Source organism: Amborella trichopoda, chromosome 1 (genome assembly GCF_054954075.1).
Source record: "Amborella trichopoda isolate Santa Cruz 75 chromosome 1, AtrichopodaSantaCruz75HAP2 v2.0, whole genome shotgun sequence".
Taxonomy (NCBI): domain Eukaryota; kingdom Viridiplantae; phylum Streptophyta; class Magnoliopsida; order Amborellales; family Amborellaceae; genus Amborella; species Amborella trichopoda.
Window position 1 is genome coordinate 42034313 of NC_142336.1, and position 117400 is coordinate 42151712.

Sequence of the window (117400 nt, forward strand, 5' to 3'; positions counted from 1 at the left end):
TATCCAAACAATTACTTGAAACATTTGACATAAATCTGATTTTTTTCGCAATTGCTCAAGCATAAGCAACACATTTTCTTCATGATCTTTCCAAGATTTGTTATAGATAAGAATATCATTAGAGAAAACTAAAATAAATTTACAGAAATACTCAATCATTAGGCTCTGGATTGTAGAGGGTGCATTAATGAGGATGAATGGCATTACCAAGAATTCATAGTGTACCTCATCGGTTCGAAAAGTTGTTTTTTGCACATCCTGCTCATGCACATGAATTTGACGATATCTTGAACGAAGGTCGAGCTTGGAAAAAAATTTAGCCCCATGAAGCTTATCGAGTACCTCATTTATTATCTTGTTTAAAGCCCTGTAATCCACACACACATGCTAGCTTCCATATTTTTTCTCGCCAACAAAACCAAAGACGAGTAGGAGTTCACACTTGGGGGAATAATTCCAGCCTCTAACATCTACTATACCAAGGACCAAAGGGATCCAATGATCTTGCGAGCAAGCCAGAGGTAACTCCACCTACTCCTCAAACACATCTGTAAATTACGCCAAGATGTGTTGTAGAGTTGGGGGCTAACCCTCTGCATTCAAGGTAAATAATTGTGTTTGCATCCACAAGTGATTTTTATGAAGTAGCGATTCCATGCTCTTAGCACTAATGAATTTTTATGACCCAACATTGGTTCTCTATATTGTATGGCATCTGTACATATATATACTAATAGGTAACTAATCACCGTGTGGAATGAATCATGGAGGTTTTATCTTTCTCTCTCTAGGGTTTTGGTAATTTTACATGGTATTAGAGCTCTACCAATCTCATATCTCTCTTCATAGAGGCATAACCTGTAAGTGCCCCATCTAAATATCACGCTTTCTCTCTCTTTGGTTGTTTATTACTAGTTGCTAGATTCTGGTTGTTATTCTTGTTCGTCGCTCTTGAAAGGGGTTGCTGATTTCTCTGGCTATTGGGTTTTTTGCTAGTTTCTCTTGCTATTGGCTTTTTTTTTTTGTCGATCCTTCCATTGTTTGAGCTGTCACACGCACCATCCATTCTAATTTTCGAAGATCCAAAGCTATTGGTACAGGCTAAAAGATCTCTCTTTAATCTTCATATGTCTCTTCTTTCTTCTTTCAAATAATTTCCTTTAAAGATTTCTTCTTCCAAATATTCTCTCTCTCCACAATCTTATTCAGCTTCTTTACTGCAATTTCGATATGATGCCCTGATTCAATGGCTCCCTTGTAAACACTCACAAATAACCCATGCCCAAGAAGCTCCTTGAACCCACATGTGGTTGCTTGCAGTTGAGCATATTTGAACGATATCATATTCGTTTCCACCGTCTCTACATGAGTAGAGATCCTACGAAACCCTCTTGGGAATTAGCAAGAAAAGAAATGCAGAGGCACTTATGAGAAACCCACCAAATGCTTGATGATCGGAAGACAATCTCTCTCTCCTCTTAAAAAGGTGATCATTGTCATCTTGTAATTACCTCTTGGAATCACTTTACCTCTTATTGACAAAGTTTGTTCTTTTACCTCTTGTCATCGAGTTTTACATCTTATCATCTTCTCTCTCAAAAGTGAAAGTTCGATAAAGTCTGTGCCGAACCAGTTTATGTAAATCAAATCAAAAGTTTGGTACTTAATTTACCTAAATAAGTTTTGTCTTCCTTAAAAGCTTCGGTAACAATGGTACCAAAAGGGGAACAATTATGAGAGCTATCAAACATGGGGTCAGAAGTGAATTACGAGAGGAAGGACCAGGTCCACGCACGCCTTCTCGAGGGCTACTATACCACCACAGCAGGCAAAGCTAGCATGAGTGAGACATCTAGCTATGATAAGCTGAGTTATTCAAGCTTCTCATTCTCAAAAGCCAAGCCATTTTAGGCCTTGATGCTAAAACAGCTGTGTTGTCGATCCCGATCTCGATCCGGTCATCGATGAAGTAGCTGAGCTAGTTGCATCGAATTTTTGTCAAGAAGGTGAATCAAACTCTTTTTATTTCTTATAATTGTTCCCCTTTTGGTGAGTACTTTATTTTCAAAACTTCAAGTGAAGTAGCTCTTTTCTCAACTGTAGCCTCCCTAAGGTTCTCATCTTTTATCTCTATTAAACTCAGTAGAGACAACTATTTCAAATGGAAGGCCCAAGTTTTCAATTATATTGAATGCCTGAATCTTGAAAGTCATCTTGATGTATCTAGTCGACCACAAAATGAACTTATTTCTGAGGAGCTAAAAGAAAATCAAGGCACCAATTCAGAACCATCAAAGGACACCAAATTTCAGGAATGGCTAATGAAGGATAAAATACTATTGAGTTAGTTACTTTCTACTCTCGCTGATGGCTTGCTCACTTAAGTGACGCACCTGAAGACAGCTCAAGAAGTATGGGAGACGCTTTACAAAACATATCAAAGGGAAACATTTGCCAATGTTCTCCAACTTAAAATGGAATTGATTAATTTACAAAAGGGCTCTCAATCAGTGACTGAATATCTAAACAAGTTCAAAACTATATGTAACCACCTTGCAGCATTTGGTAGTCCAGTAAGTGATCAATATATGATCCTCTATACCCTCAAAGGTCTTGAACTGGAGTTTATTTCGTTTGAGACCTCCCTGATGACCAAACCACCATTTCCATCCTTCTCTGAGCTTCGATCCTCTCGTCTCACATATAAAGCTCGGTTTGTTTCTTCATTAGTTGTTGAAAGTTATCCTCAAGCCTTGGTGAACAGATCATCAGGGCAAAGAGGTGGATATGTTCAAGGACGTGGTCGTTATGGAGGTAGAGGAGGTAGATGTCACAACCCAAATCAGCAAGGCATTCTTGAAGCCAACCCAACTTTTCATCAACCTCCTCATCCAATAATGGGCATGATACCTTACGTAGCTTGTCAGTATTGTGGGAGCTATGGACATATTGCTCAAAACTACAGGGACATCAAAATGTCTCATCATCCCACAATGCGCTACTGCACGATTTCAACAATCTGTCAACCACTACACCAACTGATCGTTCTTGGGTTATCGATTTCGGTGTAACTGCTCATATGACGGATGACAACTCTCAAATTAGAGGTATGAGTCCTTACCATGGTTCTTGTATGGTATTCACTGGAGATGGTACTGCAGTGAATATAACCCATATTGGAACTATGAGTATTTCCACTACCTTTGATTCCTTAAATATTCGTAATGTTTTACTAGTACCCAAACTAAAGAAACAGCTCACATCTATATCTCAATTTGCTAAATATTTTAAGTATTGTTTTGAGTTTACCCCTCATGGTTGTATTGTAAAGGATCTACAAAGTGGGAAAGTGATTGCTGGGGGGGTGCTGAGAGAAGGCTTGTACGTGGTTCAAAATGATCAACTCTATGGTCTTGCTATAATTATCTCCAAAGCTAGAGGATGAACTATTTTGTGGCATGAGCACCTAGGTCATCTTAGTTTCACTACTGTTAGTCATCTTGAAAGAGATTTAGCTCTACTAAATTTTGCTGATGATTTATCTCCTGGCTCACTGTGTTCTTCTTGTCAGTTAGGAAAACACTCTGGGTCTACACTTGACTCTTCTAATAGAAAGTCTAATGCTCATCTTGACTTCATTCACAGTGACGTTTAGGGTCGAGCCCCAGTTACTTCCTTATCAAGTTCTAAATTTTATGTACTTTTTGTAGATGATTATACTAGATTTACTTGGATATATTTTTCCAAGCAAAAATCTGATGTGTTTAATTGTTTTGTGAAATTTCACACTTATGTTGAGTGTCATTTTGCTTGCAAACTCAAAGCTTTTAGATCTGATGGCGGAGGTGAATTTACCTATCATGTTTTTAAAGAATATTTGAATCAGCAGGGAATTCATCATCAAGATTCATGTTCTTACACTCCAGTACAAAAATGGTATTGTTGAGCGCAAGCACCGTCACATTGTTGAGAGTAGTCTTTTCATGATGTATGTAAGTGGTCTACCTCAATTCCTTTAGCCAGAAGCCTTTTCACTGTTGTATATCTCATTAACAAATTGTCAAGCTCTACATTGTCCTTCATATCTCCCTTCCAAAAGCTCTTTTGTAGTAAACCATATTAGTTTTTTCTCCAGGTATTTGGTTGTGTATGGTTCCCACACATTTATTCCTCTCAAATAAATAAATTTTCTCATAAGGCTTATGAGTGTGGGTTTAGTGGATACAGCTCTAAACATAAAGATTACCGATGGTATGACAGTGTCTAGACGCTTTTTCATTGCAAGACATGTAACATTTGATGAAATTAGGTCCTACTTTAAGAATCAGTGTTCCCAAACTAACATAAATAGCATGTCAAATAATATGCATGTACCTATTTCAAGGCATTTTCAATTACAGGGAAAAATACACTCACAAGCTCCTATCTCCTCTGAAGTTACAGGTGAACCATCTCATCAACATCACTTTCATTGGTCATCGCCACACTCTAACATGTCTAATCAACAACCTATTTCCTTGGCAGATGTTTCACCACTTTCTTTTCCCTCTCATACTTCAAACTTATATGCATTCCTCATACTACTTCAAACTTATCTGAAGGACCCTTAGCAGTTTCACTTAGACTACCACGTCGTTCCTCTCGCTCCACACAACCTCCTAAACATCTGTCAGACTACCAGACTTACTCTGCAATCGTTTCTTCTCCTGACACCATCTCTAAGACCTTAAGAACAAAATACATCATTGAAAATTATACCTTGGGAGAGAGATTGTCTTCCGATTATCAAGCATTTGCAACACAAATTTCTCAAATTCGAGAACCAACCACTTGTCTCTGACACGGGGTGGTTGGCCTCAATGAAAGAAGATATTCATGCACTTAAAAGGAATCACACTTAGAAATTTATGTCATTGCCTCCAAGCAAATGTAGTGTGCTCAAAATAGGTATACAAAGTTAAGGTCAGGTCAAATGGCTTAGTTGAAAGCTTGAAGTCCAGACTAGTAGCTACGGCTTTAGTCAAGAATATGACATTGATTATGATGAAACTTTCAGTCCAATTATGAAGGCACCCATTATTCGATCCATCTTGGCTCTATCATCTATGCTTAATTGGAAACTCCATCAACTTAATGTGAAAAATGCATTCTTTCGTGATGATTTGAAAGAAGAGGTGTATATGCAACAACCCAAAGGATTTGAGATCCTTTACTACCACTTCATGTCTGCAAATTAAAAAGGATGATTTATGGACTTAAACAAGCTCCTCGAGCATAGTTTCATAAATTCAGTTGTCTACTCCATAGTATTGGTTTTCAAAGAAGCAAGGTTGACTAATCCTTATTTCTTAAAAGATCATCCTCAGGTATTATTGTCCTTCTAATTTATGTCGATGACATCGTTGTTACTGGAAATGATATTAAAGGCATTGAACATATGAAGAAAGAATTAAAACTGAACTTTGAGATGAAGGATATTGGAAAACTAAAATATTTTTTGGGGATTGAAATTCATCGAAACAAAAAAAGTATTGTTCTTACCCAACATAAGTATATTCTTGATTTACTCTCTAAAACAAGGATGTTGGGATGCAAACATATTTCTACCTCAGCCAAAGTAAATAGAAAGTTAAGGATTGAAGAAGGAGAATTGTTACCTAATCCTTCCTTGTATAAAAGTGTAGTTGGTGGTTTTCAATATCTCACATTTACATGTCCTAACATTGCTTATGCAGTGAATACAGTATGTCCGTTCATGAAGGCTCCTCGATAACTTCAGTGGGAAGCCACAAAAAGGATTTTGAGGTATTTAAAGGGTTCTATACATGATGGCTTATTATATACTCCATCCAATTCACCTGATCTCAAAGCATACTCTGATCCTGATTGGGTTGGGTGCCCTAATGATCGTAGGCTTATTACAAGATTCTATATCTTCTTAAGAAAGAGTTTGATTACCTGGAGTAGCAAAAATCAAGCCTCAGTATCTAAATCCAGTACAAAATCCGAATATAAAGCAATGAGTATTGTCGTGGCAGAAATTACTTGGTTACATATGCTCCTTAAGGAAATTGGTGTTTCCACAATTAAACTAACCATTTTAGCTTGTGATAAACAAAGTGCCATGCGTCTAACCACCAATCCTATCTTCCATGCTCGTACTAAATACATAGTAGTTGGTTATTACTTCATTAGAGAAAAGGTTGTATCAGGTGCTATTTTCATGACGTTTGTTCCGTCATCCCATCAACTGGCACACATGTTCACTAAAGCACTAACTAGATGAAGACACCATGAGTCCGCAGACAAGCTCTCGATGCACAAGATGTATGCTTGGCTTGAGGGGGGCTATTAAGGATGCGATTGTCTTTTTACTATTTGTCATAACATTGTATAGGGTATTTGTTCATTCTTTACCCTCAATGGTATTTTTGTCCACTGTACATATATATACTAATATGTAAAACTAATTGCCGTGTGAAATGCATCATGGAGGTGTTCTCACCCGCATGAAACAATTTTCCGATATATAATTGATGTGCACCTCGATTTGCTCTTTTAAAATTGGCCAAATAGAATGGATAAAAGGTTTAATATATCATCGGAATGGTTTAATAAATTTTCATATATTCATGAATTGATAATTAGGGTGTTCACACTATAGAGTAAATTATCATTATACTCAACATATTTTGGACACTTATATACTCTTATTTTGTATATGGCTTTTATTTTTTTTAGTATCATCTACATGGAGTGTGACATCACCTATATAAAACATTAAATATCATCATTGTACTCTATGTAGGTGATGTCACACTCTATGTTTATGATATCACACCCCTCCCAAGTCCAAAACTACTCTTATTAGAAAAATGATATATATACAAAACAAAGGTATATAAGTATCCAAAATTTGTTGAGTACAATGATAATTACTCCATAGCGTGAGCGCCTTAACATAACCCTTTTATATCTAGGGATTATATACAATAAGACCATCTACCATTGATATAAGGTGGTCACAATTACTTACAACCATCCAATGTGAAATTTGATAGTTTGGGTGTGTCACACAGTTCGAGAAATTTTATTGTGAAGTTTGAGCTTGGTCAATGGAATAAATGCAACCACCCAATTTCGCATCAAATGGTCAAGATTAATTGTGACTACCTTATACCAAAGGTAAATGATCTTATTCTATACTTTTCCATATATATATATGAGTAATGATCCTATGAGACCTTCCCACACCCATGTGTGTAAGACCCCAAATGATCACCATTAAATTTGGTAGAAAAGTTAAGTCCTACACCCATGTGATAACTTTTGTAGAGATCTGTGCCAAATTTAATGGTAATCCCTTGGGGTCCTACACACATGGGTGTAGGAGGGTCTCATAGGATCATTACTCTATATATATATAAAAAAGTCTTCCCAACACCTATAGGTGAAATTGAATAGTGATTTCGTCTACCCTCATTACTGTGCAAAGTTCATCGCACGGTCACAATTGTCTAGTAGTGTTTTATTTTTTATTTTTTTTTCTACAAATCGAAATGACCTGAAATTTGGAGCATGTGTACATCTTAGTGAGGCGCACTTAATGAAAATATATAAAAATAATAATTCATAAAAACAAATTGATCAAAATACCCCCGAAATGTTTTTGGGGGTACTTTGGTAAATTTGTTTCATGTAAAATATTTTTTTGATAAAAAAAATGAAAAAATGAAAAATGAAATCACTACCGGACAATCGTGACCATGTGATGACTTTGGACGGTGATGAAGGTAGGCGAAATTACTGTTCATTGGAGGGTTAACCAAAATACTCTTGAAAGTTTCTGAAGTGTTTTGGTCAATTTATTTTTTATGAATTATGTTTTTTATATTTTTATTAGATTCTATTATTTTTAAAGAATAGACGCTCTAAATTTTAAGTGATTCAGATTTGTAGAAAAAAAATTAAAATTAAAATACAAAATACAATTGTGACCACTAGATCGACCCAGTGTGTATTTTCAGTGCCGGAGTGCATTCTCAGATTGCCGGAGCGGACTGCCGAAGCATGCAGTATCACTACCGGAGCACAATTCTCAGTATGCCGGAGCGATGCGGGTAAGACAAAGCACTACCGGAGTTCGCATTAGGACTGCCGGAGCGCAGTCCTCCATTGTCGGAGCCGAAGGCCGTGTGAAAAGAAACAGGAGAGAGAAGGACGTGTGAAAAGAAACGAGGGTATTTTAATCTTATTTTATCTTACTTTTGGGTTGGAGGGTTTTTGCGAGGAAAGGTTCTTTGGGGAAAAAAAGTGTGGAAAAAAATTAGGGTGGGGCTAAGTTGCGTAGATAGTCCATTTTAGGGTGTATTTTGTAAGTTTCCCTTCATTTTAATTGGTAAGCGATTTTCTCTTTCTGTTTTTTCTCTTTCCTTTTTCTCTCCAGTGTAATTTTCATTACCTTAATGAAATGAAATATGTGCACTTATTCAAAAAAAATGGAGAACCGATCTGCTTCACTTTGATTTGGAGCCTGAAGCCAAAGATTTCAACCACTTCGAGGGAAGAGAAGATAATGTGATAACATTACTCTACTCAAAAGTTCGAGAAAACCTTTCTTGTACTTTGAATGCATTCAATGGCACAACCTCTTTCGATTGATTATAATTCTTGTCAATACATCTTAAGATCGAGTTCTCCAATACCAAAATACTTTTCTTCAATAAGATTTTTGAGCATTTTTTTAATAAGGGTATTTTTGGTGATTAGGAGTGTCACATCATCCACATAAGATGTGACATCCACATAAGGTGTAATCATCCACATAGGATATTTTTTCAATGTAAAATTTTGATAACCAATCACTAGGTGATTATTTTCAAAAGAATAAATTTGAATCCAAAAATTGAATATTAGCTATTCAATATTAAAGCATTAATCTTTCAAATGCATAAATAGTATTGAGAATGGGGTTGAGGTCATGGTGGTAGCACCACGTAGGACTTAGCTACATTCCCACTTCCCATTGACGCATTTGAAAACCACTAACGATTTCTCAAATGGGTAGGGTCCTATATTCTCCACTGATTTACAAAAAAAAAACATGAATAGTACAATCTAGAAAATTAATTATGATCTTCCCAAAACAAAACATCAACAGTACAATCTAGAAAATTAATACTCATCTACCCAAAAAGAAAATGCATAAATAGTACAATCTAAAAATTGTTGTTTTAATGAGATCTGTCTATTGGTTGAAGCGGTTGCATCCCATAATTTAGGGTTTAATAACGTACTCTTAGATTGAGTTATTCTCAAAGAAGAAAATACACTACATGCTCTCGCACGATCTCCCCTCACTTTGTGTGGGTGGTAATGGGGACTTGACCCAACTACGTCTAAGTTAGATCTGAACATGTACAAGACCTAGGTTTGAGTTCAAATCGATCAGACCTGGACCTAATTCGGGTCAATGAACAAAAAATACATAAAAAATTACTTTATATATTTTATGAGTAATGATCCTATGAAACCCTCCCACACCCATGTGTGTAAGACCCCAAAGGATCACCATTAAATTTGACACATATCTCTATAAAAATTATCACATGGGTGTGGGATTTGACTTTTCTAAAGATCTGTCCCAAATTTAATGGTGATCATTTGGGGTCCTATACACATGGGTGCGAGAGGATCTCATAGGATCATTACTCATATTTTATAATAGGAAAAGGTTTATATAAGGATGCAACCTTATAATGTAGAACTACGGATACACCTAAAAAATCCATCGGAAAAGGTAGTTGTAATGTTGAAAAACCCTTTGATTGATCATCTCGACATCGAGGTGTATGACCATGAACAATAAAAAGATTCTAAGTCTAAAAAATAGTGTATTTTACTAAATATTATGTACACCGTCCATTTTTATGATTTTCATATGTTTATAGATCTACTTGATTTTAACCATTTTTGAAATTTAAAATTTTATAATTAGATATAAAAATAGATTTTGATATAATCGTAAGACATTTTACATCAAAATTATATACCATGATAAAATTTGAAGGTGCACCTTAGCTCTACAGGTACGGATGCATCCGTACGCCAACTACACCCTTTATAATATATGGGTGTGGTTTCCATAAGGTTGCAACTTTAAACAATCCAATTAAGGCGTATCTTCAAATTTGATCATAACAAATAATTTGATGTAAAATATTCTTAGGAATATCTCAAAATCTATTTTTATATCTAATTAAGAAATTTTAAACTCCAAAAATGATTAAAATCAAGTAGATCTATAAACATATAAATTTTTTTAAAAGGGTGTGCTTTCCATAAGGTTGCAACCTTAAACAATCCATTTACGATGCACCTTCAAATTTTATCATAACTTATAATTTTGAGATAAAATATTCTTAAGATTATCTCAAAATCTATTTTCATATCTAATTATAAAATTTTAAACTCCAAATATGATTAAAATCACGTAGATCTATAAATATATGAAAATATTGCGAATGGACAGTCTAGATAATGTGTTATAAGATGCATCATTTTTGAGACTCAAAATCCTATTTTTTTTTCATAGTCATTCATTCTTCTCGATATCGAGATGATCAATTAGAGGGTTTTTCAATATTAAAATAACCTTCTCCGATGGATTTTTTAGGTACGTACATTTTAAAGTTGCAACCTTATAATAAACTTTTCCCTTTTAAAAATTGATGTTCTAGATAATGTGTTGTAAGACTTACTATTTTAGGGACTCAAAATTCTTTCATAATCATACATATTGATGTCAAGATGCTCAATTAAAGGGTTTTTCAACATTAAAATTATATTTTCCAATAAATTTTTGAGGTGCATCCGTCGTTATACATTTTAAAGTTGCAACCTTACGTAAACCTTTTCCATATAATTAGTATTATTTATATATAATTATAATATGTTTGAGTTGACGGGTTAGTTCTAACCAGACCCAATAGGATCCAAGTGGGACGTAGGCCCGTCAAGTGGACAAGGCCCAACTTGTCGCATCTATTATTTAGGTCCAGGACCCAGTTACTAACCCCCAAAAAAAATAAAAAAAAGACTACAACCCGGTCAGGTCCGATCCGGCACGTCCTACTTCGACCCGACCCAAGTCCCACCCCAATAGAGGTTGTCCCTGCATCTCCCGCTACTTTCCTTTGATCTCTCTCGCAAAACCCATAACCAGAGCCTTCTCTCTCATCAAGCCCTGTTAATCTCACTGACAAAACCCCTATATCCTCCTCTATCAAAGATTCCTGTGGAGTTCGAAGACTGTGGAAGAAAACCCAATTGATGACAGCCCTTCATATCATACAATCTTTCATTCACCGTTTTGTTAACAAAGGTCAACTCTCTCAGTTCCATCTTCTGCAATCTCTCTCTAACATTTTTTGATTTCTGGATATTAAGAGGAACTGATTCTCATTCTTTTTCCTTAGCCTTGTTATTGCCGTTGTTTTCTTTCAAATTTTCATGCTTTTATGGATCAATTCAGCAAAAGTTGGCAAGCTGTGTATCTGATCATTTTGTGATATTTAATAATAATTTCTCCATTTTCACATCCATTTCTATTGAATTTTAAACTACCCACAAGAAATTTTGGCAGTTGCTGTTCACTGAACTCTCGAGTCCCAAGGCAAATAATCAGGAATTGATCTTATGGATCTCATGCCAAATAATCAGGAAGTGATGTTATGGGTTTGTGCATTCTGGTTAGAGAGAGAGAAATCAGGTCAGAGAGAGCCACTGATTCTCGAAACCCCAAATAATGCAAAAGGAAAGTTAGATTGATAAAATTTTGATTTGAATTTTGAAATCCCATGAGCCATATCTCTGTTCCAGAGCCATAAAGCTAAAGCCCCTTTCCCTCTCTAAAGGTTATTGCCTCCTTTTGATCTCCATTCCTGTAATACTATTTCTCTCTCTAAACTATTTACATGCACTCCTGGTTGAAAATCATTTTTTATATATATTTGTGAGCGAAAGGTCAGACTGATTCTCCCAATGCTCCATTAGAGAACTATTTGCAGTCTGATAGAGAGAGAGAGAGAGAGAGAGAGAGAGAGAGAGAGAGAGAGAGTAGGTCCTCTTTGTTCGTTGTTTACAACTCTTTATCCATGAATAAAGCGGGAGGAAGGTTAGAGAGAGAAGCTGCCAAGTTATGCAACGCGCTGATTAGAGCAAGCCGAGAGAACACCAATTTATCATGTTCATGGCACCCTTCTCTCGAGCAAACCCTTCACACTCTTGGTTGCAGGGCCACTCTCTCTCCTTCTCTTGTTGCCCGAGTCATCTCTCCTGGACTCCTTCGTCACCACTCTCTTGCTCTAGGCTTCTTCAACTGGGCCTCTCAACAACCTGGGTTTTCTCATTCCTCTGAATCTTATCAATCTCTCTTCACCGCACTTTCTCTCTCTAAAAACTTTCGAACCATTGACTCCCTCTTCAAACACCTCAAGCTCCACAGAACCAACCTCAAGCCATCTGCTTATTCAGCCATTATCTCTGCACAATTGATTGCTGGGATGACCAGAGAAGCCTATTCTACATTTTCAGAAACTGAGCGTCTTGATTATCATATTGATCCCAAGGTGTGTAATTCTCTTCTTGCTGGGCTTTCCTCAGATGGGTTTCTCAATCTTGCTGAGAAGGTGTTTCAAAGGATGAGATATCATCGAATGGGTTTTACAAATTTGGGTTTTGGAGTTTTTGTAGGGAAATTTTCCGGGTTTTCTGATATGGAGAAGACGTTGGGTATATTAGACGAGGTTCATCCATTGTTGCAGAACTTGTATGGTTCTGTCGTGGCTTTTCTAATAGTTGATGGACTATGTCGAGCTCACAAAGCTCAAGATGCTTGGTGGATACTGGAAGAGTTGAGAATTAGAGGTCTCAAGCCTGATTTTATATCATATAGAGTCATTGCAGAAGCTTTTCGGAAAATGGGTTCCTTAGGAGAAGCTGAGAAGGTACTCAAGCAAAAGAGGAAGTTGGGTGTTGCTCCAAGAGCTCATGAATATGGAGAATTCATGCTCGAGTTGATCCAAGAGAGGAGAATTCAAGAAGCAAAGCAATTGGGAGAGGCCATTATCAATGGGAACTTTCCTATTGAAGATGATATTCTCAATTCATTGGTTTGTTCAGTTTCTTCGGTCGATCCAAGTGCATCCATGTTCTTCTGCAAATCCATGGTTTTGACTGGTCGCTTCCCCACACTTCCCACCTTGAGCACCATGAGTAAAAATCTTTGCAAGCATGGCAAAACAGAAGAAATGTGGAATGTTTTCCAAATGTTGGATTCAAGGGGCTATTTTTCTAACACAGAGAGCTACAGCGTTATGGTCTCCTTCTTATGTGAGGGGGGAAGAGTGAAGGAAGCTTATGAGGTTTTAAGACAGATGAAGAAAAATGGGCATGGCCCTGATGTGGTCCCATACAATTCTCTAATGGAGGCCTTGTGCAAAGAGGAGCTCGTGAGGCCTGCAAGGAGGCTATGGGATGAGATGTTTGGGGCCGGATGTCGCCCCGATTCGAGGACTTATAGTATACTTATTATCAAGTTTTTGGAGATGGGGCAAGTTGAAGAGGCTCAGCTCCTTTTCGATCACATGGTGGTGAGGGATGTTACACCAGACATTGATACATATAAGTCTTTGATTAAAGGATTATGCCATGAATCGAAAATTGATGAAGCTTATGAGGTGTTTTGTCGATCGCTGAAGCATGGTCTCGAGCTTGGTGCATCGACTTTGAACACATTGATACTTTCTCTCTGTGAGGCTGGTATGACTATTTGATGAACTTTGTTCCCCAATTCCTTTTTGATGGGTAGCGTTTTTTCTTCAAATTTCCTTCACTAAATATCAACTTTGTTTTTTATTAGCAGGGTTTTCAAACTCTTGTGTTTGCGTCATTTGAATCATTTAGATGTTGTTTGTTCTGAATTTTAGATATTATAGAGAGTGGTTTCATTGGATATGTTCTGATTCTTGGTCTTTTTATGTTGGAATTAGGGAATTGTAGAGTAGCTTCAAGAGTTATCATTAGCATTGCCCCCTCTGACATGGCAAGCTGTATTTCTCATGCTGTTTTGCTGAAAAGTTTAGTAGAAGGGGGAGAGCTGGAGATGGCCATTGATCACGTTAAATGGATAAGAGATCATTACTCATCGGCTGTGAAATCCATATTTGCTGAACTTATTGCATGCGTTTCTTCTTCTCCAAGACCAGGGCCTATTATAGGGTTTCTCCGTGAATTGCTAGGGAGGGGCCTAGTCCCTGATAGTGGCACATGGAGCAATCTATTACAGGATCCTTCTTTGGATGTCAGGTAGCCTACTTGGTTTCCATTTCATTCAAACTGGCCTTGGTTGAGCTGTTTCTTCTCACATGTCGATGCTGGGAGCAAATGTCCACATGTTTACAACCAGAAAAAACTTCGGAGCTCATCTAATCCTTCGATTTGGATAATCATGGTATCTTATTCTTTCCTTGTTGTTCCTGTTTGAGAATGTAGAACGGTTACCTAGTTGATGATCTGTAAATATTATCTTCTATTTTCCTGGCGTTCATGTTTGGGATCACCATCTGCGATCTGGTTGATTACTTGGGAAAGTTTCTTTCTATTTCAGGTACTTTTATGATCCAAGCAAACATTTATTTGGAACAGTTTTCCTGAATTTGCTACCTCAGCAAGTCAAATATCATTGACTAAGGAGACTCTTCCTTTGGAGGTTTAACAGATGATAGTTGGGTTGATTACGTGATGGGAGCAGTAGTCGGTGTGGGAGCTTAGTTTCCTTATAGAAAGATCACTATTTATGCAAGAGTTGGGCCCATCAAGGTATGTGTTGTGGAGTCGGGCCCATCAAGGTATGTGATGTGTGCATTTATGCATAGTATTCTTCAAAGTAATCTTGCGGCCCTTTAATGTACTTGCTGATGGACCAGCCAATATGACAAGTATGAGACAATATATGAGCTTGCAGATACCAATCATTGAGATCAGTGATCGTGTTTTCCAAATTGGTTGGGTTGAAGATGGCCCCTAACACACTATATGGGCAAGAGTTCTCATAAATATCTGATGGCCAGCAATATGCATCAAACCTGTATTCTTTGCATCTGGCTGGTTATTCCTTCTTATGTTAAATATGTGAATTATATCATATTTAATGAAACTCGTAGCTTTTCCTTCTTCCAGACATGGAAACTGTTATGAGTTCATATGTTATTAACAACAAAGTTCATTTATTTATCATGTTGTTGTGTGGTTATGGTCTTCAATGTACTGAAAGATAACTGAATGCAAGAGATAGTAGCGGGCAGTAAGGATAATTTTTCTTAGGTCCGAACTCTAGTGGAGATGATTTGCTACCTTTAGTGTGCTTTATCTTTCCACTTATTGTTTTTGTATGGAGATTGAGATATAGGATTTCTATGTGAAGCATATATATTGCACATGTAAATTGATACTGATTAAATTGTTACCAAATGACTGAATTAATTGATAATTTTTTTCTTTTTCTTTATTTTTTCCTGTAGGTATTATTTCTCTTATAAATTAGCTTTATCTTTCCACGTTTTGTCTTTGTATGGAGATCGACTTTCAGATATAGGATTTCTATATGAAGCATATATATTGCACATGTAAATTTACATGTAAATTGATACTGATTAAATTGTTACCAAATGTCTGAATTAATTGACAATTTTTTTTCTTTTTTCTTTATTTTTTCTTGTAGGTATTATTTCTCATAAAGAATTTATAAGAATGTTGACTCTGCAAAGACAAACATTTAGTTTGGCACATATTCCCGTAGCAGCATGGTATCCTTAGTTGAATGTTTATATGTGACTGAGTGACCATGTTTGCGTGCTTAGGAATGCATATGACAACCAAGATATATCACTCTGATAGGAAACCATGATTTCTAAAACTGTAACTGCTAGTTCTTTGGGAACTAGGAGAATCTGCTTTAAGCCACCAAAATAACTTGTAAAGATTCCCCTAGAGTGGTTGCCTGTTTTTCCAAATTTACACAACCATCATATTGGCTTCTGCTTTGGCACAACCATCAAACTTTCATTGTGCTTTTGAATCTTACCACCCTCGTTACTGGGGTTTAGGGAAATAATGTATTTTATTGTCTGACCACCCTCATTGCTTATGACACCCTATGATCTGCCGGCCATTTCCTTTGATAGTCTCATCAAAGTTTGACTTTGGAAGACCTATTGCTGTTGATGAAGGGGGGCGATCTTCTAAGGCTGGGGTCTTGAATGCCATGTTAGAATCTACAAGCCCTAGAATTATTCGGCTGTGACACCAACCTTCTATTTGTTTGCTCTGTTCTCTCCAAAGGGTGTATTCAATTCTATGTATACATCAGATGCAAGCATCTTCTTTAGAGGTTCTTGCACCCTAACAATAGATTCTGCTGAGAAATATGTCGTGGAAAATATTGTACGGATCCATTTCCCATCACTAAGAAAGAAAAATTAATATATGCTCATTGCAATCTATCTACCGTTAGTGAATCTTATAATTTTCTTGATACCTTGAATTGTAGCAGACAGGTATGTATATCAATTTTCCCTGAGCAACCATTTTTACTTTTCCAAACTCTCTATTCTTCTATCATAAAACTTATAGTGTGTGATGCCTAATGCGTATTGTCCAAAACAAATGTGGCCTTTCTTTATTCTCTCTCTCCTGATTTCTTATATGCTTGGATTGTGAGCAACCACTTGAAAATATATTTTCTTATATGTCACATTGTACTATTGCAACAAGCAGCTTACATGCTATTTGGAACTTTTACAGATGAAATATGTCAAACTTCTGTGGATTTCAGTTCCATAGGAACAAATAAATAAAAAATTGATGAATATCATCCTGTTCATATTGTTTCACCCATTGGATGCTAATACACAGCCCATCCTTTTCAAATAGTTTTTTGATGTTTTATAAGTTGTTCTACTTCTCTCACTTCCTCATCTAAGCACGGACAGATATCTTGTAACAAATTGGGACGTAACCTCATGATTAATACCTGTGATAGTGTGAACCATATTGTTAATCATATAAATCCATCAGTTTTTTTCAACGTAATAGACTTTACCAAAGTAGGAAATAGAAAAAGAAAAGTGTATGGAAAACTGTAAAAGTAAACCGGTTAGATCAAAGTATGTATCATAGGCATGCTGCATATCCATGCCCTCCACAAAAAACCTGCTTTCTCCACAACAATTTATTGAGATATGGGCATCTGCTTTCTTCACACAATCACACCTGTCTATTGTAAGAATTTTGACATTATGCATATAGAAATTGTTTCCAGTTTAGTTTTTCATGAGCAGACTGAGTCAGAAGAATCTCTTCAAATCACTTATTAATCTTCATCACGTTACCACATGGACTAGCATTTTACCACAGAATAGCAAAGAACTGATTTGTTTACTAAGACCATGATATGCAAGTAACATATTATTCTGGTTAACCTACTTGCCCTCGCTGACATTGGGTAGTGTTCAAGGGGCTGTTACCCTTTATTATTATTATGTTTTTCTTTTTTGGCTTTTAAAGCATATAAATCCAAAATATAATAAAGGAATTGCAAAAATTCTCTTCTTTTTTTTGTTGTGGGAGGGGTTTTGTGTGTTTCTACCTGTATACTAATACTCCGATAAAGAACACTGCTGCCTAACCACATAGAAATACAAATATTGGACAATTCATAACTGTTAGCGAAGTGGTTTTCAAAACAAGATTAGCTTGGAACCGTCTAATCCTCAAATTCTTAGTTTTGGAGGCCTGCTATATATTAAAGACCAATTGGTTAGCGATCATGTTTTACACTTCCCTTCTTTTTTTTCTTTTTTTTTTCCTTTTTTTTCTTTTGGCGGTGGGGGGGAGGAGAGATCAGTGGGGATTACAGGCTCCTGCCCATTTTGGAAAGAGTCAATTTTTTTAAAGTGCTAGTGAAAATGGAGGCCGTGACCTTTTACTGGGGTTCATGTGGTGCTACCAACACGATCCCAGCCCCATTCTCAAATATGGTTTACACTTCTTTGAGTATTTATTTGGGTTACCATGCTATGCCTTCAAATGTTTTTTTTAATGAAGTTAACCTTTATGCCTTCAAATGTTTTTTTTAATGAACTTAACCTTTATGCCTTAAAATGTTTCTTTTTGCTTTTTGGCTAAGCTATGCCTTCAAATGGTTGAAAGTTATTCGTGGCCAATTTGCCATCTCTATAGTATGTGCAACGTAGCACTAGAAACTTCTTTTCACCTGCTAAAAGAATACTGTCATGTCTTGCTCGAATTCCTTGAGCCTCATATCTCCCAATGAACACCAACCAAGAGGAAATATGGCCGGTTTCAATGCAGGGGCCTGATGATTCCTTTTCACCTATCTGTTCCTTTAATTGATCCTATATTCTAGATTTTTCTTTGGTGCATTGAGTGACTCAAGAAAGTTCTAGATTTTTCTTTGGTGCATCAAGTGACTGAAGAAATGTTAGCCTTTCTAACTATTGGGTAGATATGTGTGCATGTTTCAGGCTATTTTCCTCCCAATGATAATAGAGTTTTAGACATTAGATGATTTCTGCACTGCTTCACCAGCGAGTCTATGTTCATTATGATTATCCAATTGAATATTGATAATTAGTCTTGGCAAAACCTTTGCTGATGGAACTAATAACTAAGATGCAGGAAGGAGCCTCCTGAAGAGTCCATCTATTGGAGTGCCTAAACTGCTTTATTATTTCTGCCAAATTGTTGTGTATGAATCAATGCTTAGCTTTATTACTTTTGTCAAGCTGTCATATTTGTATTAATCATTTTTCTTTTATGATGGAGCCAGGATTTCCTTTATTTGATGTCCAGAGTTAAGCAGCCAAAAAATGGAAAAGAAAGTGATTTCAGGAGTTGAAAGCTCGGTTTTGAAAATTTTATGTGGGAAGTATATCTAACCTCTTCTCTTTTGGCCTCGCACTCTGTCACAATTTCTCTCTCTAGAACCTCTGATGGGCTGTCGTGGAAATTCACAGCAGTCTACGGTCCCGACTGAGATGCTGCTAGACACCTTTTATGGGACAAAATTGACCAAGCTGCTTCCTGTACACCGGCTTCTTGGTGTTTGGGGGGAGACTCCAACATCACCAGATGGTCCTTCGAAATAAGCTCCTCGTCCAGAATCATGCCGGCCATGACAGATCTGATTACATAGCACGCCACGATCTCCTTGATATTCCGCTTCAAGGGGCGAGATTCACATGGTCCAATCATTCCTCTTCCTCCCCTTTTCTCTCTAAAATAGATCGTTTCTTCTGCCGCCCTGAATGGGACTTATGCTTCCCTGGAACTCACTCTCAGGTCCTCCCTAAAACCACTTCAGGCCATGAACCTTCCTCCTTGAAACCGCACCCACCTTAGGGGGCCCCGGACCATTTCGCTTCGAGCTTGCTTGGCTCGAAGAGTCTACCTTATCTGCCCTACTCCCTACCTGGTAGTCATCTTTTTCTTCCATAGTACAAGGTTGGGTGGGCTATAGACTCCAACAAAAACGTAAGCTTCTAAAAGACGCCTTCAAGACGTGGACTAAACTATTACCTGGGAATTTCCAAGACCATAAACATTCTCGTCTCCTCGATCCAGGACTTAGACTCATTGAGGAATCTCGTTCCCTTTCTCCCAATGAACTCCTGCATTCCCAATACAAGAGCGACTATCAGTGCACCATCATGAAGGAAGAAATATTTTGGGCGCAGTGATCTTGAGTCAAGTGGCTCAAGAAAGGTGATTTCAACACAGCATTCTTCCATAGAATTGCCAACTGCAGAGGAAGGGGTAATCTCATCTCCCAAATCCAATCCTAGGGAGTCACCATTGACCACCCTCCTTGTGTAGAAGAAACAATTATTCGATATTTCAAGAACCTCTTTAGTCCAGCCAGTCCTAGGGCCCAAATTTCCGACCTCTCTTTCATCTCTCTAACACCAGCTCAAGCGGCGGGACTTGAACTCCCCATTGAAGAAGCTGATATCCGTGCAGCGATAAATGAGCTGGGTTAGGAATTTCCTAGTGGTTGTCTCCGATCGATTTTGAGAGTTGCTGCATCCCAATCTCTTGGCCTTCTTCACCAAGTTTCATCCACTAGGCGATGAATGCCACTTTTATTGCTCTTATCCTCAAAGTTGATGGGGCTGATCTCAAAGACTTTAGACCCATTAGTCTAGTAAATAGTTCTTATAAGATTCTATCGAAAGTCCTCTCTACCAGGCTCAAAGCAGTCTTGGGTTCGGTTATATCTCCTAATCAAAGTGCATTCATCCAAAATCGCCAAATCTTTGACGGAGCTTTGGTAGCGCACGAATGCATCCATTCTATGACTTCCTCCAAAACTCCAAGTATCAAATTAGATTGGGAGAAGGCTTATGACCATGTGGATTGGGAGCTTCTCGATGAGGCCATAAGGAGAATGGGTTTCGGTCAGCGTTAGAGAAAATTGGATTCAGGGTTGTATTTGCAATCCTTATTTTTCTATCATCATCAATGGATCCCCTTGGGGGTTTTTTCCTTCTTCTAGGGGTCTCCAACAAGGTGACCCCCTCTCCCCTTTCCTCTTCTCCGTAGCTGCTGAAATTTTCAGTAGCTCCATCTCTCAGTTATATAATTTTGGTGTCGTGCAAGTTTTCAAATTCGGCCCCTAAGGTCTAATACTCTCTCATCTCCAATATGCGGACGATACCTTGTTCTTTTGCAAGGATTCTATTACCCAAGTTGACAACTTGCTAATGTTTGTCAATTGTTTCCATTGTTCTAGGGGCTTTAAAGTTAGCCTCGAAAGTCCAAGATGATAGGTATAGGGGTTGATTCCCAAAGTACCCAGGCCTTTGCTCACAAATGGGTATGTGGAATAGACATGCTCCCTTCTTCCTACCTTTGTCTTCTTCTATGCCTCAATAAACCCAAAAAAGTAACTTTGGAGCCACATTATCGACAAGTTCGAACGTAAACTGGCCTCTTTAAAAGGGCGATACTTGTCCCCGGCGGGTTGAACAACCCTTATCAAGGCCACCCTCTCAAATGTCCCTATCTTCCAAATGTCTTTATTCGGTATGCCCACCTCAGTAGCCCACTACCTTGAACAATTGATGCTCAATTTTCTCTGGTTAGGAGAAGGGCTAATAAAAATTATGATCTTCTAGCTTGGCCCTCAGAATGCCAACCTAAAGAATTTGGGGCTTTGGGGATCCACAATTTGCAAAAGAACAACTTGTCCCTGCAAGGGAAAATGGTGATGGCGTCTTGCCAACCAGAGCGAGCAACTTTGGCATCAGATGTCAAGCCTTAAATATCGTCTCAATGACTCCTTCTGGTTCCTCCCTAATAGACTTAGATATTTTGCATTCGGCATTTGGAAATCCTTCTTTTGCTGCCTCCACCTTTTCAAGTCATATATCCGCTTTCATCCTAGGGTGGGGATTGAGGTTTCAAAAAACGCTAGGTGGCCCCTAAGCGCCCAGCGCCCAATGCCCAGGCGGGTGCCCAAAACCTCGAGCACCCTGTAATACAAACTTTTAAGATATTTTCATATATTTGTTGTCCAAACACATATATATGCATATGTTTGTGTCAATTTTTTAATTTATTCCATTTCAAAATATCACAACATACGTTTTTATATACAAACATATGACATATCACAGGTTGAGAATAAACTTGTTCAAAATTTCAAACCATACAAAACATTTGAAAGTCTAATAAGCTATGTAAGGTCTCCAACTCAGCAATTCTCTTATTCTCCATATTCCATATCCATAAAATAAACCATAATAACATCCAAGTCTCCAACTCCTCAAGTCTTCAACGAACTGACTTTCAAAAGTATAAAAAACCACACAACAAAATATTCCAAAAAGGCAAAAAAAGTATAGACCACACAACAAAATAGTCCAAACCAAGATGATGCAATAAAGTTACTACAAAGAAGGAGAGAAGACATCAATAAGAATCAAAATCATCACCCTGTTCAACATATTCCTCTTCTTCCATAGATTCTTCTAAATCTGCCTCCTCTTCCTCTATCTCCCTATGTGAGTGTGAAGTACCATGCTTGAGTGGCCCTCCTAGGATCAGAAGCTCGTTCTGAAGCCTCCTCAACCATTTCCCATGTCAAACCCTCCCCAGGGAAGACCTCCTATTCTCCATGTCTTTCAAAGCGATGGGATCCTTCTTTGGCTAGTTTTTCTTCTCCTTGAGCCTTTGATTTTCTCTAACAAAAACCAAGTCATTGAGCTTACTTTGCTCAAGCCTATTTCTTCTCTTTGTATACACTTATAAGGAAAAATGCATTGGTAACTACTATGATTTTCTTACCTTTTATGAATTTATATTAGAAAATGAAATTGTAAACAAGAAAAACATATAAACTTGTAAAATACCATCTCAAATGAACTCCAATTGCCCTCACAACCAGAAGAGGTAGTTGTCAAACTCAAGATTCGTTTAGCCTATCTTTTGGAGGTGTGGAGCACTACTCCCATGTTGTTTCCACCATTAGGCTGCAATATTTGGGCAACCTTTATAATTAATTTAGGTATTTAACATTATCATACATAATTTTAGGAACTTGAAACTTGAAAGAAAATTATAAAACAAAAGCACAAAATATATTACATGGTTCGTCTTTGTTTCTCTATCTTAATGCCATATCTTTCCTGAATGACATCAAAGCACACTTGTACGAAATGAGCTCTTCAGTTGGTATCTTATCTTGGATATGTCGATCGCGAGCTAATTTCTCAAGGCAATCATTAAAACCATCCATAATTGTCTCTTTTGCCTCAATATCAACATCTGCATTGAAGAATTTGGGATTCAAGTAGTACCCTGCTGCATGCAATGGTCTATGAAGCTACCTATCCTGCTTGTCATCTATAATTGCCCAAATTGGGCCATACTTGGCTTCATCATTGCTCAAATTCTCTGCTATCTCATTCTTAGCCCTTTCAATTGCATCATATATAAAGCCCATGAAGGGCTTATCAGCATCAACCAAGTGCAAGACCTTCACCAAGGGAAGAAATACTGATATCACATGTTTTACCTATTTAGAAAGAAAAATATCCTGTGTCTTCTTTTTTTTGACATCTCTAGACCACTTCACCTACTCCACTCCTCTGAAGCAAATATGGACCTTAATGGGATCCTCCTCCTATACATGCTCTGTAGACCAAGGTAGGCAGTGGCAAATTAGTGACCCCAGCCCTCACTAGCTCTCTCTTCTTTGTAAACTTGCACATCATGCTAAGGGTAAGTGTGTCACTGTATATGAAGACTATAACCTCCTTAGCCTTAGAAAGAACTCCTTTAAGTAGCCAACTCAGCAATGGCCTCAAGCATAAGATCTACACAATGTGCAACGCAAGGATTCTAAAATATGCAAAGCCTCTTCGGCCGAAGCAAGTGACCTGCAGCTAGATTGGAGCAGCATTATCTGTGACTACTTGAATTACAAGTTCCTCCCCAACTTTCTCAATGGCCTTATCAATGAAGAAAATATATAATGAGCATCATGAATATCATCGAAAACATCAATTGATCGCAAAAAAATGTACCCAAGGGACAATTTACCAACAAATTCATGTTACTCCTCCTCCTCCTATCACTCCACATATCAATCATTAAAGAAACCCCAAATTTATCCCACCCCTCCTTATGGGTATTGAGATATTCCGTAGTATACTCAACTTCTTTCTTAAGTAGTGGCTCCCCAATCTCATATGGAGTTGGACCTTTCAAACCTAGCCCAAATTGCCCAATTGCTTCCAACATTGTATGGAAGTTTTTCAAGCGAGCGGTGTTAAAAGAAATGTCTGTATGGTAAAATCACCAAGCAATATACTTAATCACCGTGCATCTTTTTTCCTTCTTAAATTTATTTTCAATTGTCACTGGTTTTTTCCCCTTTTCCTTCCCTCTCTCAGTTACTGTCTCAGGGCTAGGTGTAAAAATAACTATCAATAGGCCCCTCCCATACGAGGCTTCTTAGACCCAAAAGCCCTCTTACTCTTAGAGCGCTGAGTACCAACTGTGGCTACCTCCTCTTATCCAATTGCCCAATTGCTTCCAACATTGTATGGAAGCTTTTCAAGCGAGCGGTGTTAAAAGAAATGTTTGCATGGTAAAATCACCGAGCAATATACTTAATCACCTTGCATCTTTTTTCCTTCTTAAATTTATTTTCAATTGTCACTGGTTTTTCCCCTTTTCTTTCCCTCTCTCAGTTACTGTCTCAGGGCTAGGTGTAAAAAAAACTATCAATAGGCCCCTCCCATACGAGGCTTCTTAGACCCAAAAGCCCTCTTACTCTTAGAGCGCTTAGTACCAACTATGGCTACCTCCTCTTATCCCTCTTCATCCTCTTCTTCAGTGTCAATATTATCATCAAAAAATTGGATCCCTGACTTTAATTCTTCTATATCCTTTTGTTTTGAAATTTTTTTATTCTTTTCACCTTCAACGTATTCAGAAATTTCTTTCTTTACAAGCTCTGGGACTTTCTTACGTGGGGCAACATCACCTCTAATACCAGCAAGATGTTTCTTAAATCTCTTTATGCCGGCATTAGAAACATATCCACAGATTTTGCACACAATTTTATTCCTATCATTCTTATCCTGGTTAACACAATATTTGCATCCCGGATCTCCACCCCTAGTAGACCCCGCAGAAGACAACTCAAATTGAAAAAATAAAATTCAAACAAAGATTACAAACTGACCTTTTTTGCCCAATCTCTTATCTTCGATGTTGGTTACCTCAATCGAGCTACTAATCAACTCAAAAGTCTTCTAATATCGCCTATAGCACCCTAAAAATAATTTCAATGAGTAAAGAAAACCTTTCAATCCACAAAAAATACTTTTGATTATGAAAAATACATTTAGAGCGTGTTTGATAACAGGAAGTGTCTTCCAGGAACTTGGAACTTACCTAATATTGTTCATGTTTGGTTTTTGATAAAAAAACGGAAGTTAAGTAGGGAACTTCACTTTACTGTTCATCTTTCCCTCTTTGTGTGTTAAAAAAAGTTCCGACCAAAAGGTCGGAACTTGAAATTGGAAGTTTTTATAAAACTTCACCCCTGATATGTTATGCCCTAAAACAAGTTCTTACACTCATCACCCCAACGAAGCTAACTCCTCTCCTCAGGTTTCTTGCCCTCCGCCCGCTCAACCATAAGCAACTCATCCTCTCCTCCTCTCCCAGGTCTCTTGCCCTCATCGCCTCCATTGCTGCAAACTTGGAGCTCAGAGAGAGAGGAAACATGGTGCAGCGGCTCACCTATCGCACGCACCATAGCTATGCGACCAAATCGAACCAGACTAGGGTCGTCAAAACCCCAGGTACTCTGCAAAAAAACATTAGCTTCTCTCCCTTAAGCCCTAATTCTGAAGCCCTAGTTTTTCTCTATCAAATCCTGGTTCTTTCCAGTGCTCGTGGCATACACCGAGACATGTTACCATAACGTTTGCCATTTTAGGGTTTTGTCTAATCTAATTCTGTTCATTCTGCCATTTGTTTTGTTCTAAGAATTGCAGCTTTCATTGAAGTTCTGTTTATTGGGTTTTGGTGTGTTGCATTTTCTGCTTCGTCAGATTGCTTAAACTGGAGTTCTACAAATGGCATCTGTAGCTGAGCATTTTTTTTTGGAATTTTTAGTCTCCAACCAAACGAATGCATTTTTTGTTATTTGGCATCATCATCTTCAACAATTAATACATTGATCTCATGTTTGGCTCTGCCGACTTGAACCATTATGGCCAAGGCAATTTCTTAGTATATACAAAATCTTGATTCAATGAATATTACAATATTGTCACAATAAAAATTTATTTGTTTGACTTTCATAAAAACTTTGTAGGATGGCAGACAGTAAGCTGATAAAAATGTTGCTTATAACCGTCGGTAATTGTTGTGAAGTTGAATTGCTATCGACTCAAAATTGCCAGTGTAAAATTGTAACTGTTTGAAAAGTTTTGGTTTGTTGCCGGTGTAAAATTGTAAGAAGCAATGGTGTATATTACCCTATATATAAAATGGATTGTCAGTTACCTTTCATACATAAATGTCCAAGCACGGTAAGCCATAAGATATAAAATGGATGGTTGGGATGTCATTTTTTGTAGTCATCTGGAATATCTTCTTAGACTTCAGAGTGCAACCAATATTTACACCCTGTGCTGCTCGTATTCACATCTGATGGCTATGGAACGGACTGGAACAAGCCCAGTTCAGGCTAGGTTCAGGTTGAGCTTTGGGAGGCGTGGTGCATTTAGGGTCGGGCCTGCCCTGAAAATTTTCGTAAGCTTTTAAAAAAAAAATTTATACTACATTTATCAAAGACCCTATCCAGGCCTTATTTTTGGGGTTTGACCGATAGTTACTGGGAGCGCCCAGCTAGGGTGGCGCTCTCGCTCCGGCGCTCTATGGCGGGGATCTCGACTGAATCCCGTTCCAATTTTTTGGGAGCTCGTTCCTATTTATAGGATTCTTGATCCCATGCATAATAGAGCTTGATCCGACTATTCCACAGATCTCGATCCCACTTTCACACGAAACACGTTTCTTTAAATTGTAGATCTCGTTCCCGAACAAATTAGATCCCCGCTTCCAGAATTTTAGGAGCGTGATCCCTACGTTCCCCGAACTCGATCCTTACAAGGCAGTGGCCCCAATCCTATAATCTATGTAGCTGGCTCATGAGGAATGTGGATCCCGATCAAGAAAATATAAGCTCCTTGATTCATGAAATCTGGGATTGCAACCCCTATGCTCTTGGATGTCAACTCCATGTCTCTTTATTTGTTTATTGACGTCAGTGTTTCATATTACCTGCAATGGACATTTAATTGTGCATATAGTGATTCCACAAAAAAAAAAAAACTCAATTTTGTATCAGCTTTAGTTTCAATTGTTTTTAGACGGGTCGCCAATTTGCATCCATATTTAAGATAGATGCTTTATACTTAATTTTCCTTTATTGTTTTACTTATTGTCTATACTATTAGAAAATTAATCTTATACTATAAGACCATTTATCTTGAGTACGAGGAGCCTAAAATCAACTCTAACCATAATCTAACAATTGTGGGTGTTAATTGATGCATCAAATACTTTCCTAATGATAAATAGTCGTTTTGCAGACTTTTCTATCAAAAATATGTGGTATATATGTTAGTGTGCCCACCATACTTTCTTTTGTTGACATGTGGCATGTATATCACTATGGTTGAACGAACTTTGGTGTGAGGAGGTCTGCTAGGGTTTCATGATGGATGCGTCCTATGGTAATGGTTGATGCTACTATGGCTTCCTTACCCCCTGTTGGTGTTCCTCTCCCTATGGAAAGGAAACCTCCTGATCCTTGGGAGCTTCTTTCTTGTCTTTGCGATAGTAGTTTTGTTTATTGTTATGGCGGTGCTGGTCCCTTAGAGGCTATGACCAGATCTGCTCATACTAGCTTTGTTTCTTATGTTCGAAGATCCTCTTTTTATGATGGTGATCATCTAGCTAATGATGGGGATGGATTTGGTTATGATCCATTCATTTATGGTCACAACTTTATTGGCGGAGATGGATCTAGGTCTAACAGTTCTGCTCACGCTCTTTTACATGTGGATAATTTTGATAATCGAATATCATTTTTTAATGGTGGTGATCATCTTGATGGGGATGGATCTGGTAATGATCCATTGATTTCTGGTCACAACATTTATGGCGGAGATAAACCTGGAGCTAACAGATCTGATCATGCTCATCTTTATGGGGATGGATCTGGTTCCATTGATTTCTGGTCACAACATTTATGATGGATATCAACCTAGATCTAATAGATCTAATCATGCTCTTTTGCATGCAGATGATATTGGATCTCGTCTCACGAGATCTGGAGATTGCAGAAAGGACGAAGAGGCGATGATCCTTGACCCTGCACCTTGGGATGGAAATGATATCAAGGGCGTCTATGGTTCTGCTGATCTAGGTACAAAGGTAGATTCTGGTGCTGCCTATCATGTGATATCTAGATTTGGTTAAGCTGAGATCCCTGCAAAGGATAATATTATGAAGGAGGATAATGGTATTGCCTTTCGCATGGCATCTGCTTATGGCGGTTACTTCAAATCTAGTTATCCTCTGATATCTGCGAAGGACAATATCTCTGATAATGCTCATAAACATCATATCTCTTCTCGCATTGACTTACACAATCTGTGCGTTCTAGTTCATCCTTGGGTGTGTCACTTGCTGGTAATGTTTCACCAAAAAATGATGGTTTACTTGTTATCCATGGTAATGTGAACGCTAAAGTTATGGGTCACAATCCTATGGGTTGTGTTTCTAGTTCTACAGAAGATAGTTGTGAGACTGCCCAAACAGGGAAAGTTTTGGGTGTTCGATGTTCTGACCCTTGCAATGAAATTGATCATGTTATTGACTCTGGAGGGGTGGCCAATGATGTTGAGTATGGTCAAGGTCTCAGTTTTGTTATTTGTGATGGTTATCGGGTGCATCCACTTGGGGTTGTGGGAGAGCATGTTGATCGACAAGCTCTTTCTCCCTGTGGAGATATTCCTTGGTCCATAAATTCTGGTCTTGATGGTACTGCTCAAAGTATCATGAACCGAGAGACAGTGATTGTTCAAGGTTCTGGTCTTGAAAATCTTCGTATGGGCCCTGGCCTGAGATCTATTGGTGTTGATTTTGATGGGGTCATGATGACTTTTGTAAGGGAGGCCCGTCCACCCTTGGTGGTTGGTTTGAAGCATACTGTAGATGGTGGATGTTACTCCTTGGACAAATTTTTTTAGTAGTAAGAATGACCTAGGATCTACTTTTGGTTCCCATAGTGAAGGTGTCATAAGGGAGGAGTTTTCATCCTTGGTTACAAAGAACAAGTATAGAAGCTTGGCTAACAGTTGTTGGGACTTGGGTAGGTCCTCATGCATGTTATTTGGTGCCAAGGGTGTTTAAAATAGAGTGTATTACTTTGAGGAGGTGGATACTTTACCTACTGAAATTATTAATGGTAAAAAATTTGTCAAAATTGAAAAGAAGTTGACAGACTCATGTCGGAGTAGGTGGGAAAACTGCTTATTGGGGTACTTCTTGGGCTGCCGACCCGATTGGAATTATATGAAAGAGATGTTGAAGAAAATGTGGAGGCTTGAGCGTGATGTTGAGGTATTCTCCGCTGATGGGGGCTTCTTGATTTTCTATTCTATTCTAGGAAGGAGATGGAGGTTGCTCGTACGGTAGGGCCATGGTTTATCAACAAAAAATGTTTGATGCTTTAAGAATGGAATCCATTAGTCTGACCCTCTAGGCATACTCGCCAAATTGTACCAGTTTGGATCAAATTGCCAAGGTTGCCAATGATGTATTGGGAGCTAGAAATTTTATTTTGTTTTGCCTTTAGTGTTGGAAAGCCCATCTTCATGAACAAATTGACAATATTAAGATCAAGGGCTGAGCCAAGGGTATGTGTTACACTGGATCTAGATACGATATGCTCGACTGAAGTTTGGTTGGACATTTATGGGCAATATTATAGGCAAGAGATAGTTTATGAGTTCATGCCCTCGATCCGGAGGGTGGGCCATAAGCCTGAATTATGTCGAGCAAGCTTAAATGGAAAGGCTCCCATCAAGGTTAGTGCAACAGTTGTTTCTAATAATATTACTTCTGTTAAGTTACCCTCAGGGGAAGAGGGTTGGAAGGTAGTCAAAGGGAGACAACAGTTACTATATAAAAGGAGGGTGAAGGAAAGCACTAGTGGTTTTCCAACCCTCCCCAATGTGTCAGAGGAGAATAATGTGTTGATTACTGACCACATTGTTAGTTCTTACACTAATAACAAGTGGATCCGAAGGATATCATTTCTAATGCTTTTGAAATTCTAGCCAGTGTCCAAGAGGATAATGATGTCTCTTATTGAGCAGGCAGTTGGCTCTTATGAGCAAAATACAGTCGACACTTGTAATCCTATGGGTGATTTTGAAGCGCAGCAGGAGCATGCGGTTATAGTTATGACTAATGTCAAATATATTGGTGTGTCTGGTGATGTTGAAGATCTGCCGCCAGTGATTAGGAGTGTTACATCACCAGTTGAGGATGGCGATTCCTCGTTCTTGCCACATAATTCAATTATGAACCGTGAAGCTTCGATGTTGACTATGGACAATCAGGCTGATGTAAACGAGGTTGCCCATTCTATGACCACACATGTTGATATCATGATGACTGTGGTGACTAATGAAGTAGTTGTTGCACCTACAGTCATGCATTCATTAGTCCATGGCCATGATCACAAGGAATGTGAACACAGTCTCAAGCAGGTTAACGTCATTGCTGACATAGATGTTGTGGGCGGTTTGGATCCCTTGCTTATGGAGAATCTGAAAACCTATGGTAATGATAAGGTTGTGGCTGAGCCTCAGGGGGACACGCTAGAGGATGGCATGGGGAATATTGTTGGTGGTCACAATCCCAAGCAGAAAGTCAAGTTTCAAAAATCCATGGTCCCAGTAAGTCATGGAAAGTCTTTGGAAAAGGAAGTTGATAAGGTGGAAGGTTCTAGTAAGCGATTGTAGGATCATGCAAATAGTGAGAAGCTTCCTCAAGGTCGAACTAGATCGCAATTAAAAGCCTCTTTGGCAGCTACTGGTAATAAGAATGGGCTATCTTTATCAGCTTTGGTGATAAGAAAGGATTAAATCTATTAGCTACTGGTGACAAGAAGGTGTTACCTTATGAGGCTCAATGTGCTCCAATAACTTCTGAAAGTAGGTTTCCCTTATCAAACGACCAAACCTTTAATTTTATTTATGTCAATTGTAGCTTGGAATGTCAGGGGCCTTCAGGGCCGGGGCAGAATTTCGGACATTGGGGTTTTCAAAAGGACAACATAATCTTGGTCTTCTTTTCTTATTGGAAACTAAGCTTCTTGTGGAGTTGAGCCGTATTTGGTCTAAAAAGTTGGGATTCAATAATAACTTTATTGTTAATGAGATTGAGGGTAGATCCAAAATTTTAGGCCTATGGAATCCTTTAATTTACTCAATCAAAGTGATTGATGTAAATGATTAAATGATCACTGTGGAGGATACTCATATTTGTAATGGAAATATCTCAGTTGTTTCAGGGGTTTATGCATCTAATTATATGTCCCAAAGGGCCATGCTTTGGGACCATATGAGGGCTTTAGGAGCAACTATTAATCTTCACTGGCCAGTATTAGGGGATTTCAATACTTTATTGGATTCCTCGGAAAGAGTGGGGGTAGCAGTTCTTTACCACTAGATTAAAGCGATTTCGCTCAAGTATTGTCAGATTGTGCTCTTGTTGATCTTAGTGTAGTCAAAGGGTGGTTCTCTTAGTCTAATAGCCAGTTTTAGCAGAAGATGCATTAGAAGGAGGTTGGACCGTGCATTAACAACTACTGATTGGGTTTTGGCTTTTCCTGAAGCCAAAATCTAGTTACTTCTTAAAGGCACCTCAAACCACTGTCCCTTACTCGTCTCTATTTCTGATTTGGGTTCGATTGGGCACAAATCGTTTAAGTATTTCTCTATGTGGGAGCAGCATCACGGTTGTTTGGATGTTATCGCTAATTCCTGGCAAGGCCAAGTGGGCGAGGGGGGGGGGGGGGGGGGGGGGGGGGCGCACCCATGTATGATGTGTTTGGCTATGTTGGGAAATCCATTGCAGTAGTTCGACATAACTATCATCTTTGCAGGATAGCTTACACATGGATCCTTCCAATGAGACATTCATGTCTAAGGAAAAAGAGTGTTCTCAGAAATTGCATACTCTTCTGGGCCATGAAAAAAGATTCTGGTGGCAAAAATCATATCATAACTGGTTAAAAGATGGCCAATACCAAATATTTTCATCTATCAACTGTGGTGGCAAGGAGGAATGACAAAATTAACTCCTTGAAAGGTCAGAATGGGAATTTTTGTTCTTCTGAGGCTGACATTGAAAATCATATGATTGGCTATTTCAAAGATCTATTGGCTCAGGAGAGCAATATTGACCTATATATGGTTTGATCAGTTCTTGTCACCATTTCATCTCAATTATTCTCAAAAGGACAAATTAGTGGACGCAGTAAATATGGAGGACATCAAAGCATGCATTTGAGATATGAAAAATTAAAGTGCCCCGGGTCCGGATGGGTTCTCAGTGGAATTCTACAAGTTTGGATGAGAAGTCATTAAAAATGATCTTTTTCAGGCCCTTAAAGATTTCTTCACTAAAGGTAAGCTTCTCAAGCAAATAACTCCACTTTTATATGTTTGATTCCTAAAGTGGATGCACCTAGGGTGATGAAATATTTTCGACCTATGGGGTTGTGTAATGTCTTGTACAAAATCATCAGCAAAATAATTTCTAAACGGCTACGAGTTGTTCTTGCTGATATTTTCGACCCTAGGCAGACTGCATTTTTAAAAGGTCGGCTTATTACAGATGATATCCTTATGGCAAATGAACTTATGTCTCTTTGCCATAGGAATTCAGCTCGGCCTAAAATGTGTCTGCAAATCAATTTGAGCAGTGCCTATGATAGGGTTTCCTAGGATTTTATTGTGGGTAGAATGCATGCTTTGGGTTTTCTTGAGTTATTTCTTTCATGGGTTCGCTTGTGTATTTCCACTACTTTCTTCTTTGTATTGAGGAATGGCTCACCCAAGGGATATCCTGGATCCTTTGATTGTTTATTTTTATTACTGGCCTTTCCGGTTTTATTTTAGAATATATGGATTCTCTCTGAATCATTTTTCTTTTGGATTGAGTGCAGGTGGAAAGCTCGTGTATCAGCCTGCTAAGAAGAGGGCCAAAATGCCTAGTCACAAGCAAAATAATCCAAGGGTTATGGAATTGTTTATGTTTCTCAATCTAGATTATTAGTGTTGCATACGGATAATTATATGGGTTCATTGATTGAAAGATATTAAATTTGCTCATCTATTAAAAGCTGTTATATTTGTTCATCTATTGAAACCTATTATGAAATATTGTGATGCTTTTGATTCTTCTGCACAGAACTTTTCATGAATGAAATATTGATAGAATCATCTGATGCTTGTGGTGAACTTCTCTGTACCACTACCATGTCTTCGACATTGCTGTTATATATACACAATGGATAGTGAATTTGACTGTTGAATGGATTTTCTCGTAATACAAACAGTTATCTGTAAGGCTATTTTTGGATCAAAGGTACTTATGTTGACTTGTGTATGGAGACTGCTTTTTCTGGTTGTGCAGTAGCATGATTGAAACTGAGAATGTATGTCTGGTGAAGGTAAGGTTTGCCATATTTGTGGAACAGAATTTATGGTAACCATTTTGCTTATATGAGTAATTAATATGATGCTTCAGGTGCCCCCACACTCTTTTTGGTGGCTACATAAGACTTGATGGTCTCTTTTTTTTAGTTAATTATTATAATCTCGTCAAATTTTTAAGTGTCGAATGGTAACTATTAGTTATAATATGTTCCAACATATATTTGAAGCTTCTGATAATATTGAAGGACATAGTGAAAGATGCTACTTGTACATGTTCATATGGCTTACCGGATTTCAATATTGTATTAGGGTAGTGTGTTCAAAGCTATGGGCTTGGAACACTAATTGGGTTACCGTTTAGTTTATAGAGATGGGGATTAATTTCACCCAACTCTTTTTGTTGCCTCAAAAGTACTACTAACTGTCCTGAAGTCAATGGTGTCGCCATTGTAATCTATTGTTGCATAATGTGATGTACCATGTCAACTAATATATTTGCAGAAATTAGTTGCATAATGTGATGTAATCTTTTTGAAATTACCATATATTTGCAGAAATTAAATATTTGTATTAGGAATCATATTTGAATGCCGGTTGTTTACCACATTCACCCCGTATAAGGGATTTGTCGATAGTTCAAAACCGCACGAAATACAGAGGATATGGTTGGGATGGATTATGATGGGTGTATCCTAAATTGTAATTTGTGTTTTGGGTAAAAATGTGCCCTTTATAGGTAAGGATACATTTGATTAACTACACACTCTATCCAATTTGGATTTAGAACAAGAGAATTCATTTGGGTACTTAGAGAGAGTATTTAATATTTGTTTTGACTTTTTATCATTACTTATTGTCTTCCTTGATTGTATTCTCAATAAAAAATGGCCCCTTCCTTCTTAGTACTCTGATTAATCACCTTTATATCAGTCTTGAAAGTCTCTTTACTGGATTGGTGAAGTAGATGTTTTGCTATAATGTCTTTTCGTACCCTTTGTTTTGGTGAAGGTCGTTGTGGAATGATAGTTAATTTATTGGTGTTTTTGTTCGACAGATTCCTCATATGAGACCTACTGAATATAAGAGGACTAGGCTGTCAAGAAACCGGAGGACTGTGAGTCATGCTTATGGAGGGGTTTTGTCTGGTGGTGCTGTTCGAGAAAGGTATAGGACATCTCTCTTCACATGTATATTCAAGTCTTTTCATTATTATCGCTAAATTACACTGAAATCAACTGTCGATCATTTGTTGTCTATTTCTTTGTGGTTTTGCAAGTTTAGGTGCAATGTGCACGCAAATTCAATACATATGTGTTCTTCTTACAGCAGTTTATTTATGTGACAATGTACAGAGGCAAGTCTTTGCCTATATACTTCCACGAATTGGAGAAGACATTTAGCACGGATGCTTTGGATTGAAGCCATGTGAAAGGGGGAGGAAATAGGTGCTGATGTTTTCCTCATGGGATCTCGGCATCTCAAGACTGTACTAATAATCTAGTCTTTCCTTTCATTAAAGTTCTAATTGTTGTCTAAATCAATTTTTTATTTTTAATGTTGGGAACATTGTGGAACAAACAACAATGTTGTTTTATTGTTGAATGAGATATTTTTGAGGTTGGGATATAGATGCATCAGTGGCGAATGTATGTCTAAGTAGTGTTCAAGCTATTACAGGTTATTATTGAATGGGTTGGTTTCTTATTGCTTGCATATGGATGCATTAATTAGACATGCGTATTTGTATATTGTGTTGAAACTATTATAGCACAATCCAATAGAATACAGGAAACCAAATCCACAATTGTCATGGCTGCTAATAGATATGAGTGTGCATGTGTGTGTGTGCACATGTATGTGAGGAATAGCGAGAGAGAGTTTGTAATCGGTTTAAGAAGAAAGTCATCAACAACCTATTTATGAAATTTAAACACCTATTCCACTTCATATTTGTAAAAAGACTCACCAAATTGTATACCCACAATAGTTACGAAAATATATTGATTTCTATTTTGAGACAGTCGATTAGGAAACTAGTGATTTGGTATTATGGGAAATAGAAAATTGATTTTTTTGGGAAGCAAAAAAGTGATATCTTTATAAGAGAGTAAAGGAGGACCTAATACCTATCATTTGACGGTCACCCTTTTGAGGGTTATGGGAATGGACATCCAATATGGAGATGGATCTTCAAGAACGAGAGAGACATGACTTTCGAAAGAGAGGTGGTATTTTGATGAGTTTTAGATTGGTTAACTTTAACTTCTAGAAAGAGAAAATATCTATGTTGCTTTCAAGGTTATTTTTCCAATAGCGGTATTGCGGTAGGAAAGAAGATCTTGATCAATGGTATTGTTCGGTCAGGAGAGTGGGTTTAGAAGGAAAGATCGGTAATGGTTTTTTATTGATGTTTAGATATAGGCATTATCTCTATAACTGAAAGCTGTAATTTTCATTGTGATAGTGGATTTTTAGTTGCCGAGGTCGTGGATGTAGTTTTATGGGATGAACCACTTAAATCGTGTGATGTTATGTGCTTTTTATGTTTGCTTTGTTTCTTGCACTTGATTAATAATTGTATTCATCTACTTCGCTTTTGGCCAATTGAGTACATGATCTTGGGTGGAATCTCGGTATTTGAGATTTTCGATTCTGCAAGTTAGGGGTTCTCGAGAACCCCACAGTCTCTTGGACTCATACTTGGAGGGAGGCCAACCAAGTGGCTGATCAAGGAGCTACTAAGAATGGGTCCCTAATATTTTGTCATGAATCATGTTTATCTGTTGTTACTATGTAAAGTGACTAGTTCTGAACTAGTACATGATCTTCTCCCTCCTTTTCCTGCTTTGTTTAGTTTTTTTGGCCACTCTAGGGTGGTGTCTACCCCTTGTTTGGGAGAAATTTTGTATAATGTATACTCTTTTCCTTAATACAATGTTAAGGCTATCAAAAAAAAAAAAAAAGTATAACCATAGCCTTCATGGTCTTGTTTCACAAATTCAAGCAAGTTGCTCTAATGAGTGTGAATGTCGATGTCAACTTCGATAAGCAAGATATTCATATATTTACTCCAGAAGTTCCAACTGTAAAAGCCTAAGATATTGTCCATGAGGCCTTGGGCATTGAAAAAAAAAAAAAAAAAGGGATTTAGGATGAGAGCGATGAGAATTGTTTACATTATTGGGCGCAGAGTGGCTTTTCTTTTTTGGCATTGCTTGTTTCTGGTGCAGATATAAAGCACTTAAAAACTGGTGTTGAAGATTCCCACGAAAATGCACAAACTCCTAATGACAAAGGAACTCCTTTCGACGTCTGACAAATGTGACTCTGGTATAGGTAGCTTCCATGAATATAGTGAAGCGGGATGGGAAAATGAAAATTTTGAAAAGTGGGGCATGGTCACATTGCTCCACCCTGAAGCCCTGAAGCTGTAGAAAAAATTGTGGGGAATTTGAATAATCAACATTTTTTTTTTGGGAGTGACTTATTTAAGGGCTGCATTTGGAAGGGACCTGAAGAGGTGTCCTTTCCCCAGCTTTTATCCGAGAATGTCTGTACTTTCTGATTGGGAGAAAGCTTGTTAATTGTTTCCTCAGCAGGAAAAACAGTGATTCTGCTGTCGCTCGCTGACTTGACAGCAAGGTTATAAAACCAGATGTATGGGATCCCTGAAGAAATGCCACAACGAAGAACATACTTGATGTTTTCTTGTTAAGGGGTCAGGCATGAAGCTATATAGGTAATCCTTTTCCTGCTGCCTGTGCAAAAAAGCATTCAATAGTTAGTTACAAATGCTTTAGCAAGAGACAAGCTGTGTATGCATCTGCGTAGACCTCATCCTAGGGATTGTACTGCGAGTGCTTTGCTTATATTCGATTGAAACTTACATTTGAAAGAAGAAATCCTCATCCTAGGGATTGTACTGCGAGTGCTTTGCTTATATTCGATTGAAACTTACATTTGAAAGCAGAAATCGCTTTGGACCATGTCCGCAGTAGTGTCTTCAAAGGTTGTCTTCCATGGCAGAAGATACACTGCTAACCTATGTTTTACAGCTTGTTAGCTGCTTCTCTCCGTTTACAATGTTAGCAAGAAACAACTGGGTTCTCTTTTTGGAAAATTGATGCAGGGAGGGTATTGCCGATTCCCTTAGTTTACTAGTAGTACTCTTTGTCACCATCTTAATAAATGCATCATATTGATGTGATATTAATTACTGCTAAAGTAAAATGTGGTGCCTTAAGCTTTTTGCTTTATTCTGTAGTGTCTTCAAAGTTCTCAAGTCTTTTGTTTCTCTTGGAGTCTGGTATTGTTTTGAAGGGAGTCAGCTGCATTATGATCACTCATATGACCTTTATGAGCACTGTTTTATGTTCACCTGACTACTGTTATTCTCAACTTATCCTAGTCAGGTTGCCCCCAATGGATATGGCCAAAGTAGGGAGAAGAAGAAAGATTAGAGGCACAACACTTGGGTGTTTCTAAAGCCTTTAACATCGAGGTTGTGGGTAACGAGTGGCTTATTCTTTGTGCTAACTGGTGTGGGTCTTGGAACACAAGATACACGAAGGATTTAAAAGGCAGCAAGAGACATCAAATGGGTGTTGTCTTTTGGTTTGCCTTCTCCACAATGGTTTTTTCTCATAGAAAGTAATAATGGGACTACCTACTATAAGTTTCAAGAGAAATAAAGGTCGTTATCTAGGGGAAAAGTTCACATAAGATTGTGAAGGAAGGTGCACCTCAAAAACTCAATACAAAACAATACAAAACAGTGTTGGAAAACTTCCAATTGATCATCTCGATTTCGAGATGTATGGATTAAACGAAAAAATGAATTTCAAATCTTAAAAGTAGTACATTTTATAACAAGTTATCTGGACTGTCTATTTTCAAGATTTTCTAAATGTTTATAAATCTACTTGATCTATGTCAGTTTTGAAATTTAATTTTTATAATTAAACATGGGTTTTCAAGCTATCTTAAGGTTTCTGACATCGAAAGTATATCATCCGACAAAATTTAGAGGTGTGCCTAACTATATAGTATAAGGTAGGAACCTCCTACAGACCTCACCCTTTTCCTTTTCCATGGACATATTAGGAGCATTGTAATGAAAAATAGATAAAACTGGCAGGTCCAACCGGTCAAACTATTGACTAGAGCCTTTACCGCTCAAGTTCAACGAAGAAAGTAGGTTTAATCGTAAATTGGTGTAAACTTAAGGTATGATTGGATTTAGTCGGTTGGTCTAGTTGGTTTTGACCCGTTTGATGGGCAAGTTATGCAAAAAAATTTAAAAAGAAATGCAACCTTAAAATGTATAATTAAGATGCACTTCAAACATCCATCAGAAAATGTTGGTTCACAGTTGAAAAGCCCTCTAATTGATTATCTTGACATTGAGATGTATGAATATAAAAAAAAAGGGATTTTTGAGTCCCATTAATAGTGCATCTTACAACACATTCTTTAGACTATCCATTTTCAAAATTTTCATATGTTTAGAGATTTACTTGATTTTAATTATATTTTGAGTTTAAAGTTTTATAATTAGAGATAAAAATAGATTTTCAGATAATCCTACTAATTTTTATACCAAAATTACATTTTATGATAAAATTTGGAGGTGCGCCTTAATTGGATTGTTTAAGGTTGCAACCTTATAGAAACCACACCCTTTAAAAAATATATTTTATAATTTTAAGTTAGTTTTCTTAATTTTCTTTATATTTTTAACATGATTTTCTAATCAATTTAACCGACAGTCACATTAGTTTTGGAGTGGACCATATCACTAACTGGTTTAGCAGTCACTCTAGTTCTGGCAACACTAGTTCAGACTATTAAATAAGAGTGGGAGCTGCTATTCTCACCCAATGAATTGTAGCGATTCCCACTAAAAATATGTGAAAACTAACACAAACCAGTTTTTTATGGACGCGATTGGCATGCGGCCAAGCCCGCACTTGAACAAATGCGGACTTGGCAATAAATTTATTTTTAAATATAATTTGATCCTAAGTTTTAGAGAATATATAAGAGAAGTGATTTTTTGCAACTGTTGCGCTATAATATGATGTAACAATGTGTTCGCATAACTTAAGCTATTAGATCAACTACAATCCAATGGTTAAGATTAAAGTCAATTTTGTTGCTTTTTGAAATTTAAAAGTAATATTTTTAATTTTGAATTCAAAATTCTTATTTCTTCGTGTTTTTTCCTTCCCCACGTATTCTCTTTCTCTCACCCTCTTCTCTCTCTTCCTCTCTTCACCTTATCGTCTCTATAGGTTATCTTGCTATTCCCTCTCTCTCCTCCCTTCAGATTGCAGCAATGGGGTTTCAGTGAGTTTCAAAACGTGAGAGAGATTTGTTAGGTAAAGTTTTAGAAAGAGATGGGTAGATTTTTTTAGAGAGAGAGAATGTCAAGAAATGGAGAGGAAAGTAGAATGGGGTTTCAGTGAGTTCTACTTCCTGACATTTTCTCTCTCTAAAACTTTACCTAACAAATCTCTCTCACCAAAACCCTGCAATCTAAAGGGAGTAGAGAGAGAGGGAAAAGCAAGATAATCTAGAGACTTGATAAGATGGAGAGGAGAGGAAGAGAGAGAAGAAGGTGAGAGAAAGACAATCCGTGGGGAGGGAGAAACATTAAGAAATACAGATTTTGAATTCAAAATTAAAATTATTATTTTTAAATTTCAAAAAGCAGACAAAACAAAGTTAGACTTTAACCTCAGCCAATGGATTGTAGTTGATCTAACGGCTTATTATGCCAACACATGATTGCATCATATTATAGTACAACGGCTTAAATTAATATAGAAATCATGAATATAAAAAAATAAATTTTAAAAATTAGAGATAATAATTATATTAAGAAAATATGTGGACCGCTGGTTACAATTTTTTTTAGATGGATCACCTAGTTGCCTCCATCTTTAAGATGGATGCTTTATACCTCTGAAGTGCATATTATATAAATGCGATCCAACCTGCATGAAACAATTGTTCTTTTGTTATTTATATTTATATAGGATGATTTTTCTGTCTAGACCCAATATAATTCAAACTCAATAGAAAAAAGTATTTGGGTTTTGCAGAGGAGACGGTGGCTAGCAACTTGTGCTGATTTGTTGTTATCATGTGGCTTGTTATCATGTGGCTTTGATTCTCACCTCTAGCTATCTAGCTTAACATCTATGCTCACAGTTCAGCAACTTCAACCCACTGTTACAGACATTGATACATTTGTAAAAAATGGACTCTATGTTGGATGTCAGCCGAGATCCTTTGTTGCTGGGCTTCTACAACGCTCGAATGTTGATCCAACTAAGCATACTACATCACACTCGATGAATATGCGAAGGCGCCTAACAATGGAGAGATCTCTGCATATTTTGATGAGATCCCCTATCTCAATCTGTTCCTCCAATATATAAGACTGCAAGGCTCGGCTTTGTGAGACATCTATTTCTCTCTCTCTGGTTCTATGAGGGCAGACATGTATTTTATCCATGCCTACCACCCTACACCATAGGGAAAAATGGCTATCGTAGAAAATTTTGGGTAGTCCCAAACACTGTGAGTGGGGATGGTGGCCCAGCCCTATTTTCATAGGGTTTTGATTCCTACATTAAGCTTGTGGAATGCATGGAGCCTAAGAATTCAGGCATGATTGACATACCGGCCTGAAAATCCACTCTCAGAATTCAGGCACGATTGACGTATCGGCCTGAAAATCGACTCTCAGGCTCATATGTCCCTTATGAAGATCTTTTATTGCTTTCAAAATGAGGAAATACGTCCCAAGTACAAATCCCACCAGAGCTACCCAAAAACGTTTTTTGCTAGCATAGAGAATAGTCAGGCTTGTGCTTGGGCTTGAGCTTGCTGAAATTTATCAGATTGACTCAAGAGATGAACTTTTTAACATCTTAACCATTTCTTGTGATTTAATTTCAAAGACCCCTTCAAGGAACATATAATCAAGAGTTTAAATAGTTGATACTTTAGGTGTATTTTGATAATTTTGTAAAATGTTAAATAGTTGATACGTTATGTGTGTTTTGATAAATTGCCCTTTTCAGCTATCACCATAGCTAACAATATTGTATTCATATTTGAGTGCTTCAGAGGTTTTCTCTCCCCCACTCAAATTTTGGTTTCCATGCTTTTTGATTGTAGGTAGTTCCCAAAGGCACCCCAATGGTCTCAGGCACATCAAAGGCCATACTAAATATAGTAGAAGGAGACCAAATGGTGCGGATCACAAGCTTCTGGGCTATTGGTTTTGGTGACACCACCAATTGCCCAGACTTATCAGACACAACCAGGTCCAAAGGTATTTCCATTACAGCTTCAAGGGCCCATTTATCATTACAGGGTCAGCTTCTGTATTGGACCTTTTCACCTTCCTCAGTGAACATTTCAAGCAAGAGAGAACCTCCTCTGTGACTGGCTTATGGCGAAGGGTTATCTCCATAGGCAGGCATTTCAATGAGGAGGAAGGCTCATTGAGAAGACGGGATCAAAGAAATAGAGAGAGAACCGTGAAGGCGATGGTGCTAGGAACCATGGAATAGAAAGCGCGAAGGTGAGCCTATACATCACAACAAGTTTTAAGGGTGATCTTTTACTGTTGCTGCTAATGCCGGGGATCCACAATTGTTGTTGCACTCACAGGATCAACACAAGCCCACATCCAACCGATTAGATGATTAATGGTGGAAATGCCTCTGTGTGTACATGTGTACGCATGTATGTGTATGTAATATATATATATATATATAGTAATAATCTTATGAGATGCTCCCACACCCATGTGTGTAGGATTTCAAAGAAACGCCATTAAATTTGATACAAATCTCTAAAAAAGTTATCACATGGGTGTTAGACTTGATTTTTTTAGAAATCCATACCAAATTTAATGGTGATCCTTTAGGATGTGTGAAGGTCTCATAGGATCATTACTTTTATTTATTTATATATATATATATATATATATATATATATATATATATATATATATATAAAATAAAACTCAGCTCCGTGCGTAAGTCATACTAAGGTGCTAACACGTCCCATGAATCGAGGGAAAAGAATTATGATATGCACGGGCTTATGGCTGATATCAAGGCCAAAGGGTCCCACGGAAACGATCTTAACGGAGACTCTGAATTCATGCCATAAACGGCGTCCAAATGAATCCCGATTACTGCATGGAAAGCATACGAAACTAAGTTCATTTGGACCCCAATATACACATTCCATCTCCATAAATGGTGGAGACCAATTTCATAGCCATCCTTATTTCTAAATTGGTATGATACTCATCTCCAGCGTCCGGCGTCCGTGAATTAGGGGTGGCAACAGGTCGGGTTTCGTACAAGTGGACGCAAACCCAGAAGTATTCGAGTCCAAAATTTGGACCCCTCCTCAAATCAGTCGGATCTCGAGTCTACCCAACAGATCCCAAGTCTGGTCGGATCTAGTGCCACCATATGACTGAGTTTTTTTCTCCCCTTTTTTTCAACCATCATATACCCTATGACTATGAACTTCATTTTTCTTTTTTTGCCAATAACACTTAACAATTGTCAATATTGTAACAATAGCGCATGCCTAAAAACACATGATTACAGGTACAGGTTGGATCTAACTGGACCTGAACCCAGACGCAGACCCGAATAGTATTCGGGTCCAAAATTTGGACCCGTAACTGGACCCACCACCCATCAGGTCCCGGGTCTAGTCGGGTCCATTATCACGACTACCGTGAAACGGTAGAATTGATGCTCATCTACCCAACAATACGCTCGTGCTTCGATTAATATAGACTCCAATAACAATTTACAATGCATATCTTGTGCACCAAAAACATCTCCTCAAGTCCCGTTCAAAAAAAAAAAACATCTCCTTTAGTGGGACAAAATTTCCCAACTCTAAATAGGTTGGCAATATTTTCCATCGACTAGTTCCATAACATTAACAATTTCGTATAAGCTATGCGACATAGAAATGATTACCCATATCAATTTATCATACAGATGTCCATGTCAAATATAAACCCCAGGGTATGTCCATGTCAAATATAAACCCCACGGAATCTCATCGACATACGATATCCGTACAATATAAACGTCTACATTATCATCGTAACCTTTCCCCAATATGTGTATATATGCGCATACATATTAAAATCCGAGATCGTCTCATTAAATATAAAAAATGGATAGTTTGGGCCAATCATTGCGTCCAAGATATCTTATTTTTTATAAGTCTTTTGACACTCAACAACCACCAAATTTAAAATTTAAAATTCAAAAAACGAGAGTGATTGTGACCTTGTACTAAAATAAATACACTCTGTATATATAGTTTCCATATCTATTTAAAGGAAAAAGTTTATATGAAGTTGCAACCTTATAACTCACTTTATATATAGTTTCCATCTGATTTCAAAGGAAAAAGTTTATATGAAGTTGCAACCTTATAACTCACTTTATATATAGTTTCCATCAGTATTTAAAGGCAAAAGTTTATATGAAGTTACAACCTTATACTACTCCAGTAAGGTGCACCTTAAAACCCCTCAAAAAAAATGTTCCTATATTGGAGAACCACTTGATCATCTCAACTTCAAAATGTATGGATATGACGGAAAAGAAAACAAATTTCAAGAGCTCAAAGTAGTGTTTATGGATCTGCTTGATCTATACCATTTTCTAAACTTTAGATTTCATAACTACAAATAAAAAAGATTTTCAAGCCATCATAAGTTTCCAATACCAAACAAATTTTTTAGTGCTCCCTACTTCTAAAGTATAAGGTCGGCACTTTATACAAACCTCACCCTCATTTAAAGAAAAAACTTATATAAGGTGGTAACTTTATACTATAGAAGTAAGGGTGAGGATTGTATAAGGTGTCCACTTTTCCTTTTTTTTTCTCTTGGGTAATTAAATGGGTATGACGCACCCTACCCATTTTTTGAAATCGTTAGTGGTTTTCTAATCCGTTACGTGAAAATGGAATAAGGCGTCCACTTTTATGCTATACAAGTAAAAGCATAACTTTAAATTTTACTAGAAGATGTAATTTTAGTATCGAAAACCTTAGAATGACTTGAAAATTCATGTTCAGCCCTAATTACAAAATTTCAAATTTCAAAAATAGCATAGATCAATGAGATCTATAAACACTTAAAAATCTTAAAAGTAAACGGTCCAGAAAACTTGTTACAAAATGAACTATTTTGAAAACTTGAAATTCTTTTTTTTTAATATATACGAGATGATCAATTAAAAGGTTCTCCAACTTCGCAATACTCTTTTCTACTGGATTTTTGAGATGCACATTCCTTCTATAGTATAGAGTTGCAACTTTACATCGAAGTAATGTACACCTTAAAATTCCAATAGGAAAAAGAGTTTTGAACTTAAAAAACCTTTCAATTGATTATCTTGACCTCGAGAGACGTAGATATAAAAATAAAAAATAAAAATTTAAATCTTAATATTAGTGCATCTTGTAACAAGTTAACTAGGCCATTTATTATTAAAATTTTCAAATATTATAAATCTACCCGATTTGAATTGTATTTGAAATTTGAAATTTTATAATTAAAGTTGAATATGAATTTTCAAGCCATCACAAAGTTTACAACACTGGAATTACATCTTCAACAAAATTTAAAGACACGCCTCACTTGTATAGTATATGGCGAGCACCTCATATATAAACCTCACCCTTCTATGTATACTACAATTCATGTCATAACAATAATAAAACATCACTAACAAAAATTATATTAAATTAATAAACAAAAAATTATTACTTGTATATTTAAATTTTATTCATCGATAATTTCTTATAGTTCGATCCAATGTTGCATCCTAACATGGAAAAAAACTAAAAACAATTAGGTCGGTTTATTAATTTAAAATAAACAAATTTATTCTCATTCTAAACTAATTTTTATTTTGAAAAAAAAATATGGGCATTCTCAAAATTGACTTACGCCCAAGCACAGGTTATTTTCATAGGGAAACATAGATGGTTTTTTAAAATTGACTTATGAAAAGTTGGCATTTCAAAATTGACCCAGCACATACAATCGTCCTTGTTTAAAAACGAAAATGGGCTTCAATTTTTTTATATATTGAAAATAAAACAAAAAATAAAAAATAAAAAATAAAAAATGTTCCATGAAGAATAAGTATTTCACAGCGCATTCCAAAAGTGAAATGTGTCCTAAAAAAAAGACACTCTATTGGAAACTCAGTAGGACGTGTCATGTCATATCCTTTCTAAAAGTGTTGACACCAGTCAATGTCACCCAGTATCGACACATAGCCAAACCCTGATACCAAGTCCACGTTATATGGAGCAGGAGGCATCTAGCATTCCTAATAACAAATAAGGTTGGAGTTCCAAAACGCAAGCATTTATACACTTAGCATCCACCATCCATCACTGAAAAAGAGCAATAGATTCCAACATGGCGAAATATATTCCATACACCAGTGATGTAGGTACACTCATTTTATATAAATCTGCAGAAGTACAGCAGAGGGATTGCCCCCATCCGTCTTGTATGTCTGTTAATCCAAAGTTTTTGAACAGATCCACCAGCTTATCATAGAATGTTCTCCAACCGAAGAGATTTCCCTTTTCTTCTTATGTTAAGTGTAATGATAATAAAATGTTAGTTTTATGCTTAATAATTAAAGGAAAATTGCTTCAAGCGGCGGGAACCGCATTTCTACATTTATGGTTCCCGAGGTATAAAGCATCCATCTTAAAGATGAATGCAAGTAGGCGGTACATCTAAAAACAATTGAAACTAACGGTCAAAATGCTTACTTAATATAATTATAATTTTTAATTTTCAAAATTTATTTATTTTTTTATATTCATTATCTCCATGTTAAAGATTACATGTCCTTAAAAATTAAGTCCAAAAATCCATCTCAAATATAGATTTTTAAAAGGTGACTCATTTCTACATGGACACATAAAAACCGTGTGCATAATACAATGAACAACAGTTTTCTACTGCCACCAGAATAACATAAGAAAGAGGCTACCACAAAAATAGTTATTAGTGTCCCAGCATTTCTATTTTCCTTTCATACCCTGAACAAATAAAACACTTGGTGTGAGGAAGGGAGGGAGCGAGATCCTTGAAATTCAATCACTAAGCATTAGCATGTGAAGCCTGGAAATTCATCAACCAACATTAACATGCTCACCAGTAGGTGGGTAGGTAGGGCAGCTTGTTACCTTAGAAGAGGACCTAAGGTGCTTCACAAGAGGGAGCAACGACTGAACCACATCAGCCATTAGAGGCCTGTAATCACCCTCCGCTTGCACGCACATGGCAGCGATTGCAGCCACCTGGATCGCATCCTTCATTGAATATTGACCCTCCAATGCCGGGTCCATAATCTCAATCACCTTTTCCCTATCCGTGAGCCTGGGCAAAGCCTGCAACAAATTTGAAACAAATAGAAAGTTGAGAGTGAGATCCCATTTATTCTTTATTTCCACAATTACAGCTAATATACAGGAGATGTTCAATATAAATTTCGATGTTTTCTCCTTCGAATGTTTTAACACTAAAATCATATTAATTTGTGCATGGATACACAAGTATGGGATTATTTTGATACCTTTCCCCAGTAAAACTGCTAAAGCCTAGCAAGAATTTAACAATGGTAGGATTATGTCAGTACAAAGAAACCCACCCAAGAGACAAGAACACACTCCCCAGGTGGCCGTTTCATGTCAACAGGAACCCGACCTGTTAAGAGCTCCAAAAGCACAACTCCATAGCTGTAAACATCTGACTTGGTCGTTAGATGCCCTGTCAATGCATACCTGCAAAAGGAAATGAAGTCAAATATGTCAAAAAATATCAAACGCACTTTACAAATATACTTCAGTGAAATGTAAACAAAAAGTTCTTTACTAGTATTTGGATTTGACAATACAACCTCGTCAGAGAAAAGGAGGGTAAAATATATCTTCCATTTAGTTAAAAAAAAAGGGTACCATTTAAAGAAATGGAGATGAGGATAACGCAGAAAAGATTAAAAAGCTTGTACTACTCATACAGAGAATCAAAATGTTCAGCTAAATCTCCCAAAAATTGTTAAAGGTTATTCGAGGTTATAGGTTAAGCTTAATATCTCTTGTCAGTTAGGTCCAGGTAAGCCTCACATTGATTCAAGAAACTAGAGTACGTTCTAAATAAAAATAAAATAAAATCACACAATCAATGCTCGAAAACTCACAGCCCAGTCGACTAGGACATGGCCGAGTTAGGCCAAGACGAGTTGCCATGTAACCACTTGGGTACTCTACGAGTATTAGCAGTACTAATACAAGTACTGCTAATAGGAAAAAAAGGAGGTGCCAGCCTCTCTCTCTCTCTCTCTCTCTCTCTCTCTCTCTCTCCACAAATTTATTTCTCGTTTTTTGAATTTTTGGGATTTTCTTTTTTATTATTTTTTGTTTAAGTCTACACTACGAGGAGCAGTCCACTTGGACTCTCCTGAGTTACTTGGGTAGGGGAGGAGCTCAGTCCCAAGCCCAAGCCAAGTATTTAAATTGTAGACAAATGCAGTTTCAGTTTTTCATTTCATGGTGGTTCACCCAGATGGGAAACAGACATTTGTAACCAAGGTTTCCTAAACTGCTTTACCATTAAATACATCATGAAGCATAAGATTGAGATCAATTGATGATTTCAGAGATTATGACTGGCATATGAAAAGCTGATTGCATCCATCAAAATCTGTGTGTGAGTGTGTGTGAGAGAGAAGAGAGAGCCTCGTTTTGGTTGCCCAGCAGGGGGAGGGAGGATCTTACTCCGGTGCAACGTAACCTTGGGTGCCCAATACCCTGGTTGACACATGCCCTCCAGCTTTCTCTGATCCAAGCTTAGCCAAACCAAAATCCGATACTTTAGCATGAAAATTTTTATCCAGGAGAATGTTGCTGCTCTTGAAATCCCTGTGGATTATAGGCGGGTTGACATGTTCATGGAGGTATTCGAGTCCTTTAGCAGCATCAAGAGCTATTCTCAACCTTGTTTCCCATTCTAACTTTGAAGCACCACCATTAGAGCCTGAAATCTAAAACAAGAGTTCTTAGTACAAGAAGAAATTAAGCATCACTCTTCATAAGGTCTACCGTAACCACACACCCTCAGGGCTCTAGCAGAAATGCTTGCAAGCAAAATTGGCCATCTACACAATTAAACATGAAATCTCCACTACTTTGCAACACTAGTCACCACCAACCATCAGTCAATACCAAACATTACTTGGCCTTTGTTACAGTTTTGGAAGTCTCCAGTTGTATGATGGAGTCCAAGCGTTTAAACCTTGAAGACGGCCCAACGACAAAGACCAAGCTAGCATTACCCATTTGCACATAGAGAGCTTAACAGGTTGGGTTGACCCAAGCCTGGTTTGGCTCTAGCTCTGTCACAAAAAAAAAAATAGACAAAAATCAAAATTTTAGTGTTATTATTATTTTGTTTATTTTTCTTAGGAATAGGAAGAGCTGGGAAAAGTTAGGAGGGAGGATTTTAGTGCATGAGTTGTTAAGAGGGGGAGAAGAAGGATTTTGTGCGTGAATTGTTTTAGAGATTAGGGTGGTGCGTAATTTGTTTTGATCAATTGGGTTGGTTAGTTTTTAAAGAGATAAATCTAAATAGGATAGGGTTTATCAAGAGCGGGTTTTATCTTCTCAATTGTAGGCAACGTTTTGCCTTTTAGGGAAAGCTTTTTATTAGGTAAAATGTGGGCTATCTTTTAGAAGCAAATCTTTTAAGCACATAAGGTTAAGAGAGAGAAGATAGGGATAGAGAAAATCACATAAGAGAGAGAGTTAATTTTTGTGGGTTCTTTTTAAGTATTTAAAAGGGAAGAAGTCCCTCATTGTAAACAGCAGAGATTGGAATTGAATAAAGTTGATCTTGTGAAAAGATCTTTTGGGGTGGATTCCCTTAAAAACCTTGAGAGAATGTATATTCTCTTAACCTTTTTTATTTTATATTTTTATTTGCAAACCTTGAGAAAAGGTATATTTTCTCAACTGTTTTTAATTTATATTTTTATTTTCTTGGTTTATTATTATTTATCCCTGCATCAGGTTCCTTCTTCTGAACCCGAGGAGGCTGGCCCCGGTTCAAGTCTAACTCGAGCCAGCCCAACCCGGTTATATCATAAAATAAAAAAAATTTCATTATATGTAATATATAATGCATTATATGATATCATAATATTATATCCATATGATATCATTCTTATAACATAACCCGACCTGGGTCTTCTACACTCCACCCTTGCTTAGACTGGGTAAGGGGGTGTTTGAACCTGAATGGGTCCGGTTCCAAGTCCAAGTCTTTGTGCCCCCAACGTATATTACGATCAGGTCCAGGCAGACCCGACCTGGATCCGACCCATTTACACTCCTATTTACACTGCCATTGCCTCCAACCAACCATTATTTGTACACCAAGTATAATAAAAAAGGTCACATCTAGCTGTCACAATGGAAGGTCTTTCATTTGGCCCAGGAGTTTCCATGCACATGCTTCCGTTCACAATGTTCCACTTCATTTACGAACTTTGACAAGGCAAGCCTCATTTGACTGAACCAATAACAAGCAGGTTGGAAGATTTAACAAACAATGGAAAACAACTAGTCTTGTTTAGCATCATGCAACTGAATAATCCAAAGAGAACATCCAAAAGGACAACTAGTATTAGTCCAACAGCAGATAGGGTTGGAAAAATTGACTAAAACTACATCATTCTAATGTCAACCCCCAGTAACACATCACTAAATTAAGAAGGGAAAAAAACCAAAGACCTCAAAAGGAATGTGTTGCACCCATTCATTAGGGCTTATAAGACCCCCCACGCCTTTCTCGATGTTTCACAGCTTTCATATTCCCATGATCTCCATGTAGATTGAGAATCCTCATCACTTCCATGGAGCAGTTATTTTGCACACTAAGAGTATGGTTCTCTGCATACTAAAGTTTGGTTCTACAGTTAAACTGTGGCTATGGCTTATGAACCAATTAAAATTAAAGATGCTAATGCCTTCTATTAAAAGAAAATTAAAGATACCAATGCCTTGTAGCAAGAACTCAGCATCTATAAATAACAAGGAAAACTTGTGAGTAACAGAGATTCCAGAGATCCTGAATGCTTACCAAAAAAGTACTACCTTTCAACAGAGCATTTAGAAATTTGGCATGAAGTCATTTCCACTCACTAAACACTTCAAAACTATGATGCTAAAGCATGTGGAAGTTGTACAGAAGAAGAATCAATATAACTGCTCACAATAATATTTCACAAGACCTTCATTTTCACTCCAAGCATCTATAGTTGAAAAATACTCCCCAAGTACGTTTAGTTCAACATATCGAGAAAGTCAATTTGAGTTTATAAACAATAAAAGATTACCTGGCCATACCTGGTTAAAACTACAAGAAAGTGAATGAAAAACTCAACAGTCCAGCACAATAAATTACACTCCAATATCAGTTCAGTAAGAGAAATAACCAAATATATAAGAATGACCAAGACATGGCAAGAGCATGGGTGTACCGTTGTCCAAATACAACAGCTCTTGCAGGCTGCCATTTGCCATGTACTCATAGACCAATAATTTATGTTCGTTGTCGGAGCAATGTCCAAGCAGACCCAGAAGATAAGGAGAACGGAGACGGCTAAGTAGCTCCACCTTTCCATCAAAATATTAAACATGAATATCAATAAAGAAAAAAAAAAAAAGAATAATAAGCAAAGAAATATTCTTTACATGTTACCACAATTATCACTGAATAATCATGACTGTATAGATCTAATCCTGGAGATTTCTGTACCTCCATTGTGAATTCCTCTTCCCCCTGTTTCCCAGATCTATCCATCAATTTAACAGCAATTCTTCTCCCATCTGGAAGGACACCCCTGTAGACCGATCCAAATCCACCATGGCCAATAATGTTTCCTGAACTAAACCCATTTGTTGCAGAATAGAGCTGCTTATATGTGTATACCTGAATTCCTTTCTCAGTACCAGATTTGACACTTGCAGAACCAACTTTTTCATCCTTCACTATAAACAGTATCAAAACAAGAATCAATAACCATTTCAAACGAAAAATAACATCAACATCCAAACGCAGAGAAAAAATTAAAGCAACTAGAGTGTCATGCCATAATATTATGACCAATAAATTTATTGTGGTCATCTATCATAAGGTTTTCCACATGGACAACTGTCCTTCGTCTTTGGACCCTATTAAGGTCTTCTACAATGTCTTTTCACAAGTATAGAAAGATTTCTTCTAACTCTACAAGAAGAAAGGAACCAATGAGCTTCCAGGTCAAAACCACGGACATCTACCCAATCAAAAACCTTGCAAGAAAAGTGTTATTCCTAATTCTTGTAGAGAAGTTTGTGAGGAAAAATCCAAGGACAACACATATGGAGAGTCCACATAAGAAAAAATCATAAACAAGGACTCAATTAGTAGGACTATAGCTGTTTTGAGGACATGATGGTGGTGTCAACAGCTTTAGTGTGAAGATTGTTGGCATTGCTAGCATGAATAGACCCAGTAGTGATGTAAAGACCCAACCAAAAAGGCCTTACTTATTTACTTTGTACTCAATATCTCCAGGTTGTAGATTATAGTAGTCACAGAAAGTTCCTGACAAAAAGATCGGATGGATTTATTTTGTACTCACTATCCCAACGTAGCAGAAAACAATATGCTAGCCAAAAAAGGGAAATTTATCAAAATTCATACGACAGATTAATTATTTAACACTTTACCATGTCTTCTGATTTAATTTCAAAATACCCATTAAGATACACATGCCCATGGGTTGGAATACTTGAAAATGGTAAATTGTTAAATTGTTGAAAAGTTAATTGTATTTTGATAAATCTCCCAACAAAAAAAAAAAAGTAAGCATAAGGAAGACAGGAAAGCAGAGGATTTTAGCACATGGCACTGTTTAACTATCAAGCCAACAGAAGACATGGTCCGAAGCAAGAACAAGTTGCTTCATGTTCACTAAGTTGACTAAGCCATTTTTCAAAATGTCATTTTTAACATTTTAGAGAATTGAAAATTATAGAAACACAAGTACAACAGAAAAACCCCATACATCTAGTTGGTATGCTCACCTATAAGCCCCAAAATGAAGGCAACAGCACTGAACATCAATAGTATGCAAATGCAACTCATGGGGAAGATTGACACCTCAAAACAGCACACAAAACCATATGGTTGAGGAGCAACTACAAAATGATTGAAGAATTGTATAGATAAATTCGAATTATTCTTGGATTTTGACAATTCAATGATCGTAACGTAGTAATTTCATAGGACTATATCAGTCATTGTTATCAAATATATTTTTTATGGGAAATTCATGTCACTGAAATTTCTGATTTCAACCTGGTTCTACAAACTCAAACCTGGGAGGCGAGGGGACCACCAATAGTAGATTCCATAACACCACAACATCAAGTGATAATTCATATCTTTAATATGAATAAGCAAAGAAGTAAAAGGGAGATGAGAAAAGAAATTAAATGCTCTAGTATAGGTGAAATACAACAAACATCTACATATGGCAATCTGTTGAACAACCCTGATCCCATCAAAACATCGAAGACAAGAACAAAGAACAGATATCAATGCAACATAATGGTTGGATATTTGAAAGCCATGATAGCGACAACAAGATGATTAGCAGGCCATTAAAGCTTAATTTAGTCAGCGAATGAAAACTCCACAAGTGCGAGCCAAGTCACTCGGACTCGACAAGAAGGCTGCAGAGTCTGAACACAAACACATGGGAACCAGTCAAATCTAGCTGGCTCCCATTTTTTTTTGTCCAAATCTGACCAACTCCGACTTCAATCTGTCAGACCTAACTCAGGATCGGGCCCGCTGCCTGAGTCATGTTAGAAAAACACGGTCTTTGGTAACATATAGCTATAGAATTGTGGAGACACTCCATTTGAAATTGGTTAATTTTTTCCAAGTTCCTTAACACTAGGGACCACAACAACATAGTAGACCCTAGTCACCTAAAACATAGACTTTAAACCTACTTAATACCCCAAGCTGGTAATTCTGGATAGCCCTAAGCCTAATAAGCATACGAGACTAACATGACACCAGTCTAACCCCTAGAAACCTAAAACCAATACCCTAAAGTCCTTGCCTTGTAGACCCCTCAAATTTCACTCAAATTAGCCCAAATTTGATTCTGAATTTTTAGAGGAGAACACAAGCTTTCCAACGCTCCAAGAATCACCTAAGTCTGATATACGGTTTGAAAGTTATGGCCCATACAATTTTGTTTGCAAGAAATTCCAAAAAGTTCCATATGACACTCTCATTGTCGTCCAGCTCAAAAATTTTGCACGATGGTCACAGTGTTGTCCAGCCCCAATGCAGCCCAATTTGATCCTAAACAATAGCAATGACAGCAAGATCATCATCTGACCACAACCCCAAAAACGACGTGGAACCATCATCCAGACCATTCTTTTGTGATAAATTCAAAAATTCAAGAGAAATACATTGGATAATGATAGATGACACATTGGAACATGTGAAGACAGTCTTTAAAAGGACCCTAAACATGGAATTCAACAAATCTTGAGATTTCTAGAAACCCTAGTTATTAGAGCCCCAAAACCCTAATTTCCAAAGATCATAAAACCCTAGAAAACCCTATCCTAAACCCTAGATCTAGGAAAATTTTAAACCTTAGGGGAAACCCTACCAATTTCAATCCTTTATAGTCAAACTCTAATTTTCATTGGTAAACTAAACCTTAGGATGTAAATTCCCTAGGCAATCTTCAAGAAAAAGCGAAGGAGCACAGTGTAAACAAGCCGCGGTTGGATACGGGCACCAATTTTGGGTCTTCAGTGTGCCGGGCACATCAGCCCAGCAAGGTAAGTTCTTTTTATTTCCTTTCGTTTTTTTATATGTTTTGTTTTAATTCAGTTAAATTTAGTTTATTTCAGTCTTTGTTTCAGGGTTTTCTATTGAGGATTCCAAGTGATCTTGAGCCAAATCTTCCGACGATTCTCAAAGAACCCAGATGTTCTAAGATCTGGTTTCTGAATCGTAATTTGAAGGACCCCACTATTCTTTATCGATATTAATTTTAACTCGTTTAGAGCATAAATTTGGTCCCCACTATTCTCGATTGATCTTAATTTTAACTCATTTAGAGTACAAATTCGGTGAGGTTTCATCCAAGGTCTCCCCGGATTTGCGTTGTAAACAAATTATTATAGTACTTTAGGTTGGCATCTCTTATCCTCCAACAATATGGCTAAATACCTGAATAAACAATAATAACTGTACCGGGAACAACAACAACAAAACAACAAAATGGAAACAGAATTACACAAATCAACGGTCCAAAGGATAAATAGCCATATGGTTCAATTAATCTGCACATTCCCACCACAAACAGAAGGGCCCATGTTAATTGAAGGAGACAGAATCACCAAACCACCAAGTGGACCAGATGGAAATCCAAAATCAACAAGGTTAAAGTTTATAGAAAACACTTGAATACGAAAGTTAGGGCAGGAAATGGGCTGGGCAGCCTTGCCCGGCCCTAAAAAGGTAAGGCATAGGCCATGATCTGTGGCTCGATTGTCAGCTAGGGCCAATGCCAGCCGGGTTCGGCCTTGTTTTTGGCTCGGACAGTTGCCACCCTTATACAAAACGGGAGGACATACAAGCAACGACAATAATATATGCAGAAACAAAAAAGAACAGCAAAGATAGGAAACATAAAGCTTGCTGAAGCCAATTGTAAAAGACCAATAAATGATACTGTGGACAATTTTGAGGCAGCAAACGTCAAAAGACACAAAGACCAGAAGAACTTCAAACAAGATGGACACTAACACAAAATTGTGATATTTGATGGTTCGCAAAAACACAGAGTCATGATGCTAAGAAGAACGACCAATATTACAAAATCCTGAAACAAGAAAGCAGGCATGGAACAATAGGAGTTCATAGAACAAATATCGACGTAAAAGATGGAAATGAGAGCTAAAAAAAAAAAACCCACTACTACACTCGCAGTAATGGAAGAAGAAGAAAGTAAGAGTAGGCTCACTCTTCTGATCCCTAGAGCGTTTGGAGACCCTGCTTCTGATGTAGCAGTAATAGCTGAGGGCCACAAGCAAAGACACAACAGCAAGCACAGCGAGAACAAAGATGACAAGCAGGACCACCCCAGCCCTTCTGCTATCTCCATACACTTCCTTCTCAAGTAGCTTTCTATGGAGCTTCTTCATTTCCTCCGATTGTTACAGAGATAAGAATAAAAGGGTCTCAGAACAAGTAGAAATAGCAGAGAAGCCGCCAGAGCCTTACTTAGGGTTTTGAAATCAGATTCCCAGAGAGCCTCTTCATCTCGTCAAAGAGCAGAAATAGCAGAGAAGCCGCCAGAGCCTTAGTTACGGTTTTGAAATCAGATTCCCAGAGAGCCTCTTCATCTCGTCAAAGAGAACGAGAAGCATAGCAGATGAAAAACAAGGAGTTGAGAGAGCAAACAGAATTAAGGGTTCTTGAAAGCAATCGTTACAATTTACAAATAGGATTGGAGCCCCCATAAATTAGGGTTTGAAAGCAAATTTGCAGTGTGAGGTGCCGCAACAGGGGCCGACAACTGAAACTTGGGGCTCTGGTGATGGGGGCACTGCACACGGTACTGCATACCTCCTGGTTGCAGGTGCTTGTACGGTTCGATTGGACAAAAAGAAGGGCATGAATGGCATTTAAAAGTGGAAAGGAGAAGGTGACAAATGTGGTCATTTCTTCTCTGGTTATGTGCATCACCAGTTCCCAATACACACACAGGTGAAAGCGCTCTCTGATAAAGAAAAGCATCACAATTAGTATTTCAAAACTTGGATATTTATTTGCACACTTCGCACACGCGACATAGTGGGGACCACGACTGTGCGTATTTGCACGTGCTAGAAGAGATCTTTGCCATGAGAAATTTACATATGGAATACTATTTGGGATCATTTGTCAGATAAACTAAACTCACTGTGTTCGAAATTACGAGGATCACCACTCCATTATTTTTTTTATTTTTTTTTCGATAACACAAACACCAAATAAGAGGGGTAATGTTTTTCAAAAGTAAAAAAATCTATTATATGTTTCAATTACTGGATAGCTCTCATTTTTCTCCTCATTTCACCTCAGCCCTAATATCCTCCGTCGCCTTTTTTTGTATCCCAACGACCTATTCTCCACCTTAAAAGCATTGATCTCCTGCATAATCAATCCACGAATCTAGTTTTTTGGTGCAAACTCCAATAATTTTTTGGTAAAGAGATCACCATCTTCTACCTTCCTCTTTTCTTCCTTCTACATATTTGATCTCTATTTTGTTCATATAGAGGATACGTTTTTCAAAGCAATAGATGAATTTTCCCTCAAATTCGATAGAAGCTTCACACCCCACCTGAAAATAATCATTGTGTTTCTCCTCAAAGAAAGGGTGCTCCTCACCCCAAGCTCCATACTCGGGAAACTCGCCAGAAAAGATAGGTGACTCCAGCATGAAGCAATCCTTAGTTTTGGGTGTCTTTTTGTTTCCTAAAGAGTCCTCAGCTATTTTCTGATAAAATTCTAATTAGTAGTTGGCATTCAAAACCAGAGAGCTGTCTGATAATTGAAACAACGAGCAGCGCTTTGACCTTTAAAGGACATGAAGCTATCTAATATTTGGAATACCGGACAATATTTATTTTTTTAAAGATATAAAATTACGGAGCTTTTTTTTTTTAAAGATATAAAACTACAGAGCAATTTGGGAAAAAAAATACCCCAAGATAAGTGTTTGTAATTTCAGGCAAATGTGAGTCCATTTGATAATTGACCCCCTTCCCCCCCCCCCCCCCCAATATCGTCCATAGGTGAATTTCTCTTATTTATGAAAAAAGTTAAAATATGGCCTAGGTTTTACAGTAAGAAGTAAAGCCACATCTCAAATCTCATTTAAAATTGTAGTTTTGGATTAAAAAAACCTTCAAATCGATCATCTCAATTTTGACCATTATACATATAAAAAAAAAAAGATTTCAAACTCTAAAAATAGTGTATTTTATAATACATTAACTAAACCTATCGATTATCGAATGTTCACTTACCTAGATCTTTATTAGTTTTTGAGCTATAAATTTCATATTCAATAGTAGAAATATATTTTAGAGCCGTAGAGGTTTTTCATACCCTAAGTGTTTACGGGATGAAATTTTGACATGACGCTTTACTTTTTTTATTAATGCGTAGGCCTCACAGAAGCTGCATCATTTATTTATTTAAAGCCAAGGTTTTGACGAGTCTGCCAACTCATCTATTCATATAAGTCCTCCCTCTAAAATCCAAAATTTAGGACTTGAGAATAATATGAATATAAAAAATTAACTTTAAAATAAAACATAGTATTTTGTATGTAGTTTTTTTACACCATTAATTTGAAGTTTTGGTGGGAACACTACTTTTACATCCATCTTTAAAATTAATGTTTGATGCACCAGGGGGATACTTGTGTAGAATTGCAGCCTCCGACGCACAAAACACTTTTCCCTTATGTTAGTTACAAGAAAATGGATTTGAGACGCAAAATTAGTATGTATAGTTTTCTTCAATCTTGCATTTCTGTTTGAAACGAAATCATAACAACTGTTCGACCCAGTGTTTAAAAAACCGCACCGGACTCGCCCTGTTCGACTCGAGAATCGATCATATTTCTCTCGAATCGCTCAAAAAATCGGGAATCGCCCTGTTCTAGATTCCGTACAGTGACTCTCCGATTCACTGTACGGCATCGGCGAGTCTCGTGAAGAACACGGGCTGCACAGTGTTCGTCATGGGATTCCTCAAAATTTGCCATTTTTTTATCATTTTTCTTGTTCTTTTTGGCATGTGATCGAATATGCAGGCTTTAAACAGCTTTTTCACGGATTAAATGGTTGAGAAATTTTGTGTTTTTGGATCACGAAAGTTACGTTTTTAGGGTTTCTGCCTTTCCTTGTGTTTCATGAAAAATAGGGCATGAATCTGTCAAAATTTGTAGGCATTTTGATCGTAAAGTTGTTCATCAAAACCTTCTGTTACGAATTTGTGATAATCGTTGAGAAAAACAGAGTTATTTGGAGATTAAAGGCTCGGGTTCACAAAACCAGGTAAGAAGTTTGAGTTTTTTTTTTTTTTCGCCATATGATTAATTTCACTGTATATTTTGAAGATAATGAGTTCAATTTGTAGGGTTTTTAATCTTTATTGTGTCTATTATGATTTAACATATTCAATTTTATTTAATTTGGTCAATTACAGCATGATTTTTTAGATGAACACAGTGAAGTCTGTGAAAAACATTTCTGCTGTTTTTTTTTTTCTTTTTCCGCCTTTCGATTTTTTGTTCATGATATATTACAAATAATGTGTTAGATTTCTAACGTTTTTAATCGTTATAGTGTTGTTTATAATTAGATTTATTCAATTTGAGCTTCATTTTTTAGATTCAATGACTGTTGTCTGTGAAGAACTGCGTTTTTTTTTTTGTTCAATTTAATCGATTTGATTTGATTTATTGATGATAATGTGTTCAAAATTTAGGGTTTTGATTCCTTATATTGTTGTTTATCAGAAAATGTACTCAATTGGATGTAATTTATTAGCTTAGAGGGGGATTTTTGAGTTAAAATGGCTTATGTAAGATGGCTCTGTGAATAACAGAATATTTTTTTTTTTTTTTTTGTATTCCATGATCGAATTTTTTGTAATCCATGATCGAAATGTTTGTTTTTTTTTTTTGTAATCCATGATCGAAGTTTTTGTTTTTTGCTTTTTTTGTAATCCATGATCGAATTTTATGTAATCCATGATCGAATTTTTTGTAATCCATGATCAAATTTTTTGTTATCCATGATTGAATTTTTTGTAATCCATGATCGAATTTTTTGTAATCCATGATCGAATTTTTTGTAATCCATGATTGAATTTTTTGAAAATTTGTGATTTTTTTTTTTTTAATCCATGATAGAATTTTTTTTTGTAATCCATGCTCGAATTTTTTTGAAAATTTGTGATTTTTTTTTTTTTAATCCATGATCAATTTTTTTTTTGTAATCAATGATCGAATTTTTTGAAAATTTGTTATTTTTTTTTTGTAATCCATGATCGATTTTTTTGAAAATTTGCTGTACTTTTTTTTTTTATTTTTTTTTATCCATGATCGAATTTTTTGAAAAATGATGATTTTCAAAAAAGATGTGAAAATCGTGATAAGGTTTTGATTATCATGATGTATTAAACCCAATTTTTGATTTTTATTGTTTGAGTTTGCTGTACTTTTTTTTTTTTTTTTTTCCATGATCGAATTTTTTGAAAAATGATGATTTTCCAAAAAGATGTGAAAAACGTGACAAGGTTTTAATTATCATGAGGTATTAAACCATATTTAAAATTTTTATTGTTAAAGCTTTTGTTGAAAAAATTATTTGTTGATAGATTATTTGTGCAAAAAATGCATGTTATTATATTTTTAATGCAAAACTGTATTTTTTTAATCTGTTGTTAATACATTTTTTAGTTGGAATGACTGATGTTAGGTGGCTCTGTGAAGAATTGTTTTTATTATTAATTTTTTAATGCAAAAAATGTATGTTCTTGATAATTGAGTTGTAGCCATGTTTGGAGCTTGCATTTTGTATTATATTATCCTGAATGTTTGTAATTGATATGTACGAAAGTATTATTGTCAATAGAGGTATTTTGCAATAACAAATAACAACAAATATGACTACATGAACTACCCTAACATATTATCACTACACATGGTGATTATTTTTCTTGTTGAACTGTCATGTTAATTTTTAACTTTTTACATCTTAAAATAGTTGAATCATGTCAAGATCTGCAGAAGACCCTGCATGGCAACATGGGGTCAGACTTGATCCCAACAAGAAAGACAAAATTATTTGTAATTACTGTCAAAGAGTGATAAGTAGTGGGGTACATAGGTTCAAGCAACACTTGGCAGGGTTTAAGGGAAATGTTTCTTCATGCACTAATGTCCCTAGTAATGTAAAAAAGTAGATGGCAGCAATTCTTAATGCTAACAAAGGTAAAAAAATTGTCAAACATAGGATGAATGAGGAGATAGCTAGTTTATATACGCCATCAAGCAGGAATGATACAGAAGAGCAATATAATAATGACCTGAACATGGCCACAAGATTGAGTATACATGAACAATATCAGAGGGAACGTGAGTTTAGAATACCCGGTGGTTCTAGCTCAGACATGCATGGTGGGCCTAGCTCAGACATGCATGACGGGCCCAGCTCGAGCATGTATGGCAGGCCCAACTCAAATATGCATGGAGGGGTTGGTGGCAATATGTATCAAGGAGAATCAGATGTTGAAAAAATTGTTTCTAGGTTACTTAGGAGTGCTAGTATTGCAGGTCATGGTCGTAAAGACCTATTTCTCTCAAAGCCTAAGTCACAACAGATGACCCTAAAAGGCATGGTTAAAAGTACAAGAAACATGTTAGGGAGATATGTTGGTAAATAGTTCTACGATAAAGGGATTCCGTTTGATGCAACCAATAGCTCATATTTTCCACTTATGGTTAGTGCAATCCAGAGAGTCGGCCCCGGGGTAAAACCCCTAATGGCATATGAGCTCAGTGGGCCAATATTAGATGAAGATGTGGAGGAAGTTACAAAGTGGATTGACGAATATAAACAGAGTTGGCTAAAGACAAGCATTACTCTTATGAGTAATGGTTGGTTGAATAAAGTTAGCAAAAATGAGTTTTTAAACTTCTTGGCCTATTCCCCAAAAGGTACAGCTTTTTTGTCTAGCAAAGACGTATCAAGGACGAAGAATGATGCAAACTTCTACGTACGACTATATGATCAGATAGTGGAGGAGGTGGGAGATAAGCATGTAGTCCAGTTTATTACGGACAATGCGCGTGCATGTGTTTCTCCGGGCAATAAGTTGATGGATAAGATGAAGCATCTAGTATGGACCCCGTGTACTGCACACAGCATCGATCTTATGTTAGAAGAGATTGGTGAGATCAAAATTGTGAAGGAGACTCTAGAGGAAGCAAGGTTGGTGTTGAGATTTATATACAACCACTTTAAAATTTTATTTCTATTTAGAGAACACTCTAAGAAAAAAGAGATAATCAGGCTTGCCATAACCCGTTTTGCGATCGATTACTTAGCTGTGGACTCCATTCGAGAATCTGAATGTGCATTAAAGAGATTGTTTGCCTATGAAAAGTGGTTAAATGATCACCTCTCGAAGTCTAGTACCGGTATAAAAGTGGATAACATAGTCTCAAATAGGTGGTTCTGGTCTCGATGTTCCAGTGTTGTAGAGGCCACTGCCCCTTTGGTCACGGCGTTAAGAATGGTGGATGTTGACAAGAAAGCTACCTTGGGTATCCTTTATGAAGGTATTGAGATGGCGAAATCAGCTATTGGGGAGAAGTATAGTTTTGCTAGCAAAGTGATCGAGATTATAGAAAGGAGATGGAACACCAAATTTGGACGTCCAATTCATTATGCTGGTAAATATATATTTATATCATTACAATGTTTCATTTTAAATCATTTTTTTATGAAATTGTAAATGACATTTTTCTATCTATATATTTTGTAGGTTACTACTTCAACCCAAAATTTTTCTATTTGACACTTAAACATCCTCACAAGATTATGGAAGGGGTCAGATACATTATTGCAAGGTTGGAAAGAAGCCATCGAAACCAAATAGCAGCAATACAAGAGGTATTATTTAACGTTTGGGTAAGAACTTTATTGAGTTGTTATATTTGTGAGGAATAATGTACTAAAACGTAATATATTTATTTTAGCTTGCTATGTATAGGGATGCTATAGGATCCTTCGGAACTAGACTTGCTAGGAATTTTCGAACTATGATGGATCCAGGTTATCCCCTCGTTAATATTTTGTTCTTGCCCTTACAATGCTTTTTGCATTTAAATCCAGCTAAATGGTGGGAGATATATGGTACTGATGCACTTCACCTAAAGATGATAGCAATCAAGGTGCTCTCCCATACATGTTCTGCCACTGGCTGTGAGCGCAATTAGAGTACGTTCCAATGGTTGCACACTACTAGGAGGAATCGACTTGCTTCTGGGAAGCTTCATAAACTAGTGACGTTCATTATAATTTAAACCTCCGAGAGCGACAAATAAGAAGGAAGCTTGAAGACTATGGGCCGATAGACTTAAACACAATATTTGTCACAGACACAGCAGACCAATGGGTAGTAGAAGAGGAGGAGCCAGTGTTGCACAAGAGAGCGTTCCTTGAGGCTATCGGTGAGGAAGATCTTGAAGAAGGTGATGAGCAGCATGAAAGAGGAAGCACCCAGTCAACGTATCCACAATTCGTCGGAGATATCGGTGATATGGCACCTAATGAGGGAGAGTGGGAAGGGGGTCTAAGAGAAAATGAGAGAGACGATGATTCTGAGGCCACTCTATCCCTGCCATATTATTCACATATCGAGTCCCAACGGCAACAATGTAGGGATGAACACGACAGTGTAGGTGAGCATGAAGGATGGACAAGCTTCAGGGATTTTGGATTGGGAACACAACAAAACACTAACGCTCAGGGATTTGGGTACAGTCAGACGCTTGCTAATATCGATGATTCGTTTTTAGATCGAATCAATGAATTGTCAAACGAATTCAATCAATAGCACCAGCGTGACCAAGAAGAACAACAACGTCATCTGTCATTTTATTTTTAAATCGTATGTTACTAATTGTATGCTTTATTGTAGTCGATGTATGTTGATATAATTATTCCATGATAATTCTATGTTTATCCTTTTGTGTGATGTAAATTAAATGCCGAATAGTAGCTCATGCAGGGAAAGAACATATCAACATTCGCATATTCATGCAAAAACATGAAAATTCTTGATAGAGTACCCTCATTTGTTATTGAATTCCTAAAAAACAATATTTATAATGAATTTTAATACTTTTTTCGAATTTTTTTGAAGCTTTATTCTGACCGATTCCCTATCCGGATCGCCTATTCGTGGATCCGGATCTGTTTTTGAGGTGCCCGATCCGAGTCACCGATCCGCTTTTTAAACCATTGGTTCAACCCCTTTTAAGATTATTGGGATTTATACACAAGACCAAAAATCAAGTCATGGGTAGACTTTCTTGTCCACAACAACAATTCTAATTTGGATCAATTGTTCCTCTAGGGTCAAAATATTAAACTATAAAATAAATAATAATAATAATAAAATTAAGTGGGACTTTGATTGTCAATTCTCATGACAAGAGTCCCTAAGGTTTCATACCATGGTTAACACCCGGATCGCCCAGATGAATCGGCCGATTACCGAGTCAATCTGGATCAAATAATTCTCCTAGCCGACTTGGAGAATATCAAATTATTATTACTTTTAAATGACACGCACATACAAACATACAAACATGCATACATAAATATAAATATATATAGAGAAAATTACGTAAATATATGTTTTCTTTTTTGTTATTACGAAAAATACCTAAAACTATATGTTTTTAGTTTATTACACATATATCTGTTTTTTGAACTTCATAATAATTTTTTAAAAAAAATAAAATTACCCATTTTCAGCTTTTCAAAAACCGAAATTTTTAAAATTTTTATTTTTTGAAAACAAAAATTTTAATAATTTTAATAATTTCAATTTTTCAAAAACTGAATTTATTTGTTTTTCGATTTTTGAAAAACCAAAAATTTTCACGCAAAAGTAAGCCTTAGTATCTGGTCATCAAGATCAAGCATCAGCCACCCCGAGATTGAAATCTTTTCCATTGAGACCTAATGACTTACTTTTAGGGTTTGAAAAACTTTTGTGTAGTAGTGGTTCTGGTAAAGGTGCACCAGCAATAAGACATGGAGAATTGCCTATTTCTATAACTCGGTTCAAAGGATCGTTCGGGTAAAGGTGCTAAGAGCAAGGGCTCAGCATTGCCATCTAGTAATGGAGATCGAGGGTTCATCACCCCAAGATCGAAAGATCTCAATTTGGTCATTTGCTTACAAATTTAGGGTTGTTCAAGTCAAGGTCTTCCGATTTTATTGGTTAAAGTGATCAACAATGCGATGCTAAAGGTCTCAAAATCCATGACTGAAAATCTTGCTTGTAAGAGCACTTTTTAATATCCTCTTGAAGATCATAATGATGAAGAGGTGTTTTCCAATACTGGATCGAAAACTGATACGAGTAGTGGTGCAAAGGGGGATGAAGATGTATAATTAAGACCGACACAAGGAAGTTACCATTCCAGGCCATCGTGGAGAAGATAATTCGTAAGTAAGTCTTTACTATAAAGTTTTTAGCAACCCTATACTGTAATTTTGTAGTTGCTAGACTGTAAGATGATGCTAAAAAGTTTTGTTTGGTTGGTCTTTTTGTACACGATGATAAATTGGCAGGTATTGGAAAACCCCGTTTAGAGGTCTAAAGCTGATAAATTGACCAGATGCCAAGGTTAAGAGGACGCGTCGTTTTAGGTATTTCAAATGGTCTAAAGCTGATAAATTGACTAAATGCCAAGGTTAAAAGGGCGGATCATTTTGGTTTTTGAAAAACAAAAAATTGGTAGTTTCCTCTATTTTTAAAAAAAAATGTTACGAAGTTCAAACAATGAACATAGATGTAGTAACATTAAATATTAATTATTTCCGTAATAATTAAAAATAAAATAGATATTTATGTAATTTTCCCTATACATTATTTTGGGTTAGCCAAGATGGGATTCTAACCTTGCACTTCAAGATAATTTTTCTAAATCTATTTAGCAAAATCAAAAGCGATTAATTCAACCTAATTATGCTATGTAGTCATAGAAAACATAAGGTTTCCATTACATTTCGATCGAAATGCACAAAAATGGTGCATCATCTATTGTGCTAAAGACACCACAACAGCACCTTTTTCTTTGTTGGTTTTATATGGATTTTCATCATCTTTTCTTTCTTTTTTTCACTAAGTGCATTTTCTTATTCTTGAACATTAGATAACATGCACCATGAGAATTTTCTTTTTGCATATTTCCATATACTCATAAAATGCTTTTGATGTTTCATGTTAGATTTTCAGAAGAGATTATTGGAAGGCCAAGGCAGCCCTGCCTCTGTGTGTTGCAGCCCTGCCCCAAGTGGAAGCTGTTGCAAATGCTGCAACTCTCCCATCGAGACCCAAGCTTTAAAGCCTTGATGAGGCCATCTCCATTTAATCCTCCACTATAAAATAAGTTGAATAAGTGGTTTCCCTACTCCACTCTGATCCCCATAAGAATGACTTGCAACTTGATCAACTTTTTATTGTATTCAAGGGTGAAATATTGTTGATTGACTTGGAAGTTCTTTTCACAAATTTTGTTATCCATTTGAGTCATTGGATTGTCCATCTCCCCCTTAAAATTTTATGTATCACATGTGAATGCGATTGCGAATGCAGCATTTTGTGTTTTGCCTTAATTCTTTGCAACTACGACCCCGAAAAGAAATCGCCAGATCATGCAAAATAAAAAGCAGTGTTTTAGTTATTTTTTGTAACTAACGTAATTACCCATATTATTAGTTATAACTTAAACCTCATATAAATATGGAGATTTATAGCCGCACTGAAAGTATAGCTTTAAATAGAGTAGAATAGCAGACTAAGATTCGTGTAGCCGACCCCAATTTATTGAGGAAAGACTATGATGATGATGATAAAGAACTTCACCTACATATCACCCGCTTGCCTCACTAAACTATCCAACAAGGTAATAGTTTGCCATCCTTCACTGCTCCTGGGACATATATACTGTTGCGGAACGATGTAAATGTTCCTGCATAAGCAATACACCAAGAAATTAGGAAAACTCCCTTCATGTCCTTCCAGCAATCAATATTGATTGTGACTCTCTGTTCTCTTTAGCATCTGCTTAAACTCACAATACGCACTTTAGTTATTTAAGCATGGCCCACTAAGCTCATATATAATGGGGCAATTGTCCAAGCCCAACAGTACCAGATCATATTTTTTATGTAGTCCAACCCTATTCATGTAGGTTCCTCACTAGGCTTTGAAACTCCTCTAAAAGTCTAAAAGTAGACAGAACTTAAACCCAGAGAAATAAAATAAGAAAAACAGAGCATTCCAATTATAAATACTCACAAAAAAAAATTGATAAACCATGCATTAATTACTATAAATATAAGGGAAAGGTCTCTATACTTCCCCTACAAGATCTATACTTTCCCTACCAACCAGCCGTCCAATTTTGATCAAGAGAGTCACTTACCATTTGATCTTAGATCCAACATCTCAAAGTATTTTATTTTTTATTTATTTTTATACAAATTGTATGAATATGAAATTTGGTGCGTGACATCTTCTCATTGAGGCGCACCTCTAAAAATATTAAAAATAATTTTTCAATAAAATATAATGACCAAAATACCACTTGAAACTTTCAAGGATATTTTGATCATTTTATTTTATTGAAAATATTTTTTTATATTTTTCGCTGGTGCGAGTTAATAGATGATTGGACGTACAAAATTTGATGTAACAATAGTTTATAGAAAATAAAATAATATAAAGACGTGACATTGTGATTGGGGCAATCTTAACCCTCCATTCAGAATGGTAGGTTGGATTGGGAAATATACAGTAGGGAAAGCATAAAAAGCTTGCCCTAAATATAATATGAGAAAATATTATAATACCCCAAACAAATCAGGGAAACACCATTTGTTTTAGGAGAAAGTGTTGTTTCATCCCAAACTAAACATGTTTTGGTGGGAATTTGCATCATTAAACCATAAAACACCACAAGATATTAAAGAAAAAAAAATTACGTAAAGAAAAATAGAAAATATTTAATATAGAGTTGATAAACCTAGAAAATCAGCAAAGATTTTTTGAAAGATAACGAAAATTATGTGAAAAATCAGGCGAAAACTAACAATGATGTAAAAACCTATATTACAAAAAAATGAATGGTAAAATAAAAGGTGAAAGGTTTCCTCAATTAAAATAGGAAAAAAATATTTTTTGGAATAAATCATTGAAAAGATACATAACCTAGCTGATGAGATAACTAGTTCTAGATAAAATAAGGACTAAATTTACCAGTTATATTCTTAATACGCATAAATATTTATTGTAGAAATATATTAAAAAAAAGTATCATAAAATGAACCCAACACAAGTCGAATCAAAGAATAAGCAGACATAATATCATAAAATCATACAACCAATCAAGCAGTTAAAGGAACCGTCCAATCAAACCGATGTAACTTCCCTGTTCATGCCCATTTGGAACGGGCAACCCCCCGGTTCATTGATGATTGGGCTTCACACTGCAATTTCTTAACATTGCTAAGAGTGGCATTTCTAGCAGGGTTTTAAAAATCACCGAGCAGACTCAACCACCTAAGCTGGCTCAGAACCTGTGGGCAGACAGACGAGCTTAGTTGGAAGAACCCCCCGATCCCCGAATTACCGTACTTTATTTCCTTGTTTCTCCTTGATTACCAATACGACAATTCGACTTGAGAATCTCTAGAATCAGATCATAATCGGACCACTTGCCTGATTCTAGTTTCTAGAATCTTGTTATTCAGTCGGACACAGGTTAATAACCATCAACAACTGGGTGAAAGCACCAAGGTAGTGGACATAATTAAAAGTAGAGAGGCAACACGACTTTCCTAGAAATCCTTCCAACCATACCAACCACATCTTATATCTATTCTATTTAACACACACAAAAAAAACAAAAAAACCTTGATTCCATCAAATATTTCACATGCACTATTTATACCCTTTAAAGACTATGAATATTGATTGGGCCTTCCAATGTTTTTCAATTACACAGCCCAAGCAATGAAATTTCCAACCCTGTCATGGTTACTATATGATGCATAGAATTCTCTTTTAACATTTCAGAAAATTGTAAACTTGATCATCTTATAGTCTATGAGACTATGACTCTTGGACTGTGATTAAGAACTGATAACCAAATATTCTTGCATATGAGTGTACTATCATTCATAGAATGACTCCCTTAAAGATTAATTGAATGTTGAATTCTCCAAAGCCAACTGTGTACTTTTTCTACATAGAAATAAAGAAATGTTTCCACTAAATAACCACAAAATTGTTTCCAAAATGAATCATCAGTAGGACTCCAGATGTTTTTTTGTCTTTTATTCTATTCATCTTTTTCAAGAAAAATGCTGAGATTTTATCTCGCAATCAAAATTGTCACCCATGCCATGGCCATAAACAGCTTACTGGTGGCACACATCCATCGAGGACTAAAATACATGCACACAGACATGCAAAGCTCGCAAATTTCATTTTTCTTCCTCTTTCCATGAAGAGAAACTAATATTCATGAACAGCAATCACTTGGGACTCAACCTAGTGTATTGATCTGCAGCCAGAGAAAGGGACTGAATTGAAACAGGAAATCCACGTCCCATCTGCACAACAAAATTGTAATCCAAGGTCAGTGAACCCCAGGATACAAATCAATAAAGGGAGAGGACACGCATGTTGATGCTAGATGAACTTACCGTAGAGCATAGAGTGAAGGAGTTCATGTACCCCGCATATTTTGAGGCTGCAAAAGAGATCAGCATATCAGATGCACATACACATGGAGGGAGAGGTAAAGAGAGATGACACAGTAGTAAGGGAACCCAAACAGAACAGGGCAAGACACCATCTCCAACAAAGGTATTTATAAACAATGGAATGAGTTAGAGGATGTTTTGGGGTATAATAATGTAATAAGCAAAAAAAAAAAATTCCAACTTTCCATCCAAGAAAACTATGTAGAAGTAAGGAATATGGAACCCACTCTTCTTTAGACCTATGGGCTTGGCTTCCAAAAGAGCATTAACAAAAGCCCCAATGTTTTCACGTAATGCTTCATCAGAGAAATCGACCTGCAAAATATGGCCCGTGTTCCCCTCATGAGCAGCAACAATAATAGCAGGCTATGAATATACAGACTTATCAAGAAAAAGAGTCGTTAGAAGAATATGGTTTATTCTGGAAGATTTTCCACAATCCAGACTAACCCTCCACTACATAGAAAAGAGAGCTAATCTCAATGAGTTGCAAGTTCTTGAAATTGATAATGTACCCAAACATGTCAATCAGCGAAACCTTTTAATCTTAGATGTCAATTATGCGATTTTTGAAAATCTGTAAGCCCCTCTATTGTATAAGCATTCGAACTAGAAGTTATACACTGTCTAGTAGATCAATTGCTAAAGTCGAAATTCAGCTGCTTCAAAATGTGAATTCTTTTTTAAATTGTTAACTCCGTAAAAATTGAGTATACATGTATATCCTTCACAAAAATGAGATCTCCTTGCATAAAATGGGACATCAATTTTACGGACTTTGTAATTACAAGGCCTCTATTTTCCCACCCCATCTTTGGCCAATGGAACAGCCTCTATATTTTCCTACCTCCAAGCATGTTGAAAAGTCACCATTAGTGTACTAACTAGATGAAAAAATTCTTCATAAATGCGAGATAGCCTTCATGGATACTCTGCTCATCAACTTCCCCACTGAATCACCCTCAATTACCACTCCAAGGATCAATCCAGCTTTGTAAACCAGATAGCAGGGCCAACACCTCTACTTCATTAAAGTCATGAGCATGTCAAGGGGCCTGAGTATGTCCCCCCCCATAGTTACCAGAATCTCTTTGCCAACCCCATGATTCCGGTTTGGAAACCCAATTCGGCAATTTCGTTAAGGAATCTTCACCAAAACCGTTTCTTGGAACCAAGGAAATCTCAATTCCTTAATTTAGGAATCTCATTTTAGTACATCTTTAGAATCTTGAACCCATTATTTTTGGAAAGTCGTTCCCAAATATATTGAATCTTAACTCCAGCAAAGATTGAATCTTGAGTCCACATCAAGTGATACATGATTCCACATGCAATGAATCTCATTTCGTTAGGGTTTTGAATCTAGAATGCATAACGTAGTGTACATCGGTTCATAGGAGTAGGGAAGTGCAATTCAAGCAGTATGGCATCTTGCTTCAACCTCTATGGAATGGTGGAAGCTCCTCGCAGCAACCCAAAAAGGCAGAAGAAGGAACAACTTGTAGCCCCCCTCGCCTCCCCTTCTTCTTCTTCTTCTTCTTCTTCTTCTTCTTCTCTCTCTCTCTCTCTCTCTCTCTCTCTCTCTCTCTCTCTCCACCCCCTGCCTCCAACCCCTCGATCCCCAAAAATGTTCCCATCATCATCTACTGAAAGCTATATATAAAGTTTGTATTTTTTTATTTTTTTCTATCACACAATATATAAATTCCAGCTACCATTTGATGTCAGAATCTCTCTTTATCTACATGTGTTGCTTTCTATTTCATGCAATATGTATTCATATGTGAGCTTGATGTTCAGAGTTCAGACTTAATTTCTCCTCTACTATTAAGGTATAACGTGAATGTGAGGAAAAAATTTAACTAGACAAATAAAATATAATAGATGTAACAAAAAAAAAAAAGCAATTCAAAGTACATAATGTCTAATGTCTATGATGGTTGTGCACTTGAAATTGGAGTAGTAATCTTCCTTTGAATGCTTTAAATGGTAGCAGGGTTTCATATTTTTAGTTGTGCTACCCTGGATGACCTTTACTTTAAAATATAACTGGTAATTACAACACATACAAATAAAATCATAGTGTAGACATAATCATATTTTATCTTTATAATAATGAAGTCAAAATCACAATTTAGAGATACATATCATTTGTATATAATTTTCCTAGTAGATTATTTGACCCTAAGTTCAATAGTCAACACAATCACTTTAAAATTTGGGAACCCTTCTAATAAAAGACATCTGACATATAGGTTATAAAGTAGATTAGGCTCAAGATGTGTATGGGGCTTCCTACTCTATATAAATAAAATCCCGATTTCTGGTAGGGATCAAATGCATTCCATACTATTGTAATTCTCGAAATCAAACTGGTATGGATCTCCAATCCATATACATCAGAAACTTGATTCCAAATATGTTGGAATCACTATTCTAAACTGCAAAATATCTATGCTCCACATATGTCAGAAACTCCATTCGCTTGATAGCCCTGTAGATTCGTTCCGATAGTTCGATCCTTCCCATTAAAAAGCGGCGTGTTCGAATTATGATCACTTTTACGCAAGAACGAGGGACCACCCTCTAAGCCTAAGCCTTCCTCAATGACCGATAGCGTACAAGTACCGTGAGGAAAAGGTTGAAAAGAACCCTATTTAGATTTCGGAATCTCGATTCTACATATCAATGAATCTCGACTCCTAGAGTGTCGATTCCAAGGGGATGGGAATCTCCCTTCCAAGGAAGTCAGAATCTCAAAGTCGAGACACGATTCCAGGAAATTAGGAATCTCATTCCCCACGATTCCCATTGCACATACGTCGATTCCTAAAACAGTGATCTTCAAGGCGGCCACGATTCCAATTCCTGAAATGATTCGGGTTCCTAGGCATTTCCAACAATTATGGTCCCCCCAAAAACAAAAAAACTCCCATCAGAATTTAATATCACAAATTCTTTGGTTGGAGGCACCCAGATCACCTGTAGTCGTTTGAGGACAACTGCCTTTGGCTATTAAAGTTCGCTGAGACTCAGAATCCACTATGAGAAACCCCAGAACTCTCTTGTAGTCCTCACCAAAGAGATGATTTGACTTTATCCAGTCCAAGACCCAATCCAGTCTGTGATAGACTGACTAAAAGTCTTGACTGTTCCTTCCAAGCCAAAAAAACCATACGATGGCTGCCATGGCACTGCTCCATAGTTTTAAACCTTGTTGGGGTAAAGAGGGGGGGAGAATAACCATTGGCTCATGAGAACCTTCAATATTCTGTTTGGAATGACCAAACCCGTCTTGTTTACATGATCCATGGACCATGGTAAACACTTTATAGGGTAAGTCAACCACCACAACTCTGCACCTAGGGGGCCCATGAGTATGCTACACTGCTAGTTGTAAGTTGGTCCCTAGGCTCATAAGATAAAATATTGTAAAATGACTTTGCTGAGAACTTACCATGGGCATTGGAAATCTCAAATCACCAATCCTCCTTTCTTGGTGAGTAAAAGAATTTATGAAGTTCAGCAATAAGCCCTGCAAAGTCTCCGGTCTCCTCTTCCTCTAATTCCCCAAGCAACTTTACATTCCATATTGCATCCCTAGCTGTCCCCGCTTAACCACCTGGCCACGGTCTCCTGGTTCTGTGCTATAGTAAATACGGAAGTAAACCTTACCTTAATTGCTTCAGAAACCAGCCATCCATCGGCCATACAAAATCAGAATACAATAGTGCTTGCATATGAGGGGCTAGGTGCACTTGTTTGGGCATATGAGAGAGAGAGAGAGAGAAAGAATTTGGAAAAATTTCTTCAGAGGCATGAGTTGTTGAGAAGAACTGCATTTTCTCCCTACTATCCATAAATTGACGAAAGTTCTTCAGAATATCCATCAGCAGTTCACACATTACTTATTGAGAGTAATAGTCTGGCGATGCAGTGTATCCTTTCTTGTGGAATCTTCCAGGAGTATCTTCCGCAACAGCACCAGCCAAATGCTTCAATATTAAAAAAGTGTTTCAATATGTCTTTGACCAAAACAATCCAGATTGATGGTTTCATTATCATAGCCAGAAATTCGTCATGTTTTGATGCGTTTCCTCAATATTCTTCCTGGGATCATACTTACAACTTTAAAAGTTGATCTTGCCTGCTCTGTCCTAATCAAGATTTAGAAAATCTGACTCAAATTCATCCATAGACCAATTGCCTAGTTTCTTTAGTGTTACACCATTTCTCTCAAAACAATCCTGATATATTTCAGACCTTGAAATATAATTCTATTTCCAAACATACACCAATTTCTTGACATGCAAAATGGTAGTACCTCTTTTGACTAATCTTTGGCGACACATTCACTTACATCCATTTACATCTCCAGCAACCAAGCTAATGTTGGCATCATATATTTCCTAAGATGAAAGCAAAGATAATTTAAAAAGGCACTCTACCATTTTCAATAGAAGAAAAAGCATAGCATATTATCATTTCCTTTGCAGCTCCAAATAATCTAACTCACTATCCTCCCATGAATGTGGCTTCTAAAATACAACACTTTCATGACAGCAAAATAGTTTCCCATCACTGATCAGTATTTCCGACAAATTTGGAATATGGAAGACTTTAAGAAAGGATACCTTACTCTTATCTTCATTGAGAACCTAACAATCGTAATGATCCCTGATTCATGCCATATTCACAACACAACCAGCTAGCAGTCAGGCACTCCTATTTGTCTCTTCAGGTCAGAGGTTAATAATACTCATACCTTAATAAATTCAGAGAATGATATTATTCATCCCCATCAGAGATACAGCACTTTAAATAGTGGAAAAGATAAGAGAAATGTAAACCATAGAGTAGAAGAAAAAGTTATGATGTTTGTTTCCAAAGGTTTGCGCTGAGATGTATGTCATTGGGGTGAATTTCTGAAAGAGGAATGCCATGTCCATTAGTTATTTCAAACACATGGTAAAACCCGTACCTTCCCAAGGCCTGCATGCACAATAGCAGTTTTGTCTATTTTAAAATCAACACGACCACGTTTTGCTGCTTGTACTGCCGTAGCAACATCGCTAGTCACAGATCCTAGCTACAGTAAAACAAAAATATTATTTGGGAACTAGTTATATGTTTGTCTCATGCATAAACCAAATGAGAGAGAACTCACCTTGGGATTGGGCATCATTCCACGAGGACCGAGAATTCTTGCTATCTGATAGAAGAAAACATAAAATTATGGCAAAAAATGTGCTAAAATGTATACCACAAGCCTCAACATGACAAGTAACAAGACGGATAAGCTATACCTTTCCAAGTCGGGGCATAAAACTAGGAGTTGCAATGCACTTATCAAAATTTAGCTTGCCCCCGCCTGCAAAATTTTGATTTCCAGTGAGATTATAACAAGGAGATGTTTGCATATTAGCGCAAAGAAGATAAACTCATTTTGGGGTTTTATTAAGACAGGTCTTTCTAGAGCCTATTTTAGTTTTGAAATTTCATTTATGTAATGCTTGCAAGAAAGACAATAACAAAAGCAGAACAGGTAGTACTTTATACAATCGACAAGTTATCTCTCGAATTGGAAGTACCCTTTTTCCTTTTCTCAAAGAACTGAAAAATTGTCTTCTTATGTTTAACATCAATATTTAAAGTATAAGTCTAGTTACACAGTGCAGATAAAACGCATTGAAATTCCTTCGGGTGGCATTTCTTAACAAAGTAGAATTGCGCACTGTGATATTCCTCTCTCTCCCTCTCAAAAAAGAAATTTCTCTCTCCCTCTCTCAGTTTTTCTTTTTTTCCCTAATAATCCTATCCCTTTTTTTTTTTTTCTTTTCCCTGATAATTCCCTCCTTCCCTCTGGTTATAAAAATGTTAAACTTATCTGTCCTTAATGCACAAAAATAGTTCGTTGGATCCAAGCACCAGAAGTTGTGCAGTTCTATATCAGGATCTAACCAGCATCTAACATGAATGACCATGCTAAAGGCTCCCATTTGAAGTGAATCCTGATCATTTACCGTTCTTAATTTCCTCAATCAGTTCATCTGCACCAACTACATCAGCACCCGCTGCCCTGGCTTCATCTGCTGCTGCACCATCTGCAAATACAGCTACTCTAACAGTCTGCCAATCAAAAAATTCAGAAGTTACACGTTTCCAGAGTATCTTCAAGATTATAACTCTATATATTTCATAATCTCTCACAAGCTCCTATGGTTACAAAAAACTATCAAGTACATTTTACCAAGAAAAGAAAAAAAACCATAGGATACACCATTAAAATAAAATAAATCCAAAGAATATGGTTTCGTACCTTCCCAGTTCCATGAGGAAGTGTGATAGCGCCCCTCACCATCTGCAGTGTAAGAATAATGCAACTGAGTTATATAATCTCAGTTTATATAGCAGGTACTTCTATTTCCTATACCAAAAGATATCAAGGCGATGGCCAACCACATATAGTAATATCATATTAATTCTTTTAACTCTATGTGAAAACGTTTAAAAGGATCAGGCACATCCGTTGGTAGAGCCACATATCACATTCATATCAGAACACATTCTTATTAGAGTACAATATGGTCATACTCAAACATGCCGACAATTCACATATCCTTAACTCATTTCAGAATCATACACACATATTGCCGACCACATGGGCCTTTATCACATAGTGCTAAAGGATATGTGAATTGTCGGCATGTTTGAGTATGACCATATTGTACTCTAATAAGAATGTGTTCTGATATGAATGTGATATGTGGCTAGCCAAACATAGAGGAAACATGTGGCACTTCACCTTAATGGCACAAGAGAACATTAACAATCTTGCCTAGCCTTATAAATATAATAACAAGAAAACATTTTTTTCCTAAATATTTCTTCTTCTTTGTCATTCTAGGGGAAATCTTAGTCATACATTGCTCAAAATCATCAACACATTCTCCTGCTACATTAGTCCACCATCAATATGGAAACTGGTTTGGGACTAGCACGAGCAACATCATTGCACCTTCGGGTCAGAAGGTTCTAATTCACTGGTCACTCATCCACTCAAGTTCAAAATCATAGAAACTTTTTGAACTGGTTTCTTTGGTCTGGTAGGGAATATCTGAACCTGCCTGTGAAGTTCAATGATGCATCTTCTTCTTTCAGATTTCTTGTAGAATGCCCTGATTTCTCCAACATTAAGGAGAAGGTCCCAAGCTAACCGTCCAAAATTGCAAAAGTACATCTCTAAGACCCAATAAAATTTTGAATTCGAATTTCAAAAACCAATTAGGAAAGTTATATGTGGCCATATGGATCACAATTTGTCGTTTTTTTTTCCTTAAAGTAAGAATTTGTTGGTCTATTTAAATGTGCCCACTATGTATCATGTTTAATGATATTATTTATCATCACATGTCATCTATAAGATTGATAATAAATGCAGTTACAGCCATAAATAATTAAAACTAACCTGATCACCACGACGTGGGTCAACACCCAATACTACATGCGCTTCAACCGTTTCAACAAACTTCTGCCGGGCATTGGCCTGGACAAAGGCTAGAAATCATACAGATATTCGTAAGTATGAAACTTTCCAAAAAATGAACTAGGAAACAAAAAGCAGAACAGAAGCAATTATAATACCAGGAATAGCCATATACATTATTAAAATAGAAAAATAACATATTCCATATGCAAGCCTAACAAGTTAAGAAATACTATTAGAAAAAGCAATAGAATAAGGTAAATTCAATTTGCACCTCTCGCTATAGCTACCCAATGCATAGGAATAAACATTTATTCCTCTAATTATGCAACCACTGTGGTCTTCTACTTGTCTACATTTGTCCTGCACATACTTGCTTATCTACAGTTTCAGCTACTTCATCCTGTTTTCTTTTTTTTTCCCTTTTTTTTCTGAATGTTAACTTGGAACCTGGTGAGATCGGAACTCTAGATGTCACGTGGAAGTACCTGACCACCACTGCCTAGAGCCCTTCTCCAGTTCCAGCTCCATGCACCTTTCATACAATAATAAAAAGGTAAATACATACATGGGGTGGATTCAGTTAACATGCCTTCTAAGACTATTGGATTTTCAATTGCTTTGACATGACCAATAAATTGAGATTAAGTTAACATGCCTTCTAAGACTATTGGATTTTCAATTGCTTTGACATGACCAATAAATTGAGATAACGAAATCTCTGCAACTCTTCCATCACAAGAAAGTATGCAAACTATTTTCTTGACTTTTCAAAGCTCATAAAGCTACAGAACTCTCCATTTTCTTCTCATTCAATGAGGTATGCTTGCCCCAAATCACTTGTTGGTGGACAAACACATTTTGCTTTCAATTGGATTCCATAGGCTACAGCTACCATATGCATAGCTTAAAAACATTCAGTTTCAGGATATATGTGAATACATTTCAAAACATAGAGAAGAATACTGCACTATAAAAAGAAAATTAGGGAACCCTTTTTCTTCTTTTTTTTGTTGCTGCATAGGACACACCCATGATGCCCATGATAACACTCTTACTGTGAAGTTAATATGTACAGCACCCACACATTCATTCATATTACATAATGCTTATCAAGAAAGACATACAAAGGAAAGAAACAAGCTTCAAGGTCAATTTAGCAAGAAAGAGAGTTAATACTTAAAACATGCTTGCCTTAATGGATTTGGCAGTCCAGGCTAGAAGAAGACTTCCAGGCATGTAACCTGAAGTATCCTCCCTGTCAACCGGAAGTTTAAAGGACTTCTCAAGGCTGGCAGGGCCCTTGTATAGGAGCTCATTAACATCCTCGAGGCAGAGGAGTGAAGGTGCATTGCAGAAGGAAGACCAGATAAATGCAATGTGGCGCAAGCGGTATAAGAGGCAAGTAACAAATCCCTTATGCACGGATTTAGGTCAAATAGGGAAATAGGATACTATAACCATATTTGTAGCCAAAAGAACTCATGAAAGAGAAGGGTCTACAAGCCCAGAGTAAGGGTCTACAGAAAAAGGTCGTGGCAGGCACGGGAAGTTATTGGTGCAGAAAGCTAGGACATAATCATAGGAAAGGTAGGGTTAATGTGTATAGAATATATGTTTATGTGTGTTTCTAGTTGATGGTAGCAAGCACAAGGGCCATGGCTGTCCAATGTTGATGTAGATTGTTGGTTATCGACCTATTGCATATTGGCATTTTGATGAGTAATGAAATGCAACTTAAGATAGATTTTGGGCAACTGTCAACCTTATAAGGTTGTAGCATTTCAATTCAATTTTCAGTTCAATTCATATATAAATTTGAAAAAGCACAACACAATAACACACAGAAGTCCAAAAGATATATATTCATATGGTAAGTTTGGGATCCAATCAATGCCCCTATGAATACGCTAGAGGGCATAAACCCTCTTAATTCCCATTAAGGCCTCCTGGGTTTCTAGGCGCTCAGCCATCTAGGTGCCCACATCCGAATTTTTGAATACTGGTCCTTTGGGAGACATCATATGCCCCAAGAGATGAGAAAGAATCTCATCTCAGTCCTAAGGGTACCCCATGCCAAGATAATGACTATGGGTGATGAAGTGGAAGCCAGGGTTGGTCCTTTTTTTAAGATTCCTAGGTGTTGTCCACACTTAGATAGCCCAATTTCTTAGACCACAGAATGGCATGTAATGTACCTTATGGTCTTCCTCAAAACATGTAGCAAATGTATCTTCTTAAAAACTTTGCGGTCTTCCTACTCGACTAACCCGAAAAATCAAATTTAACATAATTTTCGGACACTACTGATGTGAACTTGTTGGTTAAACCCTAAAATGCAGTAAGAAAAACTTCATTTCTCCAACCTCAATGACAAGGCAGTCCTTGAGATTAGAGACGCCTGGTTATTGAGGAAGAAATTCCTCAATAGTTACTACAACTTGAGAAAAGCAGTTTCATATGACAAGGCAGCGGCGAGGTTGAGAGCTAATCTACTAAACTATTGTCTCTAAGAAAGATTGAGTAAGCTAGTGCCAATAAAAAATCATTACCTTTCCAAGAGAACACTCCAAAAGGATTAAGATGAGAGGGAATACAAAAACCTGGGAGATAGTTTTTCATAAATCCCAATGGTGGCTCAAGATGTTTCCACAGTATTGATACCCCAAGCCCCATGATACCTTGACAAAGGTTATGGGCTTATTGAAATACCAATGGTGGCTCAAGATGTTTCCACAGTATTGATACCCCAAGCCCCATGATACCTTGACAAAGGTTATGGGCTTATTGAAATACCTATTGGCAATAAAGTAATTGCAGGAGTGTCAAGGTCAGTGTCAGTGACATGGTAAAATGGATAAACAGATAACCAGATAGTGAACCTGTCATTACCTTGCTCTTGAACCAAAACCCTTGTCATCTCAAAAATTGAGATGCAGGATCTGGAAGAGGCAACCTATGTTCCTGTGATATATGTCATACTAGATGCAGTGTACATTGTAAAATATTTCATGTCTCTTGGTTTTTAGAAGGTCGTTAGGTGATCTCTTCATAAAAACTATGAGCTAGTGTGTTTTTCTATGGGTTTTTTATTTTGTACCAAGCCAGGGAAATATGCCCGGTGGGGGAAAAAATGGATCTTGGATTTTCTGGAAGGCATAATCATAAGCATAAGCCAGATCTCGCATGTGTGCAATGCTAGGCACCTTGCTTAACTTGTTTTTTTCCCAAAAGTCAAATAACGTAAGACCCAATATATTGTAAACTAGTTGATGGAATCCTCAGATAACTATAGGGAAAAAGAATTGCGTAGAAATTACTATGTTATTGGTTACCACTGTATAGATGCAAGGCTACATGGATCTTTGTGAGTATTCAGTGGGACCTGTAAAGTGTGGTTTAGGGTTTATGCTTGGTGGACATCTGTTTCTTCGAGGTTGAGAATAGTTGCAAGTAGCATTGGCACATATGTGTTAAATTCCATGGTCTCTTGAGAAATACAGCCAAGAAGGCAGCTCAGTTGAACGCCAGTGATTTGAGGTGTGAGCCCAGTCAGAACAACTCTGTATGAGTTTTGTGAGAACAAAACATGTGATTTGTATGGCTGGAATAGTCCAATGTTTCCAGACCAGGTGTGATCTAGGAGACCTATGTGATCCATGTACTATTAATGAAAATCTGGTGAAAATCCAAGTATCTTGTTAAGTCTGTGAGTCATGATCTGCATGCTGATTTAAATCATTAAGTAAGAAACCTGATACGAGATGGTGATATTGAGGTTTCTTTCTTTCGCATTGACACATGATAGCATATCCTTTGACAAAAGGATTGAGTGGGAGTTTGGACTCCATGTGAAAGGCCCAAGTACCCTAGTTTGGTTGGTGCCATTAGGTTAAATAGTTAATCATGTACATGAGATGGGATAGAGAGCTAGTAAGTCCATGTGACTCTACCAGCCTTCGAAGGCCAACTCGGAGATGTTGGGGTTTGTGGCCTTTAAATGTATGTTAACACGGTATTTAATAAAATATCTATTGTGTTTTCTACGTGGATGTGTCAATGCTTTATATTTATCGATTACTCTGTGTTTGAGTGAGAGTATGCTCTACTTGGGTACCTGAAGCAAGGAATAAGTAGGAAGTTGGGTGCTATCTAGAGCACAATACTTCGCCTTGGCATGCAACTAGGGCTTGGCTAGAAGAATGAACCTGCAACCCAGGCTGGTTATGTTTGGTCCCATGATGTGCATCGCCGAAGAGGGTCTATGGGTACCTTCTCAAGATCAGCTGCAATTAGGGTGGATATTGTTTGGTCAGCCAAGAGATAAAAGAGGCTTTGGTCGGCCAAGAGATAAAAGAGGCTCCTGCTATGTAGGATAATTAGAGGCTGTGAGGAGAAGTGTACCTCGGCAATGGAAATCCGACACAGCATGTATGCTACTGGTTGACTCAGATTTGTGTGATCTTAGTGTTTTGTTGGGTCTATTTGACTGTTAGAATGCATTTGAGATAAACTCCCTCACACAAGGAGGAAACCTAGGAACTCCTATACAAGAACACTAACAGGAAACCTAGGAACTCCTATACAAGAACACTGAACTCCTATCAAACCTTGGCCAGATTTGATAGGTTACGGGGCCATTGCATAAGAGACATGTGGGTTATGGGTCTTGGATTAGTTTAGGGTCTAGATACGGTCCTAGAGTAGTCTTGGAGTGGCTGGTATCGAATCTACTTTTAATGCTAGCATACTCTTCCATTTTTTTCATTCCAAAGGTTTTTTGAGGAAAATAAATTAATCTAACCACCAAAAATGTTTTGGGTGAAATTTCTATTTAAACAGAGGATCTTTTTGAAATAAAACATTTATTTATAACAAAGACCTTAAAATTTTTAGTTTGTTTTATTAGGAACCATATGGAGAGAATTGAGGGCCATGTGGATGGCCCATAGTGGGACAGGTTTTGTGTCCATGTGGGAAACGTTCCTTTGACCCACATGGACACACTGGATATGGGTGCCACGTGGAGATTAAAAAGTCAAAGGGAATTGGGGTGGGGCCCACTCCATCTCCTAGGATGGACACCATAGTCTTCCACCCTAGGCCGGATCAATGAATTTATAAATTCAACCAAAAATAACAAACAAAATTAATTAAATTATAAATCAATCTTTTATCATTTATAGAATTTCATTGATTTTGAGTAATTTGTAAATTCAATTAATCATAAAAATGTCTACGACTCATCTAACCTGTTGAAAGGTATCAAAGTATATTCGCACCAGTGTTTTAAAATGTGGGATGCGGCTTGATGCAATCCAGATGCGGGTGTATCACCTCGATGCCGTCAATAAATATTAACAAAAAATCTAAAAAATATATGGCTAATGCATAAAAAAAATATGGAAGTGATTTATGTGATAGTAGACTTGTAATATTTTCACGTGCTTGCAATCCATACTTAGTTGAACCAGTCAATAACTAGTGGACTTTATTTATTGTTCATGTTTTATACATTCAGTAAATATTCACTATGTCATTACATTGCTTGCCAATTTAAGCACAGCAACTATCTTTCGTGGATGCTTGCAAAGGAATGTTATGCAGCATTTTCATGCGGCACTATTGCTTGGATGCACGATATAGAGCAGAAGATAGGGTTAGTTTTTGCTTCCACTAAATTACAAAACAATGTCTATTGATGATTGTCTCAGTCAGACTTCCCATTAAACTCTTCAAATATTTATGTGTCGATTTTCAGAATATCTATTATTGAGAAATTCCTCCTAGAGGAAGAACCATCCTGCTGCCGAAGCTTGGTCATTTGTAGAAGTATCTTGGTGAAACTTTACCAAAACTTCCTCAAATCAACACCCAAAAGAAAAAATCAACAACTAAAGATCAACCAAGACAAAAATCTAAAAATTTCACAAAAATAAATTTCCGCCATTTTTTTTCTTGATTGATTTGATGAAGTAAAGGCCACAGATGTGGCTTTTTTTGGTTATTTGGGGGGTTTCAGGGCTCAAATGGTCAAAAATACCCCTTCTCGAGGGGGTTTTTTCCACATCACTTGCTGATCGCATGTGTTTAAGGCCATGCGGGATGCAGCCGCATATGTGCAGAGATGCGGCGCATATACGAGTGCATCTCTCCAATGCGCATATGCGGCCTCATGCAATGCGGTGCCCAGCGCATAATGCATTATACGGCCGCATATGCGGCGATGCGGCTGCATTTTAAAACCATGATTGGCAGTATCTCATGAACAAACTAAAAATGGATTACACAAAAAAATTCTTGGTACAACCACCAATTCATCCTGGTCCACAAAATACAAGTCATTTACTATAATTTGCTTCAACCAAATAAAGATCAAGGATTGTCCAAAAATTTATAAATCCAATGTCAAATTGGATTGTGGGAAATCACTGAGAAACAAGAACCTGTGTTCTCAAAATCTCTCCTGCGGTTATGCCTAGTATGAAACAAGTCAATCATCCACTATGCTAACTTATTGATTCAACATGTTGCTAGTGTTCCTCCATTGATCAAGAATTTCAGTCTTTAGTAAGTATCATAAGCATCTAATAAGAAAGGTTTCAATTTAGTGAACAATTTGAATATCTATTGATTCCAATAACCGATTGCAGAGTTGATCTTCCATTGTGAGAAGGCACCCCTTCTCCCAAAGTTATGGGGCTATTTGCAGAGGTCCTTAGATAGAGTTGTCTTATGCCCAGTGATCCAAAAAATGGCCCACCTAACGCCGAGGCGAGCCTGGCAGGCCTGGGCGGGCCAACTAGGCACCCAGGGATTTGGCCCACCTAGGGGCGAAAATGGCCCTCAAGTGGGGGCAGGCATTTAGGTCATTTTTTTCCCCAAACAAGGGGAAAGGGAGTTCTAAACCCCTAAAACTATTTTTAGCATTAAGAGACCCAAAAAAACTCAAGAGAAAATCAAATTTAGAATTTGGTGGGATTGAACTTTGAATTTGAAGTTCCGAAAATTGATCCAAACATCATCCTTTTTTTTGGGATTCAATTTCATCCATTTTGGAAGCTTATTAGAGGTTATTAGTGAGCTTTTGAGAATGGCAAACAACGCAAACATTGAAGATTGAAGATTGACGATCGACCATAAAGGTTAGTCAAGAAACTTCATATTTGAGATTTTTATTTTGTGCTATTTCGATGTCTTCTTTAGTCTTCAAGTCTACATTTTTTTTTCTTATTTCCTCCTCTTACGTGATATGATGTGCTGATGTGTTATTGTCATATACTTTGATTTGGATTTGGCATGATTCCACATTAAAACATATTAAAAATACCTGAATATGCATTTATATACAAAATCTAGACCTAAAACAGGATTCCCAGGCACCCCTGCCCCTTGCTAAACCTGGTCCACCCAAATCCCTAGGCACTAAACCTGGTCCACCCAAATCCCTAGGCACCCACCTAGGCACCACCCGGCATTTTTTAAAATACTGCTCATGCCCCCAATCATTACCTACATATCCACTTGTGCTGGTTGTTGAAGGTCGATTGCGCTTTTCCTAGGAGTATGGCGTCGATTACTTCAGCACCATAGCACCTAGTACTTGGACATTGACTGAAGCCATTTCCGCTACCCTTACAGCTAATCTAGCTTCTCCCATCCCTCAAGACTAACAAGGGCTAGTACAAGAATATTCACCTATTGTCCATCAATCATGCCTTTTGGCTTGATCTTAAGCCTAAAAACATTTTATATTTGAATGTATTCCATGTGAGAATCTTATGGAACAAAATGTATACAAAGATCGATGATCTACCATGTATGGAGGAAGCGTGTAGCAATAAACAAACTCACTTTGTTAGCTTGTCTTACCTGGCTGGCTTGGCCAGTTGACACCCCTAGATGGGAATGTGCCCATGTATGACAAGCGCAAAAAATATAGGAACTTGCAGTGTGCTCATAAGGATCTCACTATACATGCAAATACTCACCACGCACCCAGAAAATATTTAATGTCTCTTTGTTTCATAAATCAAGAATGACTTCCATCCATCGTTCGCAAAATCGCCCAATCTAACCACTAACCACCCGGTTAGATCGGAACTGACCAGTGGCCGGCTCCGGTTTTGGGCGATTAGGGTGATCAACCGGTATTAAAAAAAAAATTCAAAAAAAATGTATATAAATTCTAAAAAATAAGGAATTTGATTTGTAATACATTTTTAAATTCTTTACATTATGGTAAGATTAAAAATTGTTTTGGTCATTAATACTCACTTTTATATTTTCCCATCTATTTTAGAAAAAATTAAAAATAGCCCTTCGAAAATATAAAATGGGTTAAAATCCAATTTTTTTTAATTAATTTTCAACTTCATTTGAATGTGTTTGTTTTAATCATTCTTTATATGTTTTTCATATTTTAGTAGATTTTTTTTTGTATTTTTTAAAAAAAATTCATCGCTTTTTTTACCCCCCAGGACTTGCCCGGTTAGACCGATTGAATCGGCCGGTTAAACCGCTTCCAGGCCCATGTCCTGATTAACCATTCAGGTTCGAACACTGCTTCCATCACAAGTGCTGTTGCATTAACAAGAACATCAACAACAACAATGATGATACAGAGCAGACACAATGCACGCACTACATTTTTAAAACAGCCCTTCAAATCCATTTAACGGACTTTGAGTGGAGGACTAACACATCCCATCCAGCAAATACGGCAGATGGCTTGGAATGTACTAGTAAGAAGTATGTCCTCTTAACTCTATTGGAATGTACTAGTAGTTGCAAAGTTGAGGTTGCAGGTTCAAACCAAGGTTATCAATAATAATGACAATATTGATGATGACAAACTGGAGCCAATTGGGGAAACTCAAAAACACTGACCTTGACCTCTCTAATGGCCTCCTGCAACTCCATGGGGGTCGCGGGCTTATTCTTCTCCACCTTGATCAATGTCGGAAATGGAACCTTTTCCTCCTCCACTCTCAGAACCCTTCTTATCCTTGTCTCTGCATCAATCTTTCTACCTTTACTCTCAAAGATCAAAGTATCTTCCTTTTCTTGTTCTTCCTCAGCCCTATCTCTCCTCGGCTCCTCTTTCCCATCCCCTTCTCTCTCTACACCATCATCTGCGCTACTCCTATCTTCAGGAAGAGGAGCAACCTTTGTAGGATAAGAAATAGGAGAAATATTTGGAACATTCTTCACATAACGAATGTCTTCTCTGGTCCATCTTCGAGCCTCAGTCTCTGCATCTTGTTCAGCTTTGGACTCAGATTCAGGTTCAAAGCTTTGAGACACGAAATGCCGAGGTTCTCTTGATCTTCTAGAGGTGGTTTTTGGGGCTTCTTCTACTTCTTCGTGTGCATGATCTTTAGGTTTTACAGGGTAAGAAACGGGTTTCAGTGTTGGAGAAACCCTAGGTGGTTTCTCAGGAGCTTCCGGTTCAAGCTTTAATTGAGGGTCTGAATCAGAAGATGAAGAGAAAGGGGCGAATTGAGACCCAAGACCTAAAGAAAGAGAAGATATGCATTGATGAAACCCTAGATTAGAGGAAATGGGAGGAGTTAGACGCTGAATCCCTGGAAATTGAGAGAAAGAGAAGTAAAAGAGTTTCAAGGTCGAAAGCGAGGAGCAATGGCGGCGAGATTGGTTGAGGGCCAGTTTCAGAGCCGCCATGGCATCGAGCTCACATGCCGTTCAGCTGCACTCGCCAGTACATGCAAGGTTATTGGGTTTAAGCTTTCCCACACAGAGGGTTTAAGTTGGGTAAATAGCATACTCACGTGGTGTATAATACACATCCACGCGTGAAATTTTATACATCACCGGTTCACTTTAGGTCAACTCTCATCGAGATCCCACTAGCGTTGGTTGACCATATGATCGGATGGAACCGTTGGAAGGGTTCAGATTTGGACTGAATTAAGGACCTAGCAGGTTGTCTTCCTGTTCCATGTTATGCCATGTGTACATAAAAGGGGACTGATTTTATGCAACGGTCTATAGCAACAACTTTAGAAAACTATGTTACGACCTTAGATCCTCTAACTAACATCAGCCTTTCATTTTGATAGGAATGATTCTTAGATCTAGATCTTAACAGGAAATTTTTTTTTCCAATTATTTTAGATAGCTTTATTATTATTAGATGGACAATGTTACAAAAAAAAAAAAATGATTTTGAGTAGCTACAGGCTAAGATCTTGAAATTCACCAAATGAATGGTCTAGATTTGTTGTTGTGAAGGATTCATTTTAAAACATATATAGGATTCAAATTTAACTTTTTTTTATTATTACTTATTATTGAGATGAAGAGAGAGTGTGTGTAAAATTTTGGATCATACAAATACTACAAATATAGTATTTTAGAAGTATGTTTGCATCATTTTTTTGGATAACTGGGGAAAAGGCCCATTTTTTTCATTAATAAAAAAGGGATAACACTTTAATATACAACCTATAATAGTGCAGTTGTACTAAATTATGTACTAAAATAAGAGAGAGAAATTCAAACGAACGACTATGTCAAATTGTGGCTCCTATATAAATCCATCATTTCTTAGCGAGGGCAATGTATTTTAGGTATGACACAATGTGAATGTCTTCATAACCTTGCAAATCATTTCTATAGCAAATCATTCCTATACTATAAATTTACTTTCTAAAGTCTAAAGAAAGTTTAAATTGCGATGAGATAATTGATTTTGATATGCACACAAGTCCATAATTTTTGTTGTTTTGACATGATACTACCACAATGGTTGCATCATACTATAATATAACCGATTGTATGAAATCTCTGGCCTACATAAATAATATACTTTTTACATATGGGTGTGGTTTGTGTAGAGCATAGGCTCTAAACAATCAAATTAGAGCCTACTTTCAACTAGTGTCAAGAAATGTGGTTTCAATACTGTAATTCTTTGTGATAGCCTTAAAATATATTTTTATATTTATTTATAAAGTTTAAAGCTTCAAAAATATTGTAGATTGACAGATCTATGAAAACTTAAAAATCTTGAAAATTGACGGTCCAAAAACGTGTTGCACAATACACAAATTCCAAACCTTAAAATCCATTTTTTTCTCATGTTTATGCATCTTGATGTCGAGATGATCAATTTGAGGATATTTGGGAATCAAAAGAACCTCCTCTAGTGAATTCTTTTTTTGTAGGCTCTAATTTGATTGTTTCGAGCCTCGGCTCTATATAAACTTTTCTCTTTACATATTATAGAACATATAAAATATACTTTTTATATATCCATCTCAATCCTACCCATTACATCTGGTATGAGGCTAATGATCCGAACGCATCCGACCTTGGTCTAGGACGGGGTCTAATTGGACCCAACCTATTTAAATACTGGCTGGTTTCGGTTTCAATCGATATAAATAAATAAATATATATATATATATATATATATATATATATATATATATATATATATATATATATATATATATATAATTTCAAAAAATAGAGAATTTTGTTTGTAATGTATTTTTTAATAGTTTTCATCATTTTGGTAAAGATTAAGAATTGGTTTGGCCGTTAATACTTAATTTTACATTTTTTCATCTTTTTTTATAAAATTCTAAAATACTATTGGGCACAAATCAATTATTTAAAATTCATTGTTTTCATTAATTTTCAATTGCATTTGGATGTGCTTTGTATAATCATTCTTTAAATATACTTTTTATGATCGATTTAATTACATTAGAAAATAAAAATGAGACAGTTGTCTATACTTCTTCTACCGTATAGAAGTCATAAACTTCCTCCTATCTAGTCATTCAAAAATTTAGATCTAGTAAACCACCGATCATTTGATCTAAATTTGACATGTCAGATATTTTATTTTTAATTTTTTTTTACAAATCAAATGAATATGAAATTTGATGTGTGCTATCATCTCAATGAGATGTACCTAAAAAATGATAAAAATAAAATAAAATGACCAAAATACCTATCAAAATATCTTAGGGGTATTTTGGTTATTTTATTTTTATGGGGAATATTTTTTATTTTTTGCAGTGTAAGTTTAAGAACGGATGAACACCAAAAACTTGGTGTCAAAATATTTTGTAGAAAAATAAAAAATAAAACAGTATAGATGTGTGACATTGTGATTGGGTCCATCTTAGCCGTTCGATATTAGTGTAGATGTGAGTCATCGTGATTGGGTCCATCTATCTGTTCATATCTGACAGTTGTATAGTGGAAAATATATAATTTTTATACAGTACGGAAAGCAGAGAAGACTTCCCTTTAGAAATATATGCTATGTCTTCCTAATTTAAAACTTGGACAGGTAAGTTGGTTTTTTAGCACGATTCGCTTGCCCCAACAGTTGTAGCTTTCATTTTTAAGCTTTAGGAAATTGAAAACTTCATTCTTTTTATTGAGAGTTTGTCCTTTCCTGAACAACTGAAGCATTTTTCCAGAAAGAGCATGAAAAAAATCATTTAGAAGTGTTTTTATATCACTTTATTGACTCGTCAATCAAATAATATAAATACCCGTAATTGTTGCTCACTAGAACCATGAACAACATGTTATTTGATTGTAATTGTAATTTAGAAAAGGGAAAAGTTTATATAAGGTTGCAACCTTAAAATGTAGAATCACATATGTACCTTAAAAATCTATCGGAAATGTTGTTTTAATGTTGAAAAAACCCTCTAATCGTTCATCTCGACATCGAAATGCATGAATATGAAAAAAAACAGCTTTTGAGTCTTGAAAATAGTGTATCTTGCAACACATTATCTAGACCGTCAATTTTCAAGGTTTTCATATATTTATAGATCTACTTGCATTTTAACCATTTTTGGATTTAAAATTTTCTAATTAGGTATGAAAATAGATTTTAAGATAATACTAAGTGTTTTTTACAACAAAATTACATGTTATAATAAAATTTTAAAGTGCGCCTTAATTGGGTTGTTTAAGGTTGCAACCTTATAGAAACCGCACCCTTTAGAAAACCACTTAAAAGGAAGAGGTTTATATAAGGTTGCAATTTTAAAATGTAAAATTAAAGATGTACCTAAAAAATCCATCGGAAAAGGTTGTTTTAATGTTAAAAAACCCTCTAATTGATCATCTCAACATCTTGACGTATCAATATGAAAAAAACAAGAGTTTGAGTATGAGAAATAGTGCACCTTGCAACACATTATTTAGACCATCCTTTTTCAAAATTTTCATATGTTTATAGATCTACTTGATTTTAACTTTTTTTGAAGTTTAAAATTTTATAATTGGATATAAATATAGATTTTGAAATAATCCTAAAATTTGGTGGCGCCCCTTAATTGGATTGTTTAAGGTAAACCACACCCTTACTTAAATGCTCATTATTGGTTAAACTTCCCAACCTTGAATACATGCAATTCAGGATTATTTTAAGGATGTGTTATTTTGCAGGTCGGCTTCCAAACCTTTTGGTCAATTCATGGAAGGGGCAGATTCCATTTCTTCCCCACATTCGATCAAACTACTTGGTGTCATGGTATAATCCAATCACGTGCTCCACATTCAATCAAATTTGTCGATGCCATGTCTGATTTTCTATTTTTTTATACACAATATACCCAAACAAATTGTCCCCCTGAATGTCGTGTATTTAGTTGATGCAAAAAGTAAGACATTCGACAACAACTGAGTTTTCAAATTTATCGTTTTTTAGATGCATGCCTTCTAAGGGCTTACTCCAACCTATATGGTGGTACCTTTGTGTTTACTCCGAGCCTTTTTTTTTTTTTTTTTAACATTTACACATGACTTTTATTAACTATAAACCTAGGAGTAACACATGACTTATTAACTATGAACGTTTACTCCCATGTCTGTCTGTTTGTTATTTTTTTTATTTTATTTTTACCATTAACACAACTTTTATTAACCTGAGAGTAACATATGGTTTACTCCCAAGTTATTCGTCTAAAATGAGTACCTTCAGGGTTTACTCTAACTTCTTGGGTTGAAGTTGGTTTAGCTCAATCAAAAGAGACATGTCGGACTCTATGTGACCTATCTGCTAATGTGTAGAAGGGCCTTTCAGGAAAGTAACACTTCATTTCAAAGATTTCTTATTTATTAATGAAAATTGGGTAAGGGGCCTTCTCCCTCATTAACTTACCTAAAAAAAAAAACACTTCATTCCAAGGAGAGGTATCTCACTGGTACCTTATTAAAGGTTCGATCCCATTCTTGAGGTGTCTTTCAGGGCTTGCTTCTGTGAGTCAATGCACAAAGGTAATGTCAGGTGTCTGTTAAGAGCATGCTCTTAAATCATGACTTTAGATTGCATTTTAAGAGCTCGCTCCTAGATCACAAAAAAAGCCCAAGCACCTTGATTTATTCCCAGGTGTTTTTATAGCTTGGATCCGAGTTACTTAAACGCATTTTATTTAAATAATATATTTATCTTAATTTTAAGATATAAGATTATTTTTTTAAAAAATTAAATAAAAAAATTAAATATTTTAAATAATAAAATGCCTTAAATTTAATTTGATAAATACCTTAAATTTAATTTGATAAATATTATTTATAATATAAAATATTTTTATTGATTCTATTCAATTTTACTTAAAAAAAAAAAGACAAGCTAAATCTCAAATTTTAAATTCATATTATTTTAAATAAAAAAATAAATTCATTTTTACCCTTGGGAGAAATTTATATAGAGCTGAGGCTCTAAACAATCAAATTACAGCCACCTCAAACATTTCATAGGTTGTTTAGATGTTCAAATATCCTCAAATGGATACTCAATATTAAGATGCATGGATGTGAAAAAAAAATGGATTTCAAATTTTGAAAATAGTGTATCTTATAATACATTTTTAGAACGTCAAATTTAAAAATTTTCAAGTTTCCATAAATATGTTGAATCGACATTATTTTTAAAACTTTAAATTTTATAATTAAAAATAAAAATATATTTTAAAGTCATCACAAACATTTCTCACAATTCTCGATACTATTTGAAGGTACGTATTGTTTAGACTTTAGAGCCTCGGCCTTATACAAGCGGCATCCTTCCGTTTGGCACCTTTGAAAATCGTCCGCTCGTGGAACCAAGTACAAATGAACCCCGTCACTCCCACCTCTCTCTCTCTCTGTCTGTGGTTGGGTTGAGTAAGCGGCGGAGATGGCTTTTCTCGTTCACGTTGCTGCAACTTTTCGCTATGTTATGGCGGAATTTAGGGTTCATGGATTATTCTCGTGCTTCTTCTTCCCCCCTTTCAAACCCACCTTCAAAGCAACGCAAAATCCAACTGATTATTATTACTATTATTATAATCGTGGAAGTTGTTGGATGGCTGTTGCAGTTGAGCTGCACATTTCATCTTCAACAACAAGGTTAGACTTCTCTCTTACCCTGCCTTCTATCCCACGCATTCCATTCCTTTTCTTTACTTCTCTCTCCACAAGAATCTCACGAAACTAAAGCTTAAATCTCCATAATTGTTTTTGACAAATTATGGGTATTGTCTCATTTTCTAACATTTTATCATTGAAGGGATATGTGAATTGTGTTTACGAATATCAGTGCATTTTTTAGATGGGGCATTAAAATTTATAGGAGTTATTGATGTTTCCGAGAAGTTTTGCTTCCTGGTAATAGTTTTGTAAGTAATGTGGTTCTGTGTTGAGGCTTATATACTTTGATCCTGTGGGAGAGTGCGGGAAATAAATAGAAAATGCTGCAGACAGTTCGAAATGGATATTCAAATTGGCGAAGTGGGTTTTTTGGAGGTTAAATTTTTGATGGTTAAATCATAAATTTTTCACTGTTCTTATGCAATGAAAGGCTATCAAGTTCGACAACCAGATTCTTTAATGGGTTATGACGTTTTTCCAGAGAGGCAAACCTTTTTTGGCACCTCAAAGGGACTGCCGTCTATTGGCAAAAGGCAGACATTGTTTAGGAAACATGTAAGATTGATGACTTGTGCCATAGGTCTTCTGGTGTTGCTTTTCCTGTTAGATTCATTGATGCTATCTCTTATTCAGCAGAAGAACCTTCTGAAAGGTGTTCATGAGAAGAGTTTGAATGTGATTCAGGTTTGCTTTCTCTTCTTATGACTCCAACTTGCCCCTTTAGTTGTGGAAATAATATTTCTACGGAATTCTGGCACCTGGGTTAGGATTTTAGGGAGGTTGTCCAGTGTTGGTTTCATTTGAACTACTCGTTTTTCGTGGAATTCGGGTCCTCATTGTGAAATTTTATTCAGGGACTTTGTTTACTTGTTTTACTGGAAAATGGGATTCTGACATCTCGTCAGGTGTCCGAATCACCCGTTCTCAGGTTTCTATTACTTATAACATCTGGCTAACGCATGCCATGTGGATGCACATCTTCCAGCAAGAAAAATTTAGTAATCAGAAGCTATCATTCCTTTTAGATTTTTCATCGACCATGTTTAAACATGATCAATCATTTCCCTTCTTTCTTGCATGTTTGAGTGGGAATATTTTCCCTCTCATAGTGCTCCTGATCGTCCCACCTTGGAAATCATAAAGAAAAAACAGAATATCCAAATTAAGGAAGACTCTTCAGGAAATCATAAAACAGGAGGCAATCAATCAGCTACAGAATTTTTTTTTTTTTTTTTGTGTGTTTGACTCAGCAGTCTAGGGTTCATTACTCGATGAAAAAGATCTGTGAAGAGAAGGAGATAGTGGCTAAATTCTGGGTACTACATAGATTATACTCAAGTCATTGCAAATGCAAAGCCCCTTGTTGATTGGTTGGTTTTGATTCCATTTTCATGAATGTGACCCACAATCCTTAAAGAAAATTTGAGGTTGAAGATGTCAGAAGACCTGACTTTGTACTCAACAGAGATGGGGCTGTAGGTATGGATTCCTATCCTTTCTTTTGATATCCTTTGGAACCAGCCAAAGATGTCTCTCCATGTCATTTTTCTGGTAAAACCATGCGAGAGATAAGCTTAACCTTGCTGGCATTGTGCTTTTATTGCTATCGTTCCCAATGGTGTGGACAAAGAGGACATCCAAGACTTAGATACATGTGTTTTGTTGGAAAGGTCTCTAAGCCTTTAGGTAATTTTTTTTGCTTCTAGGATGAAGAAGTTATAGTACCTATCTCCGAATTCACCTTTGTCCATGGCAGATAAATTGTCGTGTGGAGTTTTTAACGTGAATGTTTGATACGTTGATTCAAGACTCAAGGAAGGTATACCAGTCCTAGATATTATGTTGGTCTGGAGAAGGCCAATTTGAGTTGTGAACTTGGAAAAATGCCTATTACTGTGATCAAGTAATCAAGCAACCACCAATTGATGCAACTTTATGCCTTTTCATGCAGATCATAGGACCTGCAGAAAATGGATTAGGAAATGTATTTTTTATGATGTCCGATTGGATTGTGGTGATAGCTTGTTGATGCATTATTTGAGGAACTTAGGAGGCCTGGTCATGGTGGTCCATTGTGTCCTTTCTTTTTTACCTTGGTTACAATAGCCTTTAGTAAAATTATGGACAAAGATTTTTGTTGTGTCTTACTGTAGGTCTTACGATTAGTCTGCTGGTTGGGATTGTGACTTATCTGCAGATTGCATATTATTATTCAACGATTTAGTTTTTCAGAAGGCGAATTTTCACTATTTATTTTTTCAGAAGGCGAATTTTCACTATCATGTGACTCCTATTGGTCAATGCTATCTTACATAATAACTAATTATTCTCTGCCCTGTCATTCTTAGTAATAACCATATAAGGAATTTATGGCTTTTGAAAGTTTCTCATGATGCATGTGACAAAAAAATATATGTTGCATGTCTCATTGCAGGGTGAAAGGACTGAATTTGTCAAGGCACAAAAGGCTCCAAGAGTGATGTTTGAAGGTCTGCTACATTTGGCATCCCATGCTCTTGCTGAGGTCTTCTTTAATATGACCAATACTTCAATATTTTTCCAATAGCATGAATTTCTCTATACGCCTGATTTTATTCCTGAAATTTGACTCTTGATTTGTAGAATGAATTGAAAAATAATTTGCGAAAGCCATGGGAGGAACCATATTCCAAAGCAGCGGCATGGAAGCCTTGTGCAGATCAAAATAAACCTAGGAATCAAGGTGAAGTCATCTATTTCACTAACTTCAATCTTAAATAACTTTGGAGACCCCTGTGTGCTTTGCATGGATGGTGGAAAATCAATTTAAGAGGTTTTTATGGGGAAGCTCTTTCTTTGTTTGAGGTATGTGGAATTTATTTTTATGCAGATTTATGATATATATCTCATGCATAAATACAGGATCTGCAACTAAAAGCTATGGGTTTATAATGGTGAGCGCAAATGGCGGTCTTAATCAACAACGTGTTGCGGTAAGGTCGTTAACTGTGAAATTTATTTGATCATGGAGAAGATGGATAGCATCAAGAAGATTTCAAGCTATCTGATTCTTTTACAATTTACTTGTTTGGCTGCCTTAATTGGTTAGGCATATATCATCTAAAAGTTTTCTTTCAGTCTACGTTGAGTGCCTTGTAATCACTCCCACTTTTTGGATATTGTCCTTTTCATTACTTTTGTGTTGGGTAGGATATTGTATGGCAGTTGTACACAAACAATATGTAAATGTCATTAAATGATAAAAAGAAATATTTGGTAATAGAAAGAGAGGGTCTTTTTCTAGATTTTAATTAGAGAAGGGGATACTGGATGAATTTTGTTGATATTTTGAAAGGCATCAATCTACCGGGAAGGGGGGACATGCGTGGGTGTACTGTTTTCTGGGTGTTTCATGTTTCTTCCCAATGAGTAACAAAGTCACTGTTTTGAAGAGTGTTATCTATATAGGAACAATTTTTGGGATGTAAATTTGTTATGTCTCGGCTGTATATATTTGGGGATTTATTTTCACAATACGGATAATGAGTTCGGTTGTCACTTTAGTATGCTTTAATATTCACCTCGCCCTTCAGATGCTCTTTAGTGTGGTCGTTCATGAACCTACAGATAAGGTTGAGATTTATTATGACTTACTATGATGAAAATTTTCTTGTTAGTTATCCCATTGAAAAGTTTCTTGCTAGTTATCCCATTATCTCATCTCCACTCTATGCTGATGTTATAACTTTCTTTGTCGCCCCTTGACTTGAGATCATAATTGGGCTTTTGTTAGTAAACTCTTCTGAAATTTCTTTCTAGATTGAATTGGAATAGGTTTTTTTTTTTTGGTTGCTGGTGGGGATGGGGGGGTAAGGAGCAAAGGCAAGTAGGGAGGAGAGGGGGGTAGAGTGAATTATTTTCTTTGTATATATCATTGCATATTTTACCTTATGGACTTTTTGGTGTATTGTTGTACATTGGCTTTTTTAAATTTGGGAAATTTACGTACAGACCAGGTTAAATTTACTGAATTGCCTTTTGATCCACAAATTTTGAAATTTTATGGTAAAGTTCCTCTCGTTTGAATTTTTTTTTTTTTTTTTTTCAGATTTGTCCCCAGTTCGATGAACTGCATTTTTATCTTTTATTTTATTTTTTGCGGTTTTTAGGGTAGCCCAATGCCCCAACTATCGGACCGGCCCATTTTTGGGACGGTCTGAAGTTGGAAACATCGGACCGCCTTATAATTCCATTTGATGGGCTTCAATGGATAGTTTGATGTCTGAAACATTGGACAACTTTTTATTAGACAACTTTTTATATTAAAAAAAAAAGTTATGTTAGGGTGCTCACACTATAGAGCATTTTAGAATATTACTCAACAAATTGGGACACTTATATACCCTTGTTTTGTAAATGAAACATTTTTTTGGTAAGGGTATTTTTGATGCCAGCCACATGAGGTGTGACGTCACTCATATGGAGCATTAAATGCCACTAGTGTATTCTATGTGGATGACGTCACACTCGCCTTAATGACAAAAAATACCCTTGCTAAAAAGATGCTCTATGTACCAAGGTGGGGATGATGAGATGGGACATGATGCCCATTTCATGTGGCGTAAGCAGGCTACCACCTTGTGCTTTTCATGCCAAGGCAATGGCCATATCAAATGAGCAAGAGAACCAAATACACAATCCTTGTTAGATTGAGGTATTTGGCGGTTCAATGTTAGTAACACTAGATGACCCAATTTTTTTTTTTTACATGCTCCAATTTTTTAGAAATTGGACCGCCCCATTGAAGCCCACCAAATAGAATTATAAGGCGGTCTGATGGTTCCAATATCAGACTGCCCTAGAGATGGGATGGCCCGATGTCTGGGGTATCAGACTGCCCCAAGAACCACATAAAATACAAAAATTAATAAAAAATGCAGCTCAATGTTTGCAACATCGAATGGGGGCAAACTGGAAAAAATAAAAAGGCAAACAATGACCTCACTATAAATTTTTGATAATTATGGACCAAATGGAATTAGAGCTGGGTGGGTAAAGTGGAGATGTGCAACTAAAGTTTTATGTAATTATCTCATACTAATAAAGCTGAATTCTATGGGACAATTGTGAGACCAGCTTTACTTTATGGGACGGAATGTTGGGCGGTCAAGAAACAACATACCAATAGAATGAGTGTAGCTGAGATGAGGATGTTGAGATGGATGAGTGATGAGACAAGAAAAGATAGAATTCAAAGTACATGCATTAGAAAAAATTTAGGTGTGACACCAATAAGCGATAAGATAAAAGAAAGTAGACTTAGGCGGGCTGACTATGAGTGGTGCAGACCAATACTAGTGTTTCAAAAAACGGCCCGTCTAACACCTAGGCGGGCCTGGGGGGCTTGGGTGCGTTGCCCAGCCTAGGCGAGCGTCCTGGGTGGGGAGTCCCTAAGCGGTTGCTTAGGTGGGCGCTCAGTGCCCCGCCCAGGGGTGAAAATGCTCCTTGTTGAGGGGCATTTTTCATCTCTTTGCCACTAATTAAGGGGAAAAAGGGGGGTTTCGGTTATCGTGTGACCTAAACGCCTTTGTTTACCTTTAGAGAGGAAAAATAAAGTAAAAATAATCACGGTTTTACAGAGATCAATTGGGTATTTCAGAGTTTTGAAAAATCGATACAAACATCCTTTTTTTGGTTTGGATTTAGTTTTAATAATTTTTGAAGCTTATTAGAGGGTTTTTAAGAAGCATTTGAGATCGGGAAACATCTCAAACACTGAAGATTGAAGATTGAGCAAAAAGGTTAGTTAAAAATCTTCATATTTGAGATTTTATTTGTTATTTCAATGTCTTCTTCGAGTTCTTCTAGAAGTGGTGATCCAGGTTGGAATTATAGTTATGACTCGAATACAAATGACAAAAATCATAAAAGATGTGATTATTGTGAAAACGGTACTAATAGGGATATAAACCGGTTCAAAAAGCACTTTGTCGATATTAGGGGGATATTGCCTCTTGTGAAAATGTTCCTGAAACTATCAGAGATGAGGTTAAGCAATATATAAGTTCGGTAAACCACAAACAAGAACAAAAGCCTTGTCATTTGAATAAGTCAATTTCTGGTTCTTCTAGAAGTGGTGAATGGAAGTATGATTATAACTCGAAACCAAATGATAAAAATTGTATAAGGTGTAATTTTTGTGAAAATGATACCAATGTGGGTATTATTAACCGATTCTAGAAACACCTAGAGAGTATTAAAGGGAATGTTGCTTCTTGTAAAAAGGTTCCTGGAGCTATTAGGGATGAGATTAGACAATATTTAAATTTAGTAACCAGAAAAAGAAGAAAATGAGCTTTGTTATATGGAAATATCTTCTCCAGCTTTTTGAAGTGTTAATCCGGGTTGGAAATATGGCCATAACTCGAATCCGAATGACAAAAATTATATAAGGTGTAATTGTTGTGGAAATGATATTAATGGGGGCCTTTACCGGTTCAAGAAACACCTTGCTCGTTTAAAAATGTTCTTGAGGCTACCCGTACAATACTTGTTAGGAGGTGCGAGTTAGTTCAAATGGAAGACTCAAAAAGGGCAAGGGATAGGCTCAAAAGGACACGGTTGGAAGTGGTGAGAAAATATATGGGGACTTATGGCCTCTCTAAGGTTATAGCCCTTAATAGAGCAGAATGGCAGACCAAGATTAGCGTAGCCGACCCCAATTAGTTGGGAAAAGGCTTTGACGATGATGATGATGATGATAGACCAAATGATAGTTCATAAATTTAACTTGGTCTGTGTGTGAATTTCTCTTTAAATTTTTTTACTTCATAGATTGGTGGGAATCAATGCCTTTATTTCCATTATACTTGAGAATTTATTTTACCTTATCTCTTTCATTGATCAAGGACTTGATGGAAAAATATATCAATTTTGGGTTTTGTTCCAAAACCGTGGTCTACTATAGTGCCAAAAAAATGAAATTTTACAAGCACACGTTACCGTCCAGAAATAAATACAATTGAGCATTACATTCAAGAAATAAACCATGCATCCCTGTACTTTGGTATTCTGAAATTGAGCTATATATGGATATTGACTTTTTGTATCAATTATCAGGGGTCCAAATTTTAGAGCTTAAACTTTCCAATCAGTAAAAGAAGCCTTGGTCTTGAATTTGAGAATTTGATATGAGAGCATGAAATATTCTGACCGGTGGTAGTTGAAATTTTATCAGGGAATTGATTTGGGCAATCTGGACACTAACAGTTGCCCCCTTGCGGGATGCAGGTGTGCAATGCTGTTGCAGTTGCTTCTCTACTTAATGCAACTCTGGTTCTTCCCAAATTTCTCTACAGCAACGTGTGGAAGGATGACAGGTATAGGTATAGCGTCTTGCTAGAAAGCGAAAACAGATAACATAATTTCCATATTGTTATTGTATAGAAAGCATTGCACTTGCATTTTGTAGACTGAACTGCGTCTGTAGTAAATGACAAATAAGAATCTTTGGCCACCTGAAAGATACAAGCAGATTAATGCAACATAGAGTTCAAGGCAAAGACCTCATGGCGTTTGATCGATGTCAAGTCACAGTCACAAATGAGCCATCTATTTATTTCGTCCTTTTGCTTTAGTCGCTGGAGCCATTCGTTCCATCAACTTGAAAGCACATTTTGACATAATCATTGTTTTACCAATGAGTGACTCCAGTTTGATATATACATTTTACCTTGTCCTTCTAGTGTTTTTTGCATTAAAAGACAAAGGAAGGTTTATCACTGCTGGTACAATATGATTATTGGCTTAAGCATATGGGTCATTAGTGGGCGTAGTTTATAAGGTTTATTATTTATTTATTTATTTTTATTTTTTTGGCAATAACAATCACTACGGCAGTGTTTTGCACATAGGCGTCAGTTTCTTTGAACTACTTGATCGGAAGAAATTTACGTCCTAAGTATTATTATTCTATTCGCTAAATTGAGCCTTCAGTGTTTGTGTCATCCTCACTTTGCTGTTGCAAAAGTTAGCATTGTTGGCCAGATATTTTGTTAAGGGCCCCTATCAAGTTGGGCACTTTCTGGATAGTCATGGTATATTCTGAATCTAAATGATGCTTTTGTTTTTCATGTTAGCATGACCAATGTCCTTGTCATTCTGAGTGCTTGTTTGTTTAATATTTTCTTATTTGGGATTGAATTGGCAAATGCATTTGTTTTCAATAAAAAACCGGTTGATGTCTCTCACTTGTACATAAACAGTGAAATGTTAGTGTTGATTTTTAACATCCTTGTTGGAATATTGGCTGTAGAATCATTTTGAAGGTTAAAAAGAAAACAACATTAAATATTGAATTTACTCTGAAATGTAGAAACCTTTGAAGGGCTTTTTTCACTACACTAGCAAAACACTGAATGGTTTATCATTGTTGCTTTTATCTGTCGTGCATCAAATATAAAATCTTTGCCTTTGATGATCCTTGAAGTTATATTGATAATTTGATGTTTTTAATGATTACATTGCAGTCAATTTGGAGACATCTATCAAGAAGAAGCTTTCATCGAGTTTCTACCGAAAGATCTGAATATTGTAAAGGAATTGCCTCCTCGCCTGCAATCATTAGACCTAGAAGCAATTGGCAGTCTTGTGCGTCCCTTCCTGGGTTTGTTGTTTCTCTAGGCATTTAGATATCAATATGTGACCCGGTCTTAAGGAAAACGGAAAGAAAAGGCAAAGGAAATTGTAAGCGCACGTTATCACTAGAGCATTGTAGTAACTTTGTTTCATGCATTTGGGCAGATAACTGATCTGGATATTATGAAGGAGTCAAAGCCTAGTTATTTTGTCAAAGCCATCCTTCCTCTCCTAATTCAGAATGAAGTAGTTCACTTTGTTGGATTCGGCAATCGACTTGCATTTGATCCATTACCTTTTGATTTACAGGTATCATTCAAGGAGGTCCATGGCTGAACATGATATATATGTTCTCAGTGTAACTGTGCATTAGACATGCAAATGTATATTACTAAGGAATTGATTGGCATTCGAAAATACATAATTTCTCGAGTTAAGTTGAAGATGTGAAATAAATACACATGTACATCCTTAAATGTGTAAAAATGCTATTCATGTACATCTTTATACGTATAATGTAATGGAGTTACCTATCAAAAAGATAAAAAAAGAAGTATTGTGTTCTTTAGAATCAGCAGGCTTTGAGTTGCAGTAGTTGTGAAGTTCAATGAGTAATGTCATATATGCAAACATGCTGTATTGAAAACATAAAGTTTTAACCGTTTGATGACAGGTGTACTATGGAACTGATACAATGCTAGAGTTGTTTATATGAAAAGCTGAAAGCCCAAAGTGAGCAATCTCATATATGCGAACATGCTGTATTGAAAACATGAAGTTTTAGCTGTTTGATGACAGGTGTACTATGGAACTGATACAATGCTAGAGTTGTTCATATGAAAAAGCTGAAAGCCCAAGACTGTTGCATTGTGAAAATTGCCAATTTACATTTATGGAACATATTAGCTTGTGTCATTTCTTCTTGCTACTTTTCCCTGTTTGAATATTAGATCTTTTGGTGGGAAGTTATCTCTTTCATGATACATTTCTCATGTATAGGACTTTTAAAATACATTTGATTGAATCATAAGAGTTTACTAGATTTTAAATAACCAAAATGATGTTGCCTACTGGCATATAGATGCATACCTACATCGACTTAGGAGGATCATGGTATCTATCAATGTAAAATTGAGAGGCAGATGAGAGGTCTCTCACAAATCTCAAGAATTTATGTCAAGCATACACGTGTGACATTGAAGCCATGGAGTGAAAATGTTTTGGTGACTTTTGGATCTCATCATCATCTTGGCCCAAGATCGGGCTTTCTAAATTAGACCACTTCCTTGGGACCTGGGTTTGTTGTAGATGAGAAACTGTTACATGGTAATCTTACTTCATTGTTTTGGAAATTTTCTTATCTTAGGTTCAAAGGTTTGTCACATGCATAGCTTTTGCCTTTGAATAGAATGATGTTTAAATCTATGTTTTTCTGTAAATCTCTTTTGCACATCTTTATATGAGGGCATGCTAGGAACAGATGATGTTACACTTCCATGGGAATACAAGTCTTTTCCATATTTATCTAAGATAAAGTACATGCACCTAACTGTTTATTATTAATGAAATAAAATATATAGGGAATAAAATCATAAGAAATGAAATCATCAATCTTTTAGACCATTGGTTGCATAAAATGCAAAACAGTAGTAGGGTTTTCCAGCATCTTTGTCAAAAAATGCATTTGTCTTACTGAAATGATTGTCATTGCAAAATTGTCAGCCAATATGTTGCCTGTGTCTTGATAACTGAGAATCATTTTGCAGCGATTAAGATGCAAATGTAATTTCCATGCTCTGAAGTTTGTGCCTAAAATTCAAGAAGCCGGCGCATTATTGGTTCAGAGAATTCGAAAATTCAGTGCAAGATTGAATCCATTGGATGAGCAACTGATCGGGAGTTATATGCATGGGGTTCCATTGGAAGAGAAAGAGGCTTCATTAAGTCAACCCAGATATCTCGCTTTACACTTGAGGTTTGAAATGGATATGGTAGCATACTCCCTTTGTGAGTTTGGAGGGGGAGAAAATGAAAAGAAAGAACTGCAGGCATATAGAGAAACCCATTTTCCTGCACTAGTCATGCGTACAAGAAATTCGCAGTATGTGTTTCCCATTGCTCCTGTGTCTTCAATGTTAAAATGCTAAGTCATCTAAAAACAAGGTTAAAATGCTGATATTTTTAAGCAATACAACCTTATAAAGTAGGAAAAGAGTTCTTTTCAATCTTCATTTTCTCTTTCTAAGTCTCATTCTATATCTAATTGTATATGCATCATTGTTTGTTTACACTCTAGTATGTAACCGAATATATACTCTGTTCATTTGTCTTAATGAATTGTTACTTGAACAAAACGAAAAAACAAATCAAGAGGGGCAGAGTAAAATGCTGATTTCTTACTTCCGTACCGTGTTTGGGCAGTTTTTTCTTAGAATCTTTGGTGCTTCTGTACTAATACAATGGTTGCAGGGTTGCCTCTTCTGAAGATTTGAGGAAATTAGGCAGATGCCCTTTGACACCGGAAGAAGCAGCACTCATGCTTGTGGCCCTTGGTGTTAAGCGTAGCACACGCATTTACCTTGCTGGTTCTCAAATATATGGTGGTCACTCAAGGATGGTTGCCTTGACAAGCCTATTCCCAAATGTGGTCACAAAGGAAGACCTTCTTACGCCTACCGAGCTTGCACCTTTCAGGAACTTCTCATCTCAGGTAGCTCAAATTCTAGTTGATGTTTATTTTAACTATTTCTTTTTCTCTAGTTTATCTAGCTTGCGTTCTAAAGTAGTTTTTAGCTAATTCACTTATTCAAAGTGGTTATGGCCGAGGAAGCCAACTAAATTTTTTGCTTGAATATATGAATATATGGATTAGATGTGAATCCCAATTGTTTTCATGGTCATTTAGTTAGCACATCATAGTAGCATCGACCTTATAGATTGTCTGTCAAGAACATGGGAACAGTCATGAACAATATTATAAAAATGGATTTTGGTTCTAATTCACTGATGTGATAAACAACCTTGTGCTCTTATAGTTTAGGGAAATTTATTTGGAGACCCAATATAAGATGCAGTATTATAAGTTAGTCCATCTTTTGGACCATTTTATGGTGAGGTCCTCAAATTTTGAAATGTCATCTATTCCCATTTTCCCCTGGTTAGTAAATCCAACTTTTGAACCGTCCAAAACACAAAAAATGCTAAGTGTTTCGGTGGATCAAAAGTCCAGCTTTCGAAACGTTTGAAATATTAAAAACCTAGGTTTGGGTGTTTCAAAATTTGAGCTTTCGAATCCCCTAAAATAAGAAAAGAACATAATATTTCCACTATTTGAAAGTTGGATTTTCGAATTGCCCAAACACTTATTTTTTCTTAGAAGTTGGACTTCCAAACCACCCAAATACATTTGCTTTTTTGTGTTTTCAGTGGTTTGAAAGTTGTTTTTGGGGCAGTTTGATAGTTAATATTATAGACTCAGTTTTTTTGTGCTTTTGGCAATTCAAAAGTTGAACTATGGAATGGGGGTAAAATGGAAATTAAAAAAATTGAAAAATTTAGGACCTTTCCATAAAATGGCCCCCAAATATAAACCAAGTTATTATATTGGGTTCGTACGTAATTGTCCATTTAATTCAAAGATTAAAACTAAGGAACAGCCAAGAAGATGGTTTGAGAGCTTGTGTTTTGAAATTAGGCTAGTGGTTGGACAAGAGGAGGGCCTTGTCTGGTCCATTCTGGTTCTACATCTAGTACAACTAGCCTGAAGAAAGATTAAGAAATAAATGGAAAAATTATCTCTTTCCTTTCAGGGTACTTCAGCTGGAGATCCTACATTTTAAGGTCTTTATGATGAAACTATTTAATGTAACTTACCTGGCCCATATCAAAACTACCCAATGAGAAATGCATCCGCTTCACCAAGTTACAGAATATATTACATTGGGGGTTACTTACCCGGAAAACAATAGCGGTTCTTTCCACAAGATTTGTGGACTGTTCGGACTTGGGATTGCTTCAACATACTTCCCTACCATTTTCTTGTTAGTAACATAATTTACTCTCAAATGAAGTCGATGGAACCTTATTCTGCAATCAAATGAATGACCTCATGGTTGAGCAGAACCTTTGGAATTTTGACGAAAGCAATGCTAGCAGCTGACCTCTAGTCATTTTTTATTATTGAAAAGTAATTGCTCAAAGTAGGCATTTCTTATGATTTTTTTTATTGGGTGCTTACGAGAATCCCCTTTGATCACTTTGCTGTTATTCACTTTAGCTGTCACCAAGAAGTCTATGAAACTTGACGAACTGTTCCCTTCATGTCTTTAAATTTCTTTCCCAGTCAAAGTGAAACATTGACATTTAGCATGCTACCAAATTATCCACAGAAAACGTAAGAGTGATTTAGATTTGGCTTCTGGGTTGGGTGCAGATGGCTGCCTTGGATTTCATTGCATGTGCCACTGCCGATGTGTTTGCTATGACTGATTCAGGAAGTCAGCTATCATCTTTGGTGTCGGGATACAGGACATATTTTGGTGGCAGGAAAATGCCAAGCATTCGGCCTAACAAGAAGAGGCTAGCAAGGATACTATCAGAAAGTGGAAGCATAGAGTGGGTGGATTTTGAGGAGAGGGTGAGGAAGATGATAGAAGAATGCCAAAGAGTCGGAGTGCGACCTGTTGGGCGAAGTATTTATCGTCAGCCAAGGTCCCCGGAATGCATGTGTAAGGCTTAAGGTTGGGTCAGTGTCATGACCACTGGCTTAGCTCAAAAGAGCTCTCTCTCTCTCTCTCAAGCGCGCATGCACACTGGTAATCTGCATCCATACCAACAGCCAACGTTGCTGCAAAATGTGCCTTCCAATTTAATGAGCTGGACGGTCAAACCACTACACTCTTTCTCTCTCCACTTTTTAATTCTTTGAATTTGAATTATTCAGATTGCAAATTAAACCCATGGAAATCTATAGATTGGACATGGGTGCCTCTTGTATATTCGTTTTAAGAGGATTTGTGGGCTGTGCATACAATCATGTGTAATTCATTTTTCAAATTTTGGGAACGTTTTTAGTCCAAAACCGACATGTTCTATATTATGTGGCTAGTGAGATTCGTACGAGTACGCTTGATTCTCATGAGTGCATTTGATAACGAACCACGTGAGCAACATTTTTCTTGCCCGTTCTATTTTTGCTTGTCTCCATGCCTGTGATAAGTGTGGGAAGGGAGAAGGTTGCATGAAGTGTAATTAGATTTACTTTTTAATGAATGTCGTTTCTATAAGGCTTAACGCCCCATCTCAAATTTTTGGAAAACACTTAGGGCATAGGAAAGTCTGTGATGGCTGATGCATATTTTTTTAAAAAGGAGGAAAAATTACATTTTAATAACATGAGTCTCATATTGTGTGTTTTTGTTTTTCCCTCTCTCTAAACTACCCCTGTTTGGAAGCCCAATATTTGAACCAGGGTTATATCTTTTTTTTTTTCTGAAAAAGTGGGTGAGAGGTGTGGCATTGGTTGTTCAAACTGCTCCACTTACATGTTTATTTGTAAGTGGGCCAATTTAGGTATTCAATCTCCGAACTTTTGTCTTACTTAAAAAATATTATTGGGTGTTTTTTCGAAGGAAAAAAGTTTATATTAGGTTGCAATGTTATACTGTTGAAGTAAGTTGCATCTCAAAAATCCTTTAGTGGGCGAATGTTTGAACCACTCACTTGTTATTATTTTTTAAGTAGGAGAGGAGTTTGGACATTGAAAGTCTGAGTTGGCCAAAGAAAACAAAAATGGAGTCGTTTGAACGCTCAATTGATATGGGTGCTCTTAGGATTTAAGGAAATTGATATTGGTAATTTTGGAATAAAAACAATCAAATATATATAACTATGATGAAACATTCAAACCGGTTGCAAAAATGATATCAATTCGTTTTATTCTCGCTGTTGCATTTGCTAAATAGTGGCTTCTCTTCAAACTAGATGTAAATAATGCTTTCTTCTACAGATTGAGACAAACCAATTGTCCACCTGACTATTTTTTTAAACTAATAGATTAGTGGAAACCGGCATGGCCCCAAGCACAAAAATGCCCCAATAGAAGCACACCGAGTGGACAAAAGCATGCCAATAAACTATAACTAGTAGTCGTGTAGCCAAATGCATGTCGAACGACCACACACACATACCAAAGTGCTTTGCCTCCCCCTAAGGAGGGATTTTATGTCTATGTGTAGCCTATGCAAAACATCAACTCACTTCGCGAGGTGGCTTGCTCGTTGCACTTTAGAGGCTATACACACATAAAAGCACTGCACTCTAGACGGCTTTGCTTTGCAGTGTTAAAGCCATTAGAATTAGAGGGTGGGTTTGTTACATCTTGTCAAGGCCCTCGTTTAAGAGTTTGTCTCACAAACTACTCTCAACCTTTTGCTTCGCAAGAGCAAAAAACCCTCTTTTATATATATATATATATATATATATATATATATATATATATATATATATATATATATATAAAGCATGTATGCAACGCCTATGGGCGAGATGCTACAGTGATATTGCCCATAGCTGAAAGAAAGGCCAATGTGATCTTGCCAGAAATATATATATATATATATATTTTTCACCCTTTTCTTTTCTTTTGGCAAATATCACATATAAGTAGCCTTATTACAATAGCTCTTGCTTCAAAGAAAATAAAACCTTACAAATCCAAGATCTTAAAAATTTGACGCTATTAAGCCAATTTTCTTTAATCAAAGAAAATTACTATAAATCTTGTGCTTGAGAATATAACGACTATACAATTAAATATGCAAGAAACAAAAAAAGAATGTCAGATATTATCTCAACTGGGCTTATTACACCCCACACCGTGTCACCACCATCCGATAGCGTGGGATCGACGGTTTTCGTCCAATCTCAACCGGGAAAGCTAATTTCGGCCAAGCTCTTCAATTGAACCCTTATGCTCAAGAAAGATTCTTAGGATCAATCCCCCAAAATACTGAGACAAAAAATTATCCCTTCTTTATTTTTCTTGAACCCTAGGATTTTGACCAAAATTTGGGAGAGATGATAATTAATTTGAGAGAGAGATGACCGTTTTTTTATTATTAAGAAGTAAAGAGAGAGAGAGAATGGGGCATGAGAGAGGAGAGAGAGAGAGGTGCGTGATTAGAATGAAGGGGGATTACCCCTTTTTATAGAGAATTAGGTTAGGGTATCCATTGCTTGCCTCACAATATTGAATCTGAATCGTCGATCAATGGTGACTTGTGGGTTGAGAGATCTGAGTCATTCATTCCATAGATAGACCATCAACATTACAGAATGTGCTGAACCATTATCCCCTATTTCCTTTAACCATTATCACATCGAATAAAAATTAATCAAGAAAATATTGTGCTCTATCCAAAATATATATTCATAAGCCTTATAGTCATTCTAAAAGATTTACTCAAATCTCTTAAAGATAAAACACTTTATCAACTCAAACCAATTTGAGATAAAATATATTAACAAATCCTATAAAGAGCTAGAGGTGCCACCCATGGGATAACCTTCCACTCAAAAAGGTGGTGTGCCACCCAATATAGAGACTTATGGGCCCCACCTTCTAGAATATGGTAAGCCCACACGCACAATATGCCCCCATAAAAATTTCTATATTTAAAAAATAATAAAAAATAAATTTTAGAATATTATTTGAATATTTAAATCATTAAAAATTAATATATTTAATTTTATAAACTCAAATATTATAAATAAAATATCCAAGGGTTTATAAAAATTCAAATAATCATTCTAAAATAATATCTATCAGAAAAGAAACATAATTAAATTAATTTGAAGGAAAATGATCCACATGATCAATGAATTAAATCAATAATGGGGCACTCCACGTTCAACTGTAGACTACAGACCGCGCTTGCTTAATCATACTGACTCAGTGTTGCCCATAACCCACAGTCCAAGCAGTGACTCATTAGCGAGTCATCAAAGTCTGACCGATGAGCCAAGGGGTCTCAATCTCAGTCTGTGGATTTCAAGTTATCCCCTAGAGACGAGTCAAGGTCACCTAGACCTAATGCGACCACATCTTTATGGCGCATAGATGTATCTCTCGTACATGCATACACTTCACCTTAAAAGGTAGCTTGCTCGCTTTCCCAAACGCTCTATCAATATGCATGTCGTGTGATGGTACATGAATGAGGCTTTGACCCTCGTCTCTGTAGGCCACCATCATACACAAGGGTCACACAGTCCCTCGGCTCACTCATTCGGATATATACTCCGACCTCATAAAGGAATGACCCATTTGAACCCTTCTCGATTAATTCTTTATGCCTGGTAACATGAGTTTTTTCCAACTGACTGGCTTAGATCGTCAAGCACAGTTCGGTATCTACAAACATCGTTTGCATGGTATGGTCCATAAGGGACCACACTTCCACTGAGTTCATGATGTCTCCTCACAATCACTCATAAGGCCTTTAAAGGCCACATAAACTCAATAATAGTGCCATCGCCATCCTTTTTTTTAGGGTGGCGAGGATTTTTCGACAGCTATGGACCACGTACCGTTCGTTGCGGCTCCATTCAATAAACTGCCACAAACATAGCAAGTCTGTGACAGTGGTGAACACTGTTTATTTTTGCCTATAGATATTTTTTAGATTTTTTCATATATATATATATATATATATATGAAAGTATATAATGAGACCATTAACCTTTTGCATAAGGTGGTCACAATTAATCTTAACCATTGGATGTGAAATTGAGTGGTTGCATTTATTTCTTTAACTAAGATTAAAGTTCAAAATAAATTTTCTCGAATTTTGTGACATACCTAAGCTATTAGATTTCACATCGGAAGGTTGTAAGTAATTGTGACCTCTTTTTACAAAAGGTAGATGGTCAATTGTCTACAATCCATATATATATGTAGTAAAATTGTTTCATGCAGGTTGTACTGCATTTCTACAAATGCGGTCCAGAAAGTTTAAAGCATCCATCTTAAATATGGATGCAAGTAGGTGTTCCATCTAAAACCAATGGAAACTAATGGTCCAAATATTTTCTTACTATAATTTATTTATTTATCATATTCACGATCTCCATGTTAGAGATTACATGTCCTTAATAATTAAGTCTTAAAATCCATCTCAAAAATAAATTTATTAAGAAACCCGTATTTCTACATATGCGGGCTTGGCCGCATAAAAACCGGGCCCATATATATATATATATATATATATGAGCAATGACCCAATGCAATGGTTGTAACATAGTATAATGCAACTACACGTCTAGAAAACCATGTTTGTTGTATTTGTATGGCCTCAAATTTTACACACACAATCTTTTCATCTCAATAATCAATCGTCCAAAAAAGGTTCAATTTAAACCCTAGATATGGTTCAAATGAGTCCCCTCTAAAAACGAATCTAGACCATTTATTTTGTGAATTTCAAGATCTTAGCCTTTATAAACTCAAAATCATTTTTTTATTTTTTAACATTATTCATCTAATGATAATAAAGCCATCCAAAAAAATTGGAAATGAAAAACTCCTTCTAAGGCCTAGATCTAAGCATCTCACCAAAATGAACGGCCTATGTTAATTGGGCTAAAACAATACTTTCTAGTTTGTGTTTTTAATTTTCTTTTTGTTTGTGGTTGTTCATTAGAATGAAAAGAGTGTGTATTTCAAAATTTGGATCAAACAAATGGCCATAGGATGATTTTTAATGGTTTTTGCATCATATTACTATACAACGGTTGCATGAAATCATCATTATGTATATATATATATATATATATATATATATATATATATATATATATATATATATATATATATATATATATATATATATATATATATATATATATATATATATATATATATATATATATATATATATAGGGAAATGGTTTCATGCAACGGTTGTATAGTATTATAATGCAACAACACATCTAGAAAACCATGTTTTTGGCATTTGTATGACCCCCAATTTACACACACATTCTTTTCATCCTCATAATCAATCTTACAGAAAAAAAAAAAAGGAAAAAACAATTTGCACCCTAGATATGATAAAAATTAGTACCCTCCAACAGTGAATCTCGACTGTCTATTTGGTGAATTTCAAGATTTAGGCCTTAACAAATTCAAAATCATTTTTTTTTATTTTAACATGGTTAATCTAATGATGTTAATGCTATATAAAAATTTTGGGAATAAAAATATCATTCTAAGGCCTATATCTAACCATCTCACTAAAATGGACGGCTTATGTTAATTGGGCTAGAAAAACAATTTCTATGGAGTTTTTTTGAAAATTTTCTTTTTTTGTGATTGTTCTTTATATATGACAGGAGTGTACATTTAAAAATTCGTGACAAACAAATGTCTCTAATATGGTTTATGAAGATGATTGCATTATACTACTATATCTTGCCCATCTAATAAGAGTATTTGTGTCAATATCACTAAAAGGTAATATATACTTTTATTATTTTTATAAGGGGTAAAGTTGAAATTCTTACTAGAGGATAATGTACTCTATAAATAAATAAAGTTCAAAGACATAAACTTCCAAAATACCATTGTACTTTTGTAAAAGTTTCTAATTTTCCCTTAATTAATAATTAAGTTAACTATTAACAAAAATATTTTTTAATAAATACACTATCACGACCCCGCCCCCTGACCCTTACCGCACCATGCCGGAGGGCGACAGAGTGCGGGATCGCGACCAGAGGTAGCGAATGCCACTCAGGTTGGAATGCGCTCAACACTTTAGAAAAGTGGTAATCAAAGCAAACCATGAAATAAAGCAAAACTCTAAACATAAACAAGTAAGATCTGGGCAAAAATAAAATTGAAGCTACGTAGAAGAAGTACTAAGATATGCCATTATATAAACATCTTGAAATAGTACATCTCTTTAAGGCACAGGAGGCCAAAAATTACAAAAATACATAGTTCCCAAAAGACAACCCAAAACATGGCCCACTACTGACAAACACATACAAGCAAAAGGTCTTCTTTACAGGTACAAGTCTTCAACGACCAGATCGATCTCCCCTGGCCGGTAGTCTTTCAACCTACAACTTCTACTCTACAGGGAGGGAAAGAGAGGAATAAGTTATAAAGCCCAGTAAGAGGATCTAGTAGTTATGTATCTGTGATATGTCTATTCAGGCATCATAAAGAATTCTTTTGTTGTTAAACAATCATCAAGGAAAAAGCATCTAGTTAGAAATCGGAAAAAGCATCTAGTTAGAAATCTTACCCATGCATTCATTTCATACGGCATATCGAGTATCATGGTCATCATAAAATCAGTATCACTATGAGTACTCACAGTCATATATTCAATTATTAACCACTCACTTCGTAGGTTCACCTACTCCCTAAGTATAAGCCATATTCATTAGGCTGAGCCAATCTTATTATTTAAAACTTCTACTATCTCTTGGGAAAGAGGGCAATGACAAGTGGGGAACTCCACTTCGTAACGCCCTCGCACTTACGCACTCTTTCCCCAGCGAACTTTGGGGCTTTTGATAAGCACTTGTCTTGCAAGGCACAATTCACTATTTTCTCTTTATAAAATACAGACTTTCGGGGGGCACAACACCCACCCATCATACTTTTCACCTAACTTCCTTCCTATCATACAGAGAGTTAGGGAATATTGCCGGCCTTAGTCAAGTCATCATACCACCACGGGTAACCCGTGCGTAGCGTCAATGAATCACTTCACTATTATTGATCACAAACGAGGGTCATGCTTGAAGCATGCCGTCATATTACACTTCACTTTGGTGCTCACGCCTTTCATATTGCCAATGCATAGAGTTTCAGTATTTGGCATTCATTATATGGCATTTCCAATTAGCTCATGAATATTACATGACATTCACTAAATAACATTCATGCTCATTCAATGCATAAATATCACAGGGCACTCACTAGATAGCATTCACACTCACAACATGCACAATTTCTGGAAAGTTCTGTCAATAATGACATCATCCCCATAAGATAGGCGTAACTCCCAATCTAGGAGCTCTTCAAGAAAGTCTTAATATGCAAATTTGAAGTGTACCCACAAACCTTTCAAATAGTGGTGGTTTAAGAGAAAAATGATCTCTTTTGGTCAATCAAATTCGGTGACACTTTGACATTAATTCTGAGTTCCTAAGAAGGTTATCCACAGTGACATATCTTCACGTTTAGTCATATAACTCTTAAATTAGGGAAAAATTTCAAAATATGCTCAACAAGTGATTTTAAACTTACTCATAAATCTTTAAAATGACTATGGTTTGGAAGAAAACGGGCGTCATTTGGTCATTTAAAACGTATGACAACAGAAACATTGATTTTACAATTATTAAAACTGTCTACAGTGACCTATATATGTAATTGAGAGTATAGCTTCTCATTCAGGAAGAATTTGAACATGGTTTTAACATGAAAATTATAGTGAACACACACACTGTTCAAATGGAGGTGATTTGAACTAATTTGGACACTTGTAAGTCATTCAAAAGTTTTGTCCAAGGTAGATGACTGTAGCTGAAATTCTGCTGTCTGTTAACAGTGACATAGTCTTACTTATTGGAGCATATGTCTTAACAAGTACAAAATATCACGATTTAACAAGAATAAAAGTTGTAGTAGACACACATAGCTTTCATTCAAAACTGATGTGAGCCCATTTGGATCCCGTTTGGTTACTGAACTATTAGATACAAAAACACTTGTAATTTGTGGAAATTCATTCTCCCCTTTTCTTTCCCAAACTCTAAATGCATGCATGAACATAAACCATTCACAGCAATATTCTTCAACCCATAGTTGACAAACAGTCAATAGTTACTCTATCTAGACTAAAATTTACAGAAATATTTGGCAAGTATTTTGACTATTCACAAAGGTTATAGAATCATGGATTCTAGCACCCAATTTCAAGGTTCTAACCTCATTCTTATATGTCCAAACATCATGCATGAAACACTTATGATGCACACTTCCAAATCCACTTACCTTAGAAGCACAAAGCTCCAAAATCCTTCTCATCCAGTCCTCTTTAACTCTCCCACTGGCTGCTCTAATAGTGAGCTAAGGGAGCCTCCTTCAAGTCCTCCAATTTGCCTTAGAGAGAGAAAAAGGATGAGAGAGTGTGGGTGGTAGTGGAGTGAGGGGAAAGAAGAAGGCTTAAATACTCCTCTGATGGCATTCCAAAGCTGACAGTTGGCGCGCCACTCCCATGCAGCTGGGCAAGTGGCCATGCATGGCAGTGACGCAGTCAGTGCTACGCGCGCGGCGATAGTCTCTTACACGGGCGGCAATAGTCCCTTACGCGAGTGGTGTTAGTCCCTTACGCGCGTGGAGATAGTCCCTTACACGCGTGGAGATAGTCTCTTACGCAAGCGGCGATAGTCCCTTACGGGCATGGAGATAGTTTCTTATGCGCACGGCGATAGTCCCTTTCACGCGTGGCGATAGTCTCTTACGCGCGCGACGATAGTCCCTTACGCGCGCAGCGATAGTCCCTTACGCGGGCGGTAATAGTCCCTTACGCGTGCTGTGATAGTCCCTTACGCGCGCGACGATAGTCCCTTCTCTTCTATGTGTTGTGTTAGTCCCTTCGCTATACATCGGACGATGCTTCACTCTCCCCGCCTTGCAGGTGACTTAGAAAAATCTTAGGTCGTTACATACACCTATCACAACTCATTCTAATATGGGTGTGGTTTCTATAAGGTTGCAAACTTAAACAATTCAATTAAGGTGCACTTCCAAATTTCATCATAACATATAATTTTGTTGTAAAAAATTCTTAGGATTATCTTAAAATTTATTTTCATATCTAATTATAAAATTTTAAATTCAAAAAATGGTTAAAATCAAGTAGACCTATAAATATATGAAAACCTTGAAATGGACGGTCTAGATAACGTGTTTCAAGATGCATTATTTATAGGTCTCAAAACTCTGTTTTCTTTCATATTCATACATCTCGATGTAGAGATGATCGATTAGAGGGTTTTTCAACATTAAAACAACATTTTCAATAGATTTTTTAGATGCATATGTGATTCCTTATATAAATTTTTCCCTTCAACCTTTGTATTTTGAGGGGTTGTTTACTCTAGACAAGCCCTATAAATATTTTAAAAGTAACTTTCCATATAAAATTTAAAGGAAAAAGATCGTGTAAGCCAACTAGCTGATGGAATAGTATAAACCCAACATGCCATATTGAATCATCTAAAGAGTATTTTGGTTAATTTATTTTTTTATAAATTATGCTATTAATATTTTTATTAGGTCCACCTATTTTTAAAGAGTAGATACTCAAAATTTCAAATGAATTGGATTTATACAAAAAAAAATTAAAATTTAAATACAAAATATAATCGTGACCATATGTTAGGCTCAGATTCAATCTAGGCCATCAACGTTTACTGTAGCTATCAGCTAGCAGGCTAACCTAAAATTCTCTCTATTTTAAAATTGCATTTTCTAATGAGATTTTTTTATAAATTACTTCAAAATAATAAATTATTATTATGAAATAAACTATTCAATGGGAATTTTTGAAAGCATTTGAGACAAATGAAGGTGCACTAAAGATGGCAGGAAGTATAAAAAGTCATCGATCAAACACGTTGGGTTGACTAAGAAATGTATATACATTAGCAAATCCGATTCCTATATCTGAAATGTGTTCCATTCAACATTAAAAATGGCTGAAGAACATTTTTTGTGGCCAACTCTAAGCTGATAAATATGTTATTAGTTTTGCTATTAGGTCCTTTCCTAGTTAAAGAGGAGCTAATAAAGTGCCTATTGAGTTCTCCTATCTAAAACTACATGCTCTTGATCGTCGATTTTATTTTATTTATTTATTTTTTTAGGAGGGGTCCCTTCCGTTAGTCTAGAATGTAGCATTACAAAAAGTCTAAGTGCTAATTAATTAAGCCCAGGTTCTTTTTCCAAAACAAATTTTTTCTTGGTAAATTAGTGATAGGAATGGAACGTGATCTCGAATATTTAACTAAGAGCACATATAGTACGTTTCCTCGGGAGCATTGTATACTTCTGCTCCCTCAATCAAACGACCTACTAGTGAGGATTATAGGAAATTTGAGAACCACCTAAGAAAACACTAGATAATTATTCTTGAAAGAAAGAAAAATGAAATTTGAGTATTAAAATTGGGATCTCACCATCTAAAACTTAGATGGTTTCTATTCAATCTTGAGATACTATTTTTTTCAAGTGTTTAGAGGATGCAATTAGAATTATTTATTTATTTATTGAGATTAATCTATGTATCAAGGTTATACCCCCAAAATTTAGGGTCCTAAAATTAATTGTATATTGAATTTTATCTGAAAAAGTAAATGCACAACATACTCTAACAAAGCAGCTACCTTAAGGCGAGCTCTCAAAAAAAAATAAAAATAAATAAATAAATAAATAAATAAATAAATAAAAGAGAAAAGAAAACAAAGAAAGAAACGAGAGGCAACTGTGTTGGCTGCCCACTTTTGCAGCACCGTTGGAGCCCTCTCACTCTCTCTCTTAGAGCCAAGCAGCTTGGAAGTAGGCATGGGATTGTGCTTTCAAAATAGCAAGACATTAGTAACTTCAAGTCTATGCTACCCATCTTAATTGCAAGCTTCCATCATAAAGAGATAGAAGCCAACATTATCCTCATAAATGTTTTTTCCTCAAGACGTGTCTTTAACTTAACAATTGTTTATTTATTGCTAACAACTTTGAGCTTTTTCTTTCCCCACCTTCTCATGTGTTACTTCGCTCTTTTCATCAATCTTTTGCTTAAAATATGTCTATCCATTTATAGCCTTGGGAATCTCAAAACCCAAATCAAACTTGGCGCCTATAATCTTCCCTCTTGTAAAGTAGTATGTGCCGCACATGCAAGGGTTTTGGGTCGGGCCAGCCTAGGCCTTAACCCAGCCCTTGTCCCCATAAAGCCAGCCAACTCAAACCCAGCTCTAGCTTGTTAGGGTTGGGCCAGAACATGTCATGGCCAGGCTAAAACAAAAAAAACCAAAAAATGAGAGAGCTCGGTTAGGTTGGGCTGAACCGCATTGCCTTAGCCCAGCTCTCAAGCCACAATTGGTACTTGGGCGCTATATTTTTAAGACCGAGCCGACTGGGCCATTGCCAGCCCTACGCATCTAGAGTGCAATCTGATAGCTTTCAAATATCTATAAAAAAAGTTTATATAAAGCCACAACAATTTGGTACTATTGCTATAAAAAGTAAGAGAAACTCGTGGAGAAAAGCTTGTGATATGTGCCTTAAGTTGATGGTTTAAAGTTTATAAAGTGGGTACCAAATATAAAAACCCATCCTCACATAAAATCCACCACAAAGGCCATGACTTGTTTGCCAAGTTGGGTATTTTGGTCCAAAAGAAGCTCAAGTGAAATTGATCCCCTACATGTGCTCACCATCAAATAAATCCGGCGAAGTGTTGAGCGACGTAGTTTTCAGAAATGACCATTATACCCACTCCAAAACTAAGGAAAATTCCCAACAATGACGTATCTAGCCTTATCAAAATAGTTTATG

The 117400-nt window shown here is 36.5% G+C and overlaps 5 protein-coding genes and 1 long non-coding RNA gene across 34 annotated transcripts; 4 read left to right on the forward strand and 2 right to left on the reverse strand.

Moving 5' to 3' along the window:
• Nucleotides 1-11163: 11163 nt before the first annotated feature.
• LOC18425633 (Tetratricopeptide repeat (TPR)-like superfamily protein) lies at nt 11164-15239 on the forward strand. 2 transcript variants are annotated; one of them, XM_020662101.2, is made up of 4 exons: nt 11192-12629; nt 12754-13821; nt 14052-14512; nt 14669-15239. In XM_020662101.2, exons 2-3 carry the CDS (start codon nt 12777-12779, stop codon nt 14369-14371), a joined length of 1365 nt encoding a protein of 454 aa, XP_020517760.1. In that variant the 5' UTR covers nt 11192-12629; nt 12754-12776; the 3' UTR covers nt 14372-14512; nt 14669-15239. The 2 variants fall into 2 exon arrangements, with proteins under 2 accessions (XP_020517759.1, XP_020517760.1); XM_020662100.2 differs by having other exon boundaries at nt 11164-13821.
• LOC18425638 (large ribosomal subunit protein eL34-like) lies at nt 11196-35123 on the forward strand. 6 transcript variants are annotated; one of them, XM_088865872.1, is made up of 4 exons: nt 11196-11383; nt 32918-32988; nt 34465-34574; nt 34763-35123. In XM_088865872.1, exons 1-4 carry the CDS (start codon nt 11332-11334, stop codon nt 34827-34829), a joined length of 300 nt encoding a protein of 99 aa, XP_088721998.1. In that variant the 5' UTR covers nt 11196-11331; the 3' UTR covers nt 34830-35123. The 6 variants fall into 6 exon arrangements, 5 of the variants coding, with proteins under 5 accessions (XP_088721998.1, XP_088721995.1, XP_088721985.1 ...); XM_088865869.1 differs by lacking the exon at nt 11196-11383 and adding an exon at nt 22933-25460; XM_088865859.1 differs by lacking the exon at nt 11196-11383 and adding an exon at nt 25994-28099.
• Nucleotides 35124-45839: 10716 nt separating this feature from the next.
• On the reverse strand, nt 45840-56378 carry LOC18425640 (Protein kinase superfamily protein). 6 transcript variants are annotated; one of them, XM_020662144.2, is made up of 7 exons: nt 55625-56378; nt 51331-51563; nt 51053-51188; nt 48291-48549; nt 47165-47297; nt 46701-46904; nt 45840-46090 (listed from the first exon to the last, which is right to left on the reverse strand). In XM_020662144.2, the coding sequence occupies exons 1-7, from the start codon at nt 55803-55805 to the stop codon at nt 46019-46021; spliced, it is 1218 nt and encodes a 405-aa protein (XP_020517803.1). In that variant the 5' UTR covers nt 55806-56378; the 3' UTR covers nt 45840-46018. The 6 variants fall into 6 exon arrangements, with proteins under 6 accessions (XP_020517803.1, XP_088721960.1, XP_088721968.1 ...); XM_088865834.1 differs by having other exon boundaries at nt 45840-46093; XM_088865842.1 differs by having other exon boundaries at nt 45840-46093; nt 48291-48556; nt 55625-56159.
• Nucleotides 56379-64395: 8017 nt separating this feature from the next.
• LOC110006500 (uncharacterized) lies at nt 64396-66086 on the forward strand. Of its 3 annotated transcripts, none has more exons than XR_002279513.2 (3): nt 64452-64913; nt 65040-65117; nt 65699-66086. It is a non-coding gene; the product is annotated as an uncharacterized LOC110006500 (long non-coding RNA). The 3 variants fall into 3 exon arrangements; XR_002279512.2 differs by having other exon boundaries at nt 64458-64917; XR_016054981.1 differs by lacking the exon at nt 65040-65117 and having other exon boundaries at nt 64396-64917.
• A 2565-nt stretch (nt 66087-68651) lies between these two features.
• On the reverse strand, nt 68652-86728 carry LOC18425641 (Ribosomal protein L1p/L10e family). Of its 11 annotated transcripts, none has more exons than XR_016054967.1 (10): nt 85618-86728; nt 76711-76788; nt 75562-75603; nt 75266-75371; nt 74549-74613; nt 74410-74454; nt 74224-74327; nt 69470-69557; nt 69183-69229; nt 68652-69089 (listed from the first exon to the last, which is right to left on the reverse strand). XR_016054967.1 is itself a non-coding variant. In XM_006830181.4 (10 exons), exons 1-10 carry the CDS (start codon nt 86410-86412, stop codon nt 69012-69014), a joined length of 1452 nt encoding a protein of 483 aa, XP_006830244.1. In that variant the 5' UTR covers nt 86413-86728; the 3' UTR covers nt 68652-69011. The 11 variants fall into 11 exon arrangements, 3 of the variants coding, with proteins under 3 accessions (XP_006830244.1, XP_088722006.1, XP_011629371.1); XR_016054961.1 differs by having other exon boundaries at nt 73877-74331; XR_016054970.1 differs by having other exon boundaries at nt 76711-76799; nt 85618-86696.
• A 5470-nt stretch (nt 86729-92198) lies between these two features.
• LOC18425642 (O-fucosyltransferase family protein) lies at nt 92199-105838 on the forward strand. 6 transcript variants are annotated; one of them, XM_011631070.3, is made up of 10 exons: nt 92199-92826; nt 94577-94666; nt 94765-94864; nt 95044-95114; nt 99412-99500; nt 100650-100770; nt 100924-101067; nt 102525-102859; nt 103228-103468; nt 105191-105838. In XM_011631070.3, exons 1-10 carry the CDS (start codon nt 92566-92568, stop codon nt 105494-105496), a joined length of 1758 nt encoding a protein of 585 aa, XP_011629372.2. In that variant the 5' UTR covers nt 92199-92565; the 3' UTR covers nt 105497-105838. The 6 variants fall into 6 exon arrangements, 3 of the variants coding, with proteins under 3 accessions (XP_011629372.2, XP_088722040.1, XP_088722035.1); XM_088865914.1 differs by having other exon boundaries at nt 105252-105838; XR_016054993.1 differs by lacking the exon at nt 102525-102859 and having other exon boundaries at nt 92200-92826.
• Nucleotides 105839-117400: the final 11562 nt, after the last annotated feature.

Excerpts from the sequence above, each read along its gene's own strand:
- LOC18425638 (XM_088865856.1), top strand. The coding sequence starts at position 27,832 with ATGGCGGAGATAAACCTGGAGCTAACAGATCTGATCATGCTCATCTTT. Across the intron at positions 32,989-34,463 it reads ACAAGCAAAATAATCCAAGG|GATTCCTCATATGAGACCTA; the intron begins GTTATGGAATTG and ends TTTTGTTCGACA. Across the intron at positions 34,575-34,762 it reads GGTGGTGCTGTTCGAGAAAG|AGGCAAGTCTTTGCCTATAT; the intron begins GTATAGGACATC and ends GACAATGTACAG.
- LOC18425641 (XM_006830181.4), bottom strand. The coding sequence starts at position 86,412 with ATGGCGGCTCTGAAACTGGCCCTCAACCAATCTCGCCGCCATTGCTCC. Across the intron at positions 75,604-76,710 it reads ACCCACGTCGTGGTGATCAG|ATGGTGAGGGGCGCTATCAC; the intron begins GTTAGTTTTAAT and ends CTTACACTGCAG. Across the intron at positions 69,090-69,182 it reads CCTTCACTCTATGCTCTACG|ATGGGACGTGGATTTCCTGT; the intron begins GTAAGTTCATCT and ends TTTGTTGTGCAG.
- LOC18425633 (XM_020662100.2), top strand. The coding sequence starts at position 12,156 with ATGAATAAAGCGGGAGGAAGGTTAGAGAGAGAAGCTGCCAAGTTATGC. Across the intron at positions 13,822-14,051 it reads ACTTTCTCTCTGTGAGGCTG|GGAATTGTAGAGTAGCTTCA; the intron begins GTATGACTATTT and ends TGTTGGAATTAG.
- LOC18425640 (XM_088865834.1), bottom strand. The coding sequence starts at position 55,805 with ATGAAGAAGCTCCATAGAAAGCTACTTGAGAAGGAAGTGTATGGAGAT. Across the intron at positions 51,189-51,330 it reads AAGAGGAATTCACAATGGAG|GTGGAGCTACTTAGCCGTCT; the intron begins GTACAGAAATCT and ends TTTGATGGAAAG. Across the intron at positions 48,550-51,052 it reads GCTGTTGTATTTGGACAACG|GCTCTAATGGTGGTGCTTCA; the intron begins GTACACCCATGC and ends TTTAGATTTCAG.
- LOC18425642 (XM_011631070.3), top strand. The coding sequence starts at position 92,566 with ATGAAAGGCTATCAAGTTCGACAACCAGATTCTTTAATGGGTTATGAC. Across the intron at positions 94,667-94,764 it reads CATCCCATGCTCTTGCTGAG|AATGAATTGAAAAATAATTT; the intron begins GTCTTCTTTAAT and ends CTTGATTTGTAG. Across the intron at positions 101,068-102,524 it reads CATTACCTTTTGATTTACAG|CGATTAAGATGCAAATGTAA; the intron begins GTATCATTCAAG and ends ATCATTTTGCAG.